Here is a 101300-nt window from a genome sequence, read left to right as displayed (position 1 = left end):
CATTCACAGGATGTGGAGGTACAGATTGGTTGTGCATATTCACACATATTTTTGGCCACATGATAACGAACACAGAGGTCTGGAAATCAGGGCCTCGCTGCCTCACCATTTGGCTTCATCTCTGGCAACGTTTCCTGACAGTGTGCTCTGTCATCTGTACCACTGAAAAGTGCTAGAAAAGTGCTAGAAGCACCACTTAAGATTAGACTGATTCAAGTCTGGGAAAATAAAATAAATCCTGTATGGGCTGGGAGGATGAGCTCAGTCACTGAGGGGAACTAACTTTGTGCCCACACAAGATGCACGTGCAAAATGTGCTGGGGCACGTTTGCACCTGTGAAAACTTCGTGACAGACCGTGTCTAGCTGCTGGTTTGTGTGCGCAAGGGCTGGGCTTGGAGTGCACAAAAGGACAGACTTGCACATTTTGCTGGGACGTTTTCAGAGACTGGTCCCCATGGGTCTTTCCCATCTCCAGCTTCTTCTGATCCCCTGACTTTGCCCCTCATGCTACAGATGTAGAACTAACCCTGTGGGGTGAGGGGTGGCTGGAGGGGGACTGAGACGTTTGGTGAAATGTGCCCCTGTTTTAGACCATTTAACAGGAGCTCCCCACTTCATTCATTCCCCACAGGCATTGTCTATGGGGTGACGTGCAAGGCGGGTCTGACCTCCACAAATAGATTTTTAAATGAGCCAGATTTCCTTTCAAAATCATTTCGGGGGGGGCGGGACAAAAGAGTTAAAACGAATCATCATTTCCCAGTGCATTGTGTCCCTCAAGCAGGGAAAAGTAGTGGCACAGGGAAGAGCTGGGGGTTAGGAAGGGCTATTGCTGCCCTTACTCCTTTCTCCTCTTCAGTCTCATGAAACAACCATGGAAGAGATTCACTGTCTATAGCAAGGGCTTGCAAAGTGCAGCCGGGGGCCTCAGTGCAGCCTGTGAAGACTTAACAGAAACAGCTGTTCATCTCCAACGTTTATGACAGGGGAACTCAAGCAGCAGGCAATTGCTACTCAACTGCCAAGAGAGATCCAGCTCGCAGCCTTGAGGCTGTGCACACTGTATTACAGGTATATAAGTGCAAACGTGGGCCTGCCTTTAGGGGGCTGGCAAGTTGCTGATGTGGCCCTCTTTGTCACAAACTTTGTGCGCTCCTGATCTGCAGCTTACACAGAAGCACAGTATGAAGTGCAAAGAAAGGCAATGCCACCTTCCTCATCCTAGTCTTGAATTTAGCATTTTCTATTCTCCAGGCACAAGAATAAGAGGTGTTTTCATTGCCTATAAAGCATCTTTCCAGATCCCTTTATATTAATAACTCTCACTGACAACGTACATAATCAAATGGTGCCGCTGTTTTGGGCTTAGAACAAGAGGAGAGCCACTCAGTATTAACCTATCAGACCAGATCATTGTCCACCAAGCACCATCTAGTGGACTATTTGATTTTATACTATATATTGTACAGTCAGGAATAGAAATGACAGTCTCTGTATCTTTCTGAATCCTGCAGATATTCACATCCTTTGGGAGTGTGTACTTGGCTGGCAGTCAGACAGGGTGTGACCTAATAAACCAAGCAAAGGATTGAGAGGCAGGATTGCTAGGTTCTATTCCTGGCTCTGACGCTAACATTGTGTGACCTCGTGAAAGTTCTTTTCCCTCCCTCTCCTGTCATCAGTTTCCCCATCTGTAAAAACGGGGGTGAGACTGATCTCCCCTACCAGCTATTGTGAAGTGAATTTGTTAGTGTTTAAAAGTTGCTGACTAGAGATATGGAAAGCATCAAACTGAAGGCATGCTAAGGGTTAAAGTACTGTGGGCTTGCTAGCTAGGAGATTAGGAGTGAGATTGAAAAGTGGCTGAAAGGTTGAATCCAGGACTTCAGAAACACAGAAACGTGGCCCAGCTTAAAAAGAATTGATGAGTATCCGCTGCTTTGGTTTTTCCAGCTGGCCTGAAGCCAGGGAGTGCCAACATGTATCCTATAGAGTCATAAACATAGGGCTCAGGAGGTTGTCCAGTGAAGTCCATGACCCCCAGGCCAGGACAGGATTAACTATACCTGCCAGATGTTATCTAACCTATTCTGAGAGTGGAATTCGTCCATGCCCCTTTGAGGAGAAAAATAATTCAGTAAACCTAGCTTCCCCACACTCAAACGGAGCCATTTCTGAGGCTGGCAAGAGTTAACTTATTTGATGTCTTTGTCTCGCAGCGCTCTAAGTTCTGTGAAAGTAACATGAAACAAATGAACACGGTGAAGAATTGGCCCAGCTTTGTTAACTCCTTGTTTTGTAATGATTTTGAGCTGTGGCTAGAGGAAGAGTGAGGAGCAGCAGGAATGGAGGAGCTCATAAGAATAAGGGAGCACAAAAGAGAAAGAAGGGGAAGAGGGGCCGTCACAACTCCTCACTTGCCTTGCCTAGCCACAACCAACCAACATGGTTTTGTAGGCACTACGGTTGAAGTGAGGCTTATTAATTTTACCCAAGAGTTTTCCCCAGGTAGCATGGAAGAAAGCAGGATGGTGTTTAATGAAGAAGTTGAATGTTGGGTAAGGAAGCCAGAGATGCTGGCAGATCGAAGTCAGCGGTTGACACCACCATGAGTTATTATTTAGGCTGAGATGAAGAGGGAGCCAACGAAGGGACTGATGTGATCAGAGAGGCAAGCTATGACGATGATCTTAGCAGTAGTATTCTGGATGGACTTGAGGTGAGCCAGGCTGAAATAGGCAAGCTGTGAACACTTCCATCTAACTCAGGGCACACTGGAAACTTCATTGGAGAACCTGCTTTCGTGCTATTTCCACCTGTTTTGCAAAGCTAAGTTCCATAGTTCAAATGAGACGCCAAGAAAGTCCTAGTACTTTAGGGTGTTTCTTGGAATGGTTTGAGTTTCACTCTTTCCTACATTTCTCCCCCAGCCCGAATCAAATAGCACCAGGACTTGATCCATGCTCTGTGCTGAGAAATCTGCTATATGATTGATGCCATCTGATGCATTTACAACATTTGAGCTTGATGCCAAATGGTCATAGTATCAGCCTGTTGGCCCAGGCTCCCCCCATTTCCTGTACATCTTTCACAGCAGCAAGGTCATTGCTCAATTGTAGTTGGTAAGATACAAGCACCACTGCAGTACTTAGCAGGAGCCACTGCCCCACGGTGACCTGGGAGTCCCTTTTACCAAACACAGTAACAATGGAGATCTCATTTTCAGGGAATGTGGAATGGCTGGGCCAGTTTTCAGTGCTCCTGCCGGTACATGGAAAGTTGGGTTTTGTTTTATGTTTGCTGTGCGTCACAGACAATGAATACCAGTTTCAAGTGGAATACTGGCATAGCCTAGAAGCAAAAACACATCACATGGATGCTTTATAATATGGATTTGTTAACATCTTGGGCACCCCTCTCAATGGCAGGCAGTCACCATTTTGTAAGAGGGTATCTTTGCTAAGGGCAGCGCTGTAGTCTTACTCCCCTTGAGAACAGGAAATGGCAGAGGGCATTTCTTCATGGAATTCTCTGCAGATGAACATTATCCATTGACCCCCTGCTGAGAAGAAATGTTCTTTTTTGAAGAATGGGTTAAAAATCATTAATCCTAAAAATCTGTTTTAAAAAACTACCACTTGTGACAGATTTACTCAAAAGGAAGGAAAGAAAGGACAGATTGGGGAGGGTATGAGGGGGCAGGGACTGTGTGTGTGTGGTTAGGAGAAAGCCACAGGAAGGGGAAATTGAGTAGTTTGGCTTGCAGGGGGATGTGGGAGGGAGAGAGTGAGAAAATGGGCGTGAGTATGCGCAGAGAAATACACGGGACATGAGGGAAACTTGGGTGAGTGTATAGGGGAACATGGAGGCCAGGAGCTGGGTGAAAGTGCCCAATACGCTCTGGCTGGTTTGTGCTGCTCCAGAGAAGGGTAAAAACAGAGACAGCCTACTGCTGGACTCTGGACCTAAACGTTAAATCTTTTTTTCTTTTAATGCTGATAATAGATATCTTCAGACCATTAGAAATATTACATGGTATCATTCTCTTTGCATTTCTTGAGCGTTCATGTATGAAACTTCCTTTGTATTGCTATTTATTAATAATTCCCACATAAAAACATTGAGCTGGAATTAAAAGGTAACAACATTATAGGGATTTTGTAATTATCAGAAACAAGCATTACAAGCCCAAGAGATTCAGAGTTAAGGCTAAACTTAAAAGAAATCCAAACTGTGTTAAGGTATGGAATGCACAGGAAAGCTACCCAAATAACCTTAACTGTGCCTTCTAGCGGCGTGATGAGGGAGAAAAGACAACAAAATTAATGTGTCTAAAAATCAGTTTAATCTAATCTGGGACTACAAACGCTATTACACATTAATAATAGTCGTATAGTTATTACATGGCATCATTAGCGGTAGAACCTGTCGGTTCCAGCTGACGCTCGGAGCTGCGGCACAACACAGATGTGAGCAACACAGACGACGATGCACGTTGTTGATGAATGCCGGCTAACGAGGTTCAGCGGTGGCCTAGAAGAACTGCATCATGCCACTGAAGATGCCATCGCTTGGCTAGACGACTATACACACGCTAAATAAAATAAAGTACTACAGGGAAAGTTAGGGTTCTTTAGGTGCCTTAGCTGTGTTTCCAGACTTCAGCATGTTTTAAAAGAAATCCAAAGCTTAACTCTGAACTTCCTGGATTTGTAATGCTTGTTTTGGGGATAATTACAATATCCCTGTAATATATTTACCCATAAATTACTGATCTATACTCAACCTCAACTCCAGATGTGAAAAAAAGTAAATGAAAACAGAAGGGGGGGGCGGGGAGATTTAAAAAAAACCCAAGTTTTTGATTTTTGACAAATGAAAAGTGACAGGTCAGTGTGTGTTTTTACAAGTGTGTTTTTTGGTGAAAATTTCAGTTTAGTCAAAGTGCCAGTTTTTGCCAAAAGAATGTTTTGACAGAAAATTTTCATCCAGCTTCAGTGTTATTGCCCTATACCATCTAGCTTGTATGATGTGTATATAGTCTCTCTGCCCCATTCCAGACTCTCTGCCTATGGCAACATTGGCCCAGAAACAACCAATGAGGAAAAACCCATAAGTTGATGTATAAAGGAGCTGATTTTTTCCTACAAACGCAGCGTGGCCTAGTGGATGGGGCACTGGACTGGGATTCAGATCTGAGTTATTGCCAGCTCTGCTATGGGCCTGTGTTGTGACCTTGAGCAAGTCACTTCACTTTTTTCTGCCTCAATTTCCCCATCTATAAAATACACAATACTTACCTCCTTTGCAAAGCGCTTTGACATGTACAGATGAACAGTGCTAAGAAAGAGCTAATATTATATTATATTATTATTATATAGGGTGCAGAAACATGCTCTACAACAGTCTGCACTTCTAAACATAGCTGTGAGGAAGAAGCCTTCAAAATTTGCTTCAAGTGGAACGATCTATGCAATACTCAGATTCAACAATGAAAGACACCCTGCCCAAAACACAGAATATTTACTTATCCTTCCCCCACAAGTGGGCTGGTTTAAGACAGATCCCTAACTACATATTGTTTAAGTTACTGGGCCTTACTTTGTCTTAAGTATTTTGCAGTTAAAAAGAGAAAGGATCTCCCAAATACCACAAATCCCCAGATTCAATCATAAAAGGCCATTCTTCTAAGACATATAGTGAAAGCAGTACAGGCAGCTCAAATGTCCACAGCACAGACCAAAGAACAGAGGGAGTTTATTTGATCTACAATGAATTCTTTGAGCTTTGCAGAGTTTAATGCATTCTTTTAAAACACTAAGCTCAGAGGCTACTGTCTGTTTTTCACTTTATTAAAAAACTACACTGTATGGTGCAAAGAAACATTTGATCAAATACACAGCAATGAGAATGGCCAAATTCCCACTCATGGCTCTGAGGGAAGCACTTCATCCACTCATTACTACTGAATTTCCAGCCCATGATTCTCCATGGATTCCTTGTAGTCAAGTGTACATCATTTCTGCCATGTGGGACATTTTCTTGGGAATATATAAGTAATATTCCATGTATCCGGAAAGATCTTCAATTGTCACATCGTCCACGAAGGCTCGAGCTTGCTCAGAACAAGATCGGGGAGAACCTGATGAAGCCATACCAGAGGGTGATTTGTTCTGCAGAGACTGGGAATGGACTTCTAGCACTGCCTTTTCACATTCTGACAGGACATTCCGCAAGCCAGAAAAAGAGTACACTTCCACGTCTTGCCACTGTTTGCACTGGCATTCCTTGTCCACGCAAGGACACTGCTTGCTATCGCTAAGCACAGATAATGACTGGAAATCTGAAGACTGTCTAGAATCCAGGCTGGTTTCAAAGGACGACGAAACAGCAGCAGAATTCTCTCTTGAATTCTCCAAAGGCTGTTCAGTTGTGGAAGCTCCCAAAGGTTCATTTCTGGCTCTTCTACAATCATTGGCATCAAAGCAGGAATCACACTTGTCCCCTGTACACGGTTCTTCTGCAACACAAATGTCTGAGCTGATATTACTCTTTGCAGTGTCTGGCTGGCTTTTGTGTTTCAACTGGCTGCGGGCAGAAGATGCTTTCATACTGCAGTAGGTAAACTTGGGAGGATGCAGGACAGGAGACTTGGAACGCCTACGACGCTGGGTTCTTGATGACCCCCTGGAGGGCTTCCTCACACACCTGTTAGTGAACAAAAGATGAACAATTAGGTTACTCACTACTCAATTCTGGAGCCTAATGCTTTCCAAAACAGGACCTCACTTAAAGCAAGACAGTGTCAAGTATCAGATCTGAACAATGATTATCTATACAGCTATAGAAAATCCCAGCACTCCACTGGTATCTGAAACCCTCAGCAGACCAAGTCACAGAAAAAAATTGACAAGAGATATTCTGAATGCACATTCACAATAGCTATAAATACCAGTGTTGGTGATTAAACTCGTGTCTTTAAATAAAAGGGGACGGGGAGAGAGAACTGACCTTTCCTCCACCCTAGATTATGCTGGAAGCAGAAGAAAGTGGGAGAGTAGCATCTAGAGAGGATTATAAGAAGGATTGTGAGGGAGTGAGACCCCAAAGGAAGGATGCTTTCCTGCTGTAGGATGGTTTTTGTAATTGAATACACCAAACTGAGGAAGTTTTGAAGTTGCTGTTGAGGGAAGTAGCAACAGACTCAGGAGGAAGGAACTGATGCTGAGTTTTATTTCATTTATACTAAATTACAAAATGATCATCCAGGACACCTAAGGATCTGGGTGGAAGAAAGGAGAGGAAAGGACTGAGATGACAATTGTCACAGATACTGATACTCAGGAGGATGTAATTGATATCATGACAGAAGAGGAGCTGATATGGAACATTGTTATAAATACTGTAGGAGCAGGAATGTATTGATGTGTAACCTAGTTATTGAGAGAGTATACACTTTTACTGGGATAGTGGAATGTTTATTGCACACCATAATGCTTGGATTCAATAGGGGCTGTAGGAAGAACAAACAGGGAGGCAAAACAATGGCTTCCCAGATAAGAACATCTAGGTACATACTTGAAAGACAATGGTGTTAGGATCAGGGATCCTGTCTCCTCTGTTTCCATCAAGTTTCAAACCTCCCAGATCAAAGGGCTACAAACAGGAAGTATTTTGATTCCTGCGAAGAAGGGAAGGAGTGTCTCTGGTCAGCAGCTGTTTAAGGAAACAGGCTGGCATGGACAAGCTCTGTGGAGGAGTATGAAGGAACTGGTCCTTCCCAGATCTAAGAGGTGGTAAGCCTTAAGGGGCAGAGCTAGATATACGTACAGTCTGTTCTATTGTTTTTAAGATTGTCTTCTATTAAACAGTCTGTCCTACTGTTTTCTATTAAACGCTTTTGTGCTAAATAACTAATACTTTGCTTTAACGAGGCTGTTTGGTCACTGCTTACTTCTGTCATTGCCCCAGAGGGAACAGAATTCCAGGGTCTGGAAATAAATCAGATCTGCTGAGGTAATCAGTTAGTACCAGGGGACTGATACCCAAAGCCTGGTCTGAGAATGGAAGAATCACACAGTTCCATTCAGAGCCAGGTAGCAGCTAGTGGCCTGAGAGCTGAAGGAAGATATACTCAAAAACATCAGGGGTGATCAGAGATGAAGTCAGCCCAGTAACTGTGACGCATATGGATACTAGTATCTCTTGAAGGGAGACAAACAAGGCTTTGTTAAAAGGCTATTAAAAAGAATCAAGATGAACTCTTAAGTTAAGGTTTCTATAAACACAAAAGGGGAAAAATAATGTGGCTCAGCTGCTTAATTAAACAAGCAATCCCTGTTTGAAATGATGTTATGCATGTTTTCATCATCTCTAATTAACAAGGAATAAATATACAGTTCAGTTAACAATGCGTTTTACCCATGCCAAGTCTCTTTGGCACAGACAGGCTGAGGTTTGGTTCCGTCCATAGCTGTTCTTATCGGTGCTCTCAGACTTGTTCCCTCATCCACAGACAGAGATGCGGTAGATCTGAGTGAGAGGAAAAATGCTACATTAAGATAGTTCTGCAACATATGTTTCAAAGTGTCTCCACATTGATGTTGTGCCCTACCCCTCTCAGAAGGCTACTTTAATGGTAATAGAATGTAAATCCATGTTAAATTTCTGTTGTCACAGATTCATTGCTAACCAGAGACTTATGGTTTCACTGAAAACAGGATGACAGGATGTCTACAGCAGCAGATCAAGGAGCCAGTGGGAAGGAAGGGAGATGTGGGAACAGAAGTGAAGAGGCTACCTATCCATTATTCCTCTCAGACAGAAATGAAATGCAAGGCAATTCCTGTATAGGACTCTAGGCCCTGTTTTTCAGAATTGCAAGCATACAACTGCATTATCAGAAATGCCTTGTTTGCCTAACTCTCTCAACTGCAGTAAATGCAAATAGCCAGTCAGAAATCTAATGAGCCATCTATACATACAACCCCTGTGATTAAACGTGTTTCCACCCCATAGGTAACTACATTGCAGTGGTCACTGAAATGACTCCTTTATGTCCCTTACTTACCTGAGGGGAAATTGGAGGCTTAGGTAATGCCTCTAAAGCTTTGAACAATGGAAGTACAAAGTGTTTTTCATTTTATTAAAACTTGACAAACTGAGCTACTTTTCTACAAGCTCACTTACCCTGCTGCATCTACTCTTAGCTTTTTGAAAGCTGTCTGCAGACTCTCTTCCTCTCTGTCTTTATCTTCTGAGTCCATTGATGAGCTGTCAGAGTAACACTGATTGTGCCATGGAAGTGTGCACTGAAAAATATACAAATTGTGATTTGATATTGGGAACTGAAGACTTACTGGTCTCCGAATAAAACTCCACACAACTGAAATGAGCCACCATGTTGTGTTTCATTCCTCTAGTGTCAGTCCCATTGCCTTCAGATTGGAACCATTCCATTAATATTATTTGTTCACCAGGAACTGAGTACTCAGCGTTGTTCACAGTGCAGAGGAAGACAACCTCTGCCCTGAGGAATTACAATCTAAGTCTTGCCACGTCCCTACACACTGTTTTAACACAAGATGTACTTTGGCAGTTGGTATTAGTTTACAGAACAGTAATACTGGCATTTCAGTTTCACTTAGGCACTTGTCACTGACAGAAAGGACACTGACCTCAATCAGCCCTACTGAGTAGTTTCTGGTCAGCACACTGAACCAACACACACTGAGGAACTTTTGTGTCAATAAGGTAAAGAGAACTGTACTGAGAAAGAGTAAGAAAAGTGAAGCCTATGAAAAGTATATATATTATCTGCTTGAAATCATATAGAGAAGAGTTAATTTTAGCCGATAGGGCTACACCACAGACAGGAGTGTAGAATTTAGAGATTAAACAGTTAATTGAGTTGTACTGCTTTTGTAACCTGTTACTTTAGATAGGCCACACCTAGCCTAGACAAGGAGATACAAATAATAGGTAGGGTCCTACCAAATTTACCCTTCACTTAGGTCAATTTCACAGCCACAGGGTCTTAAAATCGGTCAATTTCATGATTTCAGATGTTTACATCTGAAATTTCAGGGTTGTAACCCTGGGGATCCTGATCCAAAAGGGGGGGGGGGCAATCCTGCTGTAGAGGAGTTACAGGATTGCCATTCTCACTTCTGTGCTGTGGAGTTTCCTGCAGCTGGAGGAGGCTCCCAGAGGTGGTGGTGGGTCTGATCTCCCCAGTGCTGCTGGGAGCTCCCCAACCGGGTGCTTCTAGTCAAGGCTACTGATGAATTAATGCATGGGCCCCAGACAATTTGAAAAATGGGTGCCCCAGCCCTGGCAGGAGCCACAGGGCGGAAGCCTGGAGCCCCAGCAGGTGATGCAGCCCTAAGCCCGGGCAGGAGCTGGCGGGGAGGGCAGCAGCCTTGAGCCCGGGCACCCTGAGCCCAAGCTGGAGCCACTAGGTGCGTGGGGGTGGGGGAGAGGGCAACAGCCCCGAGCCCGGGCAGGAGCCAGCAGGTGGGGAGGCTGAAGCCTGGAGCTCAGGCAGGAGCTGGGAGGGCAAAAGCTCCAAGTCCCAGCTGGAGCCGCAGGGGTGGCAGACCCCATCCCAGGTCCCTGAGCCCAGGGAGCAGCCATGGGGGGTGGGGGGGGGAGAGGAAGGGGAGCAGAGGCAGCCCTGACAGGAGCTGCAGGGGCTGGAACTGCAGGGGGTGGAAGCCCGATTCCCAGCTGGAGCCTGGGTGCCCCCAGCCCCGGCAGGAGCCACCGGGCGGGACAGCACCCCTGAGCTTGAGCACCTAGAGCCTGGGCAGGAGCGATGGAGAGGGGGACAGCCCTAAGCTGGAGTGGAGCTGTCCGGGGGTGGCAGCCCCCAGCCCAGGTCACTGAGCCCAGGCAAGAGCCACAGGGGGTCAAAGCCTCAAGCCCTGGCTGGAGCCCGGGCAGCCCCAGCAGGAGCTGCGGGGGTGGGGGTGGGGGTGGGGTGGTGGTGCAGCAGCCCGGAGCAGCCCTCAGCTCAGCTACCTCAAGCCTGGGCAGGAGTCGCAGGGGGCGGCAGCCCCCAGCCTGGGTGCCCTGAGCACTGGCAGGAGCCGTGGGGGGGCGGCAGCCCTCAGTCCGGGCACCCCGAGCCCCGGAAAGAGCCGCAGGGGGTGGAAGCCTGGAGTCCAGCTCTGGGGCTGCTGCAGTGCAGAAGTGAGGGTGGTACTCACTTCTGCACTGCCTGTGGAGGTGGGTCTGACCTTCCTCTGATAACAGCCATGCAGGGGAAGGACAAGCCTTGTCCCGCCCCAGCCCGGCTTATTTTGGGGAAATCAGATTTCATGGGGAAGGGCTTATTTCACGGTCCGTGACATGTTTTTCACGGCTGTGAAACTGGTTGGGCCTTAATAACAGGAACTGAAGTGTTGGGCATAAATAGCATAATTATATAGGACAGAATGTAGAATATTTACCATTAAACAGTTAGTAGTGCTGTATATTGCTCTTGCAATTTGATCCTGACTTGAAGGCAGTTTTCCTCCCTGCCACACCTAGCTTGGACTAGAAGCAGAAGACAATAAAGCCCACATTGGAAGAAAGTCCTCTGTGCACATGTATCCAATTGGTCCTGGGCTATAAAGATTACACAGAACAAATGAAAGCATTTTCCTGTCTGAATCTTAAAGAAGTGGCTGAGCATAGTACTCACTATTGAGAAACTGGCTGATCATAATGCTTGCTATTAAGAATTCATTGCTATCTGTTGTTCCAGGTAGATTTTCTCTTCTGTATACTTCCCCACTGCTACTGAAGAACTCTCCCATAGGTCTGAGAGCTAATATCAAGGGATCACTTCCTTCCACTACAGCAGAAGGACCAGCAGCTTGATCTGGGTCCTCAGACATCAGCAGTGCTCTCCAATAGTCTATTCTTTCATGCACTATGTCAGTGGTTCCCAAACTTTTTACTCAGGTGACCCAGCAACTACCTTTGGTCTTTTTTTTTTCTGCAACCAACTCAGGGGTCATATGGGGGGGGCGCAAAATGAGAGGCCTCCGCACCCCGCTGGTGGGCACCAACCACCCACACCAGCACCCTCTGCCTTGGCACCACAACTCGAATCTTGGCCTAGTGTGGAGGGGAGGCCTGGAGACAGGAGGTTGGAGAGCAAGCCCACCCTGCACTCACATACTGGTAGCTGCTCCAGTCCCATGGGCATGGCCCAGTTACCCACTCTGGGTGCATGGGATTCCAGTGCCACTCAGGTTTGGCCCAGCCACCTGAGTGGCAATGTGACCCCATACATCAGGTCACAACGCCTGGAGCAAGGACCTGGGCCTAGCCCTAGGGGACAGCTTTGGGGTGAGTGCATGGTGGGTTCACTTTCCAACCTCTGCACCAGGTTCACAACCCATTTAGAACTTTGTTGGGACCCACCATCTGGGAAACGCTGCTCTATGTGCATCATAGGCTGCAAAGTGAAACTTACAAATTACTTGAGTACATTTCCCTCTCTAATCCATAGTGTACATACAGAACTGGCTTAACGTGGCAACAAGACATGCAGGAAAAAGGAGAGACAACAAATCAGGGTGGAAGTAGAAAGAAAAAATCAGTCACTCAGACAGGACAAAAATGCCTTAGTTGTACTCTCTGCTTATGAATTCCTGTTTTGGAGCAAGGTGCTACCACTCTCTGCCCTGATTCAACAGCATTCCAAAGGCTATTTAAGTGGGTAAGTATAAAGGTGTGCAATGTACCTTCAGATCTGGGGGTCTATTTTAATTTAATAAGCAATTGTAAATGTATTACATTTAACAGATGCAATAAAACCTTGCATGCCATATAATGCTAACGACCATGTTTTTTGGGCAGCTGTGCTGTCCTTCAGCATGCCATCCCCAATGTATTCAAGGGGAGCGCTCTCAGCATGTGCACCTGTTGTGTTGCTGGGTTTCCATTGTATCTATCTAGGTTTTTTACAGTTTAATCACCATAGTATCTGAGCACCATGGTATCATGACGTAGACATCTGCAAAGTAGAAAGGTGTGATAAAAATATTCATAGCCAAAAAGAAAATAACATAATGTGAAGTGTGATTCTTCTCTAAACGATAACTCTATAAAATGCCATTTTCTTACCCTATAGATCTGTGTGTATTCAGTCACAGGTTGTTTTCTATCAAAACCACATTTTTATTTCTGTTTACTTCAGTTAGTTCTGCACAGCTCTGGGAGGGAAATGAGATTCTATTCTGGGAGCTTCTGCATCAACAAATTGTTAACCACATTCCCATTGCTTGCTTAATTTCTGTCCTCAGGGCATGTAAAAACCATGGAAGACAACTCAAGGTAATGATGCTACACTGATGCCTGCGAAGGCATAATTTAATCACCATAACCTGCAATCTGATTTGACTCAGTCTTGGATGAGTTTCTGGCACTGGCACGTAGGAAACATCCACCCCAACACTCAGTTTACAAGCACAAAAGGCCACACTTGACTTGGAGTCATTGAGACACAAACATCGAACCCCACAATGACTCTTCCACACAGCCTTCTCTGAAAAGTGTGATTTTATTTCCCACCCACCTACACATACAAGTTTTGTTTCAAATTTGACTCAGGCCTTGCTACACACAAAAGCGGTACCGCTTTAACAAAGCCAGTATAGGTGAAGTAGTACAATCCTCCCTGCGGACACAGTTATATCTGTACAAACGTGCTTATAGTGGTATAGCTTAGTCACATATATGAAAGGGAATAACCTGTACCGGTATCAGCTACCATTATACTGGTATAGCTTTGTCTACACTAGGGCTTGTACCCACATAACTATTTTCACGAAAAGCCAGAGCCCTGGCCCAGGGTTATGCTGCAAAACCCCTGTGTGTAGCTCAGGCCTCACTTGCACAGACCCTTCGCTCCTGGCCCGGTGCGGCATGAAGAGCAGCAGCTCCCCGCTCCCCTTGTTCTCTGCATTTGTCTCTCCTTGCGCTGGAGAGGAATGAGCCGCACAGGCCTCAGACGGACCTGGCTCGGGAGGGGGCGCGGGTGGGCACAGAGCGCGCTGCTGCTGCCAGGCTCACTGCGCAAACCGAAGGGCAGAGCCGCTCTCCGCGGCAGCGGGCGGTCGCCGTGTAGCCGTGTGCCCACAGCGCCGAGCACACGGGGGCCCGGGCACTGGCTCGGCCAATCCAGGCAGGCCAGAGGAGCTGTGGACGCTCCCTGCCGCCCGCAGCCGAGGGGGCACCGTTCCCCGATCCCTCACGCGTGCGATGCTTGCCGGCTGGGAGACCCTGAGCGGCGGCGGCGCTCAGGCGGGCTCCCCTCACAGCCAGCGCCGCCCCATGCTCCGGACGAGCCCCCGCTGCGTCACCTCCCGGGCTTCTGGGGTTGCCCGCCCCAGACCCCCGCGCGCGGCCCCGATCCTTCTTCCACGAGAAGGGGCACGGAGACCGGGGAGGGGGAGGGGGGAGTGAGACAGGCCCTCCCCGCCCGGCTGCGTCACTCACCAGAGGGCCTCCGACTCGCTCTCCGAAAGGGGATAAAAACAACAGGAACTGACGACAGCGCACGCGAGGAGCAGGATTGCCGAGACGCGCGCGCAGCCCTGCAGAACGATCGTGCGGAGGCTGCTCATGCGCCCTTTGCGTTTCTGCCCCCAGCGCTCCCGAAAGGCGCATGCGTGCAACCAGCCAGCCACCGTCCCCTTTCTGGCGCTAAGGGTTTTCCCATCCGGGTTACTCCACGGCTCCCGCCCCGGAAGAAGCCGCTGGGTCTCGGGGCGGCGGCGGGCTCCTTCCCCGCGGGGTTGAGCGCGGTAAGTGCGTTGGGCGGAACCCCCCCTCCCCCGCTTTGTCTGGCCCGTCCTCCCCCCTGGGTGCCCCCTTCTCGGCGGCTGCTCTGCCCCTTCCCCCGGGCCAGCGCCCGCTGCGACTCCCGGCCAGCGCGCTGTGTCCGTGCGGCAGGACAGCCCAGTCCCCGGCCAGCCGGGAGCCGCCCTCGCACGGTTCCTCCCCGCCCTGACTGAGCGGGGACCCCGGCTGGCCCCAGCTCTCGGCTTCCTCCGGGTGACCGCGGCTCTTGGTGCTGAGTCACCCCGGCCTGGCAGCCCGGTCCCCGCTGCGGGGGGCGACGCATCGCTCCGGGCTGGGAGCCCAGGGCGAGGCCGGAGCTGGGGGGGTGGCTGGGAACTCAATCACCGAGCTCCCGTCGGGTGCTGCCGGCCAAGGGCGGGGAACGAGTCCGGTTTCAAAAGCGCTAAATTAAAAATTCCCGCTGGACTCTCTTGGCAGCTCCTGGCTCTATAGGTATCGCTGATGTTCCTAAGTGCCTGAGCCTCCTTCAGGCCGGGCTAGACTCTGGACCTCCGGGGACGGACGAACTGATGTCTCGTTTCCGTTTTATTCACTTACAAGCGCCTTACCTTTCCGCCTCCAGTGTCGCCTCGAGGCTTCCCAGAGACTGGTCTCCACAGGAAATAGAACAGTGGTTTTCAACCTCTGGTGCGCGGACCCTGGGGGCCACAGACTATGCCGAAGCTTCCCAAAGAGGTCCCCGCAGCTCCATTTGAAATTTTGTAGGGATCCGCAAATGAAAAAGGGTCAGAAACCACTGAAATAGAATGAATGTGTTTGCACAGTGATGTTCATACAGCCCAGCCTTTTGCCCGGTGGGGAGTTCCCTGTGATTGCTATTTGCAAAAGAAGTAGGTTCTTAAAAATATTTAACAGTCTCTTTCTGAAGGCAATAGAAATGGATTGAGATTATATAGTATGAAGACAGGTAAAATAAGAACATAATTTTGGCCGACATTAACTAGTTTTAAATCTCCAAAACTTTCTTCTCATGATTACAGTCTTCAGAAGCTACCCAGATTATTGAAGATCACTCAGAAGGATTTAAATTCATCCTACCAGTTTATCATAAAATGCATAAATTTTACAATCAGTTTAGTTTTGCCAGTGAATAAAAGTAACAGGACCACATATCATGTAAAAATTCCATCCAAACTAAAACTGTCACTGTATTAAACATCTTTTACTAAGATTTTTAAAACATTTTTGCTCCATTCCCTTGCTACAGCCAACTGCTGCTATGCTTTTCCGGCTGCTGTGATAGGAAGTGTTCTGGCATAAAGCTTCAAGTTTAACTTGGTATCAGTCTAATATTGGCAAAAAAGTATAAGCTGTTTTTAAGGATAACTTTTCTTTGGGGCAGAGAAGAATAATTTTATTGAGGCTAGTCCCCACACTGGATTTATGATAGAAATTTTCACCCAAACATCAACGTAAAGTGGTACCAATACCCAATTAAGAGTGTACCCTAAGCTAGGCTGTTTTGTTAATCTTTGCTCATTTGTCTGCTCAGATGAACATCACAGTGACCAGTATTGTATTCAACCACTTCCCCTTGTGTTTATTTGCTGCTTCAGTTCATAGTATGTGCGTCAAACACATTATGACACATCCATCTTTCTGGATGTGTCATAATGGCACCCAACTAGCGGCTAAGGAATACATCTGAGTGAAGTCATTGCAGAGCAAGTAGCAGACATACCAGCTGGGAGATCTGAGGGGGGCCAGGTAGAAATGAGATTCTCAGGTAGAGAATTTACCCTTCATATTTACTTGTTTCATTTTGTCTTTTGAGAATCTTTGTGACTATTTAGCTGCAGCTCTTTCATCTAAATTTATTCTCTCTTCCAGCATATCAAAGAATTAGAATTAATTTAGCAAATGTATTATTCAAATACCAATATAAGTAGTATTGTACTGGTAGCTTGATTTAATAGCCCTTATTAATTAGCCTTCATTATGGTAGTTTATATCTGTTGCTCTTAGGCATCTATCTCTCTAGTGACTTGAGAACTCAACTCTGTAGTCAGTAATATTCCATTTATATCTGTCATATCAAAAGAGCAGCTTCATAAGGAGTTGAGAGACAGTGTCTGTGTATGAGGACTTGCCTGCGGGAGTATATGGAGTTCTTACAAATTAAAAGAATCATTTTAACCATAGTGGTCTAGTACTCCTTTACCAATCAAGACAACTTCAGTTTAAACACTGGGTGTTAAAAACTTGTTCTAGTACTTTAATCAGTCTAGAACAATTACTAATTTGATTTTGGGCAACTGATTACCAGTAAAATATTGACAAATTGGGAGGAGCTGGAGAAAAGCAACAGAGATTGTTAAAATAATTGAGAGACTGTAAGGATTGCTGTCCAGCTAGGCCAACTGACTGCTAGTTCCTCGAGCAGTAAGTGACACAAGTCTAGAAATAGTTTTTGGGCCTTAAACATCCAAGAGGAGATAATTCGTATGAAATGCTTAATATAACAAAGGTCAAAAAACTGAAATTAAGAGAGGATAAATTTGGGCTGAAAACCTGTTAGAACTTTTTGAGGCTGGGATCTAGGCCTGGTCTACGCTTAAAAATTAGATCAACCTGTCTGTGTTGCACAGGGCTGTGAAAAGTTTTGTGCCCTGGGCACTGTAGTTAGGTTGACCTAACCACCAGTGTAGATGCAGCTTGGTCAATGGAAAAATTATATCGTCAACCTAGCTACTGTCTCTGAGGGATTATTTACTACATAAATGGAAAACTGCCTTTCATTGGGTGTAGGAAAAATCTGTGTTATAGTGCTACACTGGCACAGCTGTAGCCCCATAGCTTTGTTGCTGTAATGTAGACATACCCCTGGTTTGTGGAGTAGTCTTCAAAGGAAATAGTGGAAACCATATCACTTTACTTTTATAAAACAGGACAAAGCCCCAAAGACTGTACTGTAGGGCAGAGGTTCTCAAGCTGTACCAACAGTGACCTACAGGAAGTTGATTGGTGTTGTGGTGCTAGCCCTCCTTGTTTGCTCTACCGCTTCTGGAGTGGAGTTTTGGTTACAGTGGAACTAAGTATAGGAATCTATAGAAAACTCCTGCATTGAAGAGATCTATCCCATCCCTTGCCCCCACTTGGCTCAGAATTGACACCAAATTATTTTACTGTAAAGGTTTTTATTTGCCTAAGCTGTTACACATGATGATGACTCTATCATTCTTGCGTATCTTTCTGCTCCTCTTTCTGAATCCTCTCACAGAAGTGTCTTAATACGGTGACCAGGGCTATGTGTATGCTACAGTTTGCTGCTCAGAATTTATTTCTTGAGTTATGATGATAATGGGAAATTATAGTAAAGTTTTGAACACAGTGCTGGTTGTCTCCATTTAATTTTCAAACAACTCACTTTCTGCTTTCAACACCATAGGGTAACTGTCAGCACCCACAGTGCCAAGGATGAAAACAGAAGCTAAGGATGGAGAAGAGGAAAGTCTTCAGACAGCTTTCAAAAAGCTAAGAGTTGATGCAGCAGGGTAAGCAAGCATATAATGATGTATTGAGGAACTATATGACCAGTGAATTGCTAGGGAACCACTCTACAAATCTGAAGCGATTGAGGTAGATACCAAAGGATTAGGTAGTGGAAGTCTTAACCGTAGCACAACAAATTGAAGTCTTTTTAAAAAAAAAAAAAAAAAAGTTTGTAATCAGAGGGCTGTTTAGCTATGGGGATTAGTAAGTGGGATACAGATCAATTCCCATCTAAATTGCTGGTTCAAGTCCAACCTGGGCTAACAGTGACCAAAAATGGTTACTATTTGATAGCTGTCATTTGGCTGCCCATATTAAATGAATTTGGGCTGAGCCCTGGTTATCAGAGGACATGTACATATTATTAGAACGCTGCTAATGTAACTAGTATTTATTGGCAATACCAGCAGCAAGGCCAACCACTGAATTGAACCAGGGAGATGGATTCCCTTCTTACCCCTTCGAGTTAGGTGGTCTTGCCACATCAGTATTGAAGATACTGGTGAGGTCATGTAGGAATCCAGTATTGCCACCTTTGGACTCTAGTCTCCAGGAATGACAATTTCTTTAACAAAAACACTGAAAGGGAGGATGTTGTGTATATCTTCTCCTTACTTGAGACACATGATTTGCAGTACTTGACTTACTGCTCCACGATACTAGAGCACAAAGAATCTGTCCATCTCACTTTTAATACTCAGAATGGCAACCCTTTCCTACTTAATAAAAAAACACTCAATACAATTATCAAGTCTCAACTCTCAAACCTGGCCTACATTGGAATTTCAGCCACTGGTGTAGCTGCACCAGTGCAAACTCCTAATGTAGGTACAGTTTATACCAGAGCAGCATGATTTGCAGTGATGCAGCATTCCTTGGTTTGAAAACCCAGGGAAGAATTTTCTGTAGTATCTGGCTGGTGAATCTTGCCCATATGCTCAGGTTTTAGCTGATCGCCATATTTGGGGCAGATTGGAAGAGGCCCTGGAGGTTTTTCACCTTCCTCTGTAGTATGGGGCACGGGTCACTTGCTGGAGGATTCTCTGCTCCTTGAAGTCTTTAAACCATGATTTGAGGACTTCAATAGCTCAGACATAGGTGAGAGGTTTTTCGCAGGAGTGGTGGGTGAAATTCTGTGGCCTGCGTTGTGCAGGAGGTCAGACTAGATCATAATGGTCCCTTCTGACCTAAATATCTATGAAACAATGTAAACTGGGCTCATGTAAATAACTCCTGTATAAGCTATTTGCACCAAAGCAACTGAACAGGTGGTTACAATCCAAGTATAGACAAGGCCTCAGTTTCAAGCTGATTAGGGTGCCACTGGAAGCCTTGCAGAGCCCCAGTATATTCAGGGTCTTTCAATACAATTGACCAGGTTCACTGGAAATCTGTGACACCCCCCTTCCGTGCACATACCCCTATCTCCAATATGCTTCAACTCTTTTCCAGTAAAGAGAGCTCAAAGAACTGATATGATCTCTTCCCACCTTCAGTCTCCAGTCGATTGGTCTGTGTTTACAGCAGAAAGAGGAGCTTCTTTCTGAATATTAATATCTTGGTCTTTTCTGCATGTCAACTGTCCTGAGCCCAGGACAGGGAATAAGGACTGAATTTCATTTAACCGGAAACCTCCACCTCCAGTCTGAACCAATTTAGTGCAAGTGTTGCAAAATAATTCCCTGTTTGGCTGAAATCCAAAGTGTCAACCTGAAAGGATACTCTGAACTATTACAACTCCCTGAAAATGGGGGTTTGGGATGGATTTGTGATGTCCTACTTTGACAGTTAAGGAGCATCATAAATAAATGAACACCCTGCACATATCAAACATATTTAATCCAATGATCTCTGATTTGATTTTTAACTATTTGGTTCTATCGCATTTAAAATCTGAAGTTGGGTGCTGGCTTTGTTAATTAGATTCAATGATTCCTAATATCAAAAATCAAACGTTGCAACTGACTAAAGAGTTTGAAAATAATCCTATGAGAAATGTCACACATCTAAATATTCTTATCTTGCATTCCAGTCCTGACCGTGACACTCGCTGTATTCCCCATCTGATTCACTTCAGCTCTCCGTACCCAAGTTTTTCTGTCTGTACAAATGTCGGTATTACCCTCATTTCAAAGCACTTAGGAGTGAAGTATTATAACAATAGTTTACAAACATCATGTCCACACAGAGTTTTCTTTGCAGGTGCAATACAGTAAAACATAGCTAGTATTCTTATTTCCCATGTTTGGGAGAGGACCAAAATACGTAAGGATATTACAGTAAGGCCACTTTGGTAAACTTAAAATATCAACGTCCTTGTATAAATACTGCTGCTTGCAGCTGGTTGCTGTATAATACTTGGACTTTCTACCGAAGTGCCTTATGAGTAAAGATGAATGATCCATGGATTGGATATATGGAAACTGGAGGACACAGTAGTGATGAATGACACGGGAATGGGAAGGGTGACTCACTGCTGTGACTAAGTGGAGGTTACTACATCATAAATTCCTACTAGTCTCAAATGTCATGGCAGCAGCTCAGAGCTGCCTTACATCTGTCAAGTGAGCTAAATAGTTTAGGTTGCCAATATGTAATCTTCGTCTTAAAGCAGTTTTAGTTCAGGTCCTACTGGTCTTTACGTTAAATGAACCATTTTTTCTTCTTCTAATGCCTTACTGCCCCTCCACTGACTACTTGGGTGTGCCCTGGTCCTTCAGCTTCACTGTGATTCCCTGCTCCCTTTTAAAATGCAGTTCAAAACCCCTCTCTTCACTGCCTTCAGCTATTGCACTGTCATTTGTTTTCCCCACTGCTATACTCTTTCCTGACCTCATGCTTCACCTTCCCCTCCTTGTCTGTTACTGCCCATTTTCTCTTCCAGGTTTCTGTCATGAGAGTTGTATGATCAACTCAGTATGAAACTGTATAAACAGTCTTTTGAGTTAGTGGGAGAGGAGGGAGTGTGCTTTCCTGACCTGTCTTGTCAGGACTTTCCAGAAGGTCGATAGACATGGGTGTAAACTTTCAGAATTTCAAGCCTAATTTTCACTTGCCCTTTGAGTAACTGCATACACAATTGTAGTTGTGTACAGACAGTGGGCAGCTTTAAAAATGTGGACTTGGGGGCCCAGTAAATCTTCAAATTCTATTTAAGCCAAGGCTCTGAAAATGTAATGTACTGTAACCTTTCAGCTCTGTTGGCCAAACCTACAATAGGGAGAAGAGTTTCTTGTAGCAAACATTCTTCGTGTACACCGGGACTAGTGTGTTCCAGTTAAACAGTCTATTTATATCCAAGGAATGTTTATATTTAGGAAAGACTGGCTTTAAGACTTGGGTGGTGTTGGGTTTTTTTTTTTTTTTTTTTTTTGTGGCTCTAAAAATTGAGGCATTTTCTGGAGTCTGTTTCTCTGGGAAAAATTCCATTTAAGGTGTTGTGTATAGCTTAGAGTTGCAGTGTGAAGGTCTAATTTAAAAGCTAGTGTTTAAACAGCTGCCATTCTAATTATTTGTTAAAAATTGTATCCGTATAATGCTCCTGAGCATTTAATCAAAATTCAGAGAAACTCCATGGACATCCTTTCCTCACTCCCCCACCCCAATTTTCACCTAAGTGTAATTGACACCAGCAGTTTTTGTCCTTTCAGCTACAGAATCTTCTTTCTACCCTGTTACTCAGGTTGATTTTTTTTCTAACTGTTAAGATTTAGTTCAGTTATATTCATCATTCTTCCCACACCATCAAGTTCATAAGGCAGAAGTCAAACAGCCCGTCATCCCTATCCTGGACTTGTTTAGCCAGATTTTTTATATTCAGATGTAATCATGCTTCTTCAGCCAGTATCGTGCTATGGAACATGCCTCTGTGTCTCTTGCCCTTAGAAATGCTATTTTAGGACATTCTTGAAATTGACATACCTGAGACATCTTCTGTCTGTATTACTTGTAGGTGGTTGTGCCTATTCTGGGACGTGTTCTTTACTTGCTCTCAGTCCATTTTAGTTTGAATATTCTATGCAGGCACTTTCATTGAAAGCTGTTCAAATGTGCATTGGTCCTATTTTTCCAGGACCCTGCTCCATATAATGACTAAAGATTTATTGCTTCTAAATATCTTGTTTGGTGTTTTTGCTAATCATATTGGACTTCCATACTTAAATTTTTTGAAGTACACTTGGCTTTCCTATTCTGGACTCTACATCAAGTTCTGTTGGATATGTTTTTTCAGCAGTTGGCTCTGCTTTTGTAGAGTATCAAGTGGAAGTCATCCAGCAAGAAAGGGTAATGGAGTATTTTACTTAATATTTTCACATACACCTCTACCCCGATATAAAGCGATCCAATATAACACGAATTCAGATATAACTCGGTAAAGCAAAAATGGTTTTCTGTCTCATCTACAACATTGGTTCTCAAACTGGGGGGTCATGACCCTGTGGGGGTTGCGAGCCCCGACCACTGCACTGGGCTGTGACCCCGACCGCGATGCATAGCTGCGAGCCTCGACCCCTGTGTGGAGCTGCGCGGCTGCAAGTCCCGACCCCGGGCTTGATGTGAAGGACGACATCAGATGCGTCTTTTCTAAAACAACACCAAGAATAAAACTTCTTATGTCAAATACTGTATTAACGGAAATGCTCGAGGCCAAAGCAAGTTCGATTTAACACGGTAAGATTTTTTGGCTCCTAAGGACCACATTCTATCGGGGTAGAGGTGTATTCCAAATCATACAGAGTCTTCAAATTTTACTTTGGGGAGATTTTTCCCTGCGCTTAAAGAAACTCACATTCTTGCATTAGGGGCCTAAGTATTTTAGTAATATGCAAGTAATGGTGCTGAAGAATACTTGAGTTAGTAAAAGCTCACAGATTGATGTAAGCTTTCTCATGTCTCCTACTAGTATAGTAGTGTTGTACGCCATTTGAGAGCTGCTGCATTTCACCTTGGTAGTTGATTGTGGATCAACCAATCTGTAAAGTGCTTTGAGATTCTCCATACTAAACCTCTCTGTAGAAAACTCATCCATTTTTACATTTAGTGGATTCAGAAAACGTGGGTTTTAAGCATTCATTCATTGGTCATGGGAGGTATGCTTTGGTTAAATCTAACTTTACTTCCTTCTGGTCTTCAGCAATGAGCAGCAACATAGTCTTCAGACAGAAACTCGATTCTATAAGCCTCTGTCCGTTCCACTGCTAGTAATTTGCTTTTAAAACAGTTTTCAAACCTGCCTGAACATAGTTGTAATGCTGTTTGCCCACACTTAACCCATTTTATAACTGTGTGATATCTGAGCATTATAGAATGTAGCTATAGAAAGACTTACTGGCTCATATACATCATTTCCTATTGCATATTTGTTGGTATTTTCTTGCCCCGTTAATGCATAATTGCAGGTATCGTTTTGGCTAACAGCTTGCAACAAGGTATGATTTGGTAAATAAGGCTGACTGGAACTGTTATAATCTTATTTCATATTTATTAATTTTAGTGCCAAAAGGTGTGTTAAGAACATTACAGGACAAATGAAAAACCATGATCCATGCCCGGCAAAGCTTAGACTTCAAAATTAAACATAATGTGATATAACAGATGAGCGTAACAAATAGTAGGGTGAGGAAGGACACAGGTTACTACAATAACATCATATGCTTGCTTAATTTATGTATGTTACATATTGGTGGTTCACTATGAAAATTCACTGTGAATTTTTAACACTTCAGTTATAAACTAGCACACTGTGTGTCTTTCCTGGTTTGGTGCTTCAATGAAGCTTTTAGGAGACTGTTTGTTTGCAAACAGTTTGCTTAAGGCATTTCTGATCGATTAATGTGTTTTTTGGGAAAGAAAATTCATAGCCTCTCCACAGTATTTTGACATATATATCTTTCGCATTCTCTTCAGTTAATGGCAGTGTATTTATGTTCCTCTTTCAGGTCCACTGCTTCTCTTCCTGTGGGTGAGGGTACAATTCCAAGAGCACTGGTTAGAACAGCTACAGATGAAACCAAACCTAAGAATGTGTGCACATCTAAAGAAGCCTGGCATGGGTAAGCAGAGGGCAGGCTGGGACTGACTGACCTGGTTTTTTAAATGTAAATGAACTGGAATTATTTTAACTCTAATTACCCAATTCTGTTACTGGTTTTGGATTCTAAACAGACTTATTTACAAAAATTTTACATTTTTTAGTTTCCCTTTTAAAACAAACATGCCTGTCATCCCTTCCCCCTCATTCCCATGCCATTTGTGTTCTGTTTCTAAATTTACAAAGTGAAACACCTCTGAGCTGTGGGTGAAGTTCTGAATGCTACAGCCGCACCAGCATTAGGAACAGGAGCAGAGTAAACATATCCAGCAAGCTGCTGTACTTGAAAATGAGTCATTTTAAGTCATGAATCCTTTCTTGCAGGATCATTTGGCATCATACAGTAGAGTAGTAGGTGCCTCTAAGGCACCTCTATCTCTGAATCTTTTGCCTTTTGTTTCCTGAATGCTTAGTGCTTATGCAGCACTTTACATTTTCAAATGACTGTTGAAACAGTCTTGAATCGCTACTATTTTCATGTTTCAGAGTAACAGTCGTGTTAGTCTGTATTCGCAAAAAGAAAAGGAGTACTTGTGGCACCTTAGAGACTAACCAATTTATTTGAGCATAGTAGTATTGTACGCCATTTGAGAGCTGCTGCATTTCACCTTGGTGGTTGATCCACAATCAACTACCATCTGTAAAGTGCTTTGAGATTCTCCATACTAAAAACCTCTGTAGAAAACTCATCCATTTTTACATTTAGTGGATTATACAGCTGTAGCTCACGAAAGCTTATGCTCAAATAAATTGGTTAGTCTCTAAGGTGCCACAAGTACTCCTTTTCTTTTTACTATTTTCATGTGGCCCCTGTGTTCTTTCATCCCATGTGCTAAGTACCCTGCCTCGCCTCTTTCAGATTTCTTCTTAAAACCACCTTCATTCATTCTCTTACATTGATCTCTCAGGTGCTAACTCCACACCTTTGTTTACCAGAACTGGTATCATGTCTATCTGAGTTAGTTCATACAATCTTGTACACCTGTTCTGTAAAGCTCAGTGGATGCTACTGCACTCATTAAAATGTAATATAAATATAGTAGAACCTCAGAGTTATGAACTGACCGGTCAACCACACACCTCATTTGGAACCAGAAGTACACAATCAGGTAGCAACAGAGACCAAAAAAAAGCAAATACAGTACAGTAGTGTATTAAACATAAACTACTAAAAAAAAAGGAAAGTTTTTAAGAGTTGACAAGGTAAGGAAACTGTTTTTCATTTAAATTAAGATGGTTAATAGCAGCATTTTTCTTCTGCATAGTAAAGTTTTAAAGACGTATTAAGTCAATGTTCAGTTGTAAACTTTTGAAAGAGCCACCATAACGTTTTGTTCAAAATTACAAACATTTCAGAGTTACGAACAACTTCCATTCCTGAGAATTTTGTAACTCTGAGCTTCTACTGTACAATGGAGGAGGTTGCTTTTTAAATACTTTTCCTACTGTGATTCACAGAAAGAAAATACTACTTGCATCTGGTTATAGAGTAAACACTCACTTGTGTATCTTCTGCTGCTAGGTCTATGAGGAAACCTTCAAGAGGGGCAGTGAGAACCCAGCGTCGGAGGCGTTCTAAGTCTCCAATCCTTCATCCTCCTAAGTTTATCCACTGCAGTTCAAAAATGCCTTCTGTGTGCAGCCATCTGGTACACAAGAGCCAGGTTGACACTCCAGACAACAGCACCGGGCTAGGGGTGCCAGTCCCAAAGGAATTCTGTGCAAATGAACGTTCCAGTCCTGTTCTAGATGGCGTTGGCCACAAGGGAGTTGTTGCTGAGCGTTCGGGGGCTTCTGTTGCAGAGCTAGTGCCAGAGAACAAACAGGAAAACTCTTCTGTTGCTGTTTCTCTGATGTCCAAAGCAAGTCTAAAGACAACAGATCTTTCTGACTTCCAGTCGGTGTCCAAACAAAACAAGAGTAAGCCATGTGCATGCATGGACAAGGCCTGTCAGTGTAAGCGGTGGCAAGACATGGAAGTGTACAAATTCTCTGGCTTGCAGAACACCATCCCATTGTCACCAGAAAGAACAGTTGCTGAGGACCACTCCCAGCCTTTGCCATCAAGAACTCCCTCAAGTTCTCCACGATCTTGCTCTGAGCAAGCAAGGGCCTATGTGGATGATGTGACTATTGAAGACCTTTCAGGATACATGGAATATTACTTATATATTCCCAAGAAAATGTCTCACATGGCAGAAATGATGTACACCTGACATCAATGGGCTTTAGAGAAAGGGTTTGATTGAAATCTGCCCTCAGTCATACTCTACATGAGAAGCAATCCACTCCCTGCTCACCGTGCTTGCAATAAAAACACTTCATTGCATTCAGCTAACTTTTGTTATTTAAACCAGACAAAACACCTTAATTTAGAAACGTGACAGCTCTAACCCTAGAATGGTGGTTGATTTGGTTAGAGAACAGTCTCTTCCCATATCTGCTTATGGAACTAATAACTTGGGAAATTCTACATTGATTAAAGATCTTATTTAAAAAAAAAAAATCCTGCAGTTCTGGGTTATTGCAGAGACCAGTCCATAGAAAGCGCTGTATGGGATCAGATGTCTTTATTTGGGAAGTCTGATGCTGTATCTTAGCTCATCTGAGGTCTCTTTTTGATGTTCAATTGCAACTCATAAACAGGCAGTTATGGATTCAGGGTTAGCTTTGGAAACTTGTCAAGTGGGGCTGTATAGCACCAAATTATGGGAACACTTTAAAAGTGGGGGTCATGCCCCATTTTTTTCCTTTATCTTTACATCCATTGCTCTAATTATTTCCAGATGCCTGAATTTGCTTTTCTGTGGGGGGTGGGAGGTGCAATCAATGTTGCTTGTTTATGATTAAAGAGCAGCTTTGTTTCTAGTAGGATAAACTTTTTCTTCAGACTCTGACCTTTTCTTCCCTTTTCCTTTCTTCACAGCTCTCCTATTCTCCAAGTTAGTATACTATCAGATTCTAGTATTAACCTTGCAAGAGGTATTATCACATTAGACTCCCTAATCAGAGAAATAATTCAGGTAATCAGATCTTCTACCTTTGTCTGCTGCAGCAGAAATAGATGGCTTTGTATCTTGAATGTAATTGTTCCTCATTAATAGCCAAAGGAAAAACAGTTGATGAGGTGAGTTGACTCCTTTGCAGTTTGTTTTTTATAAAAATACATCAAAAGACCAAACAGCATTTGCCAACTTCTTCAGTGTGCTTTTGTCTGCACATCCTTCCCCCACTGTAATCCTGATTGTAGTTAGACAAAAATACCCAAATTTGTCCTCCCTGCAATTGCTCATTTCTGAGGGCTTGTCTACACTGGTATGCTAAATAGGCGCTGCTGTGATTGATGCAGCAGTGTACATTTAGCAGATCTGGTAAAGACACAATAAATCAATGGCAGAGCACTCTCCTGTCTACTTCAGTACTCCACTTTCCAAGAGGCGGAAGGTAAGTTGGCGGGAGAGCATCTCCCACCGACATAGTGTGGTGTAGACACCACGTTAGGTCAATGTAAGCTGTGTCATTTGGGAGTGATTTTTTTTTTTTACACACCCCTGAGCAACGTAACTTACTTCGACTTAAGTGGCAGTGTAGACCAGCCGTTTGAGACGTAGTTTTGACATAGATGAAGCCTGCAGGTCTATTATGTCTCAATTAACGCTTGGTCAATTGCCAAGCTGGGACATCTTGGGCCTTCCTGCTGCATCCATGTGTTCTCCTTTTCCCTCCCTTCTGGCAATCCATTTACTAAAACATAAAAATATTGGTAGTGTGATCCTTGTCTTGTCGTGAGGCAGAGTGCTGATGGATACATGTACGGTTCTCCACTGCCTGTAGTGCATATCTCCCTGCACAGAAGAGCAGCTGCAGCTCAAATCTGCATGTGATCACATCAAAGCAGCACCAAGAGCTGTCTCCTGTTCTAGGTTTAGCAGTGGAGAGGTACAAGGGAGTATACTGCCAGGTACTGAAACTACCCCTTGGGGGAAGGGGTATGAACCAGTGTTATGTGCTGATGCTTTTACAGTTTTGTGCCTTGTGTGAGAGACAAGAATAATTTAGGAGAAACACTTCCGTGCTAAATTCCATTGGCACCTCTGGTTATTAAGAATGTCATCTCTGCTCCATTATCTGCAGCTTGATATGACTTAATGGCACAGGATGTCATTGTCTGTCAGTGTTATAATCTATCCTAGTGAAGTGGCCTCACAATTAAGACCGAATTGATGACCCCAAACTACCTAGCATTTCTTAATGTCAGAAGTCCTAAATAGGCAGGCTGTGCTGGGTCCATTTTCCCCTTCAATTTCCTTCCATTCAGATAACTTAATAAGATTAGTCACATGTATCTGAATGTGAAGTAGCTGCATTTCCTTGTGTGTGGTTGTCTGCTGCAGGAATAGAACTAGAATTGTAAACTCTGAAATTTCATTTTATCCCCCAATTGCTCACTCTTTTGGATTTTTTCCTAATATATAATATGCCAGTACCAACTCATTGCATTGCTCACTTCTAATTCATACACTAGATGTTACATCTGGGGAATGGGAGTAATACCTTTCATAGGGAGGAGGGCCCAGTTACCATTCCACTATTTTGTTTTCCCATGGGAGTCCCATAGACTTAGGGGTAAGGATTTATATTTTGATTGCCCTGTTTTGCAATACATGAAGTGCAGTGTGGTGGAGTTGGTACAGTCAATTACTTTGTCCTGAATTTTACGAAGAGTGAATCCTGGAGTACAAGTCAATATCTAGTAGGGACCCTAAAGGAAAACTGTACAATACTTGGGTATGTACTGTTGATGGTTAGGGAAGGAGAAGCATCCAAACAAGTTGGTAATCCATGTCTGACCGCTAGATGTCACCTTTACTCCATGTCCCTGACAATATAGATCCACTGGCTGACTGATACTTACCTTAAACTTTCTAAGTAGTGCATCAGTTCAGTCATTTAGGAGTCCTATAGCCAAGTGGTGCTTAAAATATACATTTGAACATAATTTTCATTACAGATTTGTTGTGGAACAGTGCTGCAGTTTGTAATAACTTTCGTGGTCTTGAACTTGGCCTGTTTTTAAGACATTAACATCATTGGTGGTGGTAAACTAGATCAGAGTTTATTATTCCTGTCTTCTAGAACAGCATGAGATGTACTTGAAGACACTTCAGTGTTAATATCCCTTCAATTTTATCTCAAGTCTTGCAATATTTTGTTTTAAAGTCCCAGCACCTTGAGTAAAGTGACTACATGAAATTCTCAGTTCTCATTTAAAAAAGAAAAATAAAAATCTACCCCTCAGAGCAGAGTGAGTTGAGAATGTGACCTGTCTGTACCCTAAGGGCTCAAACCAGAAGATAGTGAAAGATCCCAACACTTAACTATTTTAGAATCTTCTTTTTAAGCCAATCTTATAACTTGAGGTCTAACTCATGATGTTTGAATGCTTGGGGTTGACAGTTCTGCACCTGGCATTTCTGAGCCTCAGATATGATGCTTAGATACTATGGTGATAAGTGCAATATAAGAAACTATGTAGAATAGAATTTTGTCACTAGTTCCCTTTTTGTTTGAATGACCTCTCTGAGAACCTGAGTGGCTGGGTAAGGGAAGAACAAGGTTAGCCTAAGTGACTGTTGGGCTTAATTTTGTCGTGTGTGCATGCCCAATGGGTAGGTGTATTTGCATGTGGAGCTGCATTTAGGCACCATGTAGCATGTACTTTTGCAGTTCTAAAAACTGAAGTCCCTAATGATAGCATCAGTTGTAAAGCCCTGTACAACCATGCAACGGGTTGTCTTAATTTTACAGATGAGACAAGATTTTGCAGCATGCCTGGACCCATACAACAAATCAGTGGCAGAGCTGGACTTGGAACGCCAGAGTTCCTATCTCAATACGTTACCTCTTATTAGGGGTGCATAATGTGCCAGCAGTAACACAGGTTAGCTCCATAGCTGCCATTGTTTCCTTTGGGATAAGCACCTGCTCCTAGTAATATGGTGGTCACTAAATAGCACATCGTACTTTTATAGCCTTGCTAAGCGTCTAAGAGTATGGGACAGGTTGAAGGAGGGAAAGATTTGGATCAGTGGGCCATGCTGGGGTAACGTTCCCCCTCTCTTTCCTGTGTACTCACCAGTCTTGTATTTGAAGATGGGAGTTATGTGCCAGTACCACAGCATCTGTATGTGGCTCTGTAGTTTAGTTCTATCTTTTCCAAGCACAATGCAAATAAGCAGTGCTCACACCACCTACTAGGCAGAGCCACTGCTTGTAAATCTTTTGGAGTAGCAAACATGTTGACTGACTATAAAAATAAATAAATAAAAGCAGACCCTAAGGTGAAATACCTCCAGAGATTTTTTTTTTTTTTAAAGTAGGTCCTGTGGCCCATCTGAAGTAGACAGGGAACATTGAAGCAGCCAGCAACCTCTCTTTGGAGATGAATGCATCTTCTGTGCAAACTTGGTCTCAGCTGACCTGGGAAGTGGATTTCAGCGGATGCTTCACATGCATTTACAGTTGCATTGAGGGCTTGTCTATATTTGAAAACATGTAGTGGCTAGCTAAAGCGATTTAAAATTGATCTAAAAATATGCAAACCCTCCCAGTCTAGATCCACATCAATTGCTTTAAACTTTGCTTAAATCTGTTTAGTTTATTTCTGTAAATTACACATGTAAGCAAAACTGGTTTAAACACATCTACACTAGTGGCTTGAATAAACTAGATTGATTCAATGCAGACCAGGCTTAAGATAAGCCTGGCTCATACTACACATCACAGCGTGAAAATGGGAAAGTGCAGTGCTCAGTTACACCTGTACTATTGGTGACAAGACCCTGGATTTTCAGCAGGGCAACTGATTCCTCTTGGCAGGAGTGATGGAGATGAGCATGATTTCAAATAATGTTTGTAACTCAAAACCTTTCTTGAGGTTTCACTTTAATGTGTATATTCTTGTCTTCCTCTTGCCCCCCTGTCCTTGATACTGCCTGTGAGTGAATAAATGGGCTTTAATTTAAAATTTTAGTGCTTCATGCAGCATACTTCATCTCATTCCCAAAAGTTTTTGTCACCTAAACACTAAACTGCCTGGTCAATGTGGCCTCTGCCGCATTCATGTAACGGTCAGAAATTTTGGTGAAAGGAATGGTGTTACTAGGGAACAAAGATTTTGCGGATGGGTGAAATTGTCAGGTAACAGAGACCTGAGCCACGTCCCTGCGGATGGTAAAGGTCCTATTGTGTCCAGCTTAGCAGGAGAGGCAGCCAGAAGTCGAGTAAGGCTGCCTTCTATCCTAAGGCTTGTGGGACTGGTCTTAGAGAGCAAGACCGAGACTCACTGTGCTGGGAAAGACGTAGTGGAGGGAAGTGGATACTTAGAAAGCTGTTATCCTTTCGCTCCAGTGAGCGGGGAAGGCGTGGGAGCAGTTTGCAGATGCATGTTGGGGGGCGGGACAGCGTTGCCTTAGAAACTTTAGCTTTATATGAGCTTTTTGCCCTGGCTGGGTCGTTTCTGCTCCTCATAAGGCTGGAAGCAGGACAGCAGCAGCTGGGTACTCAGAACTGACTTTTGGGGGGACATCTTGGCCCTTTGCCATTCACCCTTTGCTCCCCCACCTCTGGTCCTAGCCATTGTTGTGGAATGACTGTGTTCTGAGAGCAAACCCCCAGTCATCCGTCCACTTCCTGCCTCTGGTTCCCCCCCACTCTCCCCTCCACTCCCCCCCCCATCAGGAAACATGCCCCAGCCACTGAGCAGATCTCTGTGCAATGGAGGAAAAATGCCAAAGTAACTGAGCAGGAGAAGCTCTCCCCCCTCACACCCACACCTCCCCTAGCTGCTTCCCAGGGTCTATTTTTAAGCAGGCACTTACTTACTTTCCCAGCTTCTCCCCTCCCCTCGTCTTTTTCTGGATTCCTGCCCAGGCAGGGGGGTGTCTCGTTCCTCCTTCATAAAAGGCCCCTGGAGCAGGGGCTGGGCCTGTGGGGGTTTATTTTGGGAGCAGCTCCTGGGATCCGATGGCCTTGTTAGGGCAGCGCTGACCTTTCTACCGCAGGAGGAGGAGAGAGGGAAGGGGGAAGGGGCAGCAGACGAGAGAGAGACACACACATAATGGGACTCTGAGGAGGGAGGGACTCTGCAGGCAGCCGGAGCAGCAGCAGGAGCCGTGGGGCGGGTATGATCAGGCAAGGGGGACCCCCCCCAGAGAAGCCCGGGGCCCCCCCGCCCTTTCCTGGAGAGCCTCTTAAAGGGGCCAGACGCTTCCCCAATGCACCGTCAGGGCAATGCAAAGGCTGCAGAGATACGAGTCAGATCTTGCAACTGAGTTTTATCCCTCCCCTCCCAATCTGCCCCAGTCCCACAGCATGGCCCTTGCTTGATTGTCCGGTCCCCTAGGTGGCAGGTGGGTGCTGGGTTGCAGAGAGGTCCCTGTGGTGTTCACGGTGCAATTTGCAGTGTCCTCACCCCGATCCTTCTCCAAGACAGGATCCCTTCCCAAATCCCTCCCTCCCTCTATCCTCTGGCTGGGCAGCACAAGGCAATTATCTCCTTGGGTCAGCACCTTGCTTTGAGCATTTTTAATTTGGAAATGTGGCAACATTTTAAACTCCCCAAACTTTTGCTTATGAAAAACAGTCCGGCTAAGTAGGAAGGAAAGAGAAAGAAAGAGAGGAACGAAGGAGTAAAGTGGAGATCCTGGCTTGCTGAGCTTGGATGGCACCATGAGTGGAGGAAGGTTTGATTTTGATGATGGAGGAGCATATTGTGGGGGCTGGGAAGGGGGGAAAGCCCATGGCCATGGCATCTGCACTGGTCCCAAGGGCCAAGGGGAGTACTCGGGCTCGTGGAACTATGGTTTTGAAGTGGTGGGCATATACACGTGGCCCAGTGGCAACACCTATGAAGGCTACTGGTCTCAAGGCAAGAGGCACGGTTTGGGGATCGAGACTAAAGGACGGTGGCTTTACAAAGGCGAATGGACCCATGGCTTTAAGGGACGGTATGGGACACGGCAGAGCATGAGCAGTGGAGCAAAGTATGAAGGCACCTGGAATAATGGGCTGCAGGATGGTTATGGCACCGAGACTTACGCAGATGGAGGTAAGGGTGACACCGGAGGGGCCAGTTGGGGTCAGGTCAGTGAGCAACATGATATTTGACCTGTAAATCCAGAGGCTGTAAATCATCCCAGGAGCGACGGAGTTCAATTCAGATTACCAACAGCAAAAGCTGGGGCGGAGAAATCAAGGCACTTTACTCGAACATTCTACCTCTACCATATAGTTTTATACATTTCTGTGTGTGAGCGAGCTTTGTGTGTGACACCTTTTTTTATCTACTTGCAGTTAGGTCCTAATTTCTGCTGTCTGGCTGCCCCTTGGAAAATTGCAACATTCAGTATCTACATGCATTTCCTTTTCCGTACACCGGAAAAGTGAGAGAGACCTCAAATAATTGTAAAGCTTCTGAATGACTATGCTTTCTATGTGAAAAACATCCTCAAATGTCTTGATTATAGATGTTTCCTCCAAACTTTATTTTCTATAGCTTGAGGCTAGTGAAAGACTGGATTATATTATGGGACCTCTGATTGAAGAATTATGGGCCCATGGCTACAGCAAACTATAAAGTGATAAGAATTAATTCTCATTGGGCAAAGAAAGTTGTGCTTGTTTTTGCCTTATACATCACTGTATAATCTACAGCATTTTAATGCTCTGTGTCTATTTACTAAATACCAAATTGCATGAATGCACTGAACTTGTGTATGACTAAAACTCAACCTGAATGTGTATCAAAGCTATCTGGAGAATTGAGTCACCTATCTTCCACTAGTATAAATCCCCTAGACTACTTTGAAAATCTCAGCCCATGTTCATGCACAGAGGCACTCAGTATACAAGTATTCATCAGACATTTTGCAAAAGCTCTGAACGGTAAAGAAAAAATTTAATTAATTTTGGTGGGAAGCGTTTGAAACTAATAAATAATCGTAATGCAACATCACAGGAATCCTGTGCAAGTAATTCTGCAATTCTTCAATAGTGTAACAGTGCGTGCTGCCATGTTTTGTATGGCTAATCAAGAGGGTGATTTGCGGGGAAGGGAGTATTCGCGGATATATTCCTGAGGATTGCACTTTATTATTATTCAGGACCCACAATGCCAATTATTTACGAAGAAAAATAATTTGAGAAATGTATCTCTTCATAATAAAAAAGCATATCACATTTACAGCGTTTCTCAACTGCGGCCACAGCCTCCTGGGTGCTGACTGGGGGAGCGGCAAAGCAGCAATCCCTCCCCCAGTGTCGCCAGCAGGTGCTGGTCCATGCCCCCTTCTGAAGCCACAACCACTGTAGGATCAGGTAACCAGTGTGAGTTCTCCATCTTCCCGGGGTGATGCTGCTTGAGCTTCAGCCCTGGCGTGGTGGGTGGTAGTCTATGGTCGTGCGGCATAAGACTCCGGCCTCCAGCCGCAGGGCTTCGGGTTCCGGCCCCGGAGATCCGGTCCCAGGCTCACCCCCCACATGTCACTCTGGCCTCTCCTGCCTCTTCCAGTCTCCAGCCATGCAGCGGGACCCCAGGTTCCGGGCTCACTCCCGCCCTCCATTGCCCCAACCCCTGCTGCCACCTCAAGCCCCTACATCACCCCTGGTCTCCCTCCCCACCTTCCCATTCTGGGCTTAATTTGTCGCCCAGCTTGCTGGGGCTAAGTAAGTCTGCTGTGAAAATACTATTTACAAATATTACTTTTCACATTAGCAGACTTACTAGCTAGCAAGTCTAAAAAAAAAAAATCAACCAAAAAGCAAAACATGCAAAGCACCTTATTTGAGTTTCTATTCTGTTTCAGTCCAGTCAAGACTAGAGACAAGTGTCCATTATTTTTATTATTGAGCCTGCAAAAAACCCTACATAAATAAATTACAATTATTTGGACACATATATGTGCATATTTATTTGTTTTTCCAAAAGTTAATTAAGCATTTTAGGAAAATTTGTCAGAGTGGCCACCAGCAAGAGTTTTGTTGGTGAGAAAAAATTTTTGTTGTGAGAACCCCTTCAAATAATAGGAGAGTTCAAGCTACAGTACTGGCTTTCCGGGGCTTTGCTTTAATGTGCCCTTATTCAGCAAGTTACTTAAGCACATGCCTAACTTTAAGCAAGTGCTGAGGTTCTTACACTTATGGCACATGAAGTTGCAGTTAAAGTTGCAGATTAGAGATGACCAATTTCATTTGTCCAGTTCTTTAAACTTCATTCTTCTTCTATCTTCAGGCTGTGTGATTTGTTAAATAGTCCAATGCAGTTTACTATACTGTGATAATAGAGGGTAGGGGCTAAACTTTGTGTTTGTAATGAATGGAACGATTGACATGAAGATCTTTAGGTCATTTGTAAGGTATGTATATGTTTAGTGTTATGACACACTCATACAGCTGTTATCCAGCTAATATCTTTCATTTATATAACACCTTTAATTCTGAAGGATGTCAGACTGTCTTAAACCATATGCAGCGATTGCTTCATCCACCAGTAAAATGCAGCTACCTTTGGGATGTGATGGTGCAGATACTCAATAGCACACATTAGCACTACAGAAGAAGGACATCTAGGCGGGCAAAATATTGGCACAAAAATTGGAGTTTAACTGGCCCAGGGTGAACACTTCCCCACTCCTGCCCCCAAAACAAAACAAAAATCCACCACTATAGTGGTTTCCTCTGCCATGAGTCAGAACTTGAATGTTATGTGTCATCTAAACTATGGCACCTCTGTTGGCAATAGTGCTCACTTTTACTCCTGGGGGACTTCTGAGCCAAAAAATTAATTCTGAGCACAATATTTTAAAATTCTGCATATTTTATTTGTCAAAATAACACAATGTAATCATGCCAGTTTCAATTATTTTGGTTATTTATTTCAAAATACTTGTCAGCAAGTATGTCTGTAACAGTACAGACAACAAAAAAGATTCAGGAAATGTTTTTTGACAAATAGATCCCTTACTGGGCATATTAATACAGAACTTTGAGTAATAATTCATGTACACTACAATACAGAAATGGATTTCCCCTCAGAAGCAGTTCAAAGGCTTGGGGGAGTCAGGGGTAATGGAGGAGCGGAGGGAGAGGCAAGTAATTGCTGGGAAGGATCCTGGGAGTGAACCTGGAGGGTTGTTGGGTGTGGGTGGGAGAAGTGTGGAACAGGGTTTTTTGGGGGAGGGGAGGGAGGCAAAGGGATTGTTAGGGAGTTGGTGGGGAGCCTCTCCCATGCAGATCCTGGCTGACCCCCTAGCGTCTACCATTCAGTCAGGCACATCTGCTCCCATCCCTGTGTATCCCTGCATCCGCACTCAGCCACCTCCTCCTCCCTGTCCCCATGTGGTCCTGCACCCCCACACCTATTCAGCCCCGGGGTCAATGCTATCACCCCATTAGATCTTGTGTCCCCACACCAGTCTCCCCCCAGTAGCCCTTCTGAACCACAGTCTGTGTGACTCCCCAGGATCCCTGTGCAACCCATTCTGCCCATTCCCCCCATATCTGTGCCTCCTCACCTGGGCCCATGGGCAGGGTGCTTTGAGGCACACAGCCTCTGACCCCTCCCTCTCCGTAGCTGGCTGCTCCAGACCTGAGCCAATTGCCCTCTCTTCTGGTGCCACAGCAGCCCCTGGTAAATGAAAGGTGTAATTGCAGTGCCTCCCCAGCAGAATCCATTTTCTGCGGTGAAAAGACCTGCGGGGGACATGAATTCTGTGTGTGCACAGTAGCACAGAATTTCCCCAGGAGTAGTGTCACTTATACTCATTGGGTCTGGTTCAACATTAAAACAGAACCCAGACTCATTAGGGACCATGCCACCTAATGTATTGTAACACATTAGAACATGTATGTTTGGGTTTTTTTAAACATGGTTAACTCAAAGCATCATGATATAGTTCTGTTGACAAAGTGTGCGACTGGAGCCCTTTAAGAGAATAGTGCATTTAGGTAAAGGAGAAGGTGATCTAGGATTGGGAATGCCCCGTGTGTGAATGAGGTAAGCACGTTACAGGATTGCGTAAATGATTGCTTGAGCTTCAGTCTCTGACCTTATTTGCAAACCCCATCATTTTTTGTGCAAGAAAGATATGGGGGTGTCTGGAGGGGCTCTGGGTGTTTGTTTGATCATACTAAACCACACAGAAGAAGCTGTAATGTAAACATCTGGTCTTCAACCCCTGTTTTGCAATACAATGATTGTATAACTTTTAAAAATGTCTTGTGTTCAAGCTGTGGCCTGAAAACAGTGTTAAATAGTGCAGGACTGTTTTTGGGGAGCTGGGAGAAAGCACTGGTGTAAATTCATCTCATGGGGAAATAATTAAATTCAGTTGTCATAAGACCAGGGGGAGAGGTGAAAAGAAACAATGAGGCGAGTTTCAGGTGAGCTGTGAAATGAGCTGAAGACTCAAGTGAGGTGAAGAGGTACAGAAAGGCTGTTGCAGCTGATAGGAGCTGCAGAGAAGAAGGTTCTTGCACCAACAGTGGTGAAATAGTGCGCTTAGAGGAGTGATGGGAGGAGGCTGGAGAAGGAAAGAGAGAAGGTCCATGGTGTTGGCCAAGGTGAGTCTGTGCAGAGTTTTAAAAACAGAGAAGGCAATTTTCTGGAACCTGGAAAGGGAACCAAGGAGAGGAGCGATGAAGCCATGCTTGTTTGTGTGTACCAGAAGGTGAGCAGCAGCGGGGCTGTGCATATTCTGGAGTCTGAGCACCTGAGCCATGCAGAAGCCATCAAAGAGGGAATTAGCAGCAATAATCAAGCTGAGAGGGGACTGAAGCTTAGAGGAGGATTTCTGTAGAGCTGGAGCTGAGGCAGTAACCATGATTTTTCTGCTAGTTCTGCCTATTGCCAAGTGCAGACAACAGATAGCAAATGTATATGGAATTCTTCACACTTCCTACTGATTCTGAGCTGCAGTCCTCAGAGACAGCTAAGGGACTTGTAAGTTTGGGCAAAACTCAGCCCTAGTGTAACTTCATTGACCCCAAAAATAACAATAACAGCGCTTATAAAGTACAGTTGCTCCATACATCTTAAAGTGCTTTACAAAGAAAGCATCACCATTTAACTGAGGATAAGTGATTCACCCAGGGTCATGCAGCAAGTCAGTAGCAGAGGTGGGAACAGACTCCCAGTCTCCCAATTCAGGGTCCAGTTTCCTGTCCACTAGCCCATGTTGTCTTTCCAGTGGAGCTTTACCAAGGCTGAATTTGGCCCTAACATTGATGCTTTTTAGTTTTGCACTGTCTTAAATCAAACCTCACTCAGGTGACTTTTGTTCTAACAGCAAGCACTAAGTTTTCATTAGTTTGTTTTACTTGTGTGTCTATTTAATCTGTCTGTCCATGACACTAAGTACTTCCAATATGTCCATCATCATGGTATCTGTGCATGAAACTTTACGACTGTAAGAATTAGGGATACTATTTTGGCCGTTACCAGTAAGCTGGCAAGTAAGCTCTTTAAAACTACAGTGAGAGTTTTTTTATCTTACACCTTATGCCCAGTGTGGAAAGGGAAGAGGGTGGTGTTTCCTGAAGAATGGACCCTGGTTCATGAAGTGAGATACACTATGTGACACTCAAATTTCAGTGCTGGCCTTTGAGCCCATTCAATGACCTGCGGATCATACTGTCTCTGTACTAAATTGACCACAGCTACTTATGGAAGATGTGATATATTATCTGACCTAAGCAGAGGGCACACACAATCCATTTGTGAATCAGAGTGATTGAGACTGAGGTCTTCAGAGACAATGATTAATCTGCTCTGCAACTTGATCCTTCCCATCTTGTGTGTGTATATAAATAGAAAGGATCAGCTCCATTTAGGAGCAGATCCAGAAATCTCTAGAAATCACAGCAAAAACACAGAAACCAGCCAGACTCCCATATGTGTCTAACAGGTGTTACTAAGAGCCAGGTATGGTATCTTTTGGGTAAGAGAGGAGGGGGGCATTTCATAGGATTTCTTGTCATTAAAAAAACAGCAAAGCTTTCCACTGATGATGACATAAAGGGGCATTTTGGGCTTTTTGTTGTTTTTCTTTCCAATCTACACATCTCCCCATCCACCCTGTTACTTCATCTATCAGCCCTCTGCCCTGGCCCTGCTAACGATTGAGTGACTCTGCAAATTAACATTTTGGCCTTTCACCTCCGCCGATCTGCGTGTTCCAGCTTTGACTTAAGTCGTGGGGGAAAGCGAGGCTGTGGTCCATCCTAGTCCTAAATACAGGGTTTTCCACATCACAAAACACACTGCATGTTGGCTGAGATTTTGGGGCCCAGGGCTGCAGTAGCTGGGGTAGCTGTGGGTCAGGGTGGTTCTGTGTGGGGCTCACGATTGGAGTAGCAGGAGTTACTGTATGTCAGGGCTAAGATGCATTGGCGAAGCTCTGCTGGTGGAGACTTCAGTAGCTGTCCACACCAGCTCTCATTCTGGCCAGTACCCTTATTTAGGTTCACAAAATTATACAAGCTGTTAAGAAGAACTAAAGAAAATATGATTCTGTTTACCCACTCCCACTTGCCTCTGTACATTCCTTTCCCTGCTTTGCATCATTGGGCTTGTCCTGATGGGCCTTGGCAGGAGAGGGCCGTTGCTTTCTCTCCAGCTCAGTGTTGAGGGGGTGTTTTTAGCCAGGCTGGACAGAACACAGCTGTGTGTCTCCTTTAATTGCCCCTCTCCTGTGGCCACCCTTGGTCCTGTGAACAATTGTATTTCTCAAGGGAGTAGTGGAAAGAGGAATGCCCATTCTGTGCTGTGGAATGAGACAAATCACATTCACACAAATGGGTGCGAATTATCCTAGCTCTGTGGATCTGAGGAAAGAGGCCAGGCTGACTGCATCAGGGCTGTGCCTTTATTCAGATGTGATTTCCAGCTGAGGTCTCTGTTCCTTTCCCCTCTGCCCCTGAAGAATCTACTGTTCCAACTCTGGACAATTTTTCATACCAAGAAGATTGTGCCATTAAGCAGAATTTTTCAAAACTGCTTTGAAGACTTTTAGGGTTTTTTGAGCTGTTGACGACTCTACATCCCTGGTTACCAGCACCAAGCTTCTGACTTTAATGAGATTACTCAACGCGTTTGCCCCATCAGGGACAAGAGTCACATTTTCAGGGGTCTCCAAACTGCTGCAGTTTTCTTCTATTGCCTCTGATTTGGGGGGAAAGCAACTGGGAGATTTCAGAAGGCTGGGACCTGTTGTTGTGACCATAAAAAAAAAAGTGTATTTGATTTTTTTTTGCAAGGTGAAGGAAGAGGAGAGGAAGTTTTCCCATTAAAATGTCTAACCTGATCGGCTCAGCCTGAGCCCAGGCAGGGGGGTCATATTGTGATTTCCTCGGAGGAAAGCTGTTGCTGTGGGGAGTGCAGACATATTGCTATTTCTGAATGTGGATGTTCACTAAAGCTGGCCAGAATAGGGGGAAAATATCTAGGAAAAAATGTACACACGTTTTCCGCACCCCCACCTCCAACCCACCCATATTTGGAGTTAATTTTTTAAACTTTTAAAAAGTCTGCAACCAGCTTTGATCTTCACAAAGTGGAAGATGGCTGATTTGCACATGGTTCTAATCCCACATATATTAATGATGCAGAATAAATAGTTACATATTTCCATTTTACAGCTCCTTTTATCCAGGGAATTTAAAAGGCTTTACGCATACTAATTAGCTAAGGGCTTGGCTCTGTACAAATTTGCTGCAATTTAGTGCAAGGTGTGTTTTTAAACCAATTTAGTTAAACCAGGACAAAACCCTGTCTGCACACTCTGCACATGTCTACACTAGGAACATAAAAGGTGGGTGCATTTTTAACCCAGAGTAGCTTATATGTGTTAAAATCCTAATGTTGACAAGGCAGTTGCAGTTCTGGCACATTAGCTTGTCAGCTTAAACCCTAAAGAGGAGCCCCACTAACATATGTTAAAACTATACTTATCTTGTCTACACTAAGATTTTTCCATGCTGGTTATCATGGGTTCAAAATACAAACTTTTCCCCCCTAGTTCAGACATTGCCTCTTTTTTAGGGCTTGTCTTCACTATAGTTTTATACCTTGTTAATTGATTGCCAGGCTCCAGGTGTTTGTGGCTTTTACCATAGGCTGACTCTAACGTTAGCCTGGAACACACATTTGGCGAATGCCCAGACTGGCCTTTACATAGGTGTTAGGTAGGTCCATGTTGGCTTTGTCTTCACAGACACAAAGGTGGTTATTTACAGCGAGGTAAGTAACAAGGTCGCTAGGTGACTCAGTGCTGTATCCCTTTTACCCCTACTCATGGTTGACCGCATCTCCTTTTCTGTGTGCCCTGGGCTAACTACTGGGCGTCCTCCTCCTAAGACATTGCTTTTATGCCACTGTAATTCCATTAAAAAGAAAAGGAGGACTTGTGGCACCTTAGAGACTAACAAATTTATTAGAGCATAAGCTTTCGTGAGCTACAGCTCACTTCATCGGATGCACCATTCCATTAACTACAATGAAATCACTAGTGTAAGTGCGAGGAGAATTGTGTCTCTGAGCAGGTTAGTGAGCTGTGAGTAAAGGTTGACACTAACATTGATTCCATCTGGTCAACACCCCCCCTGGCCTTTTCCTTGCCCCTCCTTGCTCCCCTTGCATTGATCGGGGATCTTGCTAGGAAGGGGCTAGGGGCATCCCTGTCTCCTTGACTGTTTCCATGTGCTGTCCTTTGCTGTGTGACAGCAGGCTGGTGCAGGAATAAGTTGTCTTTCTGCTGCTCACTGACTTCATTATTCAATGCTACACAGCGGTGGCCACCTCAGGCTTTCTAACTCCTCTCAGCAGCTGCCCAGCCAGGCCCTGGAGTTTGTTTTATGGCTTTTGCTGGGTAAGAGGGTGAAAGCTCTGAGAGAGGCTATAAATCATGGCTTGGGAAGTGACATGGAAAAACACAAAGCTGAGTCCGGGCACTTTACAGGGAATCCCTGTTTGTCCAGAAACGTGCTGTGAGCTCAGTCAAGGGCTTTCAGTGCCTCATCTTCTCTGCCTGCTCGGTCTGGGGTTTGTGCTCAGGCCCCGTCTACATGGGGCATTTAGCCGCGTGAGCTTAACTGTTTGAAACAAATTCGTTTTTAAAAAGAGTGGGCTGGGAAGAGTGGTCAGTGTCAAAACCAGCTTAAACTGACTGTAGAATCACTGGCCGGCCTATCTATATGTAAATCAAGCGGGCTGAACCATTCTAAACCAGCTCTAAAGTGATTCAGTGAACACACTTAAAGACCCAGAGTGGGATTTTCAAAAGTGCCTATAGGAGTTAGGCACACATTGACAGTCGGTAGGAGATGGACACCTAATTGGGCGCTTAAAAATCTCGCCCCTCCATTGTGGACAGGTGCTTACAGAACGTGGCTGGGAGGTGGCATTGCCTAGTGATCAGAGAACAGTTGTAGACATCAGGGGATCTCGTCAGTGGCGTTCATGTTCTGCCTCTGCCACAGACTCACTGTGTGACCTTGGGTGAGTCGCTTAAACTCTCTGGGCCTCAGAGGCTTGCTAGAATTCAGTTTTAAGCTCGTTAATATTGAACCAGTATTGAATGGAGTCTTCTATCCTTAAGGCATTGAAAGAGGCTGAAGGTCACTAACGTCCTACAGAAAGGTCTCTAATGTCATTCCATATTATGTGTCAGCTCTGCTTTCAGGCTGCAACCCCAGCACAAGCAGAGACAAAGCAGTTGAGTTCCAGGGCCATCCATACACAGAATGTGAACTTATTTATAGATGAGTAATAAAACTTGATAAAGGATCAATGTCACCATTTTACAGAGGGTCAGAGAAGGGGTCAAGTTATGTGCCCAAGCCCTGCAGCTGGTGAGTGGCCAAGCAGGGAATGGAAACCAGGTCTCTTGACTCCCAATCCATGCCGTACCCACTAGACCATGCTGTCTCTTTTCTAAAGCAGTTTCTCCAAACCATGCTAGAAAACAGCATGAAGAGAATTTTGCCATGGTAGGTTGTTTCCATTCGGCAGGTGGCCACTTCACACCCCAACTCTTAGTTTTAACTGAACCCTTTGTTTAGCTTCCTCAACAGAGAAAGCGAATGCTAAGTGAAGATTAGATTCCCCTTTTCCCACCATCTGTAGTTCTCCTAGCTCAGGGTTGAGGTGTTCAGGCACTGTGCTGAGGAGTACAATGTGAGAACGTAGATAGCTGGAGAGAGGCACATGGTGGGGAGGGATTCGTGGCTGCTGCTGCACCTGGGCACGTCTTCTGTTCCCTCTTGGAGTGTGTAAGTTGACACCCTGCTGACAGGTTCAAAGAGGATTTCAATGAAACCAGCATCTTGGGAGTAAAGATTATTTGGCAGAACTGGCCAGGGAGACTGTAAAATGTTCACTCCCATTATTGCCAAAGAAGGAATCAGAAACCATCTCCTGGGCAGGACCATCTTGGGTTTGACTAATAGATTGTGGAATTTAATTTCTTGGAACTCGGCTGATCCTTCCCTTTGGGTGAGAGCTGGAGAGGGGAGGGAGGGAAAGTTAATGGAATTGACACACATGCTGTCACCAGCCTCACCTGATGCTAGTTAGTTAAGCACTGGTTCCACGGTCTGCAGAGGATCATGCAGTAACTGACGTTGTGGCAGGGAGGATGCTTTCTGTGTCCTTCTCTGCATAGGGTTTGCTTCTCTAAGGGTGACCGTACTCTGCTACCTGCCAGTAAATCACTGACACTGTATCTTGTCCCAATTTAATAGAAAGCAGCCCATTTAGAACAGATGCCCATAAAAATGTCCCCTGCACAGCTGGCCATTTGCCCGTGAGAAACTGAGCCCTTAGGAGGGGCGAGTGGTCATGTTTTGCAATGGTATTTAACATTGGCACTGCACTAGCACCTTTCATCGGCTGACCGAGGGCAGGGGATCATGTTCTGCGCTGTGGTTTGCAGATTTCAGAAGGGGATGGCCCATTCCGGACTCTCAGCGATGGCTGGAGGCAGAGCTGAATGCTGCTTTTGTTTTTGGTGGTTTGCCAGTTACTGAGGCAACCGTATCAACAGAGTAAGGGAAATCCAGGGAGAGAGGGATTCTGGTGTGAGTAGAATTAGCATTCTGGGGTATTGATCGGGCAGGAAACAGGCTCCCCCTTGGGAAACCTCCAAAGCAGCCAGAGCAGTGAAACTGCTTCTTTCCGATCGCTCTGTATTGAGGCTCCACAATGATATTCCTGCCCCAACACAAAAAGCAAAGGTTTTCCCTGTTGCCCATGCTACCCTTCTCTAGTGCCCTTCCGAGGGTGGATCTTGACATTAGGAAATTAAGCTTCACGCACATCCCGGGGAACTGTGGCACAGGAGCTGAAGAGACTTCCCCAAAGTCTAGAGAAGAGAAGGTTGACTGGGGGACGTAACAGTCTTCAGCTATAGAAAAGGTCATTTCAAAGAGGATGGTGATCAGTTGTTCTTCATATCTGCCGAGGGCAGCCCGAGAAGTAAATTGGCTTAGTTCGCTGCAAGGGTGATTTAGGTTGGACGTTAGAAAAATGTTCTAACTATAAGGATAGGCAAGCCCTGTAACAGGATACCTAGGCTGTGGAATCCCCATCCCTGGAGGTTTTGAAGAACAGGTTAGACAAACACCTGCCAACGAGGGGTTAGGTATACCCTGCCTCAGTGTGTGGGGATGAACTAGTGATCTCTTGAGATCACTTCCAGTCCTACATTTCTATGATTCGATGACAGTAGCTTACCCAAGGGGCAGTTTGACTCCACACTGAGGTAATGAGTGAGGGGCGGCTGCAGTCCACACTGTGTTCCCACCACCGCAGACCCACCTGCTGATGAATTGCTAAGTCAGTTCTGCTCTGAATGGGTGGCTCACGGCAGCCTTTTGAACTCTGCACAGCAGAGGGCATCTTTTCAAATGGCTGGAGGCAAACTGGTTGGCAGGAGGGACATTTTAACTCCCCAGCGGAATCATTTTGGGTTGAGTGTATCCAGACCTTTGTAAATGAAGGGACCACGAGTAAGGGCCTCCATGGTTGTCCAGTAAGAGCTCCTAGCAACTTGATCCAAAGCCCACTGAAACTAATGGGAGTCTGATTTCAATAGGCTTTGGGTCAGGCCTCTAATCACCTGGCACTGCCAAGCAGAGAGCTGCTTTTGGGAAGCTGGCCTCCCAGGCCAGTAAAAGCTGGGAGTGCTAGGGAGGCAGCCTGCTCACTCCTGACTGGGAAGGCAGCCCTTGGTGTAACTTTTGATGAGCCCCGTTCTGTCCCCTTCCACATGGGGATGCTGAGGGGGCTCAGCCAGAGGGAAGCTTAGTGTAATGCAAATCCGTCAAAGGGGTGAGGGGAAAGGAGAGGGTGTCCTGCAAACATCCCAACTTTGGGTCAGTGCTGGAGGGCCTCTGAGGTGTGGCTGCCTCTCTTTTCTACCTATCCCTAAAGCTAGGAGCTTTATCCGTCAAAACAATAGGTTATGGGCTTTGTTCTGGGAACAGTGAAGGGCAGCGTATTCAAGGGCTGCAGGAATTGCTCTCCAAGACAGACGCTTTTAGACTTGTCTCCTAGAGTCTCCCCAGCGTTTTGAGGACAGCTTTGGTCTATCTAGGTGCTTCTTTGGGCCCAGCCATATTAGTATCTGAGCACCTCACAATCTTTTAATGTATTTAGCCCCTCAACACCCCTGTGAAGTAGGAGGGTGTCGTTATCTCTGTTATTCAGATGAGGAACTCAGGCTGAGTGACTTGCCCAGGGACTCACAGGAAGAGCTGAAAACAGGCCACAAGATCATCCTTCTTCCCAATCTTCAGTTAACTTCCCATCTCTGCTAGGTAGCCCAATGTGTGGCTGGTCCCTGGGGAGATCACATTCACTGTATACAACATTAGCCATTTTCACCATATGCAGTATTAGTGGTGGACAATAATGTGAATCTCCAAGAGCGGAGCAAGGAAGTGGACTGGAAGGGGCTGTCATGATGCTAGAGAAGAACTGTTTACATCGCTGACTGTGCACACACAGAGAACAAATACCATGGCAATCAGCCATCAGGTGTAGAACACACAACCTAAAATTCCAGAAATGTTGGGGCCAGATTCTGTTCCCAGTCACGCTCGTGTAAATCCAGAGTGTGTGCATTAGAGTGATTTTGGGTTTACAACTGGTGTAATTAGAGCAGAATTAGGTGAGCTAATGGAGAACACCCGCTGTGTGTCAGGGCAGGGAATATGGCTTGCATCTGTTCTCCAGGCCGCCTGCCTCTAGGGGCTGTGACATTTGCAAACTGATAATCACTTGTGCAGCTCTGACCTTTCCCTCCCAGCAGAGGGCAGCAGCTGGTATCCAGGCACGAGGCAGCCGTTATGTCATGCGGTGGTTTGATTTGCTGTGCTTGTTCTTTGTATTGAGGCATCGGTTTGAAAAATAAGTGCCGTGCTTAACGAGGTCCCTGTTCTTGCCTTTAGGAACGTACCAGGGCCAGTTCACCAATGGCATGCGCCATGGATATGGTGTCCGTCAGAGTGTCCCATACGGCATGGCGTCTGTGGTCCGCTCCCCTCTCCGAACCTCTCTGTCTTCCCTCCGTAGTGAGCACAGCAACGGCACCTTGCCACAGCAGGACTCGCCGGCGGGCAGCCCAGAAAGCATCCTCATGTCACCCACTATCACTCGGGGAGGCTTTGCCCTCAGTCTGTATGCGAATGCTGGAGCCAGCAAGCCGAAGAAAGGGGGCCTCTTCAGACGGGGCTCTCTGCTGGGGAAGCTAAAGAAATCGGAGTCCAAAACCTCCCTGGCCAGCCAGAAGAGCCGAGTCAGCTTCCTCAAGAGCGAGAGCGGCATCAGCTCTGCTGCCAGCGACGCCACCTCCACCGTCAGCTTGGGCGAAGGGGCAGAAGGGGAGGAGTTCCCGCCCTTCGAGTCTGACATCGATGCCACCACCACGGAGTCCTACATGGGCGAGTGGAAGAACGACAAGCGCTCGGGCTTCGGGGTGAGCGAGAGGTCAAGCGGCCTGAAGTACGAGGGTGAGTGGCTGGACAACGTGCGGCATGGCTATGGCTGCACCACCCTGCCAGATGGCAAGAAGGAGGAAGGCAAATACCGGCAGAACGTCCTGATCAAAGGCATGAAGAAGAGGGTGATACCACTGAAGAGCTCCAAGATCAGACAAAAAGTGGACAGGAGTGTGGAAGGGGCTCAGAGGGCCGCAGCCATCGCCCGGCAGAAGGCTGAGATTGCAGCCTCCAGGTAGGAGCTCCAGGTCTAACAAAGGCACACCAGGTTTCATTACTGATTGTGTTGTTTGTTTGCAGTTTTATAGAAGAGTAGCTAGGAATCCTGCTTTTCACAGAGCAGAGCTCCCTGCAGCTGAGCGATATGTTGGAGCATGCAGCCAAGCTATCTTCAGCGTCTGTTTGGCTCCCATTACTGTAGCATCTAGCACCTCGCTATCTGGGTATCTTCACTACACCCCTGTGGGTTAGGGGACCGCTGTTATCCCCATTTCACAGATGAAGAGTTGAGACACTAAGTGGCTTGCCCAAGGTCACACAGGAAAGTCTGTGGTAGAGGAGGGACTTGAACCCATATCTCTAGGGTCTTGGACTAATGCTCTAACCGCTGAACCATGCTTCTTCTCTGCTGCATAGAGTTGCTTGCACTGATCAGTTAAAACCCTTGCAGCTGATGGGACAGACTTGGGGGGTGAGGAAGAAAGATTGGCCATGGTCTGAGCATCTTGCAGCTCAATTACTTAGGTCCCGTGAGCCTTTCAGGTTTCTCTGTTCCCCCCCCAAAATCTAACAGAGGCCAGACCCAGGGGGTTGGGGAAGGCTACCAAGCCACTAACACTAACCTCAACAGGACAGGAAAGGATGGGGTGGCTGGGCCAGCTCTTTAGCTGGTGTAAATTCGCATGGCTTTGTTGACATCCAGTGGGACATTGCCAGCTGAGAATCTGGTCCACTGTGTGAAACATCAACACCTTAATAGATGCCAATACTCTTAAGCATTTATAGAAATGTTTGGAGATAACAACGTAGGGAGGCACCTTTAGTCCCCAGTGAAACACATTGGAGCAGGTGGATTTTTTATTACTAGGGCAGAATGAAAAATAGTCTGTTTTGGCTACAATAAATCAGGACAGCCTTCTGCACAGGGACAGTTTGGCATCTGGGTGACACCTCCTTTATTAAGAGAAAAACCCAACAACAAAACCACCACTACAGAAATATTCCATCTTACAGTAGAGTCACTGCAGGATATGGGGTCTATAATGAACAATAGTGCAGCAGCTGCTGTTGGTCTTCTCATGAGGGCTTTCCATCTGTTGGGCACATAGTCACATCTTGGTCACACTGGGCTACAAACAGAACATCTCAGCATTTCCTGAGAAGTGTGTGCTGTACCCTGGTTTCCACTCCTTCCCCTCACACAGTGCCACAAGGGTTCAGGGCATGCAGTGATTTGGGGGAACAAGGTTATTGTCATAACCTAATTTTAGCAAGCAAAACAATGTCAAGGGCTAAAGCCAGGTTCTGCCTGGATTTCACCACTCAGGAGGCAGGTCCCTGAGTTGGGAACCACGCTGAATAGTGGGAGGTGGCAGATTGGTGCAATGAGTTCCATTGTTGTCCGTGTATCACTCCAGAGACCGGGGACCTGCTCCAGTGATCTATTTGCATTCACCCAGGTTTCTGAATGATTTACCAGGATTCATGTGCCACAAGGCAGAAGTCAGCTAAACTCTACTACTGACAGCTTGGAAACTGTTCTCTCAGCTCGGACTGCTTTAAGATACTCTGGAAAGTAATGATATGAAATACTTTGGTTAGGTTCTCTCTGCTTTGCCTATGCACTAAGAATATTTTGTCAAATGGCTGCAGGTTGTATGTAAATGCTTCTGACTCTTTGCTTAAAGCGACACTGGCTAGTAGCTCAGGTCGTAAATTTAGGTTTGTATTAAAAAAGAAAAAGATGGGGCTTGCAAAACCTCAGAGAATAGAAATATTGGCACACATTTAAAATAACTGGGGGTTTTTTAATTGATCTTTCTTCCTGTACTGTTAGAGACCCAAACATAACAGGATGCCACCAAAGGCAGAGAAGAGATGCAAAGTGAAATGGGCTATAAACAGAAGATGGAATTGACCCATCTAGTTTCACCTGACAAGCAGAGTGAAGTGCAAGGGAGCCTGCAGCAGTGGTGAAAAAGTGCATTTAGATTTTTGAAAGTTTGTTTAGCTTTAATGATCAAAAGAGTTATTGGCAATGTAGAATAGGAGGTTTTTATTAAAATATACAGGGCCAGGTGCTTAGGTCTTTACTGAGGGATAGTTTTCTGCCACCCTTATGCTAAGTAGTAGCTTACTTTGGTGGTGTCCCACTGATTTCAGCGTGAGTAATGGTGATGGAATCTAGCCATGAATAAGGACCAAAGGATTTGGCCTTATATATTTAAAAAACCCAAGCTGTTCCTTTTGTATGTTACCAGTTTGATTTCAGTGGCATGAGTAATGTACTATTCAGTGTGAGTGTGGGTGGCAGGATCTGGCACTAGATTTGCACTTACTCCTTACCCAGGCAAACGGCTATTGAAGTCAATGGGAGTTCGGCCTGGATGTGGCTTGTGGTTCTTTCTTGACTTGTCCCTTTTAACTTTGTTCAGCTTCTCAGGAGATGATTTTTTGAAGACTTTGCCTCATTGCCAGGCAGGTGCGGGGAATACCATCCGCCTGGTGAAATACAGCATGGTGCCTCCATTTAAAAACCATCAAAATCCCTTGGAAACCAGGCAGATACTTTGCCCGATACTATTTCAGCTCAAAGTTTTGAACCAAGGCTCCTGAGCGAATGTTGAATTTGGCTGCTTTTAGCGAGCTCGGTTAGTGCAGAGGCTGTCAGAAGAATATCTGCAAGTTTCAATAGAGTGTCTTGGTGGAGACGGTGATGATCAAAATAACAGATCCGTGCTGCTGCCTGAGCTCGCGAGCGGCACTGGGCCATGTTCATCTTGGCACAAGGCGCTCCCTGTTACATCATCTGGACGGGCCTGGTGCTCTCTTTGTTCCTGCGTGACTTTGTAATGTACTGGAAAAGGCATATTCAAAGAGCAGCAAGGCCATAAATAATGCTGTTAGAGAAGCAAAGCTGATCCCCAAGCACTGGTCAGTTTATATAAGGCCCTTTTTAGTAGACACGATTTACACTTCAAATCCAAAGGAGACTCTGTAGTGTTTTCTATCAGGGGTTGGAATGCGTCCACTGCTCTCACAGGGGCCGGCGTCCTCTCTAGTACAGCTTGGAAACCATTTCCTATTAAGGGAACTTTTGAGTCAGAGGAAATAAGGCATTACAACCCTTTTCCTTAATGAGTCCTCCCCTCTCGTACATTGTGAGACAGTGGATAGATTATCTCTGAGCATGCTTAACTGGTTCTCCAGCTGGGTGCCTATCTAAAACCAAATGTATGTCGAGGTTCATGTGCTGCCATAGTCTGTGCCAGGCAGTGCCAGCCTCACTCCTGCAGTGCCTAGGTTTGCCCTTGTGACAGTTAGCTCAGGGAGCCTGACCCGATACTGAGAGCGCTGCTCTGGCTTCCAACGCCTGCCTGCAATGAGTTCTGTTTGCAAATTTGTGTTCGAGCGGCTGCAAGGGGAGGACTGGCCTTGCAGGTGATCCAGCCAGGATGTGGGGGTGCAGACGAGGAGGGGGTAGTGACTTAGGAAAGGGGTGAGCAGAGCTTTGTCTTCTGTTCACTTCACAATCAAGTCACAGTTTCAGTGAATTTTTACCTTTGGGGCCATAATTGCTGCCTTTGCTTCGTAAGGGGCTAGCATCCCTACTCACAGTGTCTTTTTTGTTAATGTGTCCCTTCCCCCTCCTTTAATCTCAGCTCTAAGGACTAGAGTAAATCTAATGCTCAGAGTGTTGACTGGGGAAACTCTTGAGCTCTAGCCCTGCCACTGACTTTCTCTGTGACATTGGGCAAGCCACTTGCTCCCTGCCTCAGTCTCCCCACCTGTAAAATGAGTCTAATATCTTTCTGAGGGTGTGAGAACTAGGTGACTAATATTTATAAAGTGCTAGATAATCATTCACTTTCTTCTAACCATAGAGTGTTTTCCCTCTCATCAGTTTTGCCACGGGGCTTCTGGGCACTCTCGCAGCTGGAGCTATCTCTCTAGCTAAGGTATTTATGGGTATGTCTACGCTGCAGTTTGACACCCCTGGCTGGCCCATGCTAGCTGACTCAAGTTCGCGGGGCTTGGGCTAAAGGGCTGTTTAACTGATGTAGACGTTCAGAAACGTGGGCTCAGGTTGCAGCCTGAGCCCTGGGACCCTCCCACCTCGCAGGGTTCAAGAGCCTGAGTCCGAATGTCTACACGACAGTTACACAGCCTCTTAGTCCAAGCTCCAGTCACCTGGCACAGGCCCGCTGTGGGTTTTTAATTGCAGTGTAAACATAGCCTCTGTGGCCCCCATCACCACAGCAGCTGAGCACCTCATAATTCCTAATGTGTTTATCTTCACAGCACTCCTGTGAGGCAGGGCAGTGCTATGATCCCCATTTTACAGACGGGGAACTGGGGCCCAGAGAGACTAAGTGACTTGCCCAAAGTCACCCAGGAAGTCTGTGGGAGCAGGGTCTTGAATGCAGGTCTGCCAAGTTCTAGGCTAGCTCCCTATCAACTGGACTATCCTCCCTCACTTGGAGACCTGTCAGGGCCAGGGCTAGTGCTGGCTTCTTGCTACAGCCCTGTCCCAACTCCCTTTCCCTTTCTGTGTCCCACTAGAGACTCCACACAACTGCAGGGACCTTACGCAGTGTTTGGGTGACCTAGACAATCCCCTCCTGGAGGACAATCCCCCTCCTAAACCATTCTAGAGACAGGAATTGTTTTCAGTATTAAGAGAATTTCCAATCCCTCATCTCCAATCAGAGCTACCCAGAGACTCTCGGTCCCTGGGGAAACCTCCCTATACAGCCAGTAGTGACCTATAACACCCTGACCAAAATCCTCCATCCTAATGCCTACTGTGACCACCTGCTGAAGTAGGAGACCTTGGCATGTCCTGGGAGAAGAACATTCTCATGACTCTATCAGGATAGCTGCACTGACAACAAAGCTGCGTGTGATGAAACAGGAGTTGGCCCCTTGCCTGTATAGGGAAGGAACCACCAGCAGCCACCTCATCTGGGTGTATAGCAGGGCATTTGCCAGTGAGGCAAACTGGGGTAAGCCTGGGTAAATGTGCTGATGTTATGAAGGGGGAACATATGGCTCTGCAAATTAAGGGTTGAAATTTGTGGACTATGAAGGAAGCGACATTGGAATTTAGCAGAAATGGGAAGGTGGCTTCAGGGTGGTAAAATAGTTTCTTTAATGCACAAATTCTAGGGTAGTGAAGCTGGGGGATCAAAATACAGAATGAGCCTCTTGAATCACAATATGAAAGTGCATTGAAGTCAATGGAACTGCCTTGCTTACCCCAGGGCGGAATTTAACAGCATGAAACCCTGGTTCCAATTGATGAAAAGTGTCTTGGCTTTTTGGTCCCTATGGAAATGTCTTTAGCTGCATGGTAAGGCTACGACTCCTCCATTTAGAGGATGGAGCAGCATCTGTGCAGTGTTTCAAAGGGAACAGAAACTGGGAGCAGCCCTCTGCTGGCTGTGGATTTTCTCGTGTCTCTGAGCATCTCCAGCCAGAATATGGCACAGTTGAGTGTGTTTTCCTTCCAGAACTGTATTGTTTTGGCCCTGACAGGTCCCATTATAGTTCTTTCTGTATTAAGAAAAGGAGTACTTGTGGCACCTTAGAGACTAACCAATTTATTTGAGCATAAGCTTTCGTGAGCTACAGCTCACTTCATCGGATGAATGTACTGGCCAAGTGTGGGCAGGCTGTTTGCAGGGTTCCCTCTTGCAGCTTTGTCAGGACACTGCCCTCCCATCTGGCTGCAACCCCGGCTGTTCCAGTCTGGGATCTGCCACACAGCTCTGCCAGTGTATCTCGTTCAAGACCTACAACAGCCAGTCTAATGAGCAGAGGCTCTCAGTTAAGCCCAGTTAATGTGTTTGTGATGTTGCCGAGTGTCAAGTGCAAACTAGATTGCCCGTCAAGCTGGCTTGCAACCCAGATGTTTGGTGCAGTGAGGCACAGTATGAATTCACTAATTGCTGTGCACAAACCGGCCCTCGTCATTCATCAGTTACTCTAGTCTGGGGGGCTCGTTAAGTGAAAATGTATGATGCAGTGCAGGTAATGTGGCTAAGGAAAGACGACAAATGAGGTCTTGAGATACCACATGGGAAGTTATTTGTCAGTTACCAGTGTACAATGGTTTGCTATAGGACAAGCATCATGTTAGGGAGAGTGAAAAGAAAATACCTTGTAGAGGCAGATGACCAGGTTGTATAACAACCAAGAAGGCACGGTCCTACATGGCAAGAAGCTGTATTGGGATGTTTCATTCAAGAGGGAATCACAGTGCCAGGGAATGTTGCTCATTCTAAAGAGTGGCCTTTGATTTTCCGTTCTTTGTTCTGTGGGTATGTTCCCCTGTGAACTGGCAGAGTGAGATCCTCTGTATGGGGCATAGTACTAAGGCGAGAGAAATAACTATGTTACACATGCATCTAAGGCCAGTATTTCAGTTTGGGGTGACCCTAGTGAAAGGTGCTCTCCAGGCTGCTAGGTTGCGATTGGAAATCTCCCCTTAGGCCAGCCCGAGACTTGTTGAGTCTGTGCGGTGGAGGCCCCCAAATACACGAGACATCGAGCAGCTGCTGACATGGCTTGTGTGTCAGGCTGGCATTCTGCTTCCCTGAGAAGCTCCTGTTGTTTCTGGTCAGCAGAAACAACTCAGAGCTACTGAGAGCTGTGCAATTAGGAAGGCTGGTGTCTGTGCGGTTACCTGACGGCATCTGTGCTAGAATGCAGGCTATGTGCTAACTTGTCAAGCAGAGGGTAAGTGATCCCTTCGAAAACAGGCAACTGAGGGACAGCTTTCATCTCCTTAAAAATAAAAATCCAAGATGAGGCACAGGGCCTGGCTGCTTTTTGAGGGCCCGAGCCTGGATCTAGGTAAGACTTGAGTGATTCAGCTTGATTGGTTTTCTGGAGGCCTGAGACCCCCTCAAGTCATTAGCTACAAAGCAGTCCTTACAGTTGATAACAAGAGTGAATTTCCTTCTTTGCCTAAAAAGACTTTTAAAAGGGCCAGATCTACAATGAAAATTCAGCAAACCCTTCTCACTCTGGGTCACGCTCAGCTCTTCGTGACCCCGTCAAGTCTCTGCAATTTGGTATCTGTGCCAAATGAAATCCTAGCACTTCTTAGCCAACTGGAATGAAAGCAGTGTTTTTTAAAGGGACACTTCCATGTGTTCTGTAATGTGTACACTGTAGCCTTGGCCCTGTCTTTTGAACACCTTGAAAGTTGTATATTGTGTTAACAAATATCCTCTGGAATATATCTGTCATGTGACATATAGTATTTATTATCACCAGGAAAGCCACGTATGCGACAGCAGGAAGAAATCACTGCCACACTTTACTGATTTATCCATAGCCTCACGTGGAGGTATCTAAGCACCAGGATTTTTTACTGGAGACAAACACAAACACAAATCAAAATTAGCACAGGTTTATGGTTGGGCTATACAACATCTAAAATCAGTAGGATATCTGCTATTTGAACATACATTTTTCCACGGCTTTATAACATAGATTCAAAGTGCTTCCACATTGTCCTTTTAATACATAATGGAAAAACTCTCAAGAATACACTGAAATAATTTAAGGAGAGGCCAGGCAGTGTATAAATAGCATAACAGAAATGGGATGAAGTTGCGGGTACAGGAAAACACTCTGGGACTTTCTTTCCCAAAGGCTGGCCTCAGTTAAAATTGTGTGTGAGACTCTCTTCTTGCCAGATAAATGGTTTACTCCAAGGTTTTGAATTCTAAATAGCCTTGCTGTCTGTGTTCTGTGGGGCACTTCTGAGCTCTCCCTTCGACTAACAGAGGCACTTGTCTGCTGAGACGTGAACTGAAACTCTCCTATCATTTTTCTGAACTATTCTGCCCATTCACATTCTTAAGCAATGTTACTTATATCTCCCTGTGCTCAGCCTTTCAAACTTACATTACCTAGGCAGGAATGAGCATCTCCTTAAGGGACCGTGATGTATGGTGTAAATGACGCACTGAAAACACTGGAGTCAGCAGAGAGTCCCTGACTAAATAAGGGAATGCACAGCAATGGTTTATCAGAGCTACAGGAGAATGCAACAGCTGAGAGCCAAAGCCTGTGACTCTTAGCCAATAAAACTTGAGCCCACTCAGGTGGACCTTAGCTGTATGGTTCCAGTAATAAAGTACTTGAACTGTCAAGACTTGCTTAAGCTGCATCCAAGAGCCACCATCCATTCTGTCCTGGGGTATTTGAAAGGGTTACACCAGCCACTAGAGAAATCAAACAGCAAAAGGAATGGCTCACAGCCTTTCACAAAGCAACTCCATACATAATGTTCAGAATATCTTTGAAAGAGCTGGACCCCCACCTGTGACGTTTGGAGCCAAACTGATGCCTAGTCCTGGAGTATGGACTTCCAATTCAGTCTATGATATAGGCAGCTGATAACTGCAAAGTCTGTACCTGTATGTAAACTTCCCCAAAGTTGGGGAGCATGTGGATCTGGGAGGTTCAGTATTGCCAGCCCCCAAGCATTCAAAACTTATTAGGTGGGCTTCAGTATTGTGAGATTTGGCTTTAAAATAATGAGATTTTTAATAACAGTACATTTGGGGTTCATTTTCTTTCCCTTCTGGTTTGTGGGTGTTTAGCATGCAATCAGGTCATGATGTAAGCTCTTCTCCACAACCATGAGGGGTAGAAACATTCTTTTTGATTATTATTGATGACAGCTAAGTATTCACATAGTTATCTATTCACAAAGCTGCATGAGCTGGGGCTTTGAGAAAAAAACCAAACATTGTGAGTCTAAGAATAAAATGGCAAGAGTTGGCAATGCTGGAGTGTGGTTCAGGCCCATCAGTACTAGGGAGGTTTCCCCAAGTTTAGACAAGGCTCCTGCCCTTCTGCACTGTTCTGATTTTTGTTCTGATTAATGCTCGCTCCCAGCTTGGCTACCACATGATGGATGTGTAATGAATAGAATTGCGGTCTATCCGTGTAACAAGCAGACAATATGGAGGAACTCAAGTGAGCCTGCTTACTAAGGAGAGAATCCCATGTGGAGTGCTACAGAATCTCATGCTGAGTTGCTAAAGTACCCCTCCCAGATAGGGTTGCAAGGGAGCTAGAATAGTTGGGAACAGCATTTACATAGTAACGTGATCAGACCCCTTAAAAAAAAAAAAGAGTCAACCAAAATAAAGTTCTGTTGCCAGTTACAGTTCCACAGTCAGTGCTCACCGGTCCCCGCTGCTCCCATGAGAGGAGACACAGGTCACGTCACAGCGCACGCTCTCATTCCAGTCCCTTTCCACGGTATGAGCAAAGAAGCATTGAGAAGGTAGGAGGGAGAGATCATTCCCGGTCCTTTACTTTGCTCCATTGAAGAACCCTTCTCCTTGCCAAGTTGGGTTATGCACAATCCCCGCTAGAGCCCATTAAAGCTTCCCTGAGTATCCATCACTTGAAGCTTTACGTTTTCTAAAAGATATCAGCTGGCTCAGCCAGAAGTCATTGGGCTTGATGCAGGAATCACTTGGTGGAATTCCCTGGCCTGTGTTACATAGGGAGGTCAGACTCGATAATCATAATGGTTGCTTCTGGCTTTGAAGTCTATGAATTAGTAAGAGGGGGAGTCACTCCAGGTCTGCAAAAGGCACCCCAAGCTCATGCTGTGCGGGGGAGTAAGTGACTGAACCGTGGAGCCAAACTCAAATCCCTCGCGCAGCAGCATGTTCAGCCTCCACTAATCAGCCAGGCTGTCCACGCGTCCTTTGATCTGGAATCATATGAATGAACATCTCACCTGCTCAGTAGACACAAACACATGGGAGTTACTGAACATATGGGCAGGGAGATATGAACATACCCATGACCCACACGCCTGTAGCCTGTGTGCTACTCCCCAGGACTCTGGGATCATGAATGCAGCGGTTAAGGGAAGCTGCTTGTTCTCTTTCCCAAGTGGGTGTGTGTCTACGCGTCGAGCTAGAGGTGTAATTTCCAGCTTGAGGAAACATACCTGTGCTAATTGTGCTCGAACTAAAATAGCAGCAAGGCTGCAGCAGCACAAGGGGTGGCAGAGGCTAGCTGCCCAAAGGACGATCCTGTCTGAGGCTCTAGGTATGTACCCAGGGCAGCTAACTGGTCTCACTCCACGGCTACACTTTATTTTTTAGGTAGGTCTCCTCACATTGGAGATTACACCTCCAGCTTGAAGTATCAATGTACCATGAGACAGCTCCCACACCATTAAAATTCCATGTATTTGAAAAGGGTGTGACACTAAATAAAGCCTGTTAATTCATCATAAAGTCATAGATCCCTAAACCACCTGCCGTTATTTTAGCACCAGCTGAAGTCTGGGGCCTTAATTCATTGGTTTGTGGCTTTTTATAGGCATGCTACAGCTGCACTAGCCCCAGAAATGTTTGTTTCTCTCACATGAAGCAAAATGAGTAATGCTCTTCCTTTTGCATCTGTGGAGCCCTGCACTCTGCATGACGCTATTTGTCTGCATGAGCTGAGCTGCTGAGCACACATGATCCTATCTGTGCTGTTTGCCAGTGCAAACTCAAGCTCTATGCATATAACGGAGGGAGCACAAGCACAAAAGGGAGGCTTGCTGAAAATTTGGGCTTCAACAGTCGGGCTGCCAATTTTGGTTGGACATATTCCTGGAGGTTTCATCACATGACATAATCTTTAATTAAAGATTAATCTTTAATGCCTGCAGACTCCAGGACAATCCCGGAGGGTTGGCAACCCTATTCAACAGCCACAGCATTGAGCTTATTGACCCATCACCAGCCTCCTATAACATATAGCCTGAGGGAACCTTTGGCTGGGGAATCACCTGACAAGAGAGTCCTCAGAGGCTTTCACAGAATCTACTGCCTGCACCGTAGTGGGTTATTGTAGTTCACAGTGTCTATTTTGGAGGAAGAGAGCATTTCCACGCTCCTGTTTGCTTTCCTTGCCTCAGATTCTCACGTATCATAACTTCCTTTCCAGACTGACTCATGTATGCACATAAAATGGGTCTGTCTGCAAAACACGAGGAAAGTCCATTAGCCTGCTAGCATGGACGGAGCCTGGTGCCAAGCACGGGAACGCCTAGAGGAATCAGCTCACTGGTTTTGTCACTAGAGCTGGGAAACAAGAGTGGCTGCGGTGGTCATGGGTGGAGTAGCCAGGCCACCTTGGATGTTTTGACATAGATTAATGTGATCTGATGACCTTTGATGTGCATTGAAGAAACATTTTCCACCACTTCCTTGACAGCTATCTGTAGTAACTGGTCCCTTTCTTTAGAAAGCTCAGCAGAGAGGCCAAGCACTGAATAGGCCAGGGAGACTCAGCTCCTTTCTCACCCTGCCTCACAGGTCGTTCCCCCAGGCCAGGGACGAAGAGCATTGGTGGGGAGGAGTGCAGGCGAAACCTGTCCTGTCACTGCCTGTGCCAGAACTGGCCCTGAGACACACTGGGCTGTAGTTCTTAGCTCTGGGGGGAGTGTGGGCGATAGTACAGACACACACACGGACGGTGTGGTCTGAAATTTTCTGGTGCTGCTGGGACATTAGCCGCGTTGGCTGGAGTGGGTGTAGTCCTTACCTCTCATATGTGATGGCTGCAGAAAGCTCCTGCCTCTGTTTTTCCCCGCTGTTGTGTTGCTGAATGGATGTGAATGTCACACTCTCGGCTGAGGTCAACCTTGCTGGCATCGGGACAGCGCAGGCTGCACTGCTAGGCAGTACGTGCTGCTGGGCTGCTTTTCTCTGGTGCTTCCTCTCACGTCTACTTTTCTATCTCCCCTCCCTGAAGTGACATTTCTCCTAGAGTCTGGGCCACAGTTTGCCTCAAATCGACTAGGAAAAAGACTTTGCAAGGCCATCATGAGTTAAGATTTGGCTGCATCATTTGGGATTACTAGAGAAGGAAGAATATTTCGGATAGGATCTGTTGAACACCCTACCCCAGTTCTACTCCCCCAAAGTGGCAGATCAGCAATCTAGTGGCCCTTACGACACAGTTCGTGTCCTGGAGCTACTCAGCTGGTCACTTGAGCTTCATGAATTATAGGGGCTGGTTTGGGCTTTTTTTTTTTTTTTTTTTTTTTTAAACCAAAGAGTGTGGCCCTCCACCTAGCCAAGAACCCCAGGGAAACAATTCTTGTGTTTGCAGAGACGGCGCAGGGCAGTTGTCACTACAAACATGCTGAAAATTAAATCAGAAGAAGGTTGTATTTCTTAAAGAAAAAATGACAAGAAATACTTTGCTATTTGGCAGTACCGCTCCCAAACACCAATACCAAGCCCTTATAAAACGCTCCCCCTGTGTCAAAGCACTCTGTAAACTTCAACTGCTCTCTCCTCATCCCCTCACTGTGAAGGAGGTGTCAGGATCCCTGGGGAGACTGAGCCCACAGGTGTCAGAGGGATTCAGTGTCAAAGATGAGATTAGAAGTCGGCAGTGTTTGTCTCCTCTCTCAACTGACAGGTTTCAGAGTAGCAGCCGTGTTAGTCTGTATCCACAAAAAGAAAAGGAGGACTTGTGGCACCTTAGAGACTAACCAATTTATTTGAGCATGAGCTTTCGTGAGCTACAGCTCACTTCATGGCATGTGTCCGATGAAGTGAGCTGTAGCTCACGAAAGCTTATGCTCAAATAAATTGGTTAGTCTCTAAGGTGCCACAAGTCCTCCTTTTTTCTCAACTGAGTGCACTTTCCTAGTCATTACCGAAGGGTTATTCAGTGCGGCTCTGAAGAAGGGCAGAATGTTTTAGTCAGGTTGCAGTAGCGTCTGCTTCTTTCTTTTGAATCAGGTTTTGTAAGGAGGGACTGAGACCATCACGGGTTTCTATTCTCCTTTTTGAATCTCGCTTGTATTGGTAGGGGTGAAGAGTTTAAAAGTATTTAGGCACCAATAGATGTAGATAGGTGCCCAGTGGGATTTTCTAAAGCACCTAGTTACCTAATTCCCATTGAAATCAATGGGAGTTGGGCACGTAGGCACTGTTGTAAATCCCACCAGATGCCTGTCTGTATCTATAGGCACTTCAGTGCCTTTAACAGTCTGGCCGTAAGGGACTGCAGTGTTTCTGGAAGGTGCCAGTTGCTTTCAGATAGTTGAGGTAGCTATGGGCTCGCCTGTAGAATGCCTCTGATTCAGGGTTGGAAGGAAGGATGGCTGCATGATGCTAACTCCCTTCTGGGTGTGTGGTAAATGATGCTGCAGGGAGCCTGGTGAATGGAGAGCAGCCCCTTTAAGGAAATCACATTCACCTCGTTTGTGGACTCTGCAGGCTCATATAAGCTTCACCTGGTGCACTAATACTGTTTGTGCAGAAAGTAGGGTTGCCTGGGGTGAGGGTGGTTACTGCTGTGTTTGCTGCTATTTTACGCCACTAGCTTAAGCTGGCCTTATGCAGGTTCTCTAACGTGGGCAGGGAGCGAACATTATGCACCTGACTGTAGCTGAAGGGGATTTTGTTCCTTGCAGTTTGGCTGGGTGATATTTTGCCATCGGTGCAGCTAAAACACTTTCCATTTGTGTCAACAGTTTCTGAGTGCTCATCCCTGGGCTCCCAGACTTTGCCTTCCTGGTGCCTAATGAGCACAGTCCTGACTCCCAGTGTGTGGGGTTCATTGCTCTTGGTGGCAGTAGTAAATATTCATAGAGCTTTGATGTTCTGGGTGGACTGGGAGGGAAGCTGAGGTTTCCAGGCTCCTCTGATTTCAGACGTTTGACGTGGGTGGGTGCGTTCAGAAAGGAAGACCCAGTGTCGTATCTTCCCATCCCTGCCCTTTTCTGTTCTATTGTAGCCCAGGGCCTGTAGAACCATTTTCACTGAATCCCTTGTATTCTACTGCAGGTTCACCATGTCAGTGGGCTTCTCCTCCAACTGGGTTCTCATAGAGGTCGTCCTGGAATGACTTTACTTGTCTTTTAATTCTAAGGAAATGGAATAACAAAAAGTCCTTGCTGCTCTCACCTGTTTTCCTTTTCCTTTGGTAACCTAGCAGAGAAGTGAGATTCCCTTTGGTTATTTTCACTGACAGTTATTCTGGGAATAAAAGGGTAGAATTTGGGTTAACCTAACCATGCTTTCCAATGCGCCTACACTGTGAGCCGAAGGACAGATGGTCTTGGGGTTAGGGTACAGGACTGGGGGTCAGGAGAACTGGGTTCTACTGCTAGGTCTGCTGCATAGTTCCTGTGTGCCTCAGTTTTCCCATGTGTAAAATGGGGCTGATAATACAGGGGTTGTGTGAGGCTTCGTTCATTAATGTGTGACATGTGAGAAGATACTATAATCATGAACACCAGAGAAATGCATGTAAGACACTTGATACAAATTGCCTTTTTCAGATCTTCCCCAGAACTGAGTCTTTATCTAAAACACAGACGAGCCGCTGCCTCTGTAGAATCAAAGCCACAGGTGTTGATATATTTTTGGCCTAGCACATTTTTAAACTGAGAAGGATTTCATCTTCCAAAGGCATTTGCACACAGCCCTGTCAGTTTTCCAGATCCCTCATCTCAAGAGAAAAAATACAGGGAAATCGAAGTGTGGCTTCACTCTGAAAAGTGACTGTAAAAATGTCAGCTGCTTGATGAACAGAACTGCTATGTGTGTGTGTGCACAGCCACAGCCACTGCGCTTCTGACAAACATGAGATTTTTCTTTTTTTATTCCAGTTAGCCCTGCCGAGCCTCTACACACAAGATAGGGAGCTGGATTCTATTCCTTCACGTGCACTGTCAACAGAATTGTGTACTGAGTTTCAATCAGTGACTCTTGGGCAAACCCACAGAAGACAATGCGGGGCAGAGGTGTCACTGAGGGGCTATATTTACTGCACAACCTTTCTGACTGGTGGTGATACTGTGAGGGAGATAACCCAGAACGGCACGAAATTCCACAGTCTGTGTTATGCAGGAGGTCGGACTAGACGATCATAACGGTCCCTTCTGGACTTAAAATCTGTGAATTTTGACTCTTGAGGCCAAAAGGGCTGGTAGGAAAATTTTGTGTCAGAGCTTATTTGCAATGAATAATTGGCTTTTTGCTTTAATGGAACATTTTTCGCCGAAACTTTTTGTTTTCCTTGAAAATTTCCAATTTTTTCTGTTTGTTGGAAAATAGAAAAAACCCATACTGAAAATATTTTCATTTTTTACCGTTTTAGGCCAAAAATATTTTTGGTTTATCGTTGCCAAAAACTGACCAATATGTGGTAGGGTTTTTGTTTTTTTTTTTTAACGAAAAATCAACATTTTCCTCAGGGAAACATACCCATTACTGATCAGCTCTTTAGCCCAAGTAGTTTGCGGGGCTGACAGTCAGAAAAACATACCTTTACTAATAAATGCAACATATTGAATCTTGGTGCCACTGAGAAATTTGCTCCCTTCATCATTCATGGAATCTATATTTAGTCCTGTGCCACCACCTTTCTCCCTGTGCCACACTGCACTTGAAATGAGCAAGAGGAGGCTGCTGGCAGGGTTTCTCCATGTGGGATCCTTGACTTTGGAATTGATTTCCTCCCATCCCCCTTCACACACACACACACATGCATGCATGCATGCATGTGTGCACTTGGTATGGAATAGTCCACATTTGTCAACCTAAGGTGCATGCTGTCAGGCCCAAATGCATAACGGGGAGGGAGTGGGCTGAAGATTGGAAGAGCTTGATTGCTGTGACTTCTGTAAAGGGGTTATTGTCTTTAATGTATTTGTCCGTGGAATGCATCATCCAGTTTGACCTTACTGTGAAAGTTAATTATAAAAGGGGTGTCCTGAGCATGAGATGAGCTGTTTTTTATATAGTTTATAAATCTAAATCACTAGCATTGGCAGTGATTGTTCACAGCATGAGGGCAGTGTGCCTTGGCGTATTACTGTGGGGCTGATCGCAGGCACTGGGCTGCACAGACTGATTTGTTATCGTAGGGCTGCTAGGCTGTGCACTCTGACTGGCAGAAGTTATATGCTCATGCTCACCCTCCTGCTAACAGGCAAAGCAGCAGACAGAAGCCTGGGAGCAGGCCAAGAAAATGGGAGAAAGGAAGTGTAGCCTCTAATAGCGAGAGACTGAATCTACCCTTCTGTCTGCAGAGAACTGCACTGACTTTGTCATGACATACTTTCCAGCCAGGTTGGAGGGTGAATGGAAAAGCTTTTCATCAGCTGAAACTCTAGTTCAGGGCTCTGTGTTCTTCCTGGAGCAGGAGATGACAGCAGTAAGAGTTAAAGCATTTGATACATTCCTTACACTGATATCTCTGAGGCCCTCCACTCTTGCAGGGCAAACAAGGCCCATGTAGTTGTTTAATACAGCCTGCTTTATCTCTGATAGGTGCGGCCTATGGAGACTGCAAGTCCCAGTAGGCAGCGTTCCATCCTGAGCTGTCTCTGGGCACTGCATGTTGGGACCTGCAATCTGCATTAGCGGCATCTCCCTAAGAAAGAGAACGGCAGCTGACTCCCAGCCAGTTGCTCGTGTTGGCCTCTCATCGAGGTCAATGGGGGCCAGAGGTGCAGTATTAAAGAACATGGTATATTAATGAAGCAGCAAGAAAGCAACACTGAGAATTAGAAAACCTTAGAATGTTTAGCTAACCAGTTTCCCTTGCTCAGAATGGGGATCCTTTGGTAGATGTCTTGAGGAAGATAGCTGCCGATTCGTCTGCTGTAAGATTAATATCGCTTTAACTGTTCTGTGGGGAAGTATCATTCACTGAAGGATACAAATGGCTTTGAGCTATTTAGGGCTGAGGATAATATTTTAGTATTTTAAAAATTCGCTGGGTAATCATAAAGACTAATGCTCACTGAGCTTGTTAGTTTCAGTGAACTTTGACAACAATTCCTTGCTCCTAAAGCATTCCGTAAAAAAAACGATACTTTTTTCCAAGACAAGATGGTCTGGGCATTACCCTTTATGCCAGAAGGAAGGAGAGAAGGTACTGTTTTGCTAGCTAGCTAGCATAGGTATTTACACAGTGCCAATCAATTCAGTAGCTGAGTGCCGGTACAACAGAGTGAAAATCCCAGTGCATCTCACAAATGGGTTGTTTGAGAAAGGAGATTGGAAATGAAAGTAATTTCAAGGTTATTATGTTTTATCTTTTTTTTAAAATACAGTGACATGCTGTAGAACAGTAAGTATATTTCCTGCATTAAGTAGTTGCTAGATTGTTTGTTTGTATTGTGTTTATGACTTACACAGCACCCTTGGTGTACATGGGCATTAACAACTATCAGTAAAAACCCTGCCCTAAGGAGCTTGCAGTCTAAATTGGATGGATACGAAACACACAAGGTTGATATGCAAAGGAGGAGCGGGTAGTGAGGCCTCCACCTAGCCTCTAGAGCAGTCACTTCTGTTTGTAGAGGGGTGAAGGGTTGGGAGATGGAGACGGATGGGATAGATCCAGAGGTGAAAGTAAGCCGGTACACCCCGGTACGGCGTACCAGCAAGAGCCGGTGCACCGTACTGGCAGCCCGGCTTTCCCAGGGGGCAATTTAAAGGGCCTGGGGCTCCCAGCAGTGGTTGGAGCCCCAGGCCCTTTAAATTGCCTCCAGAGCCCCGCTGCTAGAGCCCTGGGGTAGCGGCTGCGGGGCTCCGGTGGCTATTTAAAGGGCCTCGGGCTCCCCTGCTTCTACCGCCTGGCCCTTTAAATAGCCGCCGGAGCCCCGCCGCCACTACTCCAGGGTTCCGGGGGCTATTTAAAGGGCCGGGGCGGTAGAAGCAGGGGAGCCGCAGGCCCTTTAAATAGCCCCCAGAGCCCTGGGGTAGCGGGGGCTCCAGGCGCTATTTAAAGGACTGGGGCTCCAGCTGCCTCTGCCGCCCCGGTCCTTTAAATAGCCACTGGAGCCCCGCCGCTTCCCCAGGGCTCCGGTGGCTAATTAAAGGACCGGGGCAGTAGAAGCAGGGGAGCCCCAGGCCCTTTAAATAGCCCCTGGAGCCCTGGGCTGCTGCTGCTACCCCGGTGGGGGAGGAAGAGGAGGAGGGGGGCACTTATCTTCCAGCCCCAGTCCACCCTGTCTCTGACCCCCCTCAGCCCCGCCCCTTCCGCCCTAGCTGGCACCTGCGTACCTGTAAGTCACTCGACTTACTTTCACCCCTGGACAAATCTGAATAGAAGTATGGGCAGGGGAAGGAGGAGAAGAGATGACTAAAAGGGAGGAGATAGAGCAGAATGTTACAGTAGAGTTATGGGTGATCAGTGAGGTAAGGCAAAAGATGTAGGCTTTGAAGAGATGGAAGGTGGCTTAACACATGAGAAGAGAAGGCTCCAAGCATAGAACTGAAAATGGAGAAGCAGTCAAAAGCATCTGTACTTTACACATATCGACCCTCCACCCGCACCTCCCCAAGAGTTGGCATCTTTCTGGTACCAATATGAAAGTTCTGATTTTCCCTTAGGCAAAATTGTGCATGGAATATTCCCTGGCTTTTTCAGTGTTGTAAATGTTATCACTGAACCAAACTATTATATCTTAAATTTCCCAGGAAGGACAAAATGCAATAGACTTCATATTTGAAATATACAATATCTTCCCCCTCCCCTCCATACATTGCAGGCGTAGAGTATCAAGTATGGCATTTATTGATTAAATGGACAGCAGCCATCAAGACCCGGACTTTTAGAAGAGTTAGATGTGCATTTTGCAGGTGAAGTTAGAGTGATTGTACATGCAAAATCAGGTACTTGCAGACTCAAAAATCAACATTATCAGCCATTTGTATACACAGTTATTGAGTCTGGACTTGCAAGTGCAGCAATTGTGCATTCGGTTAGATGTGCAATTCTGTCTTCATTTTGCATATACGACTTTTCTGAAAACCTAAGGCCAACAAACATGTTACATGCATGATATGTAGGGCTATCTGACCTGTCAGATTAAAGCATGTAATATACAGGCAATTGTAATATTATTTGTATTTTGGTAGCACTTAGGAATCCCAGACAGGACCATGGTCCATTGTGCTAGGCACTGTACAAACTAGTAACTAAGAAGACAGGCCTGCCCCAGGCTGTTCACGAGACAGGACACAACAAGCTGATGAAACAAACGGGGTAGGTGTGGGTCGGGAATAGACTGTAACAAAAGAACAAACAGGGTTTATCAGAGAAGCCAAGTTGCCTTTCATTTAACATGTTAATTAGTGAAAATTCATGCAACATTTTTGAACCAGTGGTAATTTGAATATCAGAAAAAAGGGGCTCAGTTAGTCATTCCTGATGGGGGTCTCTGACTCAGTCTGATAAGGCAAAACACTGAGTGGTAAGAGTTGTGATGAATGGGCTGTACTTCCTGGACCCTGCACAAAATAACACTCTCTACCAAACGTGAAATAGTTGGGGCAGGCATCTGAGTTATTCCACTATTTCTGGCTACAAGGTCAACTCAGTACCTGTAGATTGTAAGTGGCTCTCAGGCTGTATCTGGCATTTGCAGTATTCTCTGCTCATTCTAATCTCATCTACAGTCCAACGAAATGTGGATGCGCAAAACACAAGAACAGTCCAAGAAGACAGGTTTATTGGCTTGGCTTATGGGCTCACCTGTTAGTGAGCTGGCCCAACTTTGGCTCCGATACCCTCAGAGGATTTTAGTAGCAATCAGAGGAATGGATTGGGCAGCAGCACTACTGGGAGTCAGCCAGAAAAGAGAGGAATGGTGCTGTATCCCTGCCCTTATACAAAAACTATTACAGCATTAGAGCTTTTCTACTCTCTCCAGTTGAGTGCTAGCTAAATCGTAAGCCATGCTGGTGGCTCAAGAGCAGCAAAAAGCATCACCATACGGGAAGGGGTGATTCTGGATCAATAGCAGGACGCCAGCTCCCCAAAGCACCATAAAGGGGAACTAAAACACAGGGCAATGCACTCCAGAGGCAATGGGCAGCGTGCAGTGTGCATCATCTGCACATCTCCTCCTCACCTCCGCTTTAGACGAGTGCTCCCCTTCCAAAGAATTCATGCAACCTATTTTTAACCAAGCTGACTGGGGAGCTGAAATGAGGAAGAGAACTTCTCCACTGCAACAACCTGAAGTCTGTGCTCCCTAATGTGTAGGTTGCTGCTGGCTGTCCCTGGGAGCACATTGCTAGATCACTGCCTTCCTAGGTGGGACAGAGAGTTCTGTCATGATTTTTAAGGGGCCTTTTCCTTCCTTTCCATTGACTGTTACACATGAGATTTGGATTGTGTATTGTGTAGTTCTGTTCTGAAGAAGAGCTATTGACTTCCGCCACCAGTAAGTTTAGAGTGGAATTTTCAAAGGCGCCAGTCCCTGCAGCACCTTCCTTCCCACGCAAAGATTCTGCCCTGCTTGTCTGCCTGTTGAATTGCTCCTTGGTGTGGTGCTAGATGTTTGCGTAGAGCTGGTAGCAAAAATTCACCCTGTTTTTGACCAGCTAAAGAGCTGGCTGAAAAAATTCAACTTTCTAAAAATTTTTGCAAAAAGTGTTCCTGTTTTTTACCAGCTCTAGCCTTGGGGGAAATTGCTGGCTCTTAAGCACTTCGAGGTCTATAGCTGAAAAGCTACTTCTTTGTCCTCCTTCAAATCCCTCCTTAAAACTCTCCTTGGCTGTGATGCCTACAAAAAAAGGAGTGATGGTTAGGTGGCTGGTGTGCTGAGTCCATTGCCCGTCATGCTGAATGAGCAGTATTGTCTGGTCATTTCCCGGTGCTTCCCTGTCTCTCTGTCTGTCTCTCCACTTGTTGCCTTTTGTCTTATACTTAGACTGGAAGCTCTCTGGGACATCTTTTTGTTCTGTGTTTGTACAGCCTCTAGCGCAATGAGGTCTGGTCATGTCTGGGGCTCCTAGGCATTATGGTAATACAAATAATTCATAATTTCAGAAGGGCTCTGTGAGAGCTAGGATTTGTTATTATTCAGAATCACTAATCAGCATCTGACTGGCCAACAAACACTATGGTTGCATGCCTGTTCCTATCCTAGTGCAGCTGGCTGAATACAAGCTCCTCTGCTGTAGAGTTGTGCCTTATCTCCCCCCCAGACCCCAGTCCAGCATGTTAATAAATCCTTAGCGGTCCCCCTCAGATGGTAATGAACAGTGGCAACCTGTGCTATAATAAATTATCTAAATCACGGTAGCACACAAGCCCAGGGAGTCAGGGTTTGTGTGGGGCAATCAGACATTGAACCGTTTGACAAATGCCTGTGGGGAAGAGAGCACAGGTTTGAGAGCTGACTCAGCTGCTCAGGCTCCCAGCGCCTGGTAGATCCCAACACATGATGCGAGTAAGGTGCCAGTTTCTAAGCAGCGGCTCCAGAGCATGCAGCAGCTGTTGTAGCCGTAGGCCCCAAGTTCATGGTGTTAGAAGAATTGCAGGAAAATGCTACATCAGTGGGAGTGAGGCAAAGGCCAGCCTCACAAAGTGAGGGGAGTCAGCTGCCATCATAACAATATCTCTTATTTACACAGCACTAGGAGGACCCCAAATTCAGACTATGTCCTGGGGGGGCAGATCACCATCAGTTATGCTGGTGAGAATCCAGACTCACTCCATCATCTGCAATAACTGAGGTCAGGATTGGCCCCGCCCACATCCCAGTGTGGCGACTACAGGCTGCTACAGACCTGCTGCCTAGGGTGACCAATGTCCCGATAAAATCAGGACTGTCCCGATATTTAGTTGTTTGTCCCGTGTCTCGACTGATGTATGGTCGGGACGCCATTTGTCCTGATATTTTGCTTCGGTGGCACTCTGGTTTGTTTGTTTGTTTGTTTTTTGCTTCAGTGGCATTCTTTTTTTTTTTTTTGCTTGGGGCGGCAAAAAACCTAGAGCCGGCCCTGGTGTGGGGGTGAGCCTGTGGCTGACCCCCCATGTGTCCCCATATTTTGTTCTTGTCATCTGGTCACCCTACTGCTGCCCTTTCAGTTGGGTAGTGTGCGCTCCTTCTCTTCCAGCCCTGAACTCCTGTGCAGTTCCCCGGGAGGAAGGAGCTAGGCTCTGATCTCGCGCCAGTGTAACTCCAAAGTTGCTCCATTGACTTCAGAGGAGTTGCACCCACTTAAGCTCGGGTTAGGTCAGGATCGCCATCACCAGGCCCTGCAGCCTTCCTCATCCAATCACAGAACTCAGCCGTGCTTAGCTTGGGAGGACTGACAGAATCATTGCCCCAGGTCACGTGGTTCACGCTTACTTTACTGTACTGTTCTTGCCTGGCCTGGGGCTGGGCCTGCATGGGGCTGGGCCTTGCCTGGCCTGGGGCTGGGCCTGCATGGGGCTCTAGTGATGGGACAAGCAGGCTGCTTCCTCTGAAGTAATACAGAGGAAGCAGCCTGCTTGTCCCATCACTAGAGCCCCATGCAGCAGCCTGATAAGCACAAGATATAACAGCCTCTTAGGAGGAAGGGAAGCCTCTGTGTACCAAACCGGGACTGCCACGGGATTAGAGTAATCAGGAGTTGTCGTGTCTGGTGTAACCCCCAGGCCATGCCGAAGCTGTATTTCATCCTGGAACATTAAGGAATGAGCTGGAGTATCTGTACTGGCCGTTGCTAACATGTTAGCATGTGCATTCCTCACGCACCAGTGAGGAGGGAAGCCCACTTTCTGTGTATCAGCGTGGCACCCGGTGCCCACTAGAGAGCCATATGTACCAGCTCCAAGTCCCTCACCATCCTCTGCTTGAGTAGCTTATTGTAATAACTGAGCCATGCAATGCCCCACTTGGGGTGTCTGTGCTGACCAAGCCTGAGCGAGACAGGAGCTCCAAAAGCTCTGACCTTCCACACCTCACCATAAATCAGTATGTGACATGACTGATGGCAACTGTGTCTCAGGCCTTGTCAATTTGCAGACTCTAGAAAGGGGATAAGAAAGTATCTCCTCACATGGCAAATCACTTCCTCTCTTTGCCCTTCAGGGAGAGACTGAGGTCATGTCTACACAGGGACATCCAGGAAAATTAATCTGAATTAACTAACAGTGTGAATTTGAAGTGGATTTATTAAACTGCATTGAATCCCTGTGTGGATGCAGTTATTCAGAATTAAAGTGGCCTTAATTCGATTTAGCATAATTCACTTGGGAACTGAATTAAACTAAACTGAATTAAGGCTACTTTAATTTTAAGAGGGTGTTCACACAGGGTTTTAATGCAGTTTAACTAATCCACTTCAAATTCAGATCTTTAGTTAATTTGGATTAATTATCCTCAATGTCCATGTGTAGACAAGCCCTAATACATCCAGAGTTGGTTCCTAGTTTTAGTTCTCTAAAAGTCCATTCAAGTTAATCACCTTAGAGCGAAGCCCCACTATCATGTTAGCCAAAACTGCAATATACTAAAAGCAAACAGGCTGATGCTGATAGGGAGGTGACCCTCCATCCAATTTAGCCCCCAGAATGGCAAGTTAAGGTGGCTGCAAATAGGAATGTGCCTGCCTGATGTCTCCCAGTCTGGGAATGTTTCTTATTCTATCATATGTCTCTCCCTTGGACATTCTGCTACTGAACATCCCAATACCCCATTCTTCACAAACCCTGGGCTTTGGTTTAGCAGCCAGATACCACAACAAGGGCTGGATCTGTGCATCCCTTCCTGGCTATGGCAAGCATGTGCTCCCGCAAGTGGTCCCACTGGGCCAGAGTCTGTGCTCTGCTCCAGCTTCTTCATGCCACTCCACCAGCAGTAAACCCTGCAGACGGCCCCCGGGGATCACAGTATGTCAGAATGGCTCTACACTGCCTCTCTCACAGCCCCCAGCATAGAGGGTGCGTTGCGGGAGGAAGGGTACATGGCCACAGCATGATGAATATAAGTTAAGGTGGCCATGAGGCAGCTCTGACTTAAAACAAGGGCCAAGAGAAGTTCAGGAATGCAGGAGTTGCAATGGTGGCTTAAAGCCCCTCTGTCCCTGTGCTGGAGGAACAGAGGATCTGGCCCATCCTCTTCAATGGGACTACAAGGGAGTGAGCGCTCACCAACGTGCACAAGGGTGGCCCGTTCTAGCCCCAAGCGTGCAACTTCAATCACTTGATCAGTGGGACAGACAACGTCCTCAGACACTGTAGGGCAGGTTCTGAGATTCCCACCCTAATTTAGTAGCTAAAGCCTGAGCTTCTTTCTCTGGATTGCCCCCTCCGGGATCCAAGTGCGAGAGCGGCACTGTCAGTCTCTGTCAAGCTGCACTCCTTCCTGGAGCATTGCTTTGGAGAGTTAAAAGGAACACCTCTCCGCAAGGTGAAGGCTGCTTTCAGGCTCTGCGCTGAGCACTGGGAATCCACAGAGATTCCCCAGGCACGAAACGCACATAAATATGCCACCAGCCCCTCCCCAGATTGTAGTGGAATTAATCACACTGATTATATGCTACCAAAAAAGGAGACACTTTCTCTGTTTACAGCTTCCCGTGATCTCCTGCATGCAGTCGAGGTTTAAAATTGCAGACTTCTGTCTCATCAGCTAGTGTCTCTGGATGTTTCAGGAGCTCTAACAATATTGGACAGAAAAACAAAAATTGTAGAAAACTATCCGAGACAGCTCAGCTTGCAAGCTAAGAAGGAAGATGATGGGTAAATGTTAGCAATAGGCTGACTCCTGTTTCCAACATAAAGGGAGATCATTCCAGATATAGGAATTCTGAAGTACAAGGGGGATGTGTATTGTGGTCGTTTGCATGTTAAGAGTCAGAATGCCCTTCCAGTTCACAGGTATTTTACAGCATTGCTGAGCATGAAGATTTGGGAAATTGCTAGCCATTTAATTCTTTTCCATAATCTTTGTGACCAAGAATCATGAAAGTTTCTCTCGCTTTTTACCGTAAAGAAACTTGGGGGCAAAATTTCAGCAGCCTCTTTTATTGCATCTGCAATATTTGCATGCGCCAACACCCTCCCCCTCACACATATGTAAGTGGGTATTTGGTGCAAGAGACTTCATTCTGGTGTCCTGGCTAAATTGAAACTCGGGTCATTACATTCTATCTAAAATTCCCTTTGCAGTCTCTATGGAATACAGTATCTTTCCTCAGTTCCAGTTCTAAGATGTTGCTGTACCATTGTGTGTCATCATACAGTATCTGTGTTTCACCCCAAAGGGATCTGTGTATCAGTGTGGGGGAAAAGGATCACTGGATGTCACTTTTAATTAGCTCACAGATTATTGCAAGGCTGAATTAATGCTTGTAATTAATAGTATTCGAGTTTACACGTGCAGATCAATAATCATACATCTAACTGTCCATCTGCATACAAATGTGTGTGGTTTTGCATATGCACATTTACATATCCACAAATATGGATTGGCATGATTCTGGAAGCTGCTGAAAATCTGGTCTTGATGACAGTGTTAGGAAAACAAGTATTCTTAGCCTTGGATGGAACAGGGTGGCTTGTGTGTGCACAGAATTGGTCTCTTCTGTTTTGAAGGTTCAATTTCACTGTTGAAGTCAGTGTCATACTAAACAGGGATCTTTGTTCCAAAGCTAGCTTAACTTCTCATGTAAAAATCATAGGAACCAAAATGCTAGGTATCTTAGCAATATCACACACAGACAGATAACTTAGTTACCCTTATGAAGCAAGCAGGAGACGTTTGTCTACAGGACTCAAGAAGCCAAGGTATGCAAGAGGAGGCCACCGCTGGTGGTTTTCATATTACAAGGGCAGCTCTGGAGGTTGGTATGGATAGGGGAATCTGCCTGGAAAACTGGACTCTTGTTTCTTTTATGGTCACTTGAGAGGCACTGAGGACAGAACTTGCCAAACTTTGCCCACTGTTGTATGCTGGGATCTGCAGTTCCATAGGCCGCTCCTATGCAGGAAAGATGAAGCTGGCTGTGTAGCACACTCGAGACTTTTGACGCTGCACTTAGTCCATAATGTTGTTGTCATGTACATTGTATAAATGCCCAAACTGTGCAGGACACATATGAGGGCATGGTCCCTGCCCCAAGAACTTACAATTTTAAATACAAACAGACAAAAGGTGGGGGAAAGGAGTGTTCCTGGGTGTTCCCTGGCTATGGAAATGGAATCCCGCTCTACAAAATGCAAGGATGCCACATCTTGGAGGGAGCCTTTCCCTCCATGTCCCACTACAGCAGGTGTGATTGGCTGGGGCACTCCTGCTGCAAGTCCCCAAGGTTGAATGTGTGGAAGCCATGCAATAGAGCTGTGCCATTTGTTAGCATAATTACTGGCTAATTAGGCACATTTGCAAGCACAGTTATCCTATTCTTATGCACGTGAACACACACTATGCTCAAGCAGTTGTGCACCTAACTTATTTGCCAGTCTGTCCCTTTTTCCTTGGCTGTCCATAGGCTGTGGATTTTAATTTCCATTGGGTGGCTTCTGTTTGCTGGCTGGCGGGGTTAGCTTAGTGTAGTGCTAGTTTGCCACCTGTTGATGGCAATAATCATGTCTGTTTTTAACTGCGTCATGGTGCCCAGGTCTATGGCAGTAGGGGTGGCAGTAAACATGCGAGGAAAATTACTAGTTGGCAGGTGGATAGGCTAAACTTTTCACTGCTCCTTCAGCCCACTTGTCAAAGGGATTATTGGGAAATGAGGTGCCAGATTTTTAATTCTTCAGTGTTCTCTGTGTAGCCAATGCCATGTGCTTGGGCAATGCTGATCATAGCTTCGGAAGGTACTTAATGTCATGATGGTGTTCTCTTCACAGGACCTCCCATGCCAAAGCCAAGGCAGATGGAGCTGAGCAAGCAGCTCAGGCAGCTAACAACGAATCAAGCGTAGCCAGGACTATGGCCAGGGAACTATCTCCAGACTTCTATCAGCCAGGTAAGATGTGGGAGCAGCTTCTACTTAATCCTCAGCTGCTGTGCCCCAATCAGCAGGGAGCAGGAGGATGCAAGAGGAACAGAGGGTGAGAAGAGCAGAGGAGTGTTTTGCAAGTTCCCAGTGGGTCGAACGCAGACCATTGGTACAATGTGGGTTGGCCAGTTTACTCAGTGATACTGACCCAAGGCACTTTCCCAAAAGCTTTTTGCTCCCCGCGTCAGCAAGGGCTAGAAACGACTTGGAGGAAAAGAAGCAAATAAATAATTAAATAAATTGGTGTTCACCCCCCCCCTCCTCTATTCCCCCCTTTCTATAGGTCCAGCTGCAGATTTGCCTGGGCCCCAGTTGTGTTCCCATAATCCCCTACTTGTGAATCGGGGTTGTAGCAGATCATGATGTGCAGGCCTGCACTTTTGAAGAGCTTTACCTTGATTTTTGTTGGTCCAGCTTTGCCAGAGGAATACATAGTTTTATGTGTGTCCACACTGGACATGGGGGTTGTCAGGTTTAGCTAATTAATGCCTGTAAAATGCTGTGAGAAAGTTATTACTGCAAAATATTATTATTAGTTACTATTTAATTTCTTCCCACGGATGCTGATTATTAGGAAGATACTTGGGAGGCTATTTCTTGAGATCCAGCATTAGGGAGTTCATAGATGTGATGTTCAGTACTAGAACCTGATCATAAATGCCACAAACTTTCCCTAACTACAGCCCACTGGAAATGCATTCTTCTAAGTTTTGTAAACCTGACTTTCTCAAGCAGGGGGACAGATCTAGTGGCTAATGCAGACAACATGCAGTCCTAACTCTGACATCTTTCTCCTGACTTGTTTTGTTACCTCAAGCAAGTCACTCCATCTCTCAGTGCCTGAATTTACAAAGAGGCTCGGTGATTTGCCTGAAGTAATACAGGAAATCAGTAGCAGAGGTGGGAATAGAACCCAAGTGTCCAGACACCCAATCCCCTTCATTAAACAGTAGGCTGTGATGTTTACTTCTCTTTTGATTTGAATATGTTACGGATTACAGTGATCTCTGGTATTAACATATGAAAACAGGACACACAGTAGGAAAGAAAAATTGCTCCTCTCCAACACAGAGAGAAATTCTGCTGGTTGAAGGAGAAAAATCCCCACAGATATTGGCCAAATTCCTTGCAGACTTCTGTTGTCCCTGGCTCTAATAGCCGAGATACATCACTCTGTGGGAGGACTTCCTGGGTACCCAAAGCATGAGCTGGCTTTAAGCTGGGAAGCACCATCACATGTTGGCATGTGTGTGAGCCAACATGTGACGCTTCAGTTAACAATAGCTCATTTGATCCCAGCATGGGACTGTCAGCTGTCACTTGTGTTCCACAATTCACCCAGCACACACCAGGGTATTTATAGCATGCATGTAAGAGGAAATTGGAATTCCCAGTGGGGGGGGGGTAGTGGTTTAAAGTATATATTTAGATTTTTTTTGCATCTGTGGTGGTTCCATAAAGTAATTTGTGCAGCCTTTGCAAAATGGCCCCCCAGGCTGAAACAGCATGTCATTCCTGTTTCAAGCCTCAAATGCTTGAATCATCTGAATGCCTTTTGAATTTAGAGTCACATCAGATTCTTGCATCTTCTACTATTTTATTAGCATTATGTTTTCCTTCTTTTACTCTCTTTTTAATGCAAACTATGTTTTATTGAGAGAGTGGAGGACAGAAAAGCAAAATGATACAACAATACCAGGAAAACATGCATCTGTAAACAAAACTGTAATGGCCTGAATCTTCATTTACACTCAAATCCCTTTATACCACTCTGCCAGTTTAAAAGGGCGTAAACGTAGCGTAACTGAGAATCTGGCCCCCTAGCAATCAAATTCCAACCAAGTGTTGTACAAATGGAATTCCTTCATGTCAATCTTTCTTATGTCAGGATGTCCCTCTCTCTTTTACTGAATTTTATTTTAAGTACGTGATTTTTAAATAACGCAACAACCTCCAGTTTATCTGCAGACTTGAGTTTATGGGGATCAAATAAAGACCCAGAAATCACATGTACACAAAAGAGAAAATAAATGTCATTTATTCTCTTTTGCATGGTTTCAACCCATGGCAGTAACTCCCATGATTTCTCATCACGTGACACATCAGTCATTTCTATTCACAGTGCTGTCTCCTCCAGATTCAGACCACGACTGGTTGCACACATCTGGCAGTGTGATGTCTCATCACAGATGCGTCCTTCTCCCTCTGTTATGGGTGCAAAGTAGAGCTGGGTAAAATTTTTTGGATGAAACATTTTGGCAACAGCAAAAGTTTCACAAATTCATATCGGTTTTGTCAGTTTAGTTCAGATGCAAAAAAATCTGAAAAAGTCGAAACACTTTATGTCAACTTTTTCAAAATGATATGTTTTGATTTTTTGGGGTCAAAATGACTTTTTATTCCAACATTTCTGTCTTATTTTTTAAAAAATGCAAAAAGGTACAAACACTGCTCAGATTTGAAACCAAATGTTTCATTTTGGGTCAACCAAAATATTTCTTTCAAGCCAAAATGATTTTTTTTTACTTTTTGCTTCACTGAAAACTCCAAAAATTTCATTTTTGGCTAGGCTTGAAACAATTTTTGTCCTGCTTTTTCGGAACTGCCGGTGAACTGAAAAGTCCATTATTTGCCCAGCTCTTGTGAGAGGAGTCCTGGACTTACACAGCTAAGTTCCCAAGGGTATGTCTTCACTGCAGAGTTAGCCTGGGGGACTGGAACGCAAGTCTTAGCACCCAGACTAGCCTAGCCTGGCTATTAGTATCCCCACAGCAAAGCTACACCTATGTTACTGTGTTCTCACTGGTTCTGCACTTGACCATGCATCCCTGGGGGCATACCCCGTGGTTCTTCTTTGGGTGCTTGCTCATGTCGATTCCATTCTAGGTGTGTGCATGCCCATGTGCGTGGCCTTTGGAGATTTTTGCCTTAGCAGTACCTGTAGGACTGGCTGTAGTGCCCTCTAGAATGCCACGCTTATGCCATGGTTATCAGGCATTACCTGCCTGCACCCTCTCAGTTCCTTCTTACCACCCAAGGAGGTCAGTTGGAGCGCCTCTCTTGCTCGTCAAGAGCTAGCGGTTTCTCCGATTAGACTTCATGGCTTCAGGTCTTTGTTTGATTGTAGTTAGTGTTAAGTAGTTGTTAAGTGCATAGTAGGTCCCAGCGGGGACTTCGCCCCGTGTGGGGCCTGCCCTGAGCTCCCAGGTTTAGGCCCTGCTCGGTCTGTGGTAGGCCTATGCCTGTGAGTGACTCCCCTCCCCCCCGACAGCTGCCTTAAGTGCTTGGGGGAATCACACATCAAGGAGCATTGCCAGATCTGTAAGAACTTTCCATCTCGCACCCAGAAGGAGAGGGACATTCGCTCATCTGATGGAGTCCGCTCTCTGCCCAGCTTCTCAGCCCTCTGCACAGGCTACACCGAGTACTTCGGCCTCTGTGTGCAGTGCGCCACCAGCGCCCAGCTCCTCTCAGCACCGTTCACCGTCGCCGGTGCCGAAGAAGAAGGCAAGGAAGCGCCCGCCAGTGCCAAGCAAGAAGGCCCAGAGGTCATCCAGTAGAGAGACCAGGCCTGTCTGCCAACCTTCTCTGGAGCAGCACAAGCGTGCCTCCGTGGCTGGGGCTCTTAGCCCTCTTAAGGGTCCATCACTGCCTCTGGTGAGCAGTATGGGACCCACCATCCTGCCGGCACCATCATCATCCCAAACCCAGGCACAGAGAGAAAACAGGTCTCCACCTGCTCATATGGCATCTCCGGTGCCACAGGACCAGGCTAAGGCTCCCCGAGAATGCAAGCCAGCTGTTAAGTCCCCTCCGGGGGCAGGGGAGCGCACCGTAGGTCACTGGACAAGCAATCCCGTGGCAGGTCGTAACTGCACCGCCAATCGCCCAAACTCTCCCCCCGGGTGCCGAGACATTCTTCCACAGTCCAGGGCTCCCCATATTATGACTGACACGTTCACCCTCTTGCCGATCCGTGTCTAGACGTTGGTCTTGGTCACCGGCACCATGGGACCATTCCCCCTCGTGTTACCTGTGTCCGCAGCACCGTTCTCCCCAACGCCAGTTCTCCCCAGTATAGCCATCAGTCACTTACGCCTGGTCAGCGCTCACCGGTAGCCACAACCAGCAAGCAGACCCAGGAGTTGACGGCTCCTCCCTGGTCACTGGAGAGTGGTTCCTCTGGTGCGGAGGCCCAGTTCAGCCCATTGCCTCGGTCTCCGCGACGGGATTGGGCACCAGAAAATGTTCTGCCATCCCCGGCACCGCAGTGGCAGCAAGGCCAGTGGCCAACATAGTGGCCGAATTGGGGAGCATGGGGGGAGTTCTGGTGATGACAATGCCCCCTTCACAGCACGCATCAGTGGAGCAAAGATTGACGGCCCAACTGGTGGAGGTGGGGGCCGGAGGTGGAGGATCCAGTGCCCACCCCCAAACCTCCCTCTCCAGTGGCTGCCGAGCCCTCAGCGCCTCCACCGGTGGCCAGGGCCTCCTTGTCTTCTCCGGACGAGGAGGTCGTGGGACCTTCCAGGGCCAGGCCCCCAGATGACTTTAAAGAACACCAAGCCTTTCTGAGGTGGTGGCTGAGAACTTGGGGCTGGAAGTGCAGGAGATGGTGGAGCAGGAGGACACCCTTTTCAATGTCTTCTCAGCCGCTATGTCTGCCCGGATTGCCCTATCTGTACATGATGGGGTCCTCAAGATTGCTAAGGCTCTGTGGCAGACCCCATCCTCTATCCCACCCACCTCGAATCGGGCTGAGAAAAAGTACTTTGTGCCAGCCAAAGATTTAGAGTAGTTGTATACCCACCCTCCCCAGGGCTCACTGATGGTGTCAGTGGCCAACGAGAAGGACAAGCAGGTTCCCCACCCCCTCTATCCCCAAGAACAAAGAAGCAAAGAAACTTGATTTATTTGGCAGAAAAATTTATTCAACAGACAGCTTACAATTCCGGGTGGTGAACCATCAGGGCCTGCCGGGCCGATACAATTTTAACCTTAGGGACAGCTTCCAGAAGTTCCAGGACTCCCTTCCTCAGGGTCAGGCTCAGGAGTTTGGTAGCCTGGTAGAGGAAGGGATTGCTGTAGCCAGATGCTCCCCGCATATGGCATGGAATGCGGCAGACTTGGCAGCAAGGGTTGTCACATTGGTGGTGGGTATGCAACGCAGCTCCTGGTTCCAAACGGCAGGCCTTTCCCAGGAGATGCAGGCATCAATTCAGGACCTCCCCTTTGATGGAGTTGGGCTCTTCTCTGATCAAATGGACACCAGGCTACATGGGTTGAAGGACACTAAGGCTACCCTTCGCTCACTGGGCATGCAAGGAGAAGGGACACTGGGTTTAGCCATCGCCGCCCTTCCTCCTCTCACTCGCTAGCCCAGCCCGGACCTGCTAAGCACCCGGGGGGCCAAAAGCGATTGTTTTGAGGGTGTGCTCGAGAGCAACGCCACAATCAGCTGGCCAGATCCTGCCCATCCTTTCCTCAACCACCTTTCTCCCTACCGCTCGGCCTGGTCGCAGGTTATCTCATTCTTACCAGATCTTTCCGTACCCCGATGACTGGCTCATCAAGGGCAGGTCTCTGGGACAGGTGCAGAGAAGCCTCAATCTGGTGCGCTCCACCTGCAGCAACCTGGGCCTGTTGATAAAAACAGAAAAGTCCTTGTTAACGCTGGTCCAGCGCATAGAGTTTATCAGACTGGTTCTCGATTCCACGCGAGCCAGGGCCTTCCTTCTGGAAACACGCTTTCAGGGCATAGTGGATATCATTGCCCACGTGAGGAGACATCTGATCACCATGGCCCACACTTGCCTGTGTCTGATGGGCCACATGGCAGTGTGCATGTACATGGTCAGGCACGCCTGGCTTCATCTGCGACCCCTGCAAACATGGCTAGCAACGGTCTACGTTCCCAGCAGGCACCCCCTAGACTGAGCAGTCACTGTGCTGGACTGTGCCCTCTCGCTCTTGAACTGGTGGCTAGACCCCAAGTCAGTGCTGCGGGGGAGGGTGGAGGGGAAGGTGTTCCCTTTATGTCCCCATCACTGTTGCTCATCCTGGTCTCAGACATGTCAAATCTGGGCTGGGGAGCCCACCTGGGCAAGCTCAGCACCCAGGGTCACTGGATGCAGCATGACTTAGCTCTTCATATCAATGTCAGGGAGGTCAAGGCGGTGTGCCTGGCCTCTCAGGTGTTTTTGACCCACCTGAAAGGCAAGGTGGTGCAGGTCCTCACGGACAACACGTCCACGATGTATTACATCAACAGGCAGGGCGGAGCCAGGTCCTCGGCCCTGTGTCAAGAGGAGCTCAGCCTCTGGGACCTTTGTGTGCAGAACGCCATCCACCTGGTGGCCGCTCACTTATCTGGAACCAGGAACATCCTGGCAGATCACCTCAGCAGGACCTTCTCCTCTCACCACAAGTGGTCACCCCATCCGGAGGTGGTCAACCTGATCTTCCGACGGTGGGGTACTCCCCAGGTGGAGCTGTTTGTGTCCAGGCAGAACAGCAAGAGCCATGTGTTCTGCTTCCTATACGGTGGGGACAAGGGTTCCCTGTTGGACACCTTCCTGATCCCATGGTGGGGAGCATGGATGTATGCCTTTCTGCCCGTGCCGCTTATCCACAGAGTCCTGCTAAAGGTGAAGCAAGACAGAGTGTGCGTCATTCTCATTGCCCTGGAGTGGCCTCACCAGCACTGGTTCAGCATGCTGCTGAGTCTTTCGGTGGCCAACCTGCTGCAGTTACCTCTCCGTCCGATCTGCGATCCCAGAACCACGGCAATCTGCTGCACCCGAACCTGGCGTGGCTGCACCTGATGGCGTGGCTGCTCTGTGGCTAAGCAAGGACGAGCAAGAGTGCTCTGTGGCAGTCCAACAGGTCCTGCTGGGCAACAGGAAGCCTTCTACTAGGGCTGCCTATGTGGCCAAGTGGAAGCACTTTGCATGTTGGACCTTGGACAAGCGCGTTTGTCCTGAGGAGGCCCTGTTGCAGGACATCCTGGACTGTCTGCTGCACCTAAAGCTCCAGGGCTTGTTGCTGTCTTCAGTCAGGGTGCACCTAACAGCCATTTCTGCGTTCCATCCTCTGCTTCAGGGCAGATCTGTCTTCGGCCATCCCATGACAGCGCAATTCCTGAAAGGTCTAGAGCACCTGTACCCACACGTCCAAGACCCGGTTCCCTGTGGGACCTGAATCTGGTGCTCTTGAGGCTCATGGGCCCTCCTTTTTAACCCCTAGCTTCCTGCTCCTTCCTGCTCCTTTCGTGGAAGGTGTCCTTCTTGGTCACCATAACGTCGGCATGGTGGGTGTCCGAGATCAGGGCGCTCACGTCAGAGCCACCTTATACGGTCTTCTACAAGGACAAGGTCCAGCTGCACCCGCATCCGGCTTTTCTGCCCAAGGTTGTTTCCCGGATCCACACGGGCCAGGACATTTACTTACCGGTCCTCTGTCCAAAGCCTCACGCATCGGATGAGGGGCGAAGGTTGCATACGCTGGATGTCAGACAGGCGCTGGCCTTCTACATCGATAGAATGCGGCTGTTCCACAAGTCAAAGCAGTTGTTCGTTGCTGTCGCGGACAGGATGAAGGGCTGCCTGATGTCAGCCCAGAGAATTTCATCTTGGACCACGGCGTGCATCTGCCAGTGCTACGAGCTGGCGAAAGTGCCCCCGCCAGCGGTTGTGATGGCTCATTCCACTAGAGCACAGGCGTCTTCGGTGGCCTTCCTGGCACAGGTGCCAATCCAAGAGATCTGTCGGGCCGCCACCTGGTCGTCGGTCCATACGTTCGCGTCGCACTACACGCTGACCCAGCAGGCGCAAGACGACGCCGGCTTTGGCAGCGCTGTACTGCAAGCTGCTCAGTGGTGAACTCCGAGCCCCCCTCCATTGATCCTGCTTGTGAATCACCTAGAATGGAATTGACATAAGCAAGCACTCGAAGAAAAAAACCCGATTACCTACCTTTCGTAACTGTTGTTCTTTGAGATGTGTTGCTCATGTCCATTCCATTGCCCGCCCTCCTGCCCCTTGGTCGGAGTTGTCGGCAAGACGGAACTGAGAGGGCACAGGGCCGGCAGCACCTGATATACTGCGGCGTGAGCGCGGCACTCTAGAGGGCGCTACAGCCGGCCTTACGGGTACCGCTAAGGCAGAAATCTCTGATGCCCATGCGTGTGGGGGTGCGCACACCTAGAATGGAATGGACATGAGCAACACATCTCGAAGAACAACAGTTACGAAAGGCAGGTAACCTTTTTTCCTTTGTGCTGAGAGGCTCTAGGAGTCATTCCCAGTTAATTGTGTCAATTGTGTGAGAACTTGTCTATCCCCTGGGTGGAATCGTGGGAAGGCATTGGAGGACTGTCATTACTTGAGTGGTTTTGCCTGCATCCTCGCTACAAAGTGAGCAGTTTCCAGCTTGAGTGAAGCACCCAGGTTCTAACCCACACGCTCAGCTGGGCCAACCAGCCCGGACTTAAAGCACCTCCAAATGCAGGTCAGAGGTTTATTTGTGTGGACGGTTGGGGCGGGGGTGGGGGTTGGGCTAAAACCCAGATAGGGGCCTTGGTAACTGTGCAGTAAAGACATACCCCAAGAGGGCTGACCCTCTTTTGTGGTTGCCACTCAAGTAGTTAGAAATACCAAGGGCTCATATTTGCACCTGCAGTTCATTTAGACGGGTGCAAAAATAGTGCCTACGTTGCCAGTGCAAATCGCACCAGCCCTTTAGTAAGCATTCTGCACACTGTCCCAGCCAGTATCACAGTGTAACAAACAGGGGCAAAAATCCTGCAGAGAAAGGGCCTCACTGAAATGTTGCACTTAGAGGCAGGCGACAAGGCACAGGCTGAACAAACGCCGGAGACTGAGCGAGGTGGGGAGTGACGGCATGTTTGTGAGATTGATTTTTCTTGTGTGAATTATTCAGAGGGAGAAGACGGCACCAGCTGAGAGGCAAGGAACCCAAGGCGGGCGGGGAGGGTGCTGGGCGCTATTTTGAGGAGACTGAACAACTGGTGAAATGGCCTCCAAATAATCTAGTTGCAGCCAGAAATAAATGGCCCTGAATGGGTCTCTTTATGATTGACAGGAGCGTGCAGGCAGGGCAGGGTGGCTAAAATAAATCCTATACCTCTCCCCTACCCCCACCTTTGGTAGGAGTTACCCTGTACAGGCCAGTGTTAGCAGCATACTGCTCACACCATTGATTTTTTAACAGGAGTAGATCATCAAAGTCCAACTTCCAGGCCAGGCGCAAAACCTCAGTTAATACTTGGGGGAGGGGAGAAAAAGAGATTGAACGGCTACATAGTCCACTGTAGGGAGACTTAAAGGCCCTGTTCCCTTTGTAGCACATACTTGGCTACATTCATCTGTGTTCCCCAGAAGCTCTCAGGTTCAGCAGAACCATACAGGGGATGCTGTTTCCAAAGACAGTTGTAGGTGGCATGGCTTGAACAGGAGCCAAAAGCATAATTCAGAGCAAATGTTTAATGTGTGATGCCTCGGTCTGTTCCCAGATTGCCCTTTAAGATTGGCTCAAATTATTATTTATCATTTGTATTACTGTAGCACCTGCGGAGCTCCTGTTGTGGACTAGGACCCCTTTGTGCTCGTTGCTGGACAAACACTGGACAAACTCATTTTTCAAAATGATTCGCCAAGTAACTCCTGCCAGTGGTTCTTGCTCTGCTGATCAGTCACAGACAGCACGTTGCATTCAATGTTCAAAACACAAACTGGACACCTGGTGTATTTCTGTTTCCTGACCAGCTAAGCAGAGCTTTTGGAATCAGGTTTTTGGTCTGAATAGTCAGGATTACAAATGTAATATTTGCTTTATATGAATGATATGCTTGTATAGTCCCTAAAAATTCACTGTCTCTGCCAGCACACTTGTTTGCTGAAATACTGGCAGAAAGTGACCACAAAAGGGGCGTGAACTCAGACTGAATAGAGTCTTTTACTCAAATGAATAGCCACAGACATGTTTCTCTTAGGCACCCACCTCTAATTTAAATCCGGGTTGTTTGCTCTAGTGTAGGCAGGATTTTTTGGCAATTGTACTAGACAAAACAGACTCCATCTTCTCTACCACCTCTCAGAAGGATTCTTAGCAGGGGTGTTGGATTGGGACCATGTGGAGTGGAAGGAAGCTGTACTGCAACCAGTGGGAACATGACATGGTCTCCTACATAGGGCACTAGGGCTCTGCCACTGAAATGCTATGTGACCTTGGGCAAATCACTTCCTCTCTCTGTGCCTCTGTGACCTCTCCCACCCTTTGTCTGTCTTGTCTATTTAGACTGCAAGTGCTTTGAGCAGTGGCTATCTCTTACAATGTGTATGTACAGCACTTAGCACAATGTGGCCCTGGTCTCAGTTGTGGCCTCTAGGCACCACTGTAATATCAATAACAATAACCACCCTTCTGTAGACCAGGGGCCAAAGTTCCATCCCTGCATCCTCACCTTTGCCTACTGCCCTTTGACAACCGGCATAGGCCAATGACTCTATCCTATTCTGTTCTGATTCCTGCACTCGCCCCCCTGGTATTGCTCCTTCCAGCAGTACTTTAAGCGATGTGACCACACATCTATTTGTTATTTGTTTTTTCATCATCTCCCCACAGGGAGAAGCATGTGCAGGGCATGTTGGGTTGGTAGGGTTTTGCTGATTGTTTTAAAGAGGCCAGATTGTACTACTGTACTTCAAAATGTAAGCAGGTTTGTTTGGTGGGGATTTGCCGTGCAGTCTTTGTGCAAGGTTACCGAGAAGCAAAGATTTACTGACAGGAAAACAATGATCTAAGCTGTGTTGACACCAGCAAGTCAGATGAGGTCAGACATCAGAGTGAAATCTAAATCCTGGAGTCACCTTGTGGAATTGGAATGGGTCTTTGCTCTGCTGTTCTGAACAGGATCTCCATGCCAGAGGTCACTTAGCTGGACATTGCACAGGTCTGTGGAGCTGCTTATAGTCAGGCTTCGTCTACGCACTTGGCTGTCACAACAGGCCCTTTTGCCTGGATGACTCAGCTGGCTTTCCCCATACAGGTGCAGGGAAATCCAATCAAGGAGTGAGTTTTTATTCTGACCTATAGCTCCTTGTCTCAGTTTTCCCTTAGCTGCCTGTTTGAAGGGCTGTGTCAGAGATAGAAATAAGCGTCTATTTCCAATGTGTGGTGAATCTCTTCTGAAAACATACTGTGATTTTAAGAGTTTAGATGTACTGCGGAAAATCCAACTTGGCTCTTTTCACATGAGATGGTTAGAAAGTCCTTTCTTCAGGCAAAGGGAAGTCAACGCATGGAGCAAATTTCTAGGGCAAGTGACTAGAACAGAGAATATAAGAGTGAGAGACATTCACACTTGTGTCAGAAGGAGGGGAGCGAAGGAATGTGGAGAAAGACAGGAAGGTGAGAGTGAGGCTATGTCTACACTGATTTTCCTGCACCAGAACACATACTCGCACTTGCTGTCATCATGCTAGTAACGGCAGTCAAGGCACAGCTAAGCCGTGTCAAGTACAAACCAGTGGGTATGTACTCCGCACAGTCAGGACTCCAAGATCCTATTGCAGCTCTTCACATGACTGACTGGGTGACCTGGGAACACCACCTTGTGTCTCTATGCCTCAGCTTCTCCATCTGCGTAATGAAGAGAACAGCAGCTACCTCACTGTGTTTCGACTGAGCTGCGATTGTGATACTGGTTGTCTGTAAAGCATATTCTGCTCCTTGGGTGAAAGGAGCTACAAAGATATATGGGAGAATTTTTATTTCCCGCTCCCTGCTAGAATAGCAAGGATTTTTCTTTAGTTGACAGGTTTATTAACGAAGAGGGAGAGAATCTTCTCTTGGGTTTTTCAGTGTATCCTTTAACCCGGACCACGGTGTTATCTTCAGCAAAAGTCCCAGCTAGTTAAGTCACTCGGAGAAATGTAGCAGGACTGTTTAGCTGCTGGGAAATGCAACAAAAGGCCGGTTTGGGAGGAACTTGAATGCACTCAGAGGCAGGTGACAAGGCACAGGCTGAGCAAATGCTGGAAAGTGAGAGAGGTGGGGAGTGACGGGGAGTGGGAAGAACCTTCTTGTCTTTCTGCATATTATATGTTTTTTCAGTGGAACCCTGCAGGGTCCAGTTTCAGATAGGAATGTGTTGAATCACCGACTGGTGCCTGTATCAGACTGGCCTTGCAGAGCACAGGATGAACCCATAAAATCAGGGCTTGTTCTTAAAATATAGTATGGGTGGTACACAGTCTTCCTGCTGGGTCACATCCAAGCTATTGACCTAGACAGTCTACCGTGGAATTAGACAGTCCCCATACGTGGGCTTCAGTATATTTTAAGGTAAAGGCTTAGTTACTTGAACCAGGTGCTTTATATAGAGTCCATGTCAGAAACAGCACAGAGCTGGCATGGCCGAGTTCAGGCAGGAGGCCAGCAGGAACCGGCGAGCACACGCAGAGAGAGTTACCTTGACCTGAAGAAGAGCTCTGTGTAGTTCAAAAGCTTGTCTCTTCCACCAACATCAGTTGGTCCAATAAAAGATATTACCTCACCCACTTTGTCCCTCTCATTTACCTTATCCTAGGCTAGGATCTTGGCAAAGTGACAATGTAGACATTACAGTCTGTGAACAGGTCCTGCTTCTAACTGAAGGGAACAATCCTGGCCAATCCAACTAGGCTACAGGATCTTTCCCATCTATAGTGTCTATGATTCTGAAAACACCTTGTTCCTGATTTTCAGATATTTAGTTCTGGAGGTGCAAAGTTGGGTCTGTGATGCATACGGTGGCGGACTAATGATTTTGCCGCCCTTAGGCCCTGAAATAATTGCCACCCCCTTTCTTTCTTTTGTATAGCATTTTTTTAAAGCTGAGAACCGCTTAATTTCTTCCTTACAGTCAGATTATTAACGTTTAGGATTGTCGTGAGTACGTTTACTAAATGGCATTGCGCCGTCATTGGTGGTTTCAGTACGTGCTCTAGTTAGTGGAATCGCGGCGTCACTGATGCTCCAGTTTGGTGCGCAGCTACAGTAGGAATAAACGATGATACAGGCGTCTGACAGGCAGTGGGCTTCTGCAAAAATGCCGCCATTACAAAAGCGCTGCTATTATAAATTTGCCGCCCCTGCAAATTTGCCACCCTAGGCCTAGGGCCTTGTCGGCCTAGGCGATAATATGCCATTGGATGCATATTACTAGAGAGGGTCTAACTTCCTGCTTGTAACTACAAATCAAGTCATTTGATGGGCAGTATTTGCACCTGCAGTGAAGTGCAGACACAAAAATGTAGGTGCAGTTTTTTGCAGCCACAAACTTGCACCCTCAAAACCAGTTGTCAGGTCATGGGGCAGCAGAAAAGTAGGTTCCTTGTGTTCTCACATGGTAACAAGGATCGTAAGGGGCCCTTGAGCATGTGTTCACTCAGACCCTTTAGCTCATGCGAACTAAGAGGCAGGCAGAGGGAGACCAGCTACTCACAGAGGATGCTGAACATCTCTTCCTTTCCTCTCCTCCAGGCCCTGAGTACCAGAAGAGGAAGTTGCTCCAGGAGATCATTGAGAATGTAGAGAATGTGGGGAACATGGAAGCGGTAGCTCTGCCAACCAAAGCGCCACCACCGTCAACCCCTCCCGAAAGCCCTCAGCTCCATGAGAAAGACTCTGCCCCCTGCAAGGAAAATCCAGCCCGAATGCCATCTCCAAGTCCCGCTGGAACGCCGCCGGAGGCAAAGCGGGCAAAGCAGAGTTCACAGAGGGATGGCTTCCTCAGCCCTGGCAACTGGAACGGGGATCACAGCAGAGATGGGAGCCTCACAGGAAGTAGGCCCAGCACACCATCCAATCCACTGTTGGCACACGGGGAGAAGGCAGCAGCCAGTAGCAGACCTGCCTCACAGAACTCCATTCGGCTCAGCAATACCAGGACTTCAGCAGACCAGATGGAGATCAAGCCCCTTCAGAGGATAGTGCAAGAACCTGATGTTGAATTATACCAAGGCTATCACAGCTACGCAGTGAGGACCTCCCCAATCACTCCCCCCTTGGACTTTGAGGAAGAACCATTCCCTGTCCCCAAATCACCTGCCAAGTCGGTCTCCCCAGAGCCAAAAACTGACGTGAGGGCTATTGAACACAAAGCAGAACTTCAGAGGAGGGGAGGTACACCCATCACTCAGCAGGAACCAGCACTTGAAGAGAAACCAGTGCCCACAGCAGAATCTAAACCAGAGCAGCCCACGCCAGAGCCCAAACATAAACAAGAGCTGAAGCAACACCATACAGCCGAGCACAAGGCTGCTGTGAAAACAGAAGCTGCAATTGAAGCCAAGCCTGAGCAAAAGACTGAGATCAAGGCTCTGGTTAAACCCGAACCTACGGTGGTAGCTAAGAAGGAGCCTTCACCTGAAGAAGTGACACAGGAGGTGGATGAATTTGAAGAGGTGATGTTGCATGGTAGCCTTATTAGAATAGGAATTGTATGTGTGTGGGGCCAGATTTTCAAAGCAGCCTTTGAAATTGTGCGTTCACTTGGGGTGGTTGCACATCTCTCACCAATTTGCATGTGTGTGGGTACAAAATCTGCACATGCACTTTGGAAGGCTTGTTTCAGAGTTCAACTTCTAGTGAAACATCTTGCCAGTATCTTGGTTAATTGAAGGTAATTTGAATTTAATATAACTTTAGGTGAGACCAGATGCTCCAAGGTTTCTTCTGGCCTTAAAATCTATGAAACTATGAAAGATCTCTGGGATAGTTTTATCCATGCCTAGTGCAGGGTTTCCTGCTAGCGACAGGATAGCTCAGGAGATTGGGAATTGACCTTTCACCTCAAGTTCACTGGTTTGTATATGGAACAGCTGGGCAGTGAATATTAATAGGTGAACCTCAAAAGGGTCTGAAGGTTTAGATACTTAGAATTTCAGAGGCTTCTTCAAACCTTTATGGCCTAGAAATTAGGCTGGAATCCTCATAAGAAGTGGCTTTCCCAGTGTCTGCTGGGTTAAGCTGGACCGGTAATACCACAAAGATGGTGTTTCTCATCTTATTTAAAGATAGTTCTGCTTCCAGTCTCAGGTGAAAGAGGTGCTTGGAATCTTTTGTTACAAATATTAATTGTTTTGACTGTCATATGAAGTTTGGGTTTGACTTTCTGCCTCAAGGTTTGGGTGATTGATAAGGTGGGTTCTTATTTTATCCTCATTGGCTTACCTCTTCCGAATTAAAAGCGCTTGTTACCACCAGAAGGGATGGTGGCCTGTATCAAGTGAACCAGTGGTCTAAAGCCAGCATAGTGGCCTAGTGGACGGACGCCCACATCACAAAGCCCCTGTGCACATAATCTATCTAAGGTACTTTTATGGTCCTCGTTGCCATAGTACCTGAGCTCCTCACAACCTTTTTACTATATTGAACCCCACAATGTCTCTGTATTTTTACAGATGGGGAGCTGAGGCACAGAGAGACCAACTGTGAGTTTCAGAAGTAACGGGTGATTTCACGTGCTTCAATTTGGGGTGCCGCAACCTGAGACACTGTAAAGGGCCCTCGTTGTCAGAAAGAGCTGAACACCCATCCTCTGAAAATCAGGCCTATTTCCAGTATCTCAAGCTAGGCTCTCCAAATTTTAGACACTCAGCATCCAATGAAGTGAGCTGTAGCTCACGAAAGCTTATGCTCAAATAAATTTGTTAGTCTCTAAGGTGCCACAAGTACTCCTTTTCTTTCAGCATCATTAGTTGCTTTTGAAAATCTTGGCCTAAGTGACTTGGCCATGGTCACACAGGAAGTCTGTGGCAGAGTGGGGAATTGAATGCAGGTTTCCTGTGCCCCAGGCTACCACTCTAACCACTGGACTGTCATTCCTCCCTGATAGTGGGACAGGCCCCTGCCCTGAAATTGGGATCTGAATGTTCTCTGAAGCTCCTGGTTGTGTTCTGATGCCAGGTTTAAGTTTGCCCACTTGAGAGGAAGGGGCTGGCCAGCAGATCAGGATCCCAAGTCCTGGGGGCAGTTGAATCTGGGGTTGTGGTTTGGGCTCATGGCTTGAAGGCAAAATTCTGTTTAGAAGTTATTCTGATCCAGTCTGAGGCAGCCCTGATGACAAGCATGTGAAGGTGACTGATCGTTACAGCCTCAGGTTACTGTATAAAAGTGGCCCCCTGAGAAGGAATCCAGTTACTTTTCAGCCTGAAAGTAATATGCATTCAGGTTGAAGACTTTTGTTAGCAGCTAATTTCTCCTGCCCCAGTTCAGGTAATGGCCTTCCTTTCCCCGGTCATTGTAACCCCAACTGCTGCTGCAGTCTAGCTATGCAATTCACACACATGACACAAAAGGGACCAAAATTGATCCACAACTTCTGGCTTTTGTGCAATGTAATCATTTACATGCATCCAGTTCCCTTTTGGATCCCATAGCCATTTGTAAGAGGGGTTTGTTTGTTTTTTCTCCTAAAGTAACTTTCACAACCAGTCCTGCCTCTGGATGAAAAATAAATTGTCATACAGAAAATTTTTGTCCAACGTTGTATTTAAAATGTCCCTTTGTCGCTCTCTTTTCCTGGAATAGTTTTCATACATCAGATGTTGGTGTGTAAAATAACCCCGTGCTTCATCTATCTCTCCACCTATGAGGAAATTAAAATTGTTTTCTCCCAGCCCCATGGCAGTGTTGGAACATCAAATAATACAATAAAACAACAACGACGGAAAATCAATATCACAAGAAAATGGCTTTTCTTTTCTCAACATGCTATTTTCTCTTCTAGTCCCAAATTAAGACAACCTAACAAAAATAAAGTAAGTTTTTCTTCTTAAAAACAGCAACATTGCAAACATGGGCAATTTGCGGCAGAGGCAATGGAATTTTGAGAACAACTTGAAATGAAATGTACTAGTTGTTTGCACAAGCCCAGAGAGGCTGCCGTGGTCTTTTCAGCCTGGTCAGATAGCGAAGAAGATTTAATCAAAGGACAAGAGTGAGAGCTGCTGGATACTCAGCACTTTTTTGAAAATCAGGCCAGTTATTTAGGTGACTAGATTTAGGCACCCATTTTTGAAAGAAATTGGTTTAAAAGTGTCTTTTGAATTGGGTGGTAGCTCAGAGAACTGTGTCTATGTCTGCATTTGAATCATGGTGGTTAATACTTTGCTTTGGCTTTTTTCCCTTAGGGACCTAACACAATCATGATCTGCATGGTCATCTTATTGAATATTGGTCTGGCCATCTTATTTGTACATTTTCTGACATGATGTGCCCCTCAGTCAAGGTAAGATTGACAAATGCATGGAAATGAAACAGTGAAATGAGTTCAGTGGGAGAAAATTCCCTGCTCCTGTTTTGAATATTTCCCTAAAGAAAGACTCCAATGTCTTCCTTTTTTAAATGGCCAACTTTGCCAGCTGGGCCAATAATTCACAGCCAATAATTTATTCAGTAAGTGTTGCCTCTTTTTGTGTTTGCAATTAGTTTGCAAACTGATAGGGATTCTCAAATGTATTCATTATCAAAAGTATTAGTTGAAGAATTCTTGGTCAGTTGTTTTTTCATGGGGGTGGGACTTTGTTTTTCAACATTCAAATCTGAACTGTTTTGATTAAGAGAAAATCACATGATATACTTTTAACCTCCCTCCCCCACCCCAGTTAGATGAGCATGACTTACAGAGTAAGATTTCCAGCTGTAGTTGAGCTAGCCTGGTTCAGATTAGGGTTAAACTGGGGTTCAGAGACTGGTCTGGACACTGAATGGGGATGAAGGTTTAGCTTAGGGTTGGTTGCATTAAAATCTTGCACACAGTCCCTGTGAGGCTACAGGCCCAAACGGTAAATCTCTCATAAGTTCACACAAGCTTTCTATCGTCTTGGGCTGAAAATGTGCGAGAAAACTATTGAATCTGCATCCTAACCTTAGTCCTGACTTGGCCTCAAACCTGAACCTAATGCTCACAGACCCATGCCCATTCAAAGCCTGATTCATGCTCCTGTTCTGTTGGGATGACCAGTAGCTAAAACAGCTCAGCTAAACTCTGCTTTATTTAGCTTAATGTATTAATCATTATTCCAACGGTGTGAATGAAACCGGTGGGGGGAAATACATTAATAGCCTTTACTGCCTTTTGCAGTAGGATAAACAGCAGCTCTTAGCGGCCAGGTTTGGTAAAAGGCTCTCGAGCCTTTTGTTTACTGGAGAGAGATGTTTTTGAAAGTGGGCGATTCAAGTTCATTCCAAATCTGCCCACAGACAACTTGCAGAATGTGAAGCGTGTGTTTCAGTCTCAAGGACTGAGCCTAGCTTCCTCCATTATAAAGGATCCAGGCAGAAAGAGAGATGCCATCCTTGCACACTCCCTCTGACCAGAAGCTCCTCATGCTCTCCTACAACATACCTAGGAATGGTTGTACATATTGCTCTTCACTAACCCTTCCATTGATCTTTGCCCAGAACAGGTGTTACCATTGATGTAGACCATGGACCTTGGCAGGGATTAAACTCTTGGACATATGGAAACATCAAAGAGGAGGATGTTAGAACCTAAAGTTGCACAACAAACATGAACCTTAAAATAAAGCTTTCTGATTATCTGGTGAGCATCACTGCTCCCAGTCGGTGGGTGACTCTCCAGTCCAACAAAAAGAAGCCTGGATTTTTGCAACCCTTCCTCGTTCTTTCCTTTGTAGGAACTAGCCGTTGCCTTAAAGTGTTCTCACCAAAGTCACTGATTGTGCCAGGGAAGAGGGATTTATCTGTAGTTGTAGAAGCATGTACACTTAAGTGCCCTGTGTTCTTTGGCTCCCTTGACTGACTCTGTTTCAGTGATTTTCCCAGAGAATGTCAATAAACACAATGAGATAATCCAATTCACACGTTAGCCAGGAACACTCATACTAGCCAAGCCAGAGTTGGAGGTGTTCAACCACTCCACTAAGTCCAAGAGTATTATCAATCCACTGTTAGCAAAAGCCTTAGGCTGCTTCCCCTGCTGCTACTGAAATGGAGTTAGATTATTTATAACAAGGCATAGCCTTGAGGGAACCCATACTTGGAATTCAGTGAATCTAATATCATCCAAGGTGAAGAAACCAAAAGCATTTACTCTCCTGGCTCCCGTAGTAATTTCTTGCTAAGGGGCAACTGAAATTGGGCAGAGTGTAAAGCAAGCAAGCAGCCTCAGACCAGATAGCTGGATCACACATGCTGCTGCTGAAGAACCAGTAGGCAGGTTGCATTGCGTTGTACATGCTTGACAGAATGGCTAATCAGAGGCTGTTTCACTTGAATGGGCAAATACTAGCAGATGGAGACCATGTCCGCTTAAGGATTACGCAGCACCGACACACTGGGTCTTGTTGCTGAGAGTTGTCCACGTCACCAGCAGTTAGATAGGATCATTTTGCAGCAAATTACTCCACAGCTGTGATTTTTAAAGAAATATTTGGCCGGAATTCCTTTTTTTTTAAACACACACACACACACACACACAGTTAAAATGTTGCAATCAGAACCTGATGTAAGCTGCTATTAAACTAGGCAACTAACTTCCAAATACAGAGATGCCATTATTGCGCATCTCCAGTGTCTTCTCTCTTTCATCCTTGGGCTGCAGGCATGGCCTTCTGACCTTGTTGGTCCAACAAAAGGGGATGGATTTTTCAAACATACGTATGCAGCATCATTAAAATGAAAGAGGTCAGGTTTTTTTGGTGAGAAAACAAAATAAGGGATCCAGACAGACTCCAGTGTACCTGGGCCTCCGGCTGAAAAAGACACAGCACATAGGCTTTAACCAGCAATAATATAAAGAGGGGATAATTCTAGGCATTGTTCTGGTGTTCTAGACATAAAGGCCTTAGTGATATGCAATAATCCTTACAAAGAACTTCAAACTGACAGTCCAGCTGTGCTTTTGTAATGAGATACTTCCTTCACAATATGTTCTGACCCTTAGCAATACAAGCATATAAAGATGGCACAGATGAAGTTACAGTTTAGTGTGAGACTGAGTGCTTGGACAGTTCTTTCTTTTTAAAATCAATATGTATTTTGTATCAATTTCTAAGGTATTTTAAAAATGTATTTACAGTGGATCATGTACCTCATGTACCCTGAAGTCCCACAGCACAGTACCAGCTGGGAGAAAAAGAGAGAGAGAAAAGAATGGCAGAAAACTGATGGTTAAAGGAAAAAACAAAACAAAACAGTTCCAAATGCCAATCTGTAAGGATTTCAGATACAATGTGGCAAATGTGCAGGGATTTGAAACACAGGGGTAAATCCTCTGTGCAGTTTAGGTATAATTTATCAGTTGTTGAAGATAAAATTCAGATAAACAGGAGTGATAGTTCTTTTCTTTTTTCCCCCCCAACCATGTTTATTTTGTGACTATATTTAGCTCAGGAATGTTGCCACAGTAGCACTTACATGGTATTAATTGTTGGAGGAGAAATTAATTTGATCCCTGTCTGGAAACCATGTGGCTGTTCCAGCCCTGAGAAAGCAGAGAAGTATCTCTTAGGAACTTTCACAGAGCATAGGGTACTAGCAATTCATCTTTTTTGAACCTGTCTTCTTTTGCTAAATATAAATGTATTGTAAACACCAGGCTCAGTTGCTTTGAAATTTTATGACCCATTTGCTGGCACTTCGTTGCCAGCTGTACAGTTTCAATATGCCTGTTGCTTTTTTTAACCACATATATGATTGAGAGATCGAAGAGATCTTTATTTATCTCTAAGCACAAAACCGGATCTTTTAAAAAATGCTAAGGCGATTTCTCTCCCAGTTTGTATGCATGTGATGTACACTCAGTAATGTGCTTTGTTCCCAGTAATGTTCTGAGAAAAGTCGGTAGATTTGCTTTTATAAACAAAAGCCCTAAAGGGGCTGCATGCATATATATATATATATCTATATCTATATCTATATATATATCTATATATCTATATATCTATATCTATATATATATATATATATATATATATATATATATATATATATCAATCACCTCTTAGGGCTTTTGTTTCTTTAGATGCAAAGTAACAGATTTACCTCAAACTGCATGCCTTCAAAAATGACTAGGATATTTTGATAAACTTTTCAGGTCTTACAAAGACAGAGATACATTTCATTCTTCACAAGGACTGCCTTCTTCACAGGTTTTGCAAGATGTGTACTGTCCATGATCGGTGTAATACCGGCCAGAATTTTAAGTCAGTTCTGCTGGATTACGTGCAATAATAAACAGTTATCTGCTCACAAATTTATTGTGTATTTTTAGAGTCAAAGGCCGGGGGGGGAGGGGGGTGTTTAGGACATGGTAACATGGCATCCTTACCTAATTTTTTAAAGGAATGCTTAGGATTGTGTGCCCCAGAATTTGTCTTATAACACCTAGCTTTGTTCCCTTACATCTGTGTGCAAAATTCATAGCTTTTTTAAGGAATGCTTTTTCAAAACACACGTCAGTTCTGGTTTTTAAAAATTTTGATACCAGTAGCCCAGTTCCCTTTTAGAACCCTACAATAAAAAACCATGCATGCTGCCCACTGCTCACGAGTGATCCTACAACACTGTAACAAATCAGTGCACGCAATTCAGCATTGCGGGGGAGACCTTACAATAACAAAGCAGGGCATGCTGCCCATTGTTCACGAGTGACCCCACAACACTGTAACAAATCAGAGTACAACATTTCAGCACTCAGGGAAGAGACCCTTCAATAAATAACGAGCTAGTGTGTGCAGATCTGTGCTCATGAGCAACCTACAGAAACCAATTTATGAACACCTACAGGTACAGTAGAGGCGAAGTCATTCTACTTCTTGAACCGATTTTAATTTCAAGGAAGAACTTTTCAAAAAGTGGGCAACTTTGACTACAGTCCAGAACAGCAATGTCACTCGAAGGGCTGGGGACGGAGTGGATGGCGTGGGAGCGCTACAGAGGCAGCCTACTCTGCCCTTTGGCCCACACAAGCCCCTCAGTTTCCCCTGCAGTGTTATTCCCGGGCTGCAGAACACTTGCTGCCTTCCTCAGTTGAAGGGTTGGTTCAGCCTAACGCGGGTTGTTGGTTTGGGAGGGGGACAGTTTTGGAGAAATAACATATCTATTCAGGGGACACCATCACAGGGCCTAATAACATCAGCCACACTATCAGAGGCTCGTTCACCTGCACATCCACCAATGTGATATATGCCATCATGTGCCAGCAATGCCCCTCTGCCATGTACATTGGTCAAACTGGACAGTCTCTACGTAAAAGAATAAATGGACACAAATCAGATGTCAAGAATTATAACATTCATAAACCAGTCGGAGAACACTTCAATCTCTCTGGTCACGCAATCAGAGACATGAAGGTCGCTATCTTACAACAAAAAAACTTCAAATCCAGAGTCCAGCGAGAAACTGCTGAATTGGAATTCATTTGCAAATTGGATACTATTAATTTAGGATTAAATAGAGACTGGGAGTGGCTAAGTCATTATGCAAGGTAGCCTATTTCCCCTTGTTTTTTCCTCCTCCCGCCCCCCCCCCCCCCAGACGTTCTGGTTAAACTTGGATTTATGCTGGAAGTGGCCCACCTTGATTGTCATGCACAGTGTGGGGAGAGTGGTCAGTTTGGATGAGCTATTGCCAGCAGGAGAGTGAGTTTGTATGTGTGTGGTGGGGGGGGTGAGAAAACCTGGATTTGTGCTGGAAATGGCCCACCTTGATTATCATGCACATTGTAGGGAGAGTGGTCACTTCGGATGAGCTGTTACCAGCAGGAGAGTGAGTTTGTGTGTGTATGGGGGTGGGGGAGTGAGAAAACCTGGATTTGTGCTGGAAATGGCCCACTTTGATTTTCATGCAGGTTGTAAGGAGAGTGGTCACTTTGGATAGGCTATTACCAGCAGGAGAGTGAGTTTGTGTGTGTGGTTTTTGGAGGGGGGTGAGGGGGTGAAAGAACCTGGATTTCTGCAGGAAATGGCCCACCTTGATTATCATACACATTGTGAAGACAGTAGTCACTTTGGATGGGCTATTTCCAGCAAGAGAGTGAGTTTGTCTGTGGGGGGGTGGAGGGTGAGAAAACCTGGATTTGTGCTGGAAATGGCCCAACTTGATGATCACTTTAGATAAGCTATTACCAGCAGGAGAGTGGGGTGGGAGGAGGTATTGTTTCATGGTGTCTGTGTATATAATGTCTTCTGCAATTTCCACAGTATGCATCCGAAGAAGTGAGCTGTAGCTCACGAAAGCTCATGCTCAAATAAATTGGTTAGTCTCTAAGGTGCCACAAGTACTGCTTTTCTTTTTGCGAATACAGACTAACACGGCTGTTACTCTGAAACCGGAGAAATAAAGGGGACTCTCACCCTCATCAAGGCATATCTGAAAGCTGTGAGACGATATGCATGTTACTGCAAGGGAAAGATTCCAAACCTAATACCCCACAGAGATTCCAGCCCAGAAATACCAGCTGCAGTATAAAATGGAGAGGCTGTAAAATAACCCCCCAGGCAGAAAGCGCAGCAGTTGTCTTCCCTATTCCCTTATTTTTGGGGCTCTAGAACCCTCTGCTGGAAAAGTGATGCCATTACAGACTCAAGTGCGATAACACACATAGACAATGGATGTACACTGAGACGAGAGCAGGGTGTGACTATGGCTTTGGGTGTGGTTTCGCTATACAGAATTCTAATGGAAATGGTGAGGTCACCGATAATGGGAACTGATCCTGGAAAGAGTGGGTGAGTGGGATTAAAACCCTACAGCCAGATTTTGAACAGTGCTCAGTATGCAGCAGCTCCCACCATTCTCAGATGGGGGACGGGGACCTGCACACTTTTGAAAACCTGGCCATCAGCTTCTATGCCTAGTCAAGGTGACAGATGATAGTGCAGCAGCCCTGGGAGGAGGCTGTGAGCTGGCACCTTGGTAGACTCCATACCTGGGTTCTGGTGCCTCGCATCTCTCAGATGATTTCACTAGCCCCTCCTGCTGCCTTTTCTGGATTCCTTACAAGTCCTGGCTATCCACATAATGTGCACAATGGGAGAACAAGTTATCTGCTCTCCAAATCCTGGCCACTAGTTGCTAGTCTTATGCATCCATACATAGAGATGCACCCACGTACATATGCATATGTTTCGACAGCCGTGACACATAAAGTGTTCACCATTTACCAACAACTGCCACACAGTGAGATGTGATATAGCTCAGTGTTCTCCTACATTTAGAATGAGAAATACAGTAGTGACTAAATAAGAATAGAGCCAGTAAATATAATTAGAACACTCATATACTGCGGTGTGGAAATGCAATGAAGTTCAACTTTACAGTGGTGAGCACAAGACATTCACTCATAGATGCAAACCTGTCCTGTGCATTGAGCGATACAGACAATGGGTGTACAGACACACAATTGTGCAAATATGTCACACACACACACACCCTGCACAGAATCATAGAAATGTAGGGCTGGAAGGGAATCTCAAGAAGTCCTCTAGTCCTGCCCGCCATGCTGAGGCAGAATAAAGTAAACCTAGTCCATCCCTGACAGGTGTTTGTCTAACTTGTTCTTAAAATCCTCCAGGGGCAGGGATCCCACAGCCTCCTTGGGTAACCAATTCCAGTGCAGAACTGTCCTTGGCATTTCTCCTAATATCTAACTTACACACATAGACACACATAGAAGCTTCTCTGATACTTATTTGTAGGACCAAAGTTTCAGAAGAGCTGATGCCCCGCCTCCCTTCTTGTGGGTGTAATTGGGACCCACATTTTTGTACCTAAAGGAACAAATCTGGGCACTTGCTCCTTTCACGACATCGTTTCCAGTGAGATTAATTTGCTTTATTCGATGGGACGGCTGCTATGTTGCTGGGTGATCATTCCAACTGGACTAGGAATTTTGCACATTATCCTGATGCCCAGGGCTTGCCTAGAGGCTTTTAAATTAAATTGAAAGAGGCTATAAATATTGTACAGTGCAGGTGGTCTGATTGGCACCCACAATTCATTTTGTAGGCAGAAGAAGATGGGTGTGAATTCATTGCACCCCCATAATGGGAGGTGGTCAGGCTTCAGGCCTTTTGAAAAATCACCCCATACAACCACAAACAGGACACCACAGGGTAATGTTAAAGGTGCAACTGGATGGTGACTTTTGAGGCTGACCTTCCATCCTTAACTCCCTGAAAAGGTGACCCCTCTTCGTCCCATACACACACTGGCTGCTGGCGGCTCCAGCCTTTCAGGGCGAACCCTGTGCTCACTGCTTGACTTTTAAAATCGTTGGTCTGAAAGCTGGATTCTTCTTCTTCCTTGCCACAGGGTGGCACAAAGGATGTTTTGCAGCCAAGATGTGCACAGACAGCACTCTCCAATGTACAGACCCTCGGTTTCTTACAGCTGATTCTAACCTACAGGTGTCTGGGCAGCAGCCCCTCATGTCTAGGAGTAAGCATGTTTGCCCTGTGGCTTGCTCTCAGCAGCAGTTGTGACTGTGTATGTACATTCTCCAACCCAAATGCCTAGGTGGAATCAGAATCTTAGCAACACCTCCCTGGGACGAGCTCACCATAGCCTCAAGACTGGGTAAACTTACAGCTCTCCCTTGACCCAGGGTATTTTGCTCTGAAACAGGCCTGTAATTAGGTCATTAATCCCATTCCCTGTTACAGTTAATTGACTTTATTACTTGTCCACAGTGCATTTCTGTAAAGCTCATTCTAACTCTTACCTCCGTTCTTTCCCTTCTCTCTCCTTCACTATGAATGTAAAATGAGACCCAAGGTCCATGTGCCTTTTTTCATAGGCGACTTGCAAATGCAAACAATTTAAAGGTCTAATCACCCACCACATGCCCATGTGGCTGATCTGCGCACGTAAGTGGAGTACCACTTAGCCCCCCTGACCCACCAGCCTGGGCTCCCTTTACACTGTACTGCTGGGACCAGCCTGCCACGCCCTCTCCCAGGCTCCAGCCTGCACTTTTACCAGCACACATACAAGTAGGGACACACCCAGCTGCAGTTACATACAGATGCTGTAATCAGTTCTGCATGGGGAAGCTTCAGCTAAGAAACCTCCCAGCTACTCAGGCACGCACCCCCCTCTAGAGTGTAAACCCAAAATTATACCATCTTACACTGCACAAGGAACTGTACAGCGTGAGCTCATGAAATTCACCCCTCCCTCAATGTGGATATATACAACAGCTTTCTGCCTCGAGTTATGATTTCCCCACACACTGGTTTTAGACAAAGCAAAAACAAGTTTATTAACTACAAAAGATAGATTTTAAGTGATTATAAGGGATAGCAAACTGATCAAAGCAGATTACCTAGCAAATAAAACCCGCAAACTAAGTTTAACATACTAAAGAGATTGGCTATGAATAGCAGATTCCCACCCTAAGTGATGATACCAGCAGGCTGCTGATTCTTAAGGGGCAAGCTGCACTAATTTACAGCTTAAAATCCCCAGGTGTTCCATTCACAGGCTAAAAATCCCTTTAGCCTGAGTCCAGCACTTCCCCCAGTTCAGTCTCTCTGTTCCTTAGGTGTTTTCAAGTCTCTTTGGGTGGGAAGTCAGTGAAGAACCTCGATGATGTCACTCCCCTGCCTTATACAGCTTTTGCATATGGTGAGCACCCTTTGTTTCAAAGCTTGGTTCCCATGCCAGTCAGTGGAAAAACACTGGTATCCCAAGATGGAGTCCAGCACCAGTTGATCTGGTAGTGTCACAGCGGCC

The 101300-nt window shown here is 46.0% G+C and overlaps 2 protein-coding genes and 1 non-coding gene across 8 annotated transcripts; 2 read left to right on the top strand and 1 right to left on the bottom strand.

The window, feature by feature from the left end:
• Positions 1-5838: 5838 nt before the first annotated feature.
• Positions 5839-14670, bottom strand: LOC102946578. Of its 4 annotated transcripts, XR_003565844.3 has the most exons (5): positions 14499-14540; positions 11456-11543; positions 9192-9313; positions 8424-8534; positions 5839-6710 (listed from the first exon to the last, which is right to left on the bottom strand). It is a non-coding gene; the product is annotated as an oxidative stress-responsive serine-rich protein 1 (transcript). The 4 variants fall into 4 exon arrangements; XR_006285315.1 differs by lacking the exon at positions 11456-11543 and having other exon boundaries at positions 14499-14670; XR_006285317.1 differs by lacking the exons at positions 11456-11543; positions 14499-14540 and adding an exon at positions 13125-13859.
• Positions 14561-31474, top strand: OSER1 (oxidative stress responsive serine rich 1). Of its 2 annotated transcripts, XR_006285318.1 has the most exons (5): positions 14561-14806; positions 18253-18358; positions 24296-24409; positions 25970-30388; positions 30825-31474. XR_006285318.1 is itself a non-coding variant. In XM_027829525.3 (4 exons), exons 2-4 carry the CDS (start codon positions 18282-18284, stop codon positions 26661-26663), a joined length of 885 nt encoding a protein of 294 aa, XP_027685326.2. In that variant the 5' UTR covers positions 14561-14806; positions 18253-18281; the 3' UTR covers positions 26664-31474. The 2 variants fall into 2 exon arrangements, 1 of the variants encoding a protein (XP_027685326.2); XM_027829525.3 differs by having other exon boundaries at positions 25970-31474.
• An 896-nt stretch (positions 31475-32370) lies between these two features.
• Positions 32371-93505, top strand: JPH2 (junctophilin 2). Of its 2 annotated transcripts, none has more exons than XM_043526678.1 (6): positions 32371-33556; positions 46954-47737; positions 74380-74498; positions 88077-88999; positions 91730-91827; positions 93003-93505. In XM_043526678.1, exons 1-5 carry the CDS (start codon positions 33178-33180, stop codon positions 91808-91810), a joined length of 2286 nt encoding a protein of 761 aa, XP_043382613.1. In that variant the 5' UTR covers positions 32371-33177; the 3' UTR covers positions 91811-91827; positions 93003-93505. The 2 variants fall into 2 exon arrangements, with proteins under 2 accessions (XP_043382613.1, XP_037733077.1); XM_037877149.2 differs by having other exon boundaries at positions 32372-33556; positions 93008-93505.
• Positions 93506-101300: the final 7795 nt, after the last annotated feature.

The sequence above is a fragment of the Chelonia mydas genome, chromosome 13 (assembly GCF_015237465.2).
Source record: "Chelonia mydas isolate rCheMyd1 chromosome 13, rCheMyd1.pri.v2, whole genome shotgun sequence".
Taxonomy (NCBI): domain Eukaryota; kingdom Metazoa; phylum Chordata; order Testudines; family Cheloniidae; genus Chelonia; species Chelonia mydas.
This window is presented reverse-complemented; position numbering and strand designations above follow the sequence as displayed.

What these genes read in the sequence shown, in the direction of transcription:
- OSER1 (XM_027829525.3), top strand. Translation starts at nt 18,282, where the DNA reads ATGAAAACAGAAGCTAAGGATGGAGAAGAGGAAAGTCTTCAGACAGCT. An exon ending in CTAAGAGTTGATGCAGCAGG is followed by an intron (nt 18,359 to 24,295) that starts GTAAGCAAGCAT and finishes TTCCTCTTTCAG; the next exon opens with GTCCACTGCTTCTCTTCCTG. An exon ending in TCTAAAGAAGCCTGGCATGG is followed by an intron (nt 24,410 to 25,969) that starts GTAAGCAGAGGG and finishes TTCTGCTGCTAG; the next exon opens with GTCTATGAGGAAACCTTCAA.
- JPH2 (XM_043526678.1), top strand. Translation starts at nt 33,178, where the DNA reads ATGAGTGGAGGAAGGTTTGATTTTGATGATGGAGGAGCATATTGTGGG. An exon ending in TCCAGACTTCTATCAGCCAG is followed by an intron (nt 74,499 to 88,076) that starts GTAAGATGTGGG and finishes CCTCTCCTCCAG; the next exon opens with GCCCTGAGTACCAGAAGAGG. An exon ending in AGGTGGATGAATTTGAAGAG is followed by an intron (nt 89,000 to 91,729) that starts GTGATGTTGCAT and finishes TTTTTCCCTTAG; the next exon opens with GGACCTAACACAATCATGAT.